Below are 140,971 nucleotides of genomic sequence, written 5' to 3' on the forward strand. Positions count from 1 at the left end.
ATTAATGACTCAATGGCTTTTAGCATTCAGAGTGCTGCTTCTGTTTCTAACATGGCTGATCGTTTGAGTGCCAGGGCAAACGAGATTCAAGAGCTAAACACTTAAAATTTGTCTCTTCAAAGAATGCTTCATGAGTCTCAACAAGAGGTTGAGATACTTAAAGAGAAAAATAAGGCCTTCTTGAAACTAGTGAGTTCATACTCCATTGATACGCGGACAAGGCTTGACATGCTACAGATTTCTAATGAAAATATTCTGGGAGACCACAAGAGGCTCATAACTAAGCTTAAGAGGCGCTGTCCTCTTCCTTCAGAGGCTTCCAGAATATAATGGAATTTTATAGATTTTATAGAGCCTGCTCCTTCCTTGCAGGTGAAAAGAATCTATCTGTTGTATACTCCTTTCCTGTTATAATAATTGGGTAAATTCTTAAACTTGCACTTGTGGTTTTTGCGTCTTTTCAAAATGACGGTTTGGAACCTTGTGCCTTATAGGTTCAAATAACCACATCAAATCTCTTAAATGACATATTTCAATGCATGTGAGTCCGAACTTCTGGCCCGGGTTAAACACGACTCGAAAATTTATTTGCCTTTTTCAAATGGGCATGAAATATAAATTGAGTAGAAGCCATGATAATAATGCAATATAGTAGTGAAGAGCATTAAGTACTATATACCCAAAACTTCAGGTTAGGGATTTCTCATATATATGGATCCATGGGTTTTCGGCCCATATCATATAATAATAATAAAATATGTGGAGAGCCTCAATTCATCCTTTGTGGTTTATCCTGATATTATTCATTTCACAGTGTATTCTTAACAACCGAATTCACAAAATATATTTCTTGAGGTGTCGATTATAACATAATCAAACTTTATTAAATTCATAATTTTCTTATGCCAAAGAAATATGTGGTGTACCACAATTTGCAATAATACCTCAAGGGTTGTCCATTTAACTATTGGAACTTTAAGCTCTCAATATTGTCAGATTTTGAACTTCATGCCAAAATCGCATATTTTCATGGTATGGACATTTTTACAATTTCCCATACATATTTCGGGACTTTAGGCCCTTACATAATTGTCCATGTTTTGAGCTCATCTGCGAGTTTAAGGAACTGCAAGTTCCTTTTTGTATATAGTGATGGTTTACCCAAAATGGTTAATATATATGTGTACGTCACTATTCATGTATACGATACTATTCATCCAATCATGAATAAGTGTCTATTCATGCGTACCGTACATTTGCCATTACAATTACTATTCATTTATACGGCACTATTAACCAATACGATACTATTACAATATTAAGGAACTCCAGGTCCTTATTTACATGTCAATGATCAAGGATCTTCAGGTTTGATCTACAAATATAGTACTAGAGAGACTGCTAGTACTCATATAATTATCATCATCAAATCTTCAGGTCCCGATGTAGTTATATGATGAGGATCAAGGAACTTCTAGTCCTGATCTCTGTATGCATTAAAACTCATCATATCACACAATTAATTCATAAAATAAATTGTTATAAATTGCTTGTAAATAAATTGCTGGTATGGACGATAATCTCGCACCATACTTTATTTAAATGTAAATGTACGGTAAAATAAATTTATAAATTAAATTGCTTGTAAATAAATTGCTAATATGGACAATAATCCCGCACCATGCTTTAAATAAATGTAAATGTGTGGTAAATAAATTCATAAATTAAATTGCTTCATGTATGGACGTTAATCCCGCACCATACTTTAAATAATAAAGTAATTGTGCGATAAAGTAAAAGTGCTTATATGGGCACTAATTCTACTCCATACTTTTAAATAAAAAGTAAACGCAATTATGTGGATGATAAACCCGTGCTACACTTTTAAATATATACTGCTGTATGGGTAATAAACCTACATCATACAATAAATGTGGGGATAAAACTACCACATATTATATATTATGGGCAATATAACTGCGACACTATTCAAGATATAACAAGATGAGTTTTAAGATCACACCATCATTTTTATTACGATAATATGTGTTACAATGTGATGCTAATGAAATTACACTACCATAAAATAACAGGATGGGGTATAAAACCGCACCATTCCAAATTACAGTACGAAAAAATAAATTAAACAAACATGGATGAAACAACATAAAAATTGTGAAAATACAAAAAAGGAAGTTTGCATGTCGTCATAGTAGTAAAGTGAGAGGAGACATATGGCAGAGAGGAGACAGAGAAATAACCACATAGTGTTGAGCTATAAAATTTAGAAGCAAAGAGGAGAGACTATCGTGCTGATAACGTGTTATAAAAATAAAATAATCAGAGTATGAAAAGTACCACTGAATATTGGGAGTAGAATTATATTTGCTTTTCTGGTGTTTACACTGACAGAATTCTCTCATATAGGACTCACTAACACTCCGATTTCACACTCTCTCTTCTTTCCTCTCACTTTTCCTTTCTTCTCTTCCTTTCTTTCCTCTATTCTCCGTTGGTGTGTTCTACTAAGCAATTGGAAGCCTATTTATAGGCAAATTGGATGGCGTCCAACATCATCATTAAGGTTTTGGAATATTATTTCCTTCTTTTCTTTATGCAGGGCTCCATAATTTTCTTTACAACCAGTTTTTTTAGTGAAAAAACTAAAAAACTATTTTATTTTCTTTTTTACTTTTTTACTTTTTTTTTGTCAAAAAGTAAAACACAAGTGTTTTTTTTGTCAATAAACACTAGTCAGACAGAGGAAATTGAGTAATAAAAAAAACAAGTAGGTGATGAAGATCAAGGATTGAAATATCGATAATATCGGATAGGGGATATTTTAGAACATGTGTACTTATCGTATAAATATCAATAATATCGTGGAAATTTAAGGGAAATTTCGACAATAATAATATTCTTCAATTATCATCAACATTTGGTCAATATATTGCGATATGGAACATGGAATAGAAAAAAAAATAATGACAAGGGCTTATATGCGAGCACGCACATGGGGATTCGAACACGTGCCACTTCCATTCTTCCTTCAACGCCTTAACCACCACACTGCTGATGACTTTGTTACACACAAAACCAGGCCTTTCCCTACCCTTCATATCCCATGCCTTTTGGGATGAAATCGAGTAGCTCAGATCCATATGGGTGACATGTCAACCCTTTCCCTACCCTTCAAATGATTTTGCTTACGATGCAATGTCAACCAATCTCATATCCATATGGGTGACATGTTAACAAATAGATGGAAAATTATTTTAGGAATTTAACATTTGATAACTAATCTTCATAGCAAACGTTCTCTACACATAGAGATGATGAAGACAGTGAAAATTTTGAACCTCATAGGAACTCTATGTGGTACTAAGTCACTCATGTATCTTCCCATCCAATGTATAAAATGTAAAATATTGATAGTAAATCATTATAAAATAAACGATTATGGTGTGTTTAGCATCAAAACAATTAAATGTTGGCCAAACATTCAAAGCATTAAGCATGGTAATAGATACTCAACATGGAAAAATACTTGGAATTAACATTGACTAAAGTAATTGAGTATTCATGGCTAGGTTACATCGTAGCCCTAGCAAAAAGAAATTAGTTCATGACAACTTTAATAAAAACCATGATAAATAGTATCATAGGAAAGAAAAAACCAATTGAAGATTTCATCTTTGCACGACAGCAACTCTAGCTCTAGGTCGTCTTCTTTGTCTCTCTTAAACTCTCTCTCTCCTTTGAGTGTTTCGGCTATGAGTATGAATGTGTAGGAATTTGAGGGTAGATGATGGAGGATGCTCCTGATTAATGAGCTAAACTCTCTATTTATAATACTCCTACAAATCCTACTTATCTAAGATATAATTACAATTATTATAAAGTAGTAGGATTCCTTCTAAAATAGGGTCTTCTTTATTTCTCCTTTTTTGACTTGATAAGACTTGAACCATTTTAAACTAGGAAATTTGACAACATTCCTTGCAACAAAAGGAATGACTTGGCTTCTTTTTAATTAAACTCCAATCTTCATCTTCTTGCCCTTTTTAGCACACTTTCTCCTATTTCACAATTCCTTCACAAATCTCACAAAACCAATTAAAACAACCAATTTAATCCAAGAAAATTAATAAATAAATAAGCAAAGGAGGCATGAAATATATATATATATAATATAGACTTATCAAATACCCCCAAACCTATCTTTTGCTAGTCCTCGATCAAAACTCAAAATTAAAAATAAATTAAAACAAACAAACTAAACTAAATCACTTTCACAGGTAATCTCGATGGCACTTAGCATGTGCCACAAGCCTTTAAACCTTTAGGTGTCCTTAGTAGAAGGAGTTGTGTCTCCTGAGGGTTTATCAATCATGACACCCACAAACGCTCATTGCAAAACAAATTCGTTAAAGCAATATTTCCAACAAACTAATAATAACCAATGAATGCCAATCACAATTCAAAAACTAAAGTTATGCCACTACAAATAAAATGCATTATAGTGAATAAGTGTAAAGCCAATACTCCAAGCACTTGAACTTAAAGATACCCACACTCGGTGTGTGTACAAATTCGCCTTGACTCTAGGCCTCACTGGATAACTCTCAATTTTCTCACAAAACCTAGGGTTGCACTCTTGCCCCACATATGTGAATGAAGTTAGGTAAAGAAATCAAAATGTAAGACACATATGCATCCAAAATGAATAAAAGGCAATTTCAGAAAATAGATCTCATGGAAAAGAAATCAAATACTAAGAACCATAGATGAAGTACATACCTCCACTTCCGAGCAAGAAGTTCCCAAATATCCGTTTTAGCTATATGCTCTTGTAATTGTATAGCTCCTGACTTAATATACATACCTAAGAATTCTATATCTTGTTTTTCAAGTTCTACTTTATTCCTACTTATAACTATACCACTATCAATAAATTCTTTTAAAATAATTTCTAAGTGTTTTCTATGTTCAGGGAAACAATTTTGGACCATCATAAGAGATTAATCCAAAGATTTCCTAGTAAGAAAGAAATAAAAGAACTCATAGATCTTATAGATAGTAAGCCAAAACAAATAAAACTCCAGTCATTAGAAATTATTGAGCAATTAAAATTAAAAGTGCAAAAATTACAATTAGTACAAAAAAAAACATTAACTAAACAAGTAGAAAAGTTACATAGTAAAATAGATAGACTTTTAGTTTAATGACATGTTTTCTAGACAACAATAATCAAAAGAATAATTGCCCTAGTATAGAGAAACAAAAGACTAGTTCATTAATAACAATTAATTATGAGTTAGAATTGTCAAAAGAAAATATATAAAATTCAAACAACAGCCATGATAGATATAGGAAGCACAAAAAATGCAATAAAAGAAGAGTTAGTGCCAGAATAATTTAGGCAAAAACTAGCTAGACCAGTAAGAATTATACAGTTTGATACAAGACTTGTATACTTAACACACTACATTAATAATATACCAATTAGGATAGAAAGACAGCAGTTTAATTTACTCTTAACCTTTATATCCTCAGTAGGATCATATCCCTTTAGAAGTGTAAAAAAGAGAGTTCAGAGAGAGGGTATCAGATAGAGAGGCTTCTCCTCTCATCCTTAGCCATCCTTAGTAGAAAACCAATGTATATAGTTTGTAACTCCAATGAGAGAAGTACAACACCAGAGAAGAAAAAATCTCAGTACTTCCTCCTTCAGTTTTCAATCAATAAAACTCCATTTGTTCATATATTTTCTCTTATCTATTTACTTACTCCAACCACTATTAATACCGTCGACCACTATTAATATCTCTCCCCCACTGTTAATACCCAGTGATAATAGTAGTTCCAGCAACATAAGCAATTAAGTAAGTTTTTTCTCTTTTATTTTTGGTTTTCTTAGTAGATTTCTTATTCAAAACAAGGAAACACTTTTCATAATTATGTTATTATCTTACTAAACTGACGATCAATACTTTGTTTGAGCACTTGGTCATGTTTGATATTTGCCATAACAATAATTGGATGTCTGTCAGGGAACCTCTAAGTTCTGCTCCATAGCCCTTTAAGTTGGCGTTTTGCAGTTTCATGTTCTAGGCAAGGTATCTGGTTGTTATTTTGGCCTTTAGAAACCTTGACCGAGCCCCGCTTGAAAATAATGGTATCAGAGCTTTAGTTTAGCACCTTAGAAATATAATTATACCAGTAAAGTACCTTGAGGACAGAAATCAACCAACACAACTAATAAAAAACAACGTTTTATAATATGTTAAAATTTTGTTAATCACAAGTTAACAACAGTAAACCCTTTGCATGTTTGGCCTTTAGGGACACCTATTAGAATAAAAGAAATGTTGCAAGAATTAAAGAAACAGAAAGCAGAATACCAAAAAGAAATTAGAAATCTAGAAGAATTAATAAGATCACTAGAAGTAGATAATTATCCTAGAAGAAAATTAGAAGTACAAAATAGCATAACAAGAATCATTTATAAGTCTATAAAGAATACATAGAAGCTTTCCAGGAGCATTTAGGCATCTTAAAAGAAAAAGGTAGACTTAGATAAATTTAAATAATATGATAATACCTCAATTTAGAAATCAGTGAACAACAAAGGAAAAAATTAACTCTAGACAATAATACATTAGTTTGTTATTTTCTACAAAAAGAACACAAACATCTTTTACATAGCAGTAATAATCCCTTAGAAAATGGTATTATTGACCTTTTAATTAGTCAAGCAGAAAGTGTAAAATTTGAACATAATAAGAATAATAGAATAATTCAACTATTACTAGAATATTTTCAGAAAAATTCCTTAAAAACAATTAGACAAAACCTAGAATATATAACATCCCAATTAGAAGATAATAATAGGAATATCCAAAGATTTCCTAGTAAGAAGGAAATAAAAGAACTCATAGATCTTATAGATAGTAAGCCAAAACAAATAGAACTCCAGTCATAAGAAATTATTGAGCAATTAAAATTAGAAGTGCAAAAAATACAATTAGTACAAAAAACATTAACTGAACGAGTAGAAAGTTACATAGTAAAATAGATAGACTTTTAGTTTAATGACATATTCTAAAATTAATAATAAATATATAAAGGCATTAGAAGAAGTTGGTCAACTACATAAAGAACCAGTAGGTCTCACAAACTTTACAACATCTGTAGTAAGCACTAATATCCCTATAAGACAAAACAATTTAATTATCCAACTAATTTTAAATTTAGCTGAAAAAGTAGACCAATTAGAAGAACAAATAACATAAATTAATCAAGTAGTACACAATACTACTTCTACACTACCCAAAGACTTAGTTGATAAATTAGAAAATTTAACCTTGGGAAATAATCCTCATAGAAGAAAAAACAGAATAAATCCATTTGATAATAGTAAATGGAACTCTTTAGAAGAAAAGGAAAAGAAATAGTTAGAACAGAAGATATATACCCTCGTGAACAAGAAGCACAAGAATTTCTTAGAAAAGGCTTTAAAAAATCTCAGAAAAATAAATATAATTTATATCAATTAGGAAGATTTGAAAATATACATAGTATTGTAAGTAGCATTAGTCAACATGAAGTTAGCTGTATAGATAAAGAAGTAACTCTTAATTTACTTAGTAACACAGCAATAGAACATCTTAGAAAATCACACTATCAACAAATTCATATAGGAACAATTATGATAGGAATAGCTGGACTCACTAGAGAACAAGTAGGAACTAAAGCACTAGTATACATATATGATGACAGATAGGATAACCATCAGCTAGCAACCATAGCTACAACAGAAGTAGACCTTAGCACAAACTTAGAAGTCATAGTATGTATTCCTAATTATGTCATGAATATTAGAGAATTTAGTAAACATATTAAAATTAGCATAAGAACAAAAAATTATAATATGAAAGGTGAGTATAAAAATGTAAGCCTTAGTCTTATGCATGTAGGAAAAATTTCAGATAGTTATAATTATAAATTTAAAGTAGAATTTCAAAATTTAGTACAAACTTTTGGTAGTAAACATGTTAATATGATAGAGGCAAAACCAATAGATAATAGTTTTTTGGAAGGAACATAATGGATTTTACCCAATTTACAAGTAGCAAAACATAGGCAACCTGATAAAGCACAAATTTTTAAAGATCGTATAGGTGAAGCAGTAGTAAGATTTACTAATTATTATAAACAGATAAATGATATAGAAGACTTAGAAAGTGAATTAGAAGAAGAAATACATATGGCATTTGATAACTTAGAAATAAATATGATTGAGCATAATTGTAATGCCCCGAAAAATTCAAGGTAGATTTTCATATTTTAGTGAAAAATAATATTGTGGTGGAGAATGATTATGGGTATTTTATCAAGTGATTTTGGATTGAGATTATTAAATTAAGTGTGTTTAATTTGAAGTTGGACAAACATGACCAAAATATCCTTATGTGTGGATAATTACCAAAATATCCTTGTAGGTTAAAAAAATAATTAATATAAATAAATAAATTTTTAAAAAGAAGCCAACGTGCAAGCCAAGCTTTTGTTCTTCTCTTCATTCTTCCCCCCTTCCCTCTTTCTCTTAAAAAAAAATCCGATTTTGGGGATGAGTTGTTCATCTATTGGGGGGGTGAGTCATCTAGTCTAGGCTAGGGATATTAATTACTTAGGCTAAGATAAGATTAGGGATGAAAGGAATGAAATTTGGGTGAGGAAGAAGAAGGAGAAAAGGAAGAAGAGAAGAGAAGAAAATTATCTAAGGTGAGTCAATTTCGAATTTGTGATTTTTAACTTAGTGTTTGTGTGTTTCTAGTTCCTTAAAGAGTATGTTGAGTCATTTGAGAGATGGGAAAATTGAATTGGAAGAGGTTGAATCTCTATTTTCGGGTTGGGTGCATAGAGTAATTTTTCAAGTATGGGTGTTGTTGATTTTGGTTTCATTTTGGGTTTTTGATGAGTTCTAATGATAAGTATGAAGTTTAGAAGTGTTTTAGAAGCCTTAGGAACAACTTGGAAGTGATAGAATGGTTGAAAATGACTTAGAACCAAATCTGGAAATTTGCATTTTCTAAAAATTGCAGTCCGTGAGCCTCACTTTGGCTCTATTTTTCTCTCAATCCTTTGTGTGTTTGAGGAAGCCATAACTAGACTTGACAAGGAACAAAACACAATAGGTTCCGTGGAATTTGGTTGAGTTTTGATAGGTCAAACACATGTGCAAAGTTCGGAAGAAAAAAAAATGTTTTCTGCAGAACAACCAGCCTTTGAAGCTAGTTTTCTCCTTCGTTTTAGCTCCGTTTTGAGTGTGGTTTGTTGGATTAGAAACTAGAGAGAATAACCTTCAAAACCACTACAAGTTTGCTCAATTTTGTTAACTTTTGGAGGGTCAAAATGTGTCACAAAGTCTGAGTTTTTAATCTGGAAAAAGCAGGGGAAGTTGTAGATTTTTGGGAAGATGATGAACAATAACCGAAAAACTAGCCCGTTCGCGGCTCCGGCAAGTGGCGGTGCTTGGTGGCTATTCCAGCAGCCTCCGATGCCATATTTTTGGTCTAGTTGACTCGATTTCTCGATCCAAGGTGGTGCAAAGTATGGATTGTTATGGGGGCCACGAGACCCAAATGGTAACTTGTGGATAACAGGTCTAGTTGGCCTTGTTTTGGTGTTGACAAGGCATAGGACAAAGTTTTAGATTATTTTGGATGAGTTTTGGCTGATTTGGACCTCGGGTTGGTCCTAGGGGCATTTTCATCATTTTCACGCAAAATCTTTGAAATGCATAAGGTTGAGGTTGGACTTAGGGGAAATAAAGTGAAGACTGCTCAATAATAATTTGAATTTGAATTTGAATTTGTTCAGGAATTGGATCAGAATGGTAGATTCAACAACTCCGAGAATCTCTTAAGGGTAAATTTTGGTACTTTAGCTAGCTGGACATGAGGTAGGGTTTCCTGATTCCTAATGATTGGGTTATGTCAATTTTAATCTTGGTGCTTATACATAGTACTATAAATATGAATATTATTGTTGCTTTGCTTGGTGAATATTATTTGATGTTATGTGAATATTATTATTGCTCTTTCTTCGTGGATATTATTTGAAGTTGGGTGAATATTATTATTCATGTGATTAAGCCTGATATATATATATTGTTATTATTTGTATTATTATTATGTAGAGATAAATGAGGTTTGCACTGCATTACATATGCATCATAAAGACAGTGGTGTTTGAGGTGTGTGTGTATGTGTGTGTGTGTGTGTCGTTTGAGGTATATCTAAGGGGTGAGAGACGGCCTTAGATATATATGAGTAATAAAAATGCGGAATATATTTAGGTGACGGGAGCAGGGCTTGAATATATAGAGGTGATGGGAGCAGGGCCTCTAATGAAAGTGAAAGTTGATAAATTCGTAAACAAAAGAAAAATGGGTTAAGGGACCAATGGGCGCTAGTTCATATTTTAGGGTATTCGGAGCCACAATGGTAAAACACATGGTATGGGACATACAGGCTTGTTACCCTAATATATGAATTAGTGGGATTAGAAGGGACTGAGTTCATGACATCACTGCATATGCAAATTTATTTATCTGGTATGGTTGCATAATTTCTGTATCTTGTGTTGTTTGATGCATGACACTTTGATTAACTGTGATAGCTGACCTTGAGGGGTTTGACGGTACTCTACTGGGCATTAGAATGCTCATAACCCAATAGATTGTGCAGGATTCAAGGCGAAGTTTAAGGAAGCGAGTTTCAACCAAGCTACTAGGCTTTTATTGTTGATTTGTGTAATTAACTTTTGTAAGTAGTCAATCGTTTGATAAAAATTTTACTGTGTATTTAACTACGAGCTACTGCACCTTTGATTCTGTGTTGTTAAGTAAATTTGTATTTATTGGTGGCTCTTTTTCTCATCATATCATCATTGTAGGATTTTATTCTTATGACTATGGTATGACTCACACCCTGATTCGGGAATATTCCTTATTTTCGAATCGAGGCGTGACAATAATTTTGATAATATAGTTGATAAACTTATAGATGACATAGATAATTTAGATGAAGAAGAATATATAGAAAAATATAAGACTTGTGATTTAGGATTACATAGAATATTAGATAAAGAAATGAAGGATTTAATATTAAATATAGGATTATAACATATTTTAGGAGAAAAAAATATCAAAATATGTTAATTGAAGTAGAATGCATGCCAGTACAAGATCAATATAGTTCAACTGGACCATCTGTAACCCCTGCAAGTAGAACAGACCAACAAAATCTTAGACAAACCAATGAACCATATAGAGAAAATAATGAAGAATCTTTTAGGAGTGTTTTCCAACAAGAAACATTTGGAGTAAGAAAAAATAGAATCCCTTATAAAGGAATTGAACAAATTAGTTTAGCAGGAAATATACTAAACTTAGATCATGCAGACCCACAAGATTGGGAAAAAACTATAGAAAGATGGGAAAAAGGATGTGTACATGCAGCATTAATGTTAGATTTTAGTAATAATAAAGATATGTTAGATTACTTTGAACATATTTTAGATGGAATGATTTTTTATTACTTCCAAGCATGGAAAATTAAAAATCCAAGAGAACATCAAACAGCAAAATAAATGTTTAATATAGATGCTTTTGTTAAATTAATCAAATATGAATTTTTAGATCATAACAGATTAGATGGTAGAAATGAATAAGAACAAATTAGAGCCATAAGAAATTTAGAACAACTACAAATCTGTGATTCACAATATATTAGTGAATATACTTCAGACTTTTTCAAGTATTGAGGTAGAACAGGTAGAATGGATGATCTTAATTTGTTAGATACTTATATGACAAAAATTAAAGGACCAATAAGAGAAAGAATTTGAAATGAATGGCAAAAACACCCTAGGAAATTAGATGTATCCATAGGAACTAGAATACAACATGTATATAATATATTACAATCAGAATGTAGTCAAATAAAAGCAAAAAGACAAATTAGAAAACAATTTTATGTGAGTTGTAAAAATATAGATTTATCAAAACAATATGGATGTCATAGAAAAATTAAATAGAAAAAGCCCTATAGAAATAGTTATAGAAAATATAGACCTTATAAACAACAATATAAAACTTTTATATGCACTTCACATGCACACACTATACAATCCAACGAATTCACATGACTATTTCATATTCACATGCACAAACAAACAAAACTCTTTAAAATATGGATTGCTACATTGTTGCTACTGCTGTTGGTACTATCACTGTGCTGCATCGACACTCATTACGCTGCTGCTGGAAAAAAGACAAGACTTCACATGTTGCTTTGGTCTTTTACGAAGGAGAGAAAGGCCTAGGATTTGCATGTCATTGGGTTTTAAGATAAGGGGCTTTTCTATCATTTTGAAAACATTTTGGGTGTTTTTGAAAGGAGTTTGTTTCTTTTGAGTTCTTTTGAGTTTTTTATATCACTGACTCCTCTCTCTCTCTCTCTCTCTCTCTCTCTCTCTCTCATTTCAAAAATTGCAAAGTGTTGAATGTTGGATCTGATTTCCTCCCCTAGCTTGGCTGCCTCTCTCCTTGCCAACTCACACATCAATGTTAAACTCCACATTTGCTAATGTTGTTTGGCCCTTCTCTCCACTTTCATCATTTTCTTTGACTTTTAACAACTTAAAAGGGAATCAACTAACCATCAACTGAAATTCCAGCTTATCTAAGTAAAACATTGTTACCAAGTGGTGTGATAACAAGTAGAAAATGGAGGGTAACATCTAATGGAGGTAAAACTGGCCCAAAACAGGCTTCCAGAGCGAGGAACAATGCTGGATTGGTTTGACAGACTCTTAATGGGAAAATAGAGAAAAGGGAGAAAAAAAGAAAGATATATAAAATTACAAAATTACTATACTCTTAATGGGTGATAACGGGTATTTGGAAATTCACACCACACGACCCGTTAGAAGAGCCGATCTTAAAGGTGGGCGGGAAGGCCCCTATATATTAACTATTGGCCATGGGCCTCTGATGAAATTAAATGAGGGACGCGATTCCTCTTCCCATAAGGTTTCCTCATTTCCCAAGTAGCAGCAGTGCCTCTCCTAGTTTCTCCATGGAAGAATTCTATTTAATCCATCGATCTCTTAATAATCCACCACCATATTTTTCAATGTTTTTCCCATCTCTCTTCAACTTCAATCCATCCATTATTTTAGTTTCTCGCATCCCTCTTTTCTCATATCATATTGCAATCCTAAGAACACTCTAAAAAGCTCACAAATAGTCTTTGAGATTGATGGTGACCAAGAGGGGAGGAGCATGAGAATTTGAAAAGGTAATTAGATTTATAAATTTTTATTTTTATTTGTTCCTATCTAGCAAACTATTTTTTCAATTTCCAATATGAACAAAACACAAAGATATAGAGTGGTAATCAAATTTATGAATTCTTGATTGAATTACATGTATCTTAGCATTGTAGGTGTATATAAATCAGGTGCAGGTACAAAGTGGAGTTTCTCAAATTTTAATTTCAACACAACTAGCTTGAATAATGCTCTACAAGATTAAGGCTTTTTTATATAAACTTTAACCAGGTTTAATTCCTCTTTGTTTGTTGCTTAAATTTTTTTTCTTGGTAGCACTTTAGTTCATTGGTTGTGTTTACTGTGCTAGTTGTGTTTGGTGTGTTTGTTTTGTTCATTGGTTGTCTATTTTTCACTTTCTAGACTTAAGAGTTGCACTAGAAAAATAGTTATGAAACATGAATCTAGAAGTGCAAAAAAAAAAAAATCAAATGAGAAAAGTAGAAAAATTATTCAAACTCAAAAAGGAGCTCTTGATAAGTGTATGACATCTACTCTAACTTGCATCACACTAATTCAACTTATATGATGATCAGGCATTCAAGCCAAATTAAACATTAAGCACATCAAAAGATACTCAATAAAAAGGGAAAAACTTGAAATTAATATTAACCAAGAAATTGAGTATTCATAATTAGGCTAGCCCTAGCTAAGAAAATTAATTACTCATAATCATAATTGAAATCACAATGAAAATAGAATAAGTTTAGATAAACCCTAGGCTAACTCCTCCTTCCTCTTGTCATTGTCTTCTTCATCAAATGAATTGAATGAGGTTGGTGATCAATTTAAGAATGAAAAAAATGAGGAAAAAAATGAAAGAAAATGATACAAATGAATTGAATGAGGTTGGTGATCAATTTGAGAATGAAAATGGAACATAACAAATAAGTTATGCTTTGAATATCTATGATCCAAGAAATTGAGATAACATTGATAACAAAACAAAGGATCTTTTAGTAGAAAAGGGTCTTATAAGAGAAAGTAATCTCAAGTTTCCTATGGGTGGGCTTTCTAGGCATTTTTCATATTCTTTTTATACAAGAAAGTTACCAAATGGAGAGAAACAAGATAGAAAATGGCTAGTGTACTCAAAAGATGTGGACAAAGTATATTGTTTCTGCTATAAGTTGTTTATATCTTGTAAAATAAAAGCTTGTTAGCAAATGAAAGGCTTAATGATTGGAAACATTTAAGTGAGAGGTTTAAAAAGACATGAGAATAGTATTGAGCATATCACTAATATGAGAATTCGGATTGATTTACAAATTAGATTGAAAAAGAATGAAACAATTGATAAAGAGATAAAAATGCAAATTAAAAAAGAGAAAAGAATATTGAAAACTAGTTTTAGTAAGAATAATTTCTGCTGTGAGATGTCTTGCTAAAAGAAGTTTAGCTTTTCGTGGATAGAATGAGAAAATTTACCAAGATAATAATGGTAACTTTTTGGGGTTGCTTTTATTGATTGCAGAATTTGATTTGGTAATGAAAGAGCATTTAGATGTATTCAAAATAATGAGATTTTTTATCACTATCTTAGCCATAAAATTCAAAATGAGTTGATTGGTATGCTAGGCTCTAAAGCTAGAAGTGCTATAATTGAAAAAATCAAAGAGGCAAAATATTTTTATGTAATACTTGATTGTACTCCAGATGCAAGTCATCATGAGCAAACGACTTTAATAATTCGATGTGGAGATGTGTCAAATGTTCCAATAAAGGTAGAAGAGTATTTTTTAGAGTTCTTAAAAGTGAATGATACATTTAGATTTGGGCTCTTTAATAAGTTACAAGCTATATTACAGTCTCTTATACTTGATATTAATAATGTAACGGGCCAATGTTATGATAATGGATCTAACATAAAGGGGAAAACAGTGGTGTGCACAAGAGGCTTCTTGAAATAAATCATAGGGCATTTTATGTGTCATGTGCTTGTCATTCTCTTAATTTAACACTTTGTGATATGGCAAACTCAAGTGTTAAAGCTGTGTCATTTTTTGGAGTTGTGCAAGGAATGTATACTCTATTTGCTAGTTCTACAAAGAGATGGAATTTTTTTCAAGATCATATCTATGGATTAACTCTTAAACTATTGTCAACGACAAGATGGGAAAGTCATATTAATAGTGTTAGAGTCATAATAACCCAAACTGATGATATAATAGAAGCTTTGTTTGAATTGTCTAGAGTTAGTGAAGATACCAAAACAAAGAGTGAAGCTGAATCTTCGGTAACACATGAAATTGAAAGTTTTGAATTTTTGTTGAGCATGACTATATGGCATAACATTTTGAAAAAAATTGACTTGGTTAGCCGAAAATTGCAATCTGACTGGAGATATGTAACTTGATGCTGCAATAAAAAATTTGAAGGGGCATGTTTCTTATTTTGAAGACTATAGGCAAAATGGGTTCACATATGTCTTACTTTCTACAAAAAATATTGCATCTAAGATGGAAATTAACCCTGTATTTCCTAAAAAAACGTCAACTTCATAGGAGAAAACAATTTGATGAAAATGATGTTGGAAATATGAGTGCTAAATTGCTATAAAATAAACAAAATAAATACTGCACATAAAAACAAATTTTTACAAAAGGAGAATTGAATTAGAAGAACTTTAATTGAGTCGATGCAAGTGTTGGACACTCTGACCTTAAGACGAATTACGCCACACACTGGTGCTTATGGTTCACTAGCATTCGCCTCCCAGGATACAATGACTCCCCTCCTTCTGAAAGAAGCACTGCAATTCACAAGGAACTTTGAACCCAAATTATGCAAGAACCTCTCTTTATGAAAACTCTAATGCTCTCTATATATGAAAGTCTGTATGTAGAGAATTAAACTGAATTAAATAAAACTGCAGGAGGATTGCTCTATTTATAGATGATGAAATACCCATTCCAAAAGGTATCCCAATCTGAAAAGGCAAACAATGCATCCCTTGGTCTGAAAAGTTGTCACCCCAAACAATGCATCCCTTTGGTTTGAAGAGTTGTCACCCCCCATGTGAAGATATTTTTAACCCAAGGGTCATGTCTTTAACCCAAATGGATTTTATTAATTTCCATTCAAATAGGAAAATTAATATTGGTTAATATTAAATTTCCAACAATCCCCCACATGAATGGAAATTGACTCAACAACATGCAAACAAAAAATGAAGACACTAGAGAGAGTCCCTACTGGAAGAATACTGAATCTGGATAGGTAGCTTTTGGCCTTGAACCTTCCATAGTGGAATACTATCAGATTTACTTGGCTAATCAGTGAACATGATGTCTTGAACTGTTCAACCGTTTGTGTAAATCCAGACAATAGCACTCACACAATACCCTTCTAAACATATCTGGTTAGATCGGTTGTGCTCGTTTTGGCCCTAAGCGATTCCTGGTATTCATGAGAGCTTTAGATAATTCAAGCCTTAAAAAATGCTCATAGAAACGGCCTCATTTCACACTCACATAGGTGACTTCCTATTAAGAGTATCCTGCACTACCCCACTCAGATTTCCAAGCTATAGAAATCATTAAAATCAAATATTACCCTAAAACACTCTACAGGCAGCACTGTTTCATCATAGGACATGGGTAGGAGATGTAATCTCGGCAGTGCTACTACTTAGTCATCCATAATTTGGTTGTCCCTTTTGAACCTAGATCTTGGGATCTCCAGTCAGCAAGGTTGGGTATCCACTATGGAGACTTTAAATATTTAGGCTTATACTCCCATTCCCCTCGATGATCAACTAACTCTCTAGTCTGACCTTTAAATATTGGATCCACTAGGTTGACTATTTCTGTAATATATTGCCATCATAATTTCATACATGGAAATAAATTTCATTCAAGAGTAGTTGAGCGTTTAATTTATTTTTTTAAGACTTAATAATTGTGCCAACTGAGTAACCTTCTAATACTCAGTTAGACACCCTCACATTTGTGGTACATATAAGAAGGTCTCTAACCTTCTCATACCTTGTATAAGAGAAATTTAAACTCTTATGAACACCAAAGTCTATCTCCACAAAAAACGTGGTGCTAGAAAACTTCAATTTTCTCTGTTAGGAAATAGAATTCCAAATTTTCCTTCATGTCTGTCACCCCCACAATTTTCACATAATTATGGAAGGTATTAAGCAATCTGTTGATCATTTTGTCATATGCCTAAAAAGTAGAAAACTTTTACTTTATCCTTAAAGAATGAGATAATAGTTCTATAATATTAGTTTATAATTTCCTTTAAATCAATTTAATGTTGCATTAGTAATAGAACCATGTTTATAACATAATTAACATGTTCTAGTTACCATGCCCTCATTAATTGATCAAAGCAAATCATTATAAAACTAATTTTCCTTTATAAAGTGCACATCAATTAATACATAGGGTAAGGTTTTGGTACCCTTTGTTCATATGCATCTCATTCTATAGGTAGTACAATGGAGATATTTATTCTTAAAATATCTTCACTTCTTAGGCTCTTTGTAATAGAACTACTAATTAGCTTTCCCCCTTTGAAACCTCAAAGTTTTCATACCAAGTGCCTCACTCGAAATACTTTGACCGGTTTCTAATCATGACCAACATGGTTGCTGGCATGAGCTATGATTGTTAACATAGTCCTATATGGTTTCTCATTTCTCATACAGAGTAACAAAGTCCCACACAATTTACAAAACAAAATTTTTGCAAATTTCTGAACTGTAAACAAATTGATATGTCTCGTAATAGAGAGCATATGGGTCTGTACACTTTGAATTGAATAAAACAAAAAGAAATTGAAAGGAAATCCAATTAAAAAAAAATGTTTACCCAGAAGTACTAAAACACTTGAATGAATAACCAACTAATTCAAACTTAAGTCAACAATGCAGTGAAACTGTAATACGCATCAAAATCGTTTTACATTTTTTCATCTAAATGCATAATCACAGACTAATATACATAGCAATTAACACAAATTAATCTGTCTTAAGATTGTTGGAAATATGAGTGCTAAATTGCTATAAAATAAACAAAATAAATACTGCACATAAAACAGATTTTTACAAAATGAGAATTGAATTAGAAGAACTTTAATTGAGTCGAGGCAAGTGTTGGACACTCTGACCTTAAGATGAATTACACCCCACACTGATGCTTATGGTTCACTAGCGTTCGCCTCCCAGGATACAACGACTCCCCTCCTTGTGAAAGAAGCACTGCAATTCACAAGGAACTTTGAACCCAAATTATGCAGAACCTCTCTTTATGAAAACTCTAATGCTCTCTATATATGAAAGTCTGTATGTAGAGAATTAAACTGAATTAAATAAAACTGTAGGAGGATTGCTCTATTTATAGATGATGAAATACCCATTCCAAAAGGTATCCCAATATGAAAATGCAAACAATGCATCCCTTGGTCTGAAAAGTTGTCACCCCAAACAATGCATCCCTTTGTTTGAAGAGTTGTCACCCTACATGTGAAGATGTTTTTAACCCAAGGGTCATGTCTTTAACCCAATGGATTTTATTAATTTCCATTCAAATAGGAAAATTAATATTGGTTAATATTAAATTTCCAACAAATGATCATGAAGAGACTTTTCAATCTGCTCAAGAATATTTTAGGGTTAATTATTTTCTTGTTGTGGTTGATGCTTGCTATTTCTTCTTAAGGAGTATATTTGAACAATTAGAAATACTTGAAGGTATTTTTGGTTTTTTGTTGAATCCTAAAAAGTTATTTGCAATGAATTATCATATATTGCATGAATGTTATGTTAATCTTGAAGATGCTTTAACACATGGTAATGAATCTGATATTAATGCTGATGATTTGTGTTATGAATTGGAAGTTTTACGATTGTATTTACTACTAGAGGCCAAGACAACCATTCAAATTCTTGATTATGTAAAATTTGTAAATTGCTTTCTAAATGTCTCATTTGCTTATAGAATTATATTGACTGTGCCAGTGACTGTGGCGTCTGTAGAAAGAAGTTTTTCAAAATTAAAATTAATAAAATCCTACTTGCATTCTACTATGTCACAAGAAATGTTGAATGGATTGGCAATCTTATGCATTGAAAAGAATCTGTTGGAAAAGCTTGATTTTGAAGATGTTATTGAAGATTTTGCTTCTCAAAATGCTAGAAGATCAAGAATTTTCCAATGATTGTTTGTACTTTTAATGTTTTTGTTTTTGTTTTTGTTTTTTGGATTGTAGATGGTGCAAAGGAAATCAAGCAGCTATTTGCGTATATTGATAAAGGGAAAGCATCATATATTTGCACATTGTAATGGGGCGGATCTCTTACTGGCTGCCTATTTGGGACCCTTCCAAATTTGCTGCAACCATTTCATATATTGTTTTCAAAGTTGCTTTTGTGATCCAGATTATACACAAACAATGACTTCGCTGTTAAGAGACTTAGACTATGCTTTATAATTGACTAAGTAGGATTATGCTTTATAATTATTTATCGTAATGTATGCTAAGTTACTTATTATAATTTGTTTTAGTAGAAGACATTTGTGAGTTACTTTTAGTGGACGTTTTGTGTCCTCCTTTCTTTCTTTCAAGTTTTATGTCTTAAAAAAATATGTATGTCATTACTTATTGTAGTTTCTTTGTCCATTTGTGCTACCATTTGTTACTTTTCTTATGTTGTTGTATGATTCTTTGTGCACACCAAAAAGAGGATGCTGCACTTAAACTCATGTGATGAAGCCTGAAGCTAGAAGCCAATCATAAGGGAAAGGGTTTAGTAATTTGAAAAAATACTTAGTTTTAATGTATCTAATCTTTTTCTTTTTTTTTTCTTTTTTAAAACACGGAGATATGTCCTGCTGTAATACATACTACCTTTTTTATTCACATGCTCTAAGCGCTATGTACAAACTTAACGGATCCACTGTTTTCAACACGACCCATTAAGCCCCAACTCAAATACTTACTTTTTCATGCGAATTTGTGTCATGTTAACATGTCATGTACAATATATTGTTAGATCTAAATACAACAACGTTATTTTTAAATAATTGGAATATGTGCAGAAGAAATACATTTGCAGACAAATACATGCGTAGATAGATGTAGGGTAATTAATGCAAGTGTGGGTTTTTGAGTAGAAGGGAATTTGGCGGTTAGGGTTTTAGGAGAAAGTGGGACAGAACGAACAAGCAAGCGACCTTTGCTTATTTTTGTTTTGCACTTCTTTTCGGGGACTGAGGAGGCACCTTCGCCTTCACTTAGACCTCACACTCGCTTCAGCTGAAATTGCTGCTGTCTCTTTGTATTTCTGCCCCAACAAAACCCTAGAGGTAAACTGAACCTCTCTCTTTCTCTCTCTCAATGAATTTACTTTGACACCATGAAAACGAAAAGAAGATTTGGGGTTTTCATGTATGGTTGTTTGTTAATGTCTTATTTAGGGTCCGATTGCTAGCCACATTGTCTCGAATGGTTTCCTGAAACCCGTTTTTCTTTTATTTCTGTTTGGGTTGTCTGCGTGTCCTTCTGTTAGGGTCTGCTCTAAATGTATGGCGTTTCAGGGTTTGCCCAAAACATGAAATTTCTGAAATGTTTAAATTTTAGCATGATTTTCTATGTTCTGTTTGGGAACGTAGAAAAAGGAAAAGATAATCGAAGGGTTAGTGTTGTTTTCTAAGAAACCCAGAAGGAATTAACAAAGAGGAACTTGTTAATGTGCCTCTTTTGAGCCAAGGGGTTCCATTACGTGTGTAACTCAGCCTAACGTTTAAACATTTTCTTCTGTTTCTTGCTCACTATAAAATTTGTATTTGCCCATCTATGGTTTACTGAAACGGGGCCCAGAAGAAATAAGTACAATAGGAGAGCTGTTATTATTCAACTGAAAACATTAGTAATAGTTGCTGTTATGTTTTCTGCTTCATTTTCTGATTTTCTTGTGCTTCCTGGTTATATATAATATTACTAAACACGTTGTTACTTTCGTAATTCAGTATGACTAGACAAAACAAAAAGCCTTTAAAATGAAATTCAGTTTTCCCTTTCACACATTTTGTTTTATGTTTTCTGTTTTTCCTCTCCTAATTACAGAGAGGAGAGAGATTTGGGAGAAAGGAGGGGGAGATGAGCCATGAGAGAAAGACAAAGAAGTAATAAGGACACATAAAGAAAAAAAATGTTTATTGGTTTTAAGTGTAGTTTATAATCTTCTCCTGTCTTTCTTGCTTCTATCATCTCTCTTCACTTTTTCCTTCTCTATCTACAACTAAGAAACTAAGAAACAAAAAAAATCAAGAACAACTCTGTTATGGTTCTTTGTATGTGTTTTAATCTTTGTCAAGCTTTTAAATGAGTCGGTTTTGGGACCTTATGAAATGCACTTGGTCAATTGTTTTGATTATCACTGTCTAACTAGTGTTTGGCAAGAGCATGATGTAAATTGCTCTTTTTAAATTGATGCATGTGCACCAGACCTAAATACAGTAATCTGTTGAGTCCCTGATCTTTCCCATAAGAGCAAAAATGTTTCAGAATAGAGTTATTATATGAAGGTTTGCCTAATAAGCTGTCTAGCGCTGATTGAACACCAGTTGGATTCATGTTTAGATTTTTAGAATCCCACTAATCCACTTATTTTTTTTCAGAAACTTAACTTGTAATTTAATTAGACTTTTAATGGTCCGGAGCATTCATTCTCATTGCATGTGCTTCTGTTACTTGCAATTCAGCTGAGAGAGACCCAGATGGCACAGTGGGGTACTCGTCGTAGGCGAGTTAAGTTCCTTGGCCAACATGAAGAAAACAAACCCCAAATTTCTTCCAGCATCACTGAGGAAGAAAATTCAACAGATGAATTTAAAGTAGCTGTGAAAGCTGAACCTCTAGAAATACCAGAAATCAAGAAGAGGAAGCGCCTCAGCCTAGGCAAAGGCAGATGGACAACTAGTAGCTCTAAGGGTAGGACAAAGAAGCGTAATAATGTGACTGAAAGATGGACAGCTGAAAGGTAAAACCTATATCACTTTTTTGTTGATGACTCTGGTGGTAAGGCATTTTGATATCACAACAAATTAAATACATGTGCAGGTATAAGCTGGCAGAGGAAAGTATGATGGAAGTTTTGAAGGCTGAAGGTGCAACTTTTGGAAACCCAATTTCCAGGCTAGAACTCAGATCGTTAGCACGTAAGCGAATTGGTGATACCGGGTTGCTCGATCACTTACTGAAGCACATTGATGGTAAGGTGGCACCAGGTGGGACTGAGCGGTTTCGGCGGTGGTTCAACACCAATGGAACAATGGAGTATTGGTTGGAGAGTGCTGATCTGGTTAACATTCGTCAGGAAGCTGGGGTGCATGATCCTTATTGGATTCCACCATCTAAGTTGATGCCATGTGGTGCCCCCTCAGAAGATTCTGTTTCTGCTGGAGAATTGAAGCTACTCAAGGCAGAAGTGGATAAAATGAAGAGGTAGATAGAAACTTTATAGACCAATTTCTAACTGAAATAGGTATCCCTAAATAATTTCTCTCTTGTATTAAAAGTGATATGCAGGAGCTGCTGTTATCCAAGAAGCAAGAGAAAGACCGAGCCAATCAGGTTGAGTTGAATGTTAAAACAACGTTGTAGCTACAATTGTAATTTGATATTGGACTGCTGCTCGAATAAAACCTCAATTGAAGTGTTTGTTCAGCAGAATATGCTTGAGGATTTGATGAAATGGAAAGCTCAGACTGAGCAAAGCTTGAAAGTGATTTTAGGTTCTTGGAAGGGTATGCAGGTATATGAATAGTATATTATCATCACTGATTCAAAGTCTGATACTTTAGAAGATTAAAAAAAATATAATGGAAATCATAGTTGTTGGTTCTTTCATGTTTTGGAAAATACATCTAGTTGTGTTCTGATTGTGTCAGTTTGGCTCCTATGAAATCTCTTTTTCTTTTCTACAGGACAAGTTTGAGGAATTAATGATGTGGAAAGCTAAAGTTGAGCAACAGGTAGCTGAAATGACTAATGTCATGAGTAATATGCAAGTACCAAAGCAATACACTGCTACCAACCCTGAAACATCTGAGCGATGGGAAGATTGGCTAGAGAGCACCAACCTCGATAATTTTCAGGGAAATGAACTTGTGCCTTGGTTTGAGAGCACAAATCTGGTTAATGCTGAGGAAGGAGTTATAATCCAAGATCCCTACCTAGCCCCACCACTTAGATCAAAGCATGGCGATAGCTCATTTCCAGACCCTTTTAGCAAAATCAAGGAAGAAATTACTGAAATGGAGAGGTAACGAATGAAAACTAAACGTAAAGTCAAATCATAAAAATTTCTTACAACTAATCTGAGAGGTGTTCTCATTTTGCTGCAAGAAACAGACATGTGCATGAGCTGATACCAAGGAAACAAAAGGAATATCAAGCTAATGTGACCCCTGATTCTTCTGCTACTGCAAATTCAAAGTCAGAGCTTGATAATTTGTTTATGTTTCAGGTGATATGCTGACAACAGACAAATAGAGGCTTGATATATGCATAAATACATGCATGTGTTGCTTATGTTTTATGTTATTTTTTTTCTTTCTGGAATGACTTAATAAAGCCTCATTTGAAAGTTCCTTCCTGACAGGAAATGTTACAGGAGTTGTTCAATTGGAAATCTATGACGGAGCAGAAGCTGAGTGAGATGTCAAATTCCGTGAATGCCATCAAGCAGACATCAAAACTAATGAGTCCTCCACTCCCTCCGCAGCTGCCAGAAGATGGAAATCTGAGTATGGAATATCATCCTTGTTTCATGTTTTAGGATGGATGACTTTAGATTGGTAAGTACCATAGGATTAGATGTTGTATAGCTGCTGCCTGAAAACCCCATTCCAACTCTACTAAACCCAGTGAGAGACCCACTTCTAACCTACATGACGAGTCAAGTCAAAACCCTTCCTAAGTATTGCCGCCTTAATTTACTACCGACCTCTAGTTAAATGTTGCGTAAATGTTAATATACCGCTGATTATATTATATTATATTATATAGGTTTAGACCCTTTGCATTGCAAGGATGCACTTTTGCTTTCACATGCCGAATTACCCACAGGTGGACATATTTATGTAATATGTTTATGTTATGACAGTGTGATAACTGATATGAAGCGTATTTTCGAGGTTCCCCATGATGTTTTTTTCTGGGTTCCCTTCCAATGATGTTTTTACTGATGATAGATTCTCTCTCTTCGAGAGGTATATGAACAATAGAAGAGTGCCAGCCAGCTTCAACAATCGGAAATCAGACCAAGTGCTAAGTGGAACTAAAATCACCCAACACGAGACAGAGTCCACTTCAACCATTACAATAGAAAATTTAATGGTCCCAAGTGATCATAAATAACCCACCACATAGCTTTGATTATATTTTAATTTTATTTGCCAACGAAATGGAATTTTATGCTTGATCAGTGTACTTCTACGTAACATATAACGTACCAGAAGTCACGAGGTTAAAGACTAATTGAATCCCAAGTTTATGTTAAGCCTAACCTTCTAGTTGAAGAAAAGTGTTTGCAAATGCAATTGAGAAAACGCTAAGATTTCGTAGGATATGCTTTCCAGAACAACATCATCTAAAGAGATGACGCAACGGCCTACCACTCTCTTTAACCATTTAATGCTCTGCGTTTTCTTTCGTTAACAGCTTTCCCCCATCTTTTGCTTCGGAGATTAATTTCTTGTTTAATTTTTTTCTTGATTGTTTTGTTGTGTGAGAGTGGCGGCAATACTGGCTCTTGGATGGTCCAATCATACTTGTGCTACAGAAATCACCCAGGCCTCTTCTCTCTATTTTGATCAATTTGAGAGGCTTGCCCTTACTCCCCAAGTATGAATCTTCCTACCCATAGAAAATCGTTGTCTCTGTACATGCAACAAACACAACATTCATCGTGGTTACAAGCATTAAACGCGTAGTCATAGTGAAGTTGCACTTTGGTCCTTGTAGCCTACGGCTTCATTAATTTTGTCAAATGTATAATTTGTGCAACTTTTACGTTAAGTCTGGAAGGCCTTGTTGAAGTAATGCTAATACTGTTATGATTAATAAAACACAAATAACAAAATTTATCGAAAGAAAAGAGACACAGACAGTACAAGATAGAGGCCATTTAACAATGGTCCTCGTATGAGATATAGGCATCTACTGCCACACGATGCAGCTCTGCATCAAAGTCGGCTTGCAACGACCGAAATACAGATTCTGCACCTCTAAGTTTCACCCACATCTTCTCAAGCTTGACCATTCTTTCATTGTTTATCCACCTCCAATCCACTACATGACTTCCTAAGTACCTCTCACACGCTTTCATAACATCAACAAACCCACCCTTCTCTTTCTTCTCCTCCACTTCCTCATGATCCGCACAGTCATTGCTTGTTTTCATCTCTTCTCTGGACACCGAATTCTTCTTCTTCTTCTTCTTGATATGCTGCTTTTTTTTCTTCTCAACAACTTGGTCATCTTCAGCAACATGAGCATCCTCATCACTTTCGGGTATCGCCTCCTTTTTCACATTCTTTTTCTTCATCTTCTTGGCCACGCTAGCATTGCACGTTAATCCTTCTCGGGGACGTTTTTCTTTTGCAACAACAGCATCAGTAGATGATGGTGACTTCTTCTCGGTGTTTGAAGCAACATTTTTAGTTTTGTTCTTCTTGGGGTCGGACTTGATCACCTCTTGAGCAGAATTGTCATTGGAGTTGGCACTGGATTTGAATTTAGGTTCGGCATCTGTTTCAAACGAAGGATCGAACTGATTATCTTCATCACATGTATCTGGTATGATTGTATCCTCCAGTTGAAGTTGACGACGATGACCATATGAACCACCAGATTCATATCCATCAAAAGATGGAGTGTCGGGGTCAATGGGAGCAAGTGCAAGAGCAGCCATGGATACTTGCAAGTTGGTGCTTTTCTTGCTTACTTTACTTAAGCTCTGTATATAATTTCTGTATAAAACCGACACTTATTTATATATCATCACTTGGAGTAGAGGGTGGGAGTTGCAGAAGTTAAAAAAAAGGAGGAAATGCAAAAATGAAAAGGAAAAGGCGCCAATGTGATGTGTTCATCTAACGAGGCAATCGGCCATTTACTTTTGTCTCATTTTTTTATGATTTACCCAACAGCCAAACGAATAGTCACATCAAATTGATACAAGATCGGATTTCCCGAGAGAAATATCAGCCTAAACTTGTTTCATTTATTTCCAATTCTAAATTCCCGAGAGAAATATCAGCCTAATCCCTTCTCCCTCGAAACTCATATCATTAATTAACTGTACCTTTAGTCGAGGAAAGAAAACCAAGAGAATAAAAGTTAACATAGGAATTCCCGACAATATTAATACTAAGGGGTGTTTGGTTTCGTGGGAAATGGGAAATTAAATGATTTCCCAGTTTGGTAAGCCCAAGCATGGAAAATGATTTTCCGGGTATATGGGAAAATGAAACCACCCACCATAAGTTTTCTTAATTTTTCTAAGATATGTTCAAGTATTTACTCTCTCTCCTCTTGTACAATTTCTTTAATATACGGGAGAAAATAAAATAAAATCAAGAGATTACATATATTGAAGTGAGGTAGAAGAAAATAAGTAGAAAAAATAATAATAGAAAAAAGAGATGGCAGGGTTCTCAATGTTTTTGCCATTGGGAAGCAACTCAAGTTTTAACCTGGAGAAAGCAGTGTGCAACCATGGCTTCTTCATGATGGCTCCCAACCGTTGGATTCCATCTTCAAAAACACTCCAACGTCCACTGAGACTTGCAGACTCAACTACTTGTGTCACCGTTTCGATCTTACATCCGCCTAATCGGACCTCTCTCCTTGTTAGAGTTCACGACATTCAAAACATCTCGTATACAGATCAACGTGCTATACTGGTATATTTTTATCTTATATATAATTGGATTTGGATCCTTAAGTAAGCATGTATGCACTTACATATTTTCTGTTGTTGTTGTATTTATTAGAACCAAGTGGCTCGAATGCTAAGGATATCTGAGAGAGATGAAATGGACATGAGGGAATATCAGAAAGTGCATCCAGAAGCGAAAGAGAAAGGCTTCGGTCGAGTTTTCCGGTCGCCTTCTCTCTTTGAAGACCTTGTCAAGTGTCTTCTTCTCTGTAATTGCACGTAAGTATAATATTACACTCGTTTCTTATTCTTACACACGCATGCACGTAAGTATAACAAATGAGATTTTGACACTCGACAGGTGGTCGAATACATTGAAGATGGCTCGAGCTCTCTGTGAGCTTCAATTTGAGCTAAGTAATAATGAAGCTTCAGCTCGGTCCGGACAAAAGAGGAAGAGAGAGACGTCAAATACATGGCCATGCAAAGTTATAAATCAAATGGATGGTGGGATTTTAGGCAATTTCCCAACTTCAAAAGAACTCGCTGGCCTTGATGAGAATACTTTAATCAACGACCATAAAGTTCTTGGGTACAGAGCAAAACTCATTCTAAAACTTGCTAGAGATGTGGAGCGTGGGACGATACGACTTCATGAGTTTGAGAAAGCCCTCGACGACATGTCGTTTAACCAGGATCAAGTGTTTCGGAGACTCAAGAAGATCAAAGGGTTTGGTTCATATGCATGTGCCAATGCATTGATGTGCATTGGATATTATCAGCACGTTCCACTCGATACTGAAACTATAAGACACTTACAAGAGGCCAGTTCAAAAAAACACTCTTTACTCTTTAATTTATTTATTTATTAATTTCTAACACAATTATTCTTTTAAACTTGGTAAAATATTTTTTTTCTTTTCAGGTTCGTGGGAGGAAGAATTGCGACAAAAAGACCGCCAGAAAATATGTGGCAGAAATTTATGACAAATATGCACCATATCAGTGCTTGGCATACTGGTATGCATATGCTTTTAGATATATATATATATATATATATGCTCTTGTAGATCGTGTCTCACTAACATAACATAAGATTAATTTATATGTTGTCAGAATGTGAATCTGATTCAACTTAGATTGGTGATCAGATTCACAATATAACAACTTAGACATTCGTCTATCAATAAAACTTTAAACATATCGTACGTATATGTAATTTATTTGTAAATGCCTTCCATAGATTACTAGTGAACAAGTTTCACCTTGCACTCAATCGGTTGTTTTTTAGGTTGGAGCTCTTGGATTTCTACGAAAGCAAATTTGGGAAGCTAAGTGAATTACCCAGCTCAAGCTATGAAACAGTGAGTGGCAGCAGGGACGGAGCCATTTGCAAGTCTGCAGTGAAATTCCTGTAATTTTAAACATGGTCTCAAGTCTCTAAACTTGTCGTCATTATTGTAATGAAACCAATGAACGAGACGTCACCCTAAATTGAAAGCCAACATGTTTTTTTGGGTCAAACGTTGGACATGAAAAGCCAACATCATTATCTACAGGTTGGACACGTGAAAAGTTTTGAAATTTTCTATAAGCTATTATTTCTATCAATGACATGCTTTAATTTCTCCGCACACAAAAAGAAGAGAAGAAATATATTCAATATAAATATACGTTGGGGTGGTACGTGTGACTTTTACGGCATGTAAAAACGTGCCTACAAAATTGTTAAGCAACAATAATTTACCTCTCTTTTCAAGTAAACTACTATTTAGGTCTATATTTTTCAGGTTATTTATTTTTTCTTAAATTATTTTTCCAGGCATGTAGAATAATTTACCTATCTTTGTAGGTAAACTACTTTTTTCAGGTACCTATATTTGCTGGGTAATTTTTTTTTCAGGTAAATTATTTTGTAGGTACCTATAGTTTTAGAGGGACTTATTTACCTGTCCACACACTATTTAGCTAAACAATAATGTTAAGAACACCAACTATTGTACTAACTGATGTGACATATGACATGACAATTCATGTTACTGACTCACTTGCCACATCATCTATTTTTAACTTGCTTAATTTTCTATTTTATCTTCTTTTTTTTTAAATCATTTTTTTATTTTTATTTTTTATTTTAGTATTTGAATCTCCATAGCTATAGATAGCTGCAGCGACACAGCTTCTATTGAATCAATTGGAGATAACAATTAAACCCTTGAGATTTCATTGTGAGATATGAGGTTTCCATTGATGATCAACAGTTTTTTTTTTTTTTTTTTGGAGGAACTTTCAGTCACCAAAAGCACCCCTTTTGGACCCACGAAGAATTGAAACTAATTTAACATTTGGGGTAAAATAAAATGATTAATCCTACAAGCTAATAATACACGACAATCACAATTTGTTCTTAAGTTTGTGACTTGATTATGTTTTTACTATTTTGTTTTTTTTTTGTAATACCTTTTTATTTGGCTTTGGAAGCACACAAATAAACAAAACATGTCATTATCCTGATTTTTTATTATAATATTCTAGGATATTTGTAGCAATGTCACTTGAATTTATACATCAGTTTCAATTTGTCACCTTAAAGAAAAATTTAAGCAAAATGTCACCTTCAATTTTCAAAATTCATGATTTATTAACTGACTTTAACATCATCCAATTTTCCCTCCATTTTGAAGGGTATTTTAGTCTTTCCAATATGCAAATTTATGTTTTTTTTTCCTTGCAATTTGCAAATTAATGTGCCAAATATATGCGTGATTTAATTACAACCTTTTGGCTTTTAAATTCTAAATATCTTTTGCTATTTTGTAAATTTCATAATCAACAGTTACATTTCACGTGGGTGCACCAGCTAGACCGCTACCACCTAACCTTGCCCTACCGGTTGCTTGAAATCAATGTAACATGCAAGTCTGTAAATGGAAAGGACACTCAGTCTCAGTCCGGGCTGCAACCTCTGCTAAGCTCAAAGCATATAACATGCTCCCTTAACCCCGCCAACGGGATAGGGGTCCACTGCGATAGGAAATGAAGGGTGTGACGTTAGGAACGGACCCAGGAATCTTATCTTATGGGGTCATAGTGTTAAAGTTCAATTTTTTTTTTTGAGGTTCTAAAGTCGGCAATGGAGGAGCTAGGGCTTAAAGGTTTGGGGGGGTGGAGATTGAGGATTTAGGTTTGAGGGTTTAGGAATGGGGGTTTTGGAGTTCTGAAGTCGGGAGGGATCTGTTAAAATCTGTTCTTTTTTTTTCTTTTTTAAGATCTAGACCAAAACGATCGTTTTGGTCAGTCTTTGAAAAAAATTATTAGGGCCAAAACGACGCCGTTTTGGCAAGGGTGTTGTAAAAAAGTTACACGCCAAAACGACGCCGTTTGGTCAGCGTGTTTTAAAAAAAAGAAAAAATTTAAGAAAAACATAAGCTCTATGCAACTTCTTCTTCCTCAGATCTGCAACTTTCTCCTTCAGCCATTCATGGGGCCACACAACCATTAAAGGGGACCTTCTAGTTTGCTTTCATGGAGTCCGAAGGGTCGTTTGACCCCATTGACCCCACTGTGGGTCTGTCCCTGCGCGACGTCATTGTTTTGTAGTCCATGCTTCCAATTTCTAAAATTAAAATTGACTAAGAAATAGAAAATATAATGTAACACAAAATCAAGTGAGCTTCATAATAAATCTCTATTACTTGTACTGTGGCAAAATAATATTTATTACTAATATATAAGTTTAATGACGAGTTTATTAATCCATAATCCAAACCAAAATAAGAAAAAATTTACATATTTAACATTTTTAAGGTTTAAAAAAAAAAAAAGTAAAAGTAAATGTTTTGAAGAATCAATGTCAACTTACTAGTCATGAAGAGAGAGTGAGGTTGTAGTTCTTATGATTGAGTTTGACAATGCTGTTGGAGAGGATTTTGATGATGTGGGTCACCTATTTTAACAATTCAAAACTGTTAAAGAGGTTGCAAATGCTCTAACATTAAGAACTCCTCCTCATGATTAATTATTGGAAGCAAGAGATCAGGGTTTCAGTTAAGGCAAGGTCAAGAGGTGTCCTACACATATAATATATTGGCCCACCTATAGAAAACGTGGCACCCTATGAACCCAAGAGCTTGGATCGAACCAATGCATGGCTGATCATGCAGAACTAGAGGGTTGAAAAGCAAACCTCTCTTCAATTAGCTAAGGCGTCTTCAGCATGAGTTAACCACCAACATAAAAATTCATAATAAAAAAAGAAACAAACTTCAAAAAGGAAATGGAAAAGAAAATCCAAAACCCTACCACGTTTGTTTTGGTCGTAGGTCGACTTGATTCTTTTTGTTTACGTATGCATGTATAGCTTTTGCTATAGTTGTTGAGAAATAGTTGAATAGGGGTTTCGAACTTAATTTCGATGTGACATAAGCAAATGAGAGTGAAAGTTGTAGAAAGATAGAGCCAGCTAGCTCCATCTCAAGTTCTAAACGAGGGAATTTAAATTGAAAACTGAACAATTTATAACTCATAGATTGCTACAAAATTAACTCGATTTTATACCATCGTTATAGAATACTACAGTATTACGGCAATGAAATAATATAATATTCATTGTACACTCAATAGATTTGTCCAAACAATATTGCTTATTTAATGTTTGGTTTTTTTTTTAGGACCTTTCCTATTGAGATGGGAGATAGCATTTGTCAAAACAAAAAAAAAATACAGAAAATATAAAATCATAGAAAATGGGCAGACCAAGGGACATGGACAAAGATTACAATAGTCTCAAAATGTTAATAAAAATGAAAGTATTATTGAGAAATACTTATGTATATGTATAATACAAGTATTAAATAGAAAAATACTCAATGCGTTATAGGAATAATAACTCTGAAAAATTAAAAAAAAATCAAAAGAGGACAATAGAGACTTGGGTAATGGCCTACGAGTAATGGATAATATTATAAACTCCTCCTATTTATTTAAAACTAAAATGGACACCCAAAAAAAAAAGTATAGCCGCCCGGCTACAACTATTAATTTGAATAAATATTAAAAAACAGAGTGTAGCGGCGCGACTATACTATTTATGTAAAAAAAGATCTATTATAGCTGCATGGTAGTACTATTTATTAGAAAAATGATAATTTTGGCAATTTACAATTGAAATTTTTTGCTGTTATGTAATATTTTATGATTTTATTTTAATATTTTAATGTAAATTATTTGTATTGAATAATATGTTAAAATTATGTATATAATACGTGAAGTTTGTGTGTATTATTGAAAATTTTGTATAAAAAAAAAAGCGTGTATAAACATGAAAAATACCTACATACGGGTATTTTATGTTTTCTTTTTATACAAAAAGCTAGTATTTTACTGAGTCTATAAGACGTGTATGGAAAACGGAAGTATTATTGAAAAATGCACACGAATGTGTATAATATGAGTATTTAACGCGAAAATATACGGATACAAACTATGGAAAAAATCATCATGACGTATTATACAAGTATTATATGGAAAATGAAAGTATTATTGAGAAATATGCACGTACATGTATAATACTAGTATTAAATGGAAAATACTAAATTCTTTATATGAATAATAACTCTGGAAATACTATTAATATGATTAAATATTAAAGAGTATAGCCGTTCCGCTATACTATCAGTTTGAATAAATATAAAGAACGGAGTATAGCCGTTCCGCTATACTATTATTTTGGAAAAAAAATAAAAATAAACAAAAAAGGAGTATAGCCAATCGGCTATACAATTAAATTGAATAAAAATTTAGAAAAACACAGAAGTGCTATACTATTAATTTGGGAAAAAAATTTAAAACTACGGAGTATAGATGACCGGCTATACTATAAATTTAATAAATATTAAAAAATGGCATATAGCCGCTTGGCTATCCTATTAATTTGAATAAAACTTTTTAAAAAACATGGAGTATAGAATTAATTTCATTAAAAATTTAAAAACAAGGAGTGTAGCCGCGCTCCTACACTTACTAGTTTGAATAAATATAAAAAATGGAGTATAGCCGATTTATTTATAAAAGATAAATAAATAAAAAGACACAGTATAGCAGCACGGTCGTACTACTTATTAGATAAATGATAATTTTAGCCATTATGTAATATTTTACAATAATTTATTTTAATATTTATTATTTTTAATCAATAATATGTGAAAAATACGTACATATTTGTATTTTATGTTCACTTTTTATAAATAAATAAAACTTGTATTTTACTGAGTTTTTAAGACATGTATGGAAAATGAAAGTATTATTAAAAACTACATATGTATGTGTATAATACAAGTATCTTACGGGAAAATATACGAATAATAACTATGAAAAAAAATAGCATAAAGTATTATATGGAAAATGAAAGTATTATTGAGAAATATGTACGTACATGTATAATACTATAAATACTAATAATATGAATAAATATGAAGAAAAAAAGAGAAAAAAAAGGGCGTATGGCCGCTTGGCTATACTAGTGATTTGAATAAATATAAAAAGGGCTTATAGCTAGGCGTATATACTATTATTTTTTAAAAAAACTAGTATAGCCGCTCGGCTACACTGGATAAAAATTTAAAAATACCGGACTGCTATACTATTAATTTTAATAAATATTTAAAAATGGAGTATACCTGTACGGCTATACTATCAATTTGAATTTTTTTTTTAGAAGCACAGAATATAGGCGTGCGGCTATTCTATTAATGACAGGACCACTTTGGAATATGCATCGAACCCTGTGTGCGTCCGACACCTGGTAGGTGCCGACACGCTTGACCAAATTTCCCTTCTAACTAAGACTCAACAATTCTTTTAAGGTTTGACTTCTGCCAAAAAATCAGCAGTCTCCTGTGTAAAACAGACATTTTCCCAAAAACTTTCCACCTGCAAATATACAATTAATATTGAAAACCAAATCCCAATCGTTCAGCATGTATCAGACAAATAGCTTTGAATGGCCTCAGGCCTCTTTGTACAAAATAAATCATTATGTCATCGGAATCTAGTCTCAGCTCTTAGAGCAACATGAATACGTTATTAAGTTTTAAGATAACTTAACTAAATAAATTTTCAGAACTTGATCTTGTGGCTGCACCTAGTAACTCTAGGTTGCCTACGTATCCTTAGTAAGGAATCAAGTCATACGTATTTCTTTCTACATAAATTGTAAGTAAACGAAGGTAATTTAAACAAATAAAATCGAGAAAACCTTCATAAATAATTCAGATCAATCCACTGAAACTCAATCAAGGGCTATTAAGTTTAGAACAATCTTCTACTCATCCCACATGTGCAGATATATATATATATATATATATATTAACTTATTACATATAAGTAGGAAAAAGAGAAAATTATTAAAATAGCATTGACCACGTAAAACCTTAATGTCAATATCAAAAATTTAAATAAAATATATTTCCCTCTTTCACATGTAAAAACAAATTCATCACTTAAGAAAATAATTGAGAATTATATAAAATCCTTAAAACTTAGAAAACTCTCAATCCTTGTCTCATAAGTTGGAAAACATATATTAAAACCTTCACCAATAAGTATCAAAATAAAATTATCAATTTTAGTTTAAAACATTTCAAAACTCAAATACTCTCCACCTAGGCGTACTCTCATTCATGATCCGTCAATTCCACTAATATTCTGTCAATTACAAGTGTCACATAAACGACACATAAGCGACACATCCTCGCAGGCCTCGGAAATACAAAGTCAACCCGAGCCGCATTCCTTATAGAACTTGGGGGACACGTAGTCAGCCCGAAAATGCATATCCTTGCACCACACGGTTCAAGCGTCCCCGAAACTCATGGGGTATTGTCATAAATGACAAAACTGTTTCAAAGGTAATTGTGGGGTACTCCTGTTGTTGGTTTCAAAACCATATTCCGAAACTTATCATAAACTTTCCTTTATTCTACAAATCCATTTTCCAAATATTTTATCAACTTTCCAAAAAATCAGTTCTCAGCTACATTTAAATAGTCCAATATCACTCAGTCATATACTTTAATAATCATAATAATAAGGCTTTTTATCACAAAACATCCCTGACGTTTATGAAACTATCAGATTGCATCCTTAAAAAATTTTTTATATTACTCATGGTCCCTAACGTTAATATGGGTGCTCTTAAATAGTCCATTTGTCAAAAGAAACTATTAAATCTAGGGATATAATCCATGCTGGCAGCGCTTGGGTGTCCAAAGCGATTCCGACTATCTAAAAATCTTCAAACCGCCGATCAAGACCTATACCTACATGATCAGGACATTTAGTGTAGCAATTTTTGTTCTTGGACCATGGCCAAAAAGTGACCAGAGATTGCCGGAATTGCGAGCCGAAATCAGCTGAAACTTTAAGCAATAATTTGAGTTTCAAAACGCATAAATTGATCCTAAACAACCCAACCATCAGCTAGAACACATTGAGAGGAAAAGCATACTTAGATCGACACAAATGGTGGCCGGAATAGCCCAAACGAACTCCGGGAAGTTACCAGTGACTTTTTTGTATTTTTCGGTGAAATTCGGAGGCGATGGCGGCGGCTGAGGGGTGGGGTAGGAAGAGGACGATGTGCTGGTTCTTTTGGTACCAATGTTGTCGCTTAGGGTGGCGGGAGGAGGAGATGGCGGCCCAAAAATTGTTTGGATGAACAGTAACAGAGGGGAGCGGGGTTGCTGCGTGTGAAGGGAGAGTCGAAGAGAGAGGGAGAGAGAGAGAGAAGGAAAATTTGATTTTTAATAAACCTTTTTTGAAATATTTATGGTTATGCCACTTGGTTTTCGTAGGTCATAACTTCTTCGTTAAAACTCCGATTTGAGCCCACTACGTGTCTACGAACTCATATTGACGTGATCTAAGCAATGGTACTACTAAAATCCCTAAATTATTTCCCAAACAAAAAGTTAATTTTTAATTAAAATATTCTCAGGATAAAATCATCTTTTCCTTGAATAATTGAATAATTAAATACTAATTTAGGATCGGACTATTACAATTAATTTGAATAAATATTAAAAACAGAGTATAGCCATACGGCTAGACTATTAATTTGAAGAAAAGTTTTAAAAAACCACGGAGTATAGAATTAATTATATTAAAATTTTTAAAACACTGAGTATAGCTGTGCGCCTACACTACTACTTTGAATAAATATTAAAAAATATAGTATAGCCGACCGGCTATACTATTTATTTGAAAAAAAGGAAAAAAATACCTAGTATAGCCGCATGGGCGTACTACTTATTAGATAAATTATAATTTTGGCAAGTTACAACTGAAATTTTTTGCCATTATCTAATATTTTACATATGCTATTTTTAATCAAAAATATGTGAAAAATACGTATGTGTGTATTTTATGTTTGCTTTTTATAAATAAAAAAAATTTGTAATTTATGGAGTCTTTAAGACATGTACGAAAAACAAAAATATTATTGAAAAATACATACGTAAGTGTATAACACGAGTATTTAACGGAAAAATATATGGATAATAACTCTGGCAAATTGAAAATGATTAGAAAATCTATACGTATATGTATACTACGAGTATTAAATTGAAAATACTAAATTCTGTATATGAATAATAACCCTATTAATACTATTAATGTGAATAAATATAAGAACAAAAACAAAGTATAGCCGCGCGGCTAAACTATTAATTTAAATAAAATAAAAACGGCTGTACCATTATTTTGAAAAACTTAAGCCGGCTATACTTTTATGTTGGGATTAGAATGGATTAATGCCGGCGAATTGATTAATTCAGTCAAAAACTTAAGCCGACGAAGAGGTCGCCTGGTTCGAAAAATAGTCAATAGGCAGACCTAATGCAAATCCCTTATTTGGTCTCTTATTTGGGCCAACAATGGTGAAGTATAATACGTTTTCTTATTAGTACAAGTGGTGACCCTAGCCAAGACTATTATCGACCGTTTAATAGCTACCATTGCTTTCCAAGAGTCATGTACGATTGTCAAACAAATTAAATTTTTTAATTTTTCTTCTCTAATGAGATAATTAAGGAAACAACAAAGAGGAGGTACGGGGTTCCATTCCACAGTCAGTGAAGCAGTGAAGCAGTAATTCAGTATGCGACTTAGCTTTTGTTAAGGTAGGGTGGTGGTAGGAGCGAATACTAAAAAGGACTGGCATGTTATTCATCAAAGGAATGCTAAAATACATCATAACCAAAGATATTAAGTCTCAAATCATGCCCCAAGAAACAAGATATGAGCAGATATAAAATATCTTCTTCCTAGCAACCCCTCTCACGCTAGAACACTCCATGCTCCAATCCTGCAATGAGAAACAAAGGGTAAGGATAAATCAACAGTGAGGATTCGTATCTCGAACAAATAGTCCATAAAATGATTACTTGATTACAAACTTTAAATATACTTACATATTTTGTTGAAGGCTACAATGTCACAGCTCTGGACATACTCATTAATTGGTTCAACAGTAAGTTGTTCCTCAATAAGAGTGTCAACAGAGACCAGGTCATCAACAATTGTTAGCATTATTTGCAACTTTTTTATTCCATAACCAACAGCTACAAGTTTGGCTGCAGAATCAACAAGATAATAAATAACCAAATTAGGAACATAAAGGTTGGTTTAGCATCAATCAAGAGGACTAAAAACTTCATAACATTGACTTCCACATTGCTAATGTATTAAGTGCATATCAATGGCCAAATTTTGTTGCTAACAATGGTTAAATCTGGCCCTTAGCTTATAACTGCAATTAACTTAGATGAAAGAACTTACATGCTCCCCAATGCAAGCCTTCAATGTGAACACTTCTTACTGCCTCCTCAAGCTTTTTCATGTCAGTTTCATCATCCCATGGCTTCACATCCAACAGGACTGATGACTTTCCAGCTGACAATGGAAAAATACAACAACAAAACCTTCAGAACAAAAGAAATAACTGTGAAAGGGGAAAGGAGATGGATTTATTAAAGGGCAGAAAACAAGATAGGAAACTAATATGAAAGGGCTGAAAACAGGATAGGAAACTAATATGAAAGGGATGAAAATCAGATAGGAAACTAACATTCTTTCTTTTTTGTAGATGCCTTGATGGAAGCTGCACGCTCTTCAGCAGCCTTCTTCTCTTCTTCAGTCTCTTCACCAAACAGATCCACATCATCATCATCGTCTTCAGCAGCTGAGGCCTGAAAACCGTATCACATGCTAACACATGAGCATAACAATTGTATGCAATTTCTTAAAGCAGATAAAACAATAATGGCCCAACCCTAACATTCCACATTATAAGCAAAAAAGCAAACAGACATCCAAATAAGAACTCAGTAAATAGGGCAGAAAAGTGCTTGCCTTTGTATCAGCCACAGGAGGTGTAGCAACTGCTTCCTCTGTGATGGGAGCAGATCCCTCAACAATGACACCAGAGCCTTGTCCAGAAACACCACTACAACAACAGACATAATCAAATAAGTCAAAGATTTAACCCAAATATATGAGCTTTGAAGAAATCCATCATAATCTAATAATAAAGATAAAAGAAACCCATCACAAGTTATAAGAACTTACGAAATCCTAAGAAGTGCAGTGATATGGTTGTACCACCGAGACACGTTCACAAATTCTGATGATGGAGGCTTTGAAAGAGCTGCATGGACAATGAGATCATCCTTTGAAGCTTCGTAGCCAGTGATGTAACTGCGGGCAAGCAAGTAGTCATCCAATTTCTTCAGGCCAACAGCCGAGTTGATGTCATGGAATGTGACTGCCATTGATAAACCTTTTTGTGATTTTCCTACAACCCAGATAAAAAAAATTTAGTCTTTCATCCATGGATGAGTTACAACTTACATACCCACTGATAGGTACCAAAATCAGCCAACTAATCTAATGCATAATTAGACAAAGCCCAACCGAACAAATATTGCCAAACATTATATTACTGACAAATGAAGTGCTTTAAAGATTTTATTCTGGAAAATTTTCTCAACCAATCAGTTCCAGAGGTAAAAGCAACAATTTGTATCCATAAAAACACAAACCCAGATACCAAAAATTCAGTCTTTCATCCATGGATGAGTTACAAACCCACTGATAGGTACAAAAATCACCCAACAAAATACATAATTAGACAAATCCCACCAGAACAAATATTGCCAAACATTATATTACTGAAAAAATAAGTGTTTTTGAAGATTTTATTCTGGACAAATTTATCAACCATTGAGTTCCAGGAGTAAAAGCAACTAAGTGTATCCGTAAAACCATAAACTTTAACCAAACTGAAAATCTAAAAAAACTAGAAAACTGTTTCAATTTCAAACACTAAAGAGATTGATGAATCATATAGCCTAAAAGACTCTGACTTTATCAAAAGTAAGGATATTGAGCAACGGATCTGAGCTTACCTTAAGCAGGAGAAGCAACGACACAGAGAGGAGGAGAGAGAGATGACTGTCAATAGGTTGAGATTTTTATAGGGTTTCTATTATATAGGCAATTACGGGCCTCCTGATATAATAAGGAGTCATCTAAATGGACTGGGAGGGGCTGGGCCGACACAATCAGGTTACGGCCCAACATGTTTAAATCAGTAGAACATAACATGACATGAAAACGACGTCGTCCAAGTCTTCGGCTTGCTGTTAGTAAATCCTAGCTTGACAATACCACTTTCAGTGCCTTGGTGGAGCTCCAGCCGTACCCAATTCGATCAGCGTTAGAAAGAAAGAGAAAAGAAGAAGAAGAGGAGAAGAGAGTGATGCCGAAGAGAACAACACACACGTACTCGAGCGAGGATGCAGCTCCAGATGGACCTGACTCTGATCTCTTCGTCTACTACTGCAAGCACTGTGGATCTCACCTCCTCATAACTGGTTCTCTCTCTCTCTCTCTCTCTCTCTCTCTCTCTCTCTCTTGATTGTAGTTGGGTTATTGTTTGAGCAGAAATTAATATGTTTCAAAAAAGAAATTGGGTATACAGAGCCGTCCATTGATTTTGCAAATATGGATGTCGAGGCCCTTTCTTGGTTTGAGATTGTGTTGTAATGGGTTGGGAATATGGGAGATATCGAAATAATTTTCAACGGACAACCTTATTTTTTTAATTTGTAAACTCGACAGCTTGTTTCTTTCTTTCTTAATCCTCTAGAGTGTGAAATAGGATCCGAAAACTCTTACACCAGAGCCTACTATGGCTAAAATAAAACCATCCGGCGATTTTTATTTGTTTTATTTTGTCCCATAAATATTCCTACGTGTGCCTGACGATTTTATTTATTTAACAAAATTAGGTGCGCAATAGAGCTGTTTGGAAGGAGCTTCCCAGAAATATTTCTTTAGTCCCTCTTCCAAATCACAGAGCTAATAAATTGATTTTCCAATTTCAATGGTTGGTGAATTCTCATGTGAATGAGGGAGGGAGAAAAGAACTGTGATTTTGGGAAAAGGGCTAAAGCTTGGGTTTTTACAATCCAAATTTTGATGGAAGAGGGTGGTGCTGAAGAGAAAGGGCTTTATTTTGATGGAGGAGAGTGAGAGAGACTTACTGAAAGAGAAACGAATGATTAAAATGGTTTTGCAGCGTGAGAGTTGGGAAAACACAGGTTTCAGACCATAATAAATAAATAAAGAAGAGTTGCAGCGTGAGAGTTGGGAAGAGGAAAACTAATTAAATTAGGGCCTCTACTCTCTAAATCGTGGAATTGGTTGATAAGTAATATTCAATTCAATTTTGGTTTTGGGGCCTCTGCATGTGGCGTTGTGGGGTGATATTTAATATTTCATTTTCATTTTCATCTTCTAGTTAATTTAATACGTTGACTTGGAAAAATTTGGAGGCCTTTAAATTTAGGAGGCCCTGTGCGGTCGCTTAGCCTATGGGCCACCTCTGTTGGTATAATTGCTCATTTTAATTGGTATTGGATTTTTCATAATGGTTGTTAAAAGAGAGTTTGTTGAATAATATTTTTGGGCAAGCAGTTTATATTATACTGAAATGTGTGTTGTATAAGATACCCAGTTGCAGAAAATGCCCAAAAGGAAGACTGACAAAGCTTATGTGTTGGACAAGAGCAAACATCTTGCAAGGCTTAACATTGCTGAGGCTGGAAAAGTTGTATTGAAAAGGTTCTTTTTCTTCTTCTAATGAAAGTATGATATCTTTGGTGTTATACAGTTTGTAAGAAGAAGAAAACAATTGGGTTTTTACTGATGTGTGTTGTATACTGGACTGGATGACACTCTCTGTTTAACAGTGGCTGATCACCTGCCTTCAGTTTCTTGTACCTCAGTTTGTCTGACAGTTTCTGAGAAACTATTTGTTTCTGCACCTTTTCATACGTATGTTCTTCCTTGAGATTGTCCTGTCAGTGCATTATGTTCTTCAATCAAGATAGAGTTTAATGATTTTTTTTCAAGTACAATTATTATGTGATAGTATCATCGTAGTTCATATTTTGAAATCTTGATCGTTATTAATCCAGGGGTGAGGGGAAAATGGAGAAGCAATTTCGTATGAACTGTGTGGGTTGTGGACTCTTTGTTTTCTATCGCTCAGAAGAAGATTTGGAAGGTGCTTCTTTCATTTATGTTGTTGATGGTGCTCTAAGCACGGTTGCTGCTGAAACCAACCCACAGGTATAAGGTAGTTTATAAAGGCTTTGTGTCATCATCTGTTGACCTGATTGTGAAAAAAACTATCTCGCATTCTCATATTTAGTTTGCATTCAGAAATTGGGTTCCTTCTTATAAATTAAGGGAAATAGGAGCTTATTTCTCATTGTATCCATCTGTTGGGTTGTAAACATTTTGGGAAACGATTAAGAAAGTTTGTCTCTGCTTGAGCATGGTAGTCTGATATGTGATGTAGGATGCTCCTGTGCCACCCTGCATTTCAAACCTAGATGGGGGACTCGTTCAAGTGGCTATAGAAGTGGAAGACCGTGCACAACGGTCAGCAATCACAAGTAAAAGAAATTTTTAGTGTATTTCTGTCATATTTTTAGCCTGCAACTCGTTAGTTCGAATGGAAATCATAAGTCAATTCGTGCATATACTTATTTTGATTCTTTTGGATTTCGTGTGTGCTGAGCACTAGTCCTTGCTGACTTTTAAGTTTGACATCTATATATATACCTCTACGAGAGCTGTGTTCGCTTTGCTAAAAAAAAGTTTTTTTTTTACCAGAAATTTAAATGACTGATTATATTTTAAATTATTGGTTCCTTGACATAAATTTCATGTTCCCACTTTTTTCTCTTATGACAGGAGTGAATGCTGATGATGTTAGAGTTACTGTGGCTGCACCTGCAGCTCGAGGAGAAGCAAACAATGAACTCTTGGAGTTCATGGGCAAAGTATGATTCTGTTTCATCTTAGGCTGTTTAACCTAAGAAGCCAATCTTTTCGAACGTGTAAATCTAATACTTGCTTTTTACACAGGTGTTGGGTCTAAGACTAAGCCAGATGACTCTTCAGAGAGGGTGGAATAATAAATCGAAACTCCTTGTGGTGAGTTAAACAAGTTTTACTCTCTCTCTCTCTCTCTCTCTCTCTCTCTCATGGGTGTGGCTGTTGGTGGCAGCTTGGGTGTATCATATTCTGTTTCAAATATGCCTATGTTAAGGAGAACATTACCATTTTCGTTATAAAAAAATTCAGAGCATTGTATACAATAATTTTGCTGCCGTGCACTATTCCCCGATTTACTGTATTGTTGCACAAACATTTCTACTTTGGCAACATAGATAAAAACAAGACATGATATTTCTTCCTTATCTAATTTATTCGACTGCTTATAAAATAAGAGCAACTACAATTCATTTAGGGAACCTCACTTGGGCGGCATCCTGATAGAAGCTATGTATGCAATAGACCCCTGAATTGTGTATGAGTTATGATGCCAATTTAACTAAGAAACTGCTTAAGCTGATCTTGCTTGGCCTTCTTCATTATCATTTGGTGATTATTGCAGGTGGAGGATTTGTCTGCTAGGCAAGTATATGAGAAACTTCTGGAGGCTGTTCAACCTTGAGGTTGTACAATTTACATGTCAATTGTAATGAAAGATAAGATCCATTCAACTTGTACGTTTACCCTGGACATCCTGGACTTCAAATTATTCTTCTGTTAGTTGTGATTGTTGTAATGCATTGTTGCAATGTCAAAAATTCAACTGTACAACTTGAGTCTATTTGATGATAATTCCAGTTAATTATGTCTGTAGTCTTGCCTTTGCTATTAATCAAGAATTGGTCACTTGAGTAGTTACTAGTTATGCGCATGTGAACTTTGTGAACGATAATAGGAGTCGGGGAGAAATTAAGAAATTTTGCCCTCCAATTGTATCTCAACTTCTTGAAAATAAAACCACTTATGCTAGGATCCAGACTTACATTTTAGAGAAATCATTTTTAAGAACACATTATGCTTTTTGCAATGGCATACTAAACACGGAGTGGCATGTAAGAAGTCTATGATCAGATTTCGTTATCTTGTACTGAGTAACACCAATACCTATATAGCTTACCTTTATTCTTAGCACAAGTTTGTTTTGCATAACCCACATGCTAGTTTACATAGAACTATGTTGAAGAAGCAAATGGGTTGAAGTGATCAACAGGTAAAAGTATAAGTTGGTGAGCCATGGGCAAAGACATGCCTGCGCCAACTTGCATATTAACCTTACCCTCATTTCCATCTCCGACTTTCCAATCAAAGCATTGAACCATGGCAGCAATTGAAGTATTCAACAGGATGGTTGCCAAATTTGAGCCAGGACACCTTCTCCTTCCCGATCCGAATGGAACACATTGAAAATTCTGTCCTCTGGTCTCATTCTGATTCATTTCCCCATCTGCTTTCTCTTCAGGAGACAAAAACCTCTCTGGCCTAAAGTCATCTGGATTGTCCCATAACTCTGGATCTCTCATTATTGCATACTGGTTGATTGCTACTGCAGTCTTGGCGGCTCTCTCTTGTTGACAAAGGCACTGGTGGTTGTAATCTTAGTGTTTCTTTTATCACTGCCTGCAAGTAGGGGAGGTTTCCAACATCCGATTCCTCAACTAGTCTACAACCAACAACCGATTTTATCTCCACCCTGAGCTTGTTGAATATGTTGGGATGGTTGATGAGCTCAGCTACTGCCCATTGCATGGCCTCTGCTGTGGTAGCAGTACCTCCGATGAAAAGATCCTAACATAATGGTAAATTATGAATTGATCAGAAACAAGATGTGGTTTGAAAATGGAAAGGATTGAAATCGCTTACAAGCAAGAAAGACTTCACATGAGTTCTGGAAATCTTGACCTCGGCTTTATCATCTTGATAGGCCTTCAATGGTTTATCCATCAAATCTTTATCTTCTCTATCCCAACCCTCTCTCTCTGCTCTCTCTTCATGCTGCTTCAGCATCCACTCCAAAATTTTATCATACGACATGGTCACATCCATGAGCTGCTTCCCATAAACCCAGAATCCAACCTCTTCAGTGCACCCAACACATCCCCAAAACAAACCCTTGCAGCCAACTCATATGATTCTTTTACCAACTCCCTGATTTTTTCAGCTTCCTCACCATTTTCTGAACAACTAGTGCTCATAGCCATCCTGCTATTAAACAGGCACTTGTGAGAAATAGAAATATTGGAGAAAATTTCAAAGAACATATCAAATTAATTTTAGAGCATGCCTGCATATACTGTTGTTTGTAAGCCTCATCAGCTCAGCACCCACATCAACCATCTCTTTCCTCGTAGCACTCTCCAACATTTTCCTCAAAATTTTTGCAACCTCTGCATGACAAATGGCACGCGACCTTTCTATTTGCCTGGGTGAGAGCAGTTCAGTCTTGCAAAGCTTCTTCATGAACCTCCAATAGTCACCATATGGGGTGGCAAAGAATCCCAAGTTTCTGGAAACTCGTCAGCAAAAGTGAGATCGTGAGTTTTGAAGATTTCAGTAGCCATGGAGGCTGACGAAACGAAACCACCAGCATCCGAGAAGACTTTGTGGAATAACAATAAGTGTAGTCATTTTAACCATGCAGATGCATTTCTTGTGAAATACAGTGCAAACCTGCCACAAAAACTGCGACAGGAAGAATTAAAGAACATGATCACAATGGGATAACAGATCTCCTCGTATGAGTCTGGATGGATGAGATCATGGGTTTGTTTTTACTTAATTTTGGAGATTTTGTAATGTGGTTTGAAACAAAGTAAAAGAGAGAGTGATGTTAGATTAAGAATTTACTACAAAATGTTTTATTGGGCATTTATATCAAATTCAGATATTATCTTAGGACCATTGATTCTTTTGAGAACCATAAAGATCAAATCCTTGAGCAAACAAAACAAACGTCCAAGCACCAACATAACAAAACTGAGAATATGAATTATGATAAACTGATGTCTTATCAAACCTACAAAGGATACATCATAACCAAAGATAATGTAAAGTCTCAAATCATGCCCCAAGAAACAAGATATGAGCAGATTTTTATTATATTCTGAATAGGATGGAGTGAGCTGCCCCATTGCAAGCTCGAGGGCCTTTCAGCATAATGTCTGCAAGCGTTCTTTGCACTTTTACGAACCCCGACAGACAGTACGAGGAAAACTTTATTAATGAAGCAAAACTACTAGAAAGGGGCATAAACCAATTCTGATTACATTCATCGTCTAAGAAGGCATCAAGAATAATAATTCTACTGCACTGCGAACTTTAATTATACGCATACATATATTCCTCATTCAAAAGGACTCATCAAATAGGTTAAAAACCTAAATGTAGGTATGAACCATGAAAACTCCCAGACAATAGACCGAAAATTCAAAAACACATTCTAATAACCAAAATAAAAGCTTAAGGAAAAAGAAATGCAGACTAATAATCAAAGAAGTTGTAAGCATGTAGCGCTATTTGATGCAACTTTGCATCAAACTTGGCTTGCAGTAAGCGAAAAGTAGATTCAGCAACTCTGATTTTTCTCCACTTGTTCTCCAAGCTCTCTAATTTGTCTTGACCAAACCACCTCAAATCTAAGCCACGACTTGTTAAATACTTATCAAAAGCTTCAATGACTAGATTATCGTCAAACAATACTTCCTTCTCCTGCAAAATATCATCATCCGTTGCCTTTTTCTGAGCACCATCAACAACATCCGTTGCCTTTTTCTGAGCACCATCAACAACATCCGTTGCCTTTTTCTGAGCATCGTCAACAACATCCGTTGCCTTTTTCTGAGCATCGTCAACAACACCCGTTGCCTTTTTCTCAGCATCAGCACCTTCTTCAACTATACCATCATTAATATCAGCATTAGTATTATTATGATTAGTGGTACAACTAATACTCCCCCATGCTTGTTTTGATAGGTCAAACAATTTCTGCTCATGAGGCTTTGAGAAGACAGGATCCTCCCCATTTGGCCCACGGTTCGCTTCGTTGTTACGATATTTCTTCTTCAATCGACACACTTTATCTGCTATTTGACCTCTTGACACGTCCGCTTCAATGTACTTGTTGATCCAATTGTAGAACTTTTTTCCATCAAATGTCGAGAACTTTTTCAGAAATGAGATAATACCTTTCACCATAACAAGCTCATCCCTTTCGCTCCATACTCTCGCATTAGCAGCAGCAGACGAAGACGACCTCGACTTGTTCTTCTTCTTCTTCTTCATCTCCTTGTCCTTCTCCATAGCATCATCACCACCAGTATGGAGATTTGTTTCATTTACTGCCTTCTTCCTCTTCTCGTTGGAGGCATCACAGCCCTTTTCCTCTGGCTTCTCCCGGGGCCGTTTCTTATTTACAACGGCGGTAGACGAAGGCGATTTGTTTTTGGATTTTGCCTCAACATTGGTATTGGTTTTGATCTTAGTGTTGGACTTGGTCTTGGTCTTTTTGGCAGAGTCGGCCTCTGAATCAGGCTCCGATTCGCATCTGTATTCGGTGTCGGATCCAACCAAGGTAGGCGACTCTTGTGAATCAGGTGCAAGTTGTTCATCCTCCGGTTCATCATCGTATGAATCAGATTGGTGATCTTCATCAAAAGACGAAGAGGAAGAGTAAGAGGAAGAGTCATAGGATGATGAGGATGACTGACTGAAAGCCATGGACACAAACACTAGTGTTTGCTTACAGCTTCACAAAATTAAGTTTTGTCTTTGCTTTACGCCTGTTTACCTTACAGATTAAGTATTTTATATAATTAGCCTTCTTTGAATGCGGAGGAGGGAAATCAATAAAAAAGAAGGCGCCAAAATTTTGCGATCTTTGGCTTTCCATTCCTCGACATATCTCTAATCAAATTAGATAAAGAATTAATCAAGACTCAAATAAAGTGAAATGCATTAAATTCCAAATTCCCTCCAAAGGTTTCCCTCCAGTTTTCCTAGAGCTTATTTTAGGGCGAGTGCTTGATTTTTTTTTGGAAATTGAGAGAATTATTCAACGGCTTTTTAATGTTCAACAGTCAAATGTAAACTCAACCAAAAATAATAAAAACTATTATATATATATATATATATTAAAAATATAAAAAATATAAAAAATAAAAACCTGTCCCGACAAAAGTTGCGAAATTTCTTAATTAAATGTCGTTTTTAAAAAATATAGCCACTGTACTATTTTATAGAAAGGACGCGCCAAGCGCATAGGTGCCATGTGTCAAAACAGTAACGCCAAGCGGCTATACTATTTTTTTTAAAAAAATAATTAGAAATAATGTATAGCCGCCGGCTATAAAAAAACTAGTATAGTCAGGCTATACTATATACAGACTGACCTTGCGCTACGTGTCAAAAGAGTAAAGCGTGCGGCTATACTATGTTTTAAAAAAAGTTTAGTAATAAATGAGTATAGTCACATGGCTATACTCAATTCTTTCTATACAAATTTATAATAAACCCAATTCTAGACATGTATTTATAAAAAAAACCCAAATACTATTTAAACATAGAAACACACCCAAAATTAACCCCAAAGTCAACAATTGTATATTTTTTGGGTGTGTTTATAAATGAGTTTTGAGTGTGTATAATGATGGGTTTTTGGTGTGTTTATAAAGTATTTTGGGTGTTGGGTTTTTTTATAATTTCAGCTCCTATTTTGGGTGTTTTAGTGAAACTCCCTTCTTTCTAATTGTTTTTAGTATAGCCGCGCGGTTATACTCGTTTTTCCTAAAAAAATTTAAAACATAGTATAGCCGCACGCTTTACTCTTTTGACACGTGTCGGATGGGCGCTGGGCGGGTCTATATATTATAGCCGCCTAGCTATACTAGTTTTTTTCATTTTGTTATGTAATATTATAGCCATATGGCTCCACCTTTTTTTTAATTATTATTTTTTTAAGAATAGTATAGCTGACCGGCTTTACTGTCTTCACATGTGGAACCCATGCGCTCGCTCAAAACAACATTTAATCAAGAAATGTCGTTTCATAGACGTGTGCCAACGAACTTTCGTTTGGACATGTTTTTTATTTTAAATATTTTAAATTTTAAAAATATAAAATTAGTTTATTTACTTTTGTTTTTTGTCCTGCTTCTTTAATTTAATATATGTAATTAAGTAACATCTTAGCCTTTTCGAATTACTTTAATTACTAATTATTTTTAAATTATTATTTAATATATAAAAATTTAAAGAAAAAGTCCACAAAATAATTAATTTCTATTTATTAAGTCTTTTGTGAAATCGTTCGGGTGTCTTAATTAAATTTCACCATAGCCCAAGAGCCCTATTCATTACTATTAGTCCATTACTCGAATATCTATTGTCCCTTTTTGATAGTTTACTTTTCTATAGAGTTATTAAACGTGCGGCTATACTATGTTCTACAAAAAATTAGAAAAAACGTGGCTATACTATAATTTTAAAAACAATTAGGAAAAAACTTAGTATAGCCGTTACCTTTTTATTTATTTATAAATATATATATTATTTTTATGGCCATGGAAATCAATTAAACTGTATTCCTAAACAAGCTCTTAGTCAACTATGAAAACAAGCATCGGATCATCCAGTTGCCTTGAATATAAAACATCCATGGCCACATAAAGCTTCCGTCAAGATTTGAACACAGGATGAACATGACTTTTGTTTTAAAAAAATGCTTTATATGTCATTACCATTTGTAGTCCACTTCTTTTAGAGATTACAAGATCTCCCTTTCCAAAAGAACTCTTTCGTGAGTAAGTATCTAGTGTAGTTATTGAAGCTAGCTTGTCTACACTTGATACCAACTGAAATCACTTGGTTAAACAAAATTAACCACATAATCAAATAATAAGAAAACTGCACTTTAACTGAAACTCAATCAAGTTTTTCCTAGGTCAGGTTCGAGAAAAACAATGCCCAATTATTGATCAAGATATGGAATATTTTGATCCATGGAGGGAGAATTTGAGGAAAAAAAGTGAAGAAAAGATGAGAGAAATTTTTTGTTGTATGTGAGGTAAGTTGAGAGTGTTGAAATCGGGAGTGAATGAGAGTTTAAATAGATAGAGAGATTTCACTGTCCAACAATTGTCGGAGGAAGACAAAAGAGGGTTCTATAACAAAAGAAGATAGTCAAGTAACTCACTTAGCATATTTGCTTAGTTTTCCTATTTCGTGTTGGACCGGCTCTATCAATTAATGTGATAGAATCTGGAAAAACAATGCCCAATTTAAGTTATCATTTCGAGACAAATTGGTTTGTATTATTAATTATATTATGTGAAAACTTATTATATTTATGTTGTAATTGCTGGAGACTTAGTGTTGATTGCTAGAGACTTAGAACAGAATGAGAAGTGAGACTCTCCCACAGGAGTCGAACGATAGTTCATAAGATGGAAATAAAAGTAGTCAAATAGGTCGAACAAGTGAGCGAAGCGAGTTGCTGGCTGACGTCCCAAGGAGTCTCTGTTCATCATCATTCAAGGCAAGACGCATTTGACCGAGTGGAGACAGCTGTGGAAGCAGCAATCCTTTGCCTCATGGAGGAGATAAGCTTTATGTAAGTAAGGCCTCACCTCTAGGGGGAATTTCTAACGAATTGTCTGTTCGACTTGTATACAACAAATCCAGCCAATTTCCTCAACTTGGTCGACCATTGGAACTCCTTTGTCAAAAACAAGAAGCATTTTTGGTCACATTTCTTACTTGAGTTCCCTACAGGTAGTACAATGCGCTAGTAGCATCTTTTATAACTCAGCTGAACTAGTTTTCAAGGGCTGAATTCCCCCTGGATAAGTAATAAGTCTCCAACAATCACAACATAAATATAATAAGTTTTCACATAACACAATTAATAATACAAACCAATTTGTCTCGAAATCATAACTTAATAATAAAAACAACAATAAAATATTACAATCCAATAGTCTTGAAATCATAACTTAATAATAAAACAAAGAATAATGTCTTAATCATTATAATTTTTTTTTTCTTCGACAACACCCAACTTGACAACACCTCAGCCACATGCATGCACTGCCAAAATTGACTGCACATGACATCTCGGGATAAAGAAAAGTTGGATCAAATCCTCTTACATATATATATGTATATTCAGAGATTTTTCTTCCTTTTCAGAGAAGGTAATTCTCCCAAGGAGATAGGCAAGTTACAATCTCAAAGAGGGATAAGCAGGAAAGCAGGGAGCTAAAAGGAGTCAAACTAACCATCACGGGTAAAATCTCACAAGGGGCAGTTGAAATTGGGAAAGAGATTAGGTTCCTTTTCAAGAAAATCAGGGAAGTGATTGCCTATTTGAGAGCCTATCTGCCAAAACTGAAGAAATCCTATTTTCTTTCCTTCCATTAAAAGAAAAAGGGGGAGATATCTTTGCCGCCCAATAAATAAACACAATCACCCTACTCCAGAAAAGAAACAGTTTTACTATAAATACAAGAAGGAGTGAACAGGGTAAAGGACAACAAAAAAATCATCACCCAATCAAACAAAGATCCTACACAAAGAAAACCGTCAGACAAGTTCAAAATCAACCAACAAGCCCACTTGAATTTCAAGTGAAACCAAGATCAGGATCCACAAAATCAGATTTAAGAAACAAGTCATTCAAAACGAGATTTCTTTCGTTCAAAACCATGACAGGTTTGAGTCTCCTCCAAGTATGGAAAACCTCAACAAAATTCATCTAGGCCCTCAAAGCCATTAAGAAGATTGCAGTTCGCTTCACAAAAGCATGAGGTACATCAAAGCTCGCAGATTTGTATCGATTTACAAGTTGAAGCCTAGCTCTTTTCAGTTCCGCCTAAAGAACAATTTAAATCCCATCAAACCATTCTGGCCAAGGCAACCTCCTTATACTGAGATAAATTGTTAAAGTCCTCACCAGGAGGCAGGAAAAGAACTTACTTGGGAGATATTCCTCACCCAAATTCACAATCGTTTGTTTGCAGAAATCAGTAACTTGGGACGCAAGTTATCCATTCCAAACCAAGTCTGCTAGAAATTTTGCTAGCCCACCAAAGAAAGCTGACTTGTTGACCAGTTTATGGTTCTCAAGGCCTTTGCCCTTCCATCATAGGAGTAAACCAAGAACGGGCAAACACCGCACAAACGAAAATAGCCTTTTTCAAAGTTGGTAAGAGCATTTTTCATAGAATGATGTTTTCATAGAATGAAAACGAGAAAATGAAAACGATTTTCAGAGAACAAAAACGTCTGGTAGCTTAGTTAAAAATTGTTTTAGAGAGCAAAAACCAAAAAAATGACAAAAAATAGTGAATATGCGTTCGGTAAGAGGATTTTATTTCATTTTTTAAACTAACATTTTCACACATTTATGTAATTAGTCCAACACCTTTTTTATTATGCACACACCTTTTTTATTATGCACACCAAACATGTTTTTCTCGTTTGATCTATTTTACTAAATTTAAAGAGCTTGGATTAAGTTAGATTTAAGAAAAAGTGATATATCTATGCATTTGGCTTAGTTTAAATTAGTCGATTGAAACATTCATTGGCTTCTAGACCAAATATTACAAAAACTTGTTCATTGACACACAAGAAAAAAATTAATAATAATAAAAATTAAAAATTACAATAATATAATCAAGAGCCTTGGGTGAAATCACGCCACAAATCTTGTGCAATCTTATCTCTAATGTTGGTCATTTGTGCAATATTTTCCGGAGACATATCTAAATTTGGTGTAGCCATATCTTCACCCTCAACAATGATGTCTTCTACTTGAAACTCTTCGAACAACCTATCACGACATGCTTCTCTTCCAAAAGTAAACTGAATAACAGACCACCATATACAAAACCCAACTCAAAACTATGAAAATCATTCTCAAAGATCCCAAAAAAAATACACTACAAGATATATCTCCATTAATAATGGCATAAAGCCAAGGGCTTTCCATTATCATGCGATTTTTTTAAGCAATTATCATGCCATAATTTCATTATATCAACTCGTGGGTTTGCCCACCATATACAAAACCCAACTCAAAACTATGAAAATCATTATCAAAGATCCTAAAATTAAGCACAACAAGGAACCCAATTGAGAAAATTATAAAGCTAAATTGCCCAAATAAATAATGAAGCACCAATGAGAAGAAAAACGAGGAATTACCTCAGTTAATGTGAGTCTTCCTCTTCTTCTTCTTCTTCTTCTTCGTAATTTTTAGATGTATAAGAAACCTAATTTACAAAATACAACAATTATTTTTAGAACAGCCATGAACAAAAAACCCTAGATCTAAAGGCACAAAATACCCAAAGCTAGAGAAAGAGGAAAAATATAGAAAATTACCAAGATCTTCCAAGAGCAGCTGTGGTCTGTGGTGATGGAGCAATCGGACATAACAAAAAGCCTTAGTGGTGAAGAGGGGAAGAGAGACTATTGCCAAAGAGAGGAGTGAGCCAAGCGAGAGAAGAGTGGTCAAGAAAGGGGGAAAGAAGAGAAGGGTGAGTGAGGAGGAGAGAAGAACGATTCTGATAGGGAGAGAAAATTGAGAGAGAGATTGAGCAGAAGTCTGTTTTGAGCGTTTGTTTTCTGGGAGAACAAAAACATTTTTTTCTGTTTTGTAGAAGTAAACGTGAAGTCCAACTCATTTTATGAAAACGTTTTTGATGTTTTCTATTTTTATTTACGAACATGTTTTTGCTCTGTTTCTGTTTTTTAAAAACAAAAGGGCCTTTAAAACATAAACGAACAGGCCCTAATTGTTTTCAATTTTCAATTTTGATTATTTTCATTATTTTCTAGTGTCATGTGTGCGAGCCTGATAGTCATTGGGAGTGTCAATGGATAACATGGCTAACTCTTTGTAAATGGAGTTTCGAAGTCCACGAGATTGGCTTTGAAGTCTCATTTTCCTTTTGGGTAATTTTATTGGCACCCTAAAATTTGCTCTTTGCACCCCATATTCTCCTTACACCCCACTGAATTTTAGTAAATTTTAAAATTACTCACTACACCTCATTTTTCTTCCTAGATTGCCCTCATGAACCCCATTCCTTAACTTACCTGTGTAAACCCCACTGAAATCATTACCTTGTTCAGTGGTAGTCCACCTATTTTGTTTCTTTTTCAATGGCTATCCACCGAATGTGTTTATATTTTCAGTAGTAGTCCACCGAATTTGTTTTAGTTTTTTAGTGGTAGTCCACCGAATATGTTTCTGCTTTTCAATGCTAGTCTACTGAATTCGTTTCTTATTTCATGATCATGTATCGAATTCGTTATTGAGTTTGTATTCAATATTGTTTTTTACTAGGAATGTGAGCACCTTAGATGCATGTCGAAGACATCTACCCTTCGTTAGTGAAATTGGTGGGCTAATCCAAATAATGGTATATTCAAATGGTACATTCAGAGGTCTGGATTAGAGCAACTTATTAGGTGTTTTATCGGAATGCAGATAAGATTGTTGTATCTACCTTCATTGAGAGATGGCATCCCGAAATGAACATCTTTCACATGCCTTTTGGTGAGATGACCATCACATTGGATGATGTGTCATCTATTTTAAGGGCATCACCTTATTTTTGTTCCTTCAATAGGAGCAAGGTCAAATAGCTTACATTAAATTTGTGATCGACAATAAGTTACTGAAAAAATAAATATATTTCGGTTTGTTGCCACTTAATTGTAGGTAACAATTCGGTAATACACCACCGAACACCGTTCCATATTATGGTGGATCTCCACTGCATCTGAAGTTAATGGCTGGTCAAACACAACCAAAATAGGTGCAATGTTTCGGTGGCATCCCACCGAATTTACCTATCGCGTTTGGTACTAGTGTGCTGAACTCAACCAGCGAACCATCATGAAATCCTAAGCTTGAAAAACGCCAAAAAATAAACTCATATCTCATTCAAAGCCTCTCTAACTTCAATCTCACCCTTCATGAATAAATACAATATATTTTTTTCACCAACATAAGCGTATAAACCTTATTAAGGTTGTAGGAACATGATGGTTTGATTAAAAAGTCTAACTAGAGTTGCAGGAACATATGTGGGGTGTAGTGAAAAAATTTAATTTTTATTATAAATGCTTTTTTCCTTAACGGTAATTATGTACAAGGGTTAAATAAATTATTCATGTTTAAAATTAGTATGGGGTGCCAATAAAATCTCCTAAAAAAAGAAACCTTTTAATCATCCCACCGGAAAAGCTTCAGTAGTGGGAGTGGGAGAACATTTATTTAGTTTTGCTATGACATTCTCAGCTTCCAATCATCCCCAATGCAATTACCGGATTGGTTTGAATCAGAGCTTCTTACTATTCTGAAAATTATGTTTGCTTGCTATTAGTACGCTATACTGAGTGGAATGTGAAATTATTGATTACCCTTGTCCTCTTTTGGTTAATATTGTCTTTTACTTAATGAAAAAGAAGAAATTGCTGATTATCTTAAGGATGCTTATGATAAATGTGTTTGTTTGTATAAATCATAAATGATTGATATACATACATTTTACTTTTAGTTTGTTAATGTGGAAGCAAATTTTATTGAGGCTTTGGCTAAGATTTTTGTGAGTAATTATTTTATTGATACTTTTATATATATATAGAAAAAAAAATTTATCTAGTCTTTTAAGTCAACAAGCATACACCATTTTGGGTGTTTTAATGCGTCTAAGCATACACCAAATGATAAATGTTATCCAACTTAGACCAAGAAAAGCCAAGTCAAGACAGTTCCTAAACATAGTTCATGTCAAGATAGTCCTATGCAACAAATGAGCCCTCTTAGTTTTGATTTTCTAAGTGTTTGTCAAAAATATCAAAATTCAAAGAGGATAAGAAGACATGCATTGCAATTGTAGCAATAGATGCATGAGTTTACTTCATTTATTGAATGAGAATTGGAGGTAACACCAACTTCATATATAATTCGAGGAGATTTGAAGGAGACTTTCCATGTAGTGCAAACCAAGTCGTCATAGGACAACATCTTTAGCCAATATGAATGTTAGAATTGCTCGTGGCAGCCCTACTTTATCACATCTTTTCTTCACCGACGACTCCTTCTTCTTCTTAAGGGCAAATCAACGAAACTGTTACAGGTTCCATGAATTACTTCATGACTACTGTTTAGCTTCGGGGCAATCTATAAATTACGATTAAATCTTGTATTTATTTTAGCCAGAATACCTCTGCTACCACTATGTCCAGCATCAACTCATTACTGGGAATTAAAGAAGTTTCAAATCCTGGAACCCACCTTGGTCTCCCAAGAATATGGGGCAGATAAAAAAAAATGGCTTTGGGCTTCGTTAGAGAGAGAGTCAAGATGAAAATTGAAGGGTGGAAAGTAAGTTGTCTTTCCTTAGCCGGCAAGGAAGTGTTGATTAAGGCAGTTGCTATGGCAGTTCTAGCCTACCCGATGCATTGCTTCAAATTTCCTACAGGGCTTTGTCAAGAAATAAATGGTGATTTAGCAAGGTTTTGGTGGGCTAATCAAGAGAATGATCATAAGATTCACTGGAGATCTTGGGACAAACTTGGCATGAGAAAGGAGAATGGTGGGCTTGGTTTTCGTGACCTCTTGGATTTTAATCTTGCCCTCGTTGGCAAGCAATGCTGGCGCCTTATCAATAACCCGAATTCTCTCTGGGCTCGTTCTCTAAAAGCTCATTACTTTCCGAATAGTGACGTTTAGAATGCAGAGATGGGACACCGAGCCTCATGGGCATGGGCAAGTCTCATAGAAGGGAGAGACACTGCTCAGACATGCAAGGAAGAAAAATTTTAATGGGGCTAAAACTAATATCTGGGTTGATCGCTGGCTTAAGATTCCACATAATTATGTTATTGTTCCCACTAGACCACTCTCTGCTAACACTCCAATTTTTGTGGAGGAGATCATGAATAAACTTGAGCGTTCTTGGGACTTAAGCAGAGTGAGCCATTTTTAGACCAAGAGACTATAAGATGCATTCTTTCTCTGCCTATTGGCATTTCAAGCTTGCCGGATAGATGGATTTGGCCTTGGACTTCAAATGGGGAATACTCAGTCAAATCTGGGTATCATATCACTCATTCAATAGCAAATTCAAGAATTGTTGGTCCACCTCAGACATCTCATGTCGTGTCTACTCAGGTTTGGAAGGGCTTGTGGAAACTAAAATCACTCTCGAAAATCAAATTTTCCTGCTGGAGGATATTATCCAATGCTATTGCTACAAAGCTCAACCTCTTTAAAAGGAAAATCAGCCAATCTCCCATGTGCCTCGTCTGTGAAAATAACGAAGAATCTGTGGAACATCTATTTCTCCTTTGTCCATGGACAGCAGCTGTGTGGTTTGGCTCCCCACTAAACTACAAGGTCCATAGCCAAAGTATCACTACCTTTGATAACTGGTTGAACAGTATGTTGCAACTCAACCTTACTTTTCCAGTTTGGACAGGAATCGGATAATGACCATCATTAGTTTCATTTTACGGGAAATCTGGAAAGCCCATTGCAAGTTTGTGATTGAATGAAGGAAACTTCATCCCATTCATGTGCTTCATCAGGCTATGAGAGCTGAAAATGAGTTTATTGAAGCTAATGTTTCCCAGTCAACCCACTCTGATTATGATACTCTTATCAGTACAAGAGCCTGGACTCCCCCAAGTGATGGTTTTGTGAAGGTCAACACGGATGCAGCCTGGATTAAGGAAAGTAATTGCTCTGGAGTGGGAGTGGTAATTCAAGATTCAGCAGGGAATGTCCGTGGTGGTTGGCGGATAACTTGTATTGTTGTTCTGCTCTTCATGCTGAAGCTAAGGCTGCCCTTCGCGGCTTATCTTTAGCTAAGAGGAAGGGTTTCTCAAAAGTAATACTTGAGACAGATTCAACTCTTTTAAAGCAAAGTGTTGAAGGAATGACTAACAATGGTGCTTGGTCCATCCTTCCCATAATTCTGGAAATTAGAAGGCTAGCCAACAGTTTCCAGAGAGTTGAATGGAGTTGGATTCCTCGAAGTATCAACAAAGCGACTCATGCAGCGGCTAGTATTGGCATCAGAGCGGTGGCGCAAATTTGCTGGGCTGAAAGGCCACCACCGTCTCTTCAGGGAGTGTTGGAAGCGGATGGTCTTCCAGGACCACCAAACTAATGTTCTTACCTATATTTTGTACAAAGTTAGCCGCTCCACTAGCTTGCTTTGACTGAGTGTGTGCTGGCTTAGGTTGTTTGTTTCTTTTCGTGGCTTTTGCCTCTTATGAAATTCATTTTCGTCCACAAAAAAAACAAGTGAGAAAGATGAGCTAGGATTCTCAGCCCCCCTTTCCTGTGAAGGTTCTTTATCGTGATGGTTTACCATACCCCTATATGTTAAAAAAGAACTGTTCAATTTTGCACACTGCATTGTATTTTGCATACTACATTACATTTGCGCATTGCATTGCAATTTCCATTTATTTATAATTGGCTAAATTGTTTTATTATTGGATATTGGTATGATTTTTAAAATTAATGGAAATTATACAATGGTGTCATCAATGGATATTCCTTTTTGACTTTGTTTAGTTGCTTGTTTTCATGATGGCTTTGCTTTTTAGATTGTAGAATGATCATTATTAAAATACACAATGCATTGCAGTTTATATTAATATAGAATTGGTTTTTGTTTTTGTTGCAGTTTTTGCTTTGTTTGCATTTTGTGTTTTTGTTTACCTCATTGATGCATACATTGTTTTGTTATCTATAACTCTAGAGCATAGAGGATTTGGTACAAATCTTGCACGAATCAGTGTGGAATTTTTTTTATTATAAAAAAATGTTGATTGTTAATATAAATTAGTTTCTCACGCGTTCCGCTGAGAGGTTTTAAAAAAAAAAAAATTAGAATTAAAAAGATAATGGGTAGTTGTGTTCTATAAAAATAGGATTCATTATATAATTTTTCTTTTAATTTTAATTTTTTTAAATGTGTGAATTTACTATATTATCCTCATTTAATTAATAATTTTAATTCTTAATATTTGAATTAACTAAGAATAATTTTTTAATATTTTGAATATTTCACCGTTTTTTACCTTTTGCTTTATATATATAAATATTGCATCACTAAAAAATATCCCCAGCTAAACAAAAGATTCATTGCACTCGCGGAGAGAGCCGTAAACGAGTGGGTGGGTTTAGGGATATCCATCCACGCAATCCCCTAAAAACACATTTTCGTGGATAACTCATTTGAATTTTGGCGCGCTTTTTATTTTTAATTTTCCGCCATTTGTCGGTGTTTTGCCAGAAAGCAATGGAATGAAGAGAGGATTGTAAAAGTATTTAAGGAACGGAGATCAAATGGCTGAGACTTTGGAAAGAATGAAGAATTGAATATTCAATTGAAACAAAGCTTTCCTTCCTCTGTTTCGTTGGTTGGTTGTTGATAGATAGATAATAACACTCGAAAAAGTCCCAAAACCCTCGAAAATGTCGACGTGGCAGATGTTCGGCGACGCCGGCAATAATTACCGGTGGTATCCCGACACACCAAACGACGCCGTTTATCCTACTACTACTACTACTATTCTTCATAGTGATAGTGAAAGGCAGCAGCAGCTCAAGTCGAGCAGTCGGCTGCCTTCCATGGCCGATCTGCTGCTTCAAGGTTGTTCGAAGCTTGCTGAGGCCCAGACTCAGAATCAGAGAAATGGCGTTGATGCTGATGACGGTGTTGGGATGTTCCGCAACGGATTTGGAAGACCCGTCGCCATCAAGCCATCCTCCTTAACCAAAGCGTCGTCGCTTCTTCAAACTGAAACTGGTAATTAGGGCATTCTGCTGGATTTTTTCAATTTCTCTGATTTATTTATTAAAATGTCCAATGCCAAAAGGTTTTTCTTTTCTTTGAGTTTGTGGTGGTCTCAATCACTCTGGGCAATTTGGTTTCTGCTTCTTATATCCTCTGTTTGTTTGCCAAGGAAAACCCTAAGGATATGAGAGCAATAGGAAAATGGAAAAAAAAAAACAATTTTATATAAAATTAGGAACACCTTTATTTGTTATGAATCAATCAACCACAAGTGACCAAATTTTCTAAGCTCAATGTGCTGTGTGCTGCAGGCCAAGTGCAAACTATGAATAGTAGAGGTGGTTTCTCTAATTCCCTTTTCCAGACTGGCTCTGGGAAAATGGTTAATATATCTCCGGAGGGTCTTGTCAGGGCAAAGACATTGCTTGGTTTGGGAGACGACAGTGATCACAGCAAGCTTCCGGGTTCCAACAGTGGTGGTGTGGTTATGGATGCTGCATCCATTTCAAGGTCTCCGCTAATTAATAAGACTGTTTCAGTACAAACTAGATGTAAGAAGAATGAGGCTGATCTAAATTTTATGTCGCCTGAAAGGGTTAATTTAACTCCGGACAAACCTTCATCAATCAAGTTCCATACAGCTGGAGGAAGATCTATATCTGTTTCTACTGATGCACTGCAACGTGCAAGGAGTCTACTTGGTGACCCGGAGTTAGGGAGTTTCTTGAATGAGGGGGATGCAGGTGACTCCGTTTTCTCATTTTCAAAAGGTAGAGGACATGATGAACGCACTCCCTTCTCCCATCAGAAAATGAATAGGAAAAACTTTTTAACTAAGACTTCTGTATCTCCACTGCAATCATCGTCTAATCAAGTGCAGTCGTCGTCGGCTATAAATTCCGGCACTAACCTGATTACACAATTTGATGTTGTTAGCAATGAAAGTGTCTGTAAGTCAAACAGAAAGTTACCTTATCGGCAGGAGAAGCCCCTTAGCGACAAACCTTGTATCATCAAGACAGTAGAAAACAATTATTTGGAAAATGGTGGTAGTTTGAGGATTAATCCTGTTGGAAAGTCACCAGCCAAGCCATTGGTTGATATTTCAAATACCGTTGGCACCATTGCTATGAATAGCACACAAAAGAATGGTGTAAAGAGGAGGCTTGGAAGAAGTTCTATTTCTCCATTCAAGAAGCCTCGCACTTCCAACTCCTCCACTCCATTGCACAAGAATGTTCCTCTTGTCCGTAATGGTAAAATTTAATAATCTCTTAATATAATTTTGTTGGTATTAGTAACTAAATATGCTTCTCATTTAAGCTACTGCTCCAACAGGTTTGTCTACTTTGTCCTCCGACAATTCATGTTCCAAAAGAAGGGTTTCTACTAGATATCCTTTCTCAGTAACTAGAATGCATGTGAAGAAATATTTTGGAATGCCACCACCTGACCAGAACATGGTATGGAGACTAATAATTCTGTTAATTGTCTCAACAGATTATGTATGCCTTGGCACTGATACTATTTTATGCATCAAAATGAATTTAGTTGGAGTGTTTGTCAGACCCGGTGAGAAGAATTACAGCAAGTAACGCAGAAAAGTACATGTTTCTTGATGAATCTGGTTTAAACTGCATAGGAGCAGAAGCTTTTGTCCACATGTTGGCTCGTTCTGGAGCTTTAATGCAATATACTTCCAGAGAGTAAGTGTTGCATTGCATAACTATTTTTCTTCAACATTGCCTCACCAAAGACAATTAGAAGGAAAAGATTGGAGTGCATTTCTCTTTAGCATGCACATGTAATATTGACATATACGAAATTTGGTAAGATAATTAGAGGTAAAATTTCAAATTCAATAAATACCGAAAATTGAATGCCAGCATAGAACTCACATCTACAAATTATACATCCAATTGGCCCGATAGTACGGATCACTTGGGTTATCATCTTGGATTTGTTAAGTTTGCACTGTATGGAACATGTGTGCAGTTCATCAATAGCATATATGCCAATGTTCTGTATCTTTGTTTAAGTCTAAACCAGGTTGAGCATTCTTATTTTATTCCTCAATCTAGGTGGGTCACAAATCACTACAAGTGGGTTGTCTGGAAACTGGCTTGCTATGAGAGATGTCATCTAGCTAAGTCGTTTGGAAATTTTTTGACAGTCTCCAATGTGCTTGAGGAATTGAAGTATAGGTATTCATACTTATAATATAGTTGTACAGTTTACTCTTGGGGTTTGTGAGACATCCATTGATATCCATACGCAATGCATTTTCACAGATATGAAAGAGAAGTGAATCATGGTCACCGATCTGCAATTAAGAGGATTCTGGAAGGAGATGCATCCCCTTCTTCAATGGTGGTTCTATGCATTTCAGCTATTCGTTCAAATTGTGACCCAAATATGAAGACTAGCTCCAGAGCTGAAAATAGTGGTGCTGCAAAAGTTGAGCTTACTGATGGGTGGTAAGTAATTACCTTTGTGCACTTAAACTTATTTCGAGATGGCATGTAAAATTATCTTGTCTCACAGGTATTCAGTGGATGCTGTACTGGATGCACTCCTGTCGAAGCAGCTTGCTAGTGGAAAATTGTTTGTTGGACAGAAACTTCGGGTAGCTAAGATGCTGCTCTATTGTTTTTAGTACAGCTTTTTGATTAAAGAATTCTGTTCAGAATTGCTGCTTGCTTATAGTTATGATTTCTTATGCAGATCTGGGGAGCAGCACTCTCTGGTTGGGCTGGGCCTGTTTCACCCGTTGAGGTTCTCACTGTTTTCTGGATTTTTTTTAAAGTGAAAAAATAAAAAATAAAAAATCTTTACCTCCTGCTATTAGAGGGATTTCTCAGGTTTCTGCTTCAACTCAGGTGGCAAGAACAGTTACTTTCCGGCTGCACATAAATGGAACATATAGAGCTCATTGGGCTGATCGATTGGGATTTTGTAAGAACCATTTGGTTTACATAAGATTTTGGTATACTGTAGTCTTGCACTGGTTTAGTGTATTAACAGTTTTATCTTATAGTCTTCTCATGCATGATTCTCAAATTTATCTCTACAGGTAAAGGTGTTGGTGCTCCCTTAGCATTTAACTGTGTCAAGAGCGGTGGTGGTGCAGTCCCTTGCACTCTTCTAGGAGTCACACGGATATACCCTGTTCTCTACAAAGAGAGGTAATTTGAAATATTATATATGTTTACTTGAGTTGATACTGTGTGTCCTTAATTATGAACATAACCACTGTAATATTTTTTTTTCCTTTTAGGTTAAGTAATGGAAGATCTATTGTAAGATCAGAGAGGTTGGAGTCCCAAATGGTGCAATCATACCAAGAGAGGTGTCTATTCTGACAAAGCAAACAAACTATAAGTTAATTTACTTTTTGAAAGTATTCGTAATTTATGTTTCCTTTATTCATTCAAAATCTAAATTTTTTAGCTTAGCCTCTTTAAGAGTTCTACTGTCTAGTTGCTCTTTGAATTTTTTTTACCTCAAGTATGCTCAACATTTTCCTTTTTCGTTACAAAAATATTTGGATCATGTCAGGATTGCTTTGTGTTATCTGTTCTAGATGGTGCTCAACAGAGGTGTCTTATGTCAAGCTTTAAAATCCAAATTTGCTTCAATATTTGATGGGAGCTACAAAATTGTTCTAGATAATTTGTGACTTTTTTAGTTTAGGAGAAACCATTAAATGATTTGTTACATGATTGTTCATGTTATGCTGTTCTAGATGGTGCAGGAATGCATGACTAAAAGCAGGCCCTTAGCATGTGCTTAGGTGGGAGAACTAGATATGCTCTTACAGTAAATAAAATATGTTTCAAATAAAAAGTTAAAAATAAATTGGGCAACAGGAAGTGTTGTGCTTATAAGAATACTTATAATTCATATTAATCTCAACAATGGCCTTATTATGTGGGGGCTGATTTTTCTTTCAACAATGACCTTAGGACATCTTCAGCTAAATTATTGGATGGAAGTAGAGTATAATTCTGCTAGATGTAAATATCAAGAATTATTGATTCTTGAGATTTAAACTCATGAGAGTTGTACTTCTTTAAAGCTAATAATTTTGTGTGTGCGTATGTACTTGGATCTCGAATTGATCTCATGTTACAAAGATACTTTTATGTAAAACAAACTTACGCTTCATCAGATCAAAGTACACTCCTTTTCAATCATGTAATATATCCAAAATAAAAATAAAAATAATCCATGTTTTAGCTATTTTTATAATGAAAAGTATCATTGCACATTTACTGGTAGATATTTGGTGAAATATGAATACACTTTTATCTTAAAGTTTGTTTAAATAAAACGATGATTTCTTTTTGGTGTTATATCAGCAAGTTTCATAAGGGATGTATTTGCAATTTGCTGTAAAAAGCGGGAGTTGAAATTTACATATTATCTTGCAAGGCCTATGTGCTGTGATTGATATTTCTCTTGGGTGCAGGCGCTCTGATGTCATAGAAGGCATTATATCTGAGTTCCAAAGAGGACTAGAACATTCACATTTGTGTAATGATAGCGATAGCGAAGGAGCAAAACTCTTAAAAATACTAGAAACAGCCACTGAACCTGAAATTTTAATGGCAGAAATGAGTTCAGAACAGTTGAAATCTTTTACCAAATATCGATCAAAGCTGGAGGTAGGTCTCAAATGTTTTGTTTGAATGAAAGTCTGGTATAGAACGAGATTTTGATCATGGCAGGTTGGAACTTAGGCAATTAAGCAGTCAGACATGGAGAAATCAATTTTGAAAGCACTGGAAGGTGCTGGCTTAAGTGAGAGGGAAGTCACGCCATTCATGAGGGTGAGGGTGGTTGGACTAACAAGAAAATTATGTCATGGGAAAGACAGTTCTAAAGAAGGCCTAATAACAATCTGGAACCCATCTGAGAAGCAGGTGAACCCAACTGTGTTATTGTAAAGATCCCCTTTTAATATATATTTGTTGATCTCTCTCTCTCTCTCACCCCATGTGTGTTTATGAAATATAATGACGAGTCTGCTCCCTTGAACAATTATTCTCTGAATGCTACAATGGTACTTACGAACATTACCAAGTTTACCTTCTGATACAGCAGAAGACTGAGCTGGTTGAGGGATGTGCATATCGTGTTTCTGGACTTATACCAACAAGTTCTGATGTGGATACTCTACACTTGCAAGTGAGAGGATCCACAACAACATGGCAGCCTTTATCTCAGCAGGCAGTCGAACACTTTAAGTAAGTATTATGTTTTTTTATTTTCCTTTATTTTCTTTACTTATTTTAATAAAATGACTATATCCATCTCAGGCCTTTTTTCAATCCTCGCAAATCAGTCTTATTGTCAGATTTGGGTAAAGTTCCTCTTTCCAGGTTAATCCTAGACTAAGCCTATGCTTTTGATATTGATTCTTCTGTTTGTTCCCATAGAAAAGTAATGTTGAATTAATTGATTTATTTTTTTGGGTTGTGGGGGGGTGTTATGCAGTGAATTTGATATTGCTGCATTCGTTGTGTTTGTGGGGGAGGTTTATATAGCTGCTCACCAGAAGAAACAGTGGGTGTTCGTGAACAGATGGCTCCATATCTGAATTAAATTCAGAAGAATCATGTGATTCTCTACTGGCCGTCTGCTTCTGTTCACCATACATTGGCGTTGATTCAATTGCTCCTATAAACTATAACCTCACAGGAACAACGGTATGTACTGTTCCTTCTCAATAGTCAACCTCAGGTCACCGCTTCATATAAACTAATGAGAAAAATCATCATGTGAGACACTGGTAGTATCTTGAAATTGAATATGAAGGTGGCATTTCTTAATTTTATTTTGATCCTATATCTGAGCAGATCTGAATTTGATCTTAATGTTTAGGTCTGAATGATATGTTTGTTTGTTTGATATCTTCTTTTTCTTTGTTTCTTGTTTAAAAATAAGTTTCAAGTCTGCTTTTTATATTCCATAAACATCTTAAAACCAACAATTGACACATTTAACCATACGAGTCGTACGTTTATGTTTGCACTTAGAACATCTTCCTTGGTTCTTTTTAATAAGAAACATAATTAAATCGAAAAAAGTATAAACATACATACAAAACACAAGGTGTGCATTTAAAGCAATATTAAAAAAATCTTACTATAATACAAAAGGCTACCATCAAAGCAGCAAAAATAACGGAAGTCTTCATTAAGTTAAAATTCCAACTAATTCAAGATATCAGAGTAACTTAGATGAGTTATTTTAAGATTTTAGCCCAGAAAACAAAACAGCAACTAAATGTAATTTGTCTTCGTTAATTGATTTGGTCTGCAACCACTTTGATGTATCTAAGATTGACAACTTTCATGGTGCCCTTTTGTTTAATTTGAGGGAATGATTTATGATCTTCATTAGGAAGTCATATAACCCATTAATTATGGTTATAGAATCTTTAAGACACGAAAAGTACTATTTGAATGTGCTGCCTCTTAATTCCATACTTGGATGGTAACTAGATAGAAAGCATTTGACCCCACACCCATACTTGATCCATTTGGTCAGTAATTAACAAAATGCAAGCCCTCCTCAGAAGGAATCCCTACCTAGAATATCGAGGTGTATGAAGAATGTAAAAGTTGGTTTCCATTTTTGGAGATTGAGTTGTGGGATTATATCATACTCAAATTGCTATTACCACATTCTCTCAGTAATCAACCCTCCCATTCTTTCCCAAATGAAACCATCCTATTGGCTAGAAGCAGTCTATTTATAATCTTTTATATTTCTTCTTTACAGGTTGGGTTTTGTAATCTTACCAAGAGAGAAAAGGACCAAATGAATTCCCTTTGGGTAGCAGAAGCTACAGAAACTTCAGCTTACCTTTTAAGATTTGACACTCAACATTGTTCTCATCTCAAAGATGCTGCTGTCTCCACTGAAAGATGGGGAAGGATCTCTAGCTTGGTCTGGATTTTGAAACTTTGTGTGCAGTTAATTGTATTGCCTGTGTTGTTCTCTATTGATCCTTTTCTTTGGTTCTGCATGCAGACTATCAATAGGCTTAAGGAGAGGGTTCTGTGTATTATTGGTGCTAGCAAAGGATAGGTGGTCAAAGTAGCTGATCTCAATTATGTGTAAGTCTCTTAATATACCTCTGTTCTTTTACATCAATGAGGATATGTGGTCAAAGGAGCTGATTTCAATTATGAGGCTACCTGTAGCTTCTATATTGTCACATAGAAATTTTTTATTTTATTTATTCCAATGAGTTGAGTGATAAGAACCGCATGGCTCAGTTCAGGTTATTAGCTTGTACTATTCCTTAAATTTTACTCGACCTAGATTTTGACTTAAGATGCACTAAGCTGAGCTGGGTTCTGCAAGATAAATAACTACGCTGCAAGTTTACATATAATTAGGATAATTTACTTTTGAGTTTCATAGGAATTTCGTCACTTCATGATATGAAAAGGTTCCTATTGGATTTATCATTGTCTTCTTTGCACTTAAAATGCTTTATTGATGTCTGATTTCCTTTCTCATAGATTTTCGTTACCAAGATCCAGTTGGTAGGAGTTTCATCTAGGAAGTGGCAAAAGCATGAATGCTGGGAAGAAAGTGAGCTTTCTTATTCTGCATTTGCAACTCGATGCCATTTTCTAATGAAGAATGCCACGGTTGGTCGCCCAAGCGCGCAACACTGCTCTTTTTGAATTGGTACTCTCAAATGGTGAGCATTTTGTAATTGGGAAGATTACAAATTGATTATTTATTTAGAAACTCAAACTTGTCTACTTGCTGATGGCCATTGGGTATAGCGCACCTCATGTGCCTCAATAGTGGATGGAGTTTGAGTTTTGTTGGCACAGTTCCTTGTGGATATGTGCGTTTTGTGCCTTTTGCTTGTAAAAGGAGAAAAGAAAAGAAAAACTTGTATTCTTTTATATGCTTCCCAGTAGGGAAAGGGAGAAAGTGTAGCAAATTGTGGATACACACAAGCACATGAATGGAAATAGTTGGAGATTGTTCAAAAATTAACTCAAATTCGTTCGAAGAATTGATGATGTAAAGATTCTCCTTAATTATAGTATCAGAGGTTAGCTAGTGTTTTGCTCCTCGACTATGCATCCCATCCATCCCAAGTACCTACAATGTCATGATCACAATGGTTCACCCTTCTTTTTTCTTTGGTAGTTCAAGGGACAGTTGCCTCTCCGATATGGAAACTTCTCTGCCATTTAGGGTGGATAAATGTCAGACATGTAAGCTCTCATGAACAATTTCCACTTGGATTGAAAAGTGAATGAGTGCAATGAAAAATCATCATAAACAAACATCATGTTACATTCACGATCATGAGCATGGATGATGGAAATCATGATGGAGACTTCGATAAAAATGGAAATAAATAATACATTTGTGAGAGTCTTACGTACAGCATATACAAATTGTGAATGCTCTACACTTTACGGAAGATAATATGAAATCAATCCATAATCACCAAGGACGATAAATTCCTAAGACAATATATGACACAAGAAAAGTGAAACTAGTTGGCGCCGCTCCAACTTAATAGAACAAATGAGCTCGGTGAGGACGCCTTGATCATGTACTATCAGAATGGGCTGCAGTCAAAAGAACTGCCCCTGCTCATTCAAGAAATGAGCAAAACTTCTTGGTAAGTTTAAGTTGTCTTCCTTTTCTTTTTCCAGTAGTAATGTGATATTTTGAAAGGCAAATGCAAGGTATTTCTGCAAAATGATAACAGGGACAACGAAGTAAACTTAATAGGTATTGTATTGTGTTTCGAGCTCAACATCAAATATGATAGGTGCCTCGCATGAATATTGAACAAAAAAAATTATTAGAAAGAGTAATTAAGGACCTGTTTGAGTTTTTCCCCAGCGCGATCAGCGCCTCAACTAAAAATCTTCCTTCTTTACTTGTTCAATCCTGTAGAAATCAAACATTTCCTTTCTTTTTTGTTGTTATACAATGACTATAGCTGGGAATATTTTCACTCTCTATCAAAATCTACCTCATGTACTAGCAATGTACATTCCTCTTTCACTATTTAGGCCAAAGTTATGATGATACTGACGGTAGGAATTTACATCAATCAATAAACTCATGAAAGCCAAACCATATTCCAGCAACTTGATGGGGATGAGTCCCATATCCTCAGAACCGAATAATTTGAAAGGCCTAAATCGTGGTTATAGATGCTGCATCAGTTTATCAGTTTGCCATTGATTTCACGCATCAATAACTTGGAGCTATCAACAACGCGTTTGCTTTCATAAACTACATAACTACACATTTCATGCCTGGGTGCTGGTTTGAGCGATCTTAATTCAACAAGGGGATCCGTAATCTGAGACTTACTGCACATCTCCCTCGCTGGCTGGACATGATTCCACCAAAAATCTGAGAGAACCATTTTCAAAACATCCCAGTACTCTGCGTCCCGGTATAACCTGAATAGGCTACTCCCTTTAGGAGTCCAAACATAGAAATCCATCCAATCCCTGTCAAGTATTTCCATTAAACCCTGAGCCTGTGGAACACAGTACAAAGGAATTCGCGACCAAGGGGTAGCCTTTTTCATATTTCCATCGAAAAATGGGCACTTAATCTCCAGTACTCCTCGTGAAGACAATCCGTATACCAGCCTATCAACCACCCCGTCTGGTGAAGCTCCTAGCCAATCATCTCCAGCATTTGTATTACCATAGACTTGAAATTCAGGAAACAAGACAGAATTTCCTGTTATCAGCTTGTATCTTTCAAGTGCTTCCTCTTCTTTGATATTGCTCCAACAGGTACCCAGGTTACCCGAAAATGGCTCAATTGCTCCAATCTTCTCTAACCAAAGCTGGAGTCTTCGGCGATGAAAAAAACCAACGGCGGCAGCAAAAGTGCTAGCTGTCATTTTATGTTTTCTGTGTCCTTGCCAATTTTTGAACCAGTGCTGAAGACCACTTGAGTGAAGAACAGAATAACCTCCAGATGAAGCAAATCTCAGAGAGCAACAAGAAGGATTGAGAACTTGTCTCTGGTTAACAAGCATACTATTACTATGAAAAGAATTGGTTGCTGTAGTTTCTCCGACTAGTTGCATCTGTAACAAGAAAACCCCCTCCTTTTTTTCTTTCTTTAATCCCAAGAAAACGTAGGATACTTGTCAATAAGGGCAAACAAGAAGCAATTTTCACTTCCCAAAAATGAGAGATTGAAACCTAAAAATAAATATAGAAACAAAAAAAAATAAATAATAAATAAATCAAAAAATCAAAGCATAAACTAGCAAGTAACACTCTACTCATATAATCTGGTTATGATCAGAAAAATACAAAAACCATGCTTGAACAGCTTATCAACAGCTTATGATCACAAAAAATCTGAAATTGTCTGTCTATAATCTGGTTGTCTCATATGAGAGAGATGAGAGAGGAGGCTGACCTGGGATTGAATTGATGTGATGATACAGACGAGACGAGGTGGCTGTCTGGGAGAGAGAGAGCTGAGCGTCGAGTCTTCAGACCAGAGAAGGAAGAAAGACGATACTTCAAATTTCCTGCGGTCGGTTTTATTCCAAAACTATAGAACCGGCACAGCTATCAATCATAAAGCGCCACGTGTATTTGATTTTTATATATGTTTGGAGTGCAATTTTTAAAGTCGCTAAAAACTTTAAATAAGTAAAAAATTAAGAAGACATCAAAGAGAGAACAATACCAAATAATATCAACGAGAATAGCCCCCTTTCGTTAAAGAGGCAATATAGAGACAACAAAGAGGGAACAATACCAAATATCAATAATATTAATGAAATATCGAGGATATTATCATTTTTTTAGATCTAGGATATTTTGGAATATATTCATACACATATTGTGTAAGTATTGATAATGTCGAAAAATATCGACGTCGATAATTTCTCTCACACTTCAACAATATTTGGCCAAAATATCGCTATAATATCGATAATATTAAGATGATGAAGAAAGTGAAAAATTTGAAGAGTTATTTACATTAACACCTTATGAGGTTTATTGTGTTTTCACAAAATCCCCTCATGTCTCAAAAATTAAACGAACACCCCTTGAGGTTTCAGTTTGTTTTCACAAAATCCCTTTTCGTTATTGTTTGTCCAAAAATTGATGATTTCATTGAAAAAAAAACTTATGCAAATGACAAAATTAACCGCAATGAAGTATATACAATCTAATCTCAAAGGCCAACTTCGTCATTTTGGAGAATTTTTTGTATAAAATCATCAATATTTGGATGAAAAATCAATGAAACTAAGTTTTATGAAAACAGTTTAAAACCTCAGGGGGCAGTCTTGTAATTTTTAAAACCTCAAGGAGTTTTGTGAAAAAGCAAAAACCTCAAGGGGTGTTAGTGTAAATAACTCAAATTTGAATCTTATAGGAACTTTATGTGGTACTAAATCACTTACATATCTGTTTGTACCATATTTGGAAAATGAGCCAAAGTTGGTTTATTTTTCAAATAAAATTACATTAGACCCAAGTCCACTGCCATTCTTTCAAAACCACCAAAAAGGGCTTTTTTGGATTTGGGCCATTAATTGGTGAAATCTATTCGAAGGCCCATAATTCAAAAAACTTCAGCCTCAACCCACACTAAAAGTTAGAAAATGGGTAACCGTTATCAGTTGACCCACGTGACTTCCTGAGGATGAGTTTTCACCATTAAGAATGACTTGACCGCTGTCTTTCTCGCAAGGAAGCAGAGCTAATTGATGCAAAAATTGAAAGGAGTCGTCTTCTGTTTGGTTTTCCAACTGCCAAAAGACAACAAATCAAAGAATATCGATTGAAACTAGTTTTTTCATCTGGGAGACCCCTTCTTATGCCTATGGATCGACTCACGAGGACAAATCTACCACTGACTTTGGACAACACTCGAGTATTGTCCTCTAGCTTTTACTGTCATCAATTGGACATTTTTGCCTATAAATATAGACGCTCAACAACAGCACTCGAGGACTTTCTCTATAAAATTAGACACTACGTCTTATAAACACTTGAACAAGCTTCAAGATTTTCAAAAGCCAACTTGCTGCCCAGATAATTAGTTGACAACTCCTGCGTTTATCCTTGTATTGCTCTGCCATCTTCATGGTATGATTCTTGTTTAAACAATTAGTCTAGTTTCCCTCTAAACAAATGAAACTTGTACATATTGGATAAGAGAAATCTCCAATCTCTTGAATATTGTAATTTGTTCTTTAAAAAATGCTAAATGGAGATATCTTTGGCTTTCGTTTTAATTTGTTATCATGCTGGAGCTGGATAGAGAAATCTCCAGCTTCTGGAACTTCATTCTCTTTGAAATTTACTTAATCTCACTTTACATTCCTGCCATTTATCTTTTTCCTACCTTACTTACTTTCCAGCATTTTTATACTTGAATCTTTACTTTGAGAATATTATAACCGTTTATTACTGGACATGCCAGAACACACCATCGATTTTTCTATTTGGCTAGGTATTGTTTGTACTTTCCAAGCCATAGACGCGAGATTGAAAGAATTTTGAAGTCCTCTTAATTGAAGCATAGAAAAGAACTCATCCGAGCTAGTACCCCCCTTGGAGCACAATGGTTTGATTAGAGGTCTAGAATAAGTGCAAGTCCATCAACACAAAGCATTCTACATCACATACACCAGGTCTATTGGGTTGGTCTCATTCCCAATAGTGGCACGCCTACGCAAACTACGATTGGGCCAGAAAAAGCAAACTGCTAGGGCCCAGTCCCTGCTCGCCTGCCTTTCTCAACTTGATTAAACATTCAATTTTGCCTGAAATTGAACAAGTCCTTTCACGAGCCAGGAACACAATTGGGGCATTGGTGTTGACTCGGCTTCTTCCTCTCTCATGCTCCATTCCCGAGAATGATCGATTGTGGAGAAAGGAAAAAAGGGACCAACAATATCTTATCAGATAATATATAAAGTGTAAAATATTATAGTAAAATATTATAAATAAATTTACAATAAGCTTACTGAAAGATGGATGAGTTTGCTGTTTGCAGGTGAGCTGGTAAACTCGAGTGCTTTGATTCTCACGTTGATGGTGAGAATTGGTTCGGTATTTCTCGACACGAAAATTCTGTGGTGCATCGGCTATACCGGTACAGTCGATGATCCAACGGCTGAGATTCCATGTTAAAAAAAGCATGGCTGAGATTGAATGACTTAATAACCTGTTGAGCCCTAGTTATTCAACATGTGAGTGGCATGTGAGGAAAGAGAAAGGGAGGTTTGGTGGATGAAGAAGACGCGCAGAGAGAGGCAAGATGAAGAAGACGCGTGCTCTCCCCTATAGTTGGCAAAATCGAAAATTCTAAGAGTCCATCCAATCCTTAGCGCCTCCAGGAACTCTTCTCTTTGCTTGCCCAAATCCAATCCCTAGCTCCTCCAAGAACTCTTTTCTCTGCTTGCCCACTGTCTCTGCTTGCTGAAGAACTCTTGGATCTGCTTCACCAGGAAGTCATCTCTCTCAGTTGCCCAAATCCATCCTAAGCGCATCCAACTCTTATTTGTGCTTGGGCAAAACGCACCTGCAAGAAGGTAATGCTCATTGAATTGAGGTCCTCAACTCTTCTCTCTGGTTGCCCAAAACTCATATGCAGATACGAAATTGATGGTGGGTCCAACCTCCATGATGAAATGGTCACCAAATTGGAGTTGTTGAATTAATTCAGTTTCTTCTGTTGGCATTGTCTGATATAGAATTTCAATTTCGTAGGGGAATGGATTTGTAATAACAACGTGGTTGTAAAGATTTTGAAGATCCTTGGCTGTTAACGACGACATTTGAGTTGGTGGCAAAAGGAAGTGCAAGGAGGAGGCTTGGAAAGTATGGAAACATCAAGTAAGATTTCAAAGAAACCTCTTTTCTGGTTTAGGACTTGAATGTATTTTGGGTAATGAGTTGATCCAATTGCATGTTTTTTGTGGCGAAATAGTTATACGTGGTGCAATTATTGACCTGACTATATGCAATTGCATGAGATTATTCATTTGTGTTTTGTTAAGAGAAAGTATGTTAACACATAGAGTATAATGTAATTTCAGTTTGAAATTATGTTTCTCAGGCATAGAGGGGTGTGGTAAGATGGACAGGGGTGTAGAGACATCAAAGGGTGGTTGTAGTGATTCAGGGTATCTGGGTGGTTGTGAAAGGTCGAGTCACAGGGCACCGGCAACAGAGAGTGGGCATATGTCGGTCGAACATATGGTTAGTCAAAGTAGTGATGATAATGGTGTTGACATGATTGCACCGAGGAAAGAAGATGTTATGGGGAAAGAGTTTAAAACGATAGAATTAGCGGAAGAATATTATATGAGTTATGCAAAGGGCATTGGATTTAGCGTGAGAAAAGACAAGTTGGTTCAAAATTCGGAAGGGAAAGTATGTAGGAGACGGTGGTGTTGTTCTAAAGAAGGTTTGAGAAATGAGAAGTTTAATGATCGATCAGATAGAATTCGACCACCGAAGGCAATTACAAGAGAGAATTGTTCTGCCCATTTTTGGGTGGGTTATGAGAAGAAACACGTGATGTTTACGTCGTTAGGAATTTTGAACCACATCACAATCATCAACTAGTTACTCCACTTGAATCGCCATATCTTCGATGTAACCGTGTCGTTAGAAAATCCGATTTAGCACAAGCAGTGGGAATGCGAAGAGCATTGTTTAGAACATGTCAAACATAAGAGTATATGGTGGACCAATGTGGCGGGTATTTAAATGTTGGTTTTCAAATAAAGGATCTGTACAATAAGTTGGATGCATCACGCAGGGAAATTTTACTCGACGGTGACATAAAAGCCGCACTCTGTTACTTGAAAGCGAAAGGAGCAATGGATCCAGAATTGTTTTGTAAGTTCAGTGTTGACGAGGAAAATAGGCTTGGTAATTTGTTTTGGAGGGACTCCACTTCACTTTTGGATTACATTGCCTATGGCGACGTCCTCATATTCGACAGCACATACAAAACAAATGTTTATGACAAGCCCCTAGTGTTGTTTGTTGGTTCGAACAACTATCGGTCTACTGTAATGTTTGGTTGCGCATTATTGCAGGACGAGACATTTGAAACTTACAAGTGGTTATTGGAAACATTCATGGCATCCATGAAAGATAAGAAGCCAATATCAATATTGACGGATGGCGATGAGGCGATGCGTAAAGCCATTGATGATGTGTTTCCCATGTCTAACCATCGGTTGTGCTCATGGCATGTGTCAAGGAATGCACAGAATAACTTGAAGGATGATGAATTGCTAAGAAATTTTCAGGCATGTATTTGGGAACCATTTGCATTGGACGAGTTTGAGAAGAAATAGGAGGTTTTGAGGGAAAGAGCGAGTACTCCGAAACAAAAAGAATGGTTGGAAATGATGTATGAAAAAAGAGACTCATGGGCTGAATCATGTATGAGAGGAAAGTTTTTCGGTGGTATGTGCACCACTCAGCGTGTGGAGTCCATGAACAAGTATGTGAAAGATTACTTGAGGAAAGGCGTGAAGTTGTTTGAATGTATTCCAGCAATCGATAGGGCTATGTTACGTCTTAGGAATAACACGACGAAGGATGGTTTCAGCGCAAAGTACTCAACACCAGTCCTTAAAACCGCATTGACAAAACTAGAGCAACAAGCTTCTCTGATTTACACGCATATGTGCTTTGTATTGGTACGTCATGAGATCGAATCTTGTTCAGCACTCACCCATGATAATGTGATGCATAATTTTGGAGGTCGTGTATACGTATTGTCCAAATATGGTGAACCGCATAATAATTGGACTTGTGTTTACCACGGTGGGGAAAATATGCGGATAGAGTGTGGATGCCGGAAATATGAAAGTGAAGGGATCCCGTGTTGCCACCTGTTTTATGTAATGAAGTGCGAGCACCTTACGGAAATTCCTCCAGCACTCATAATGAAGAGATGGACAAAGAGTGCCCAAACTGATACATGTATGGAATTTATCGGCAAAGGTAAAGACACTACCAACGAAGTTGTAGAAATGGCGAGGTATGGAAGTTTAAATGCTATGTCAAACAAAGTTTGTTTTTATGCATCGAAGAGTGCAGAGGGTTATGCCATGTTGATGAATGAGTTTAGTAGATGTGAGGGAATTTGTGAAGGCTTACGGCAAAAGGAAGAAGAGGCAAGTCTGAAATTGGGTACTGCTGACCAATGTCTTACAAATATTGTGAAAGATCCAAATATTGTTAAGACAAAAGGTACTCAAGCAAGGAAAGGTGGAACGCGCAAGCGTCGACAATGTCATTTGTGTCGCGGATATGGACATACAAAGCGTAATTGCTCTCAAAGAAACTTGCATCCAAGTAGAAATACATGTGTCAATATCCCATCAGGTAGTGAAAGCTATCAGTATAGTTCTGATCAAGGGCCGTCCCCGGACATTAGCTACAGTTATCCTAGTCAAATGGTTTCTCAATGCAGAGGCAACTATGTGGTTTATTTGTCTGGTTCTGATAGTTTTTCTACTGCAGACCCAACCGGTTCTACGCCGAACAGTGACGATGGTTTCTCATTCGACAATGGTGAACCTAATTCACTAGGTACTGGTTCAACCCAAAACAATTGTAGTTTTGGAACTTGGTTTACATGTAACAATTAACATTAAATGTAGATTTAGTGATGGACAATGTGCTTTCATATGACTGTCGTATTATTGTTTTATGTATGTATTGTTTAGAACAAAAGTATTTGCTTGGTTATCTTTGGCGTTGTGCTAGACATTAATTAGGTTTGCGTTTTTAAGGTATGTTTAGTTTGCCCACAGCCGGTCGGCATTTGCATTCCACACGTGCAATTGCATGAAGGTGATGCAATGCAAGAGTGACTGTGCGCAAACCAATAATAAGGACAAATGGATCATATTTATTTTTTTTTACAGGCATAATTTGACCTTTTTTTTGAACTATAAATCGAAGGGCAAAATGAACCGAAATACAGAGCATGTAAATAAATGGTAAGGGGCAATAAGCCGAACATATTATATTACAAAACGGCCAATGATCGAAATTACGTACTAATAGACATTGCCATTTAGCAGAAATGACTTCCCAAAAGATCCCGAATTTCGTAAAACACAATGTGATTAACCTAATTTCAATAATAGACATAGGGTCGTAACAACGTATTTGTTTGGATTTCGTTGTGTTTGAGCTATACATTAAATAAGTTTGCGTTTTAAATCTATGTTTAGTTTGCGCACAGTCGCTCTGCATTTGCATTTCACACATGCAATTGCATGACGGTGATGCAATGCGAGATTGACTGTGCGCAAACCCATAATAACCACAAATTGATCATATTTTTTTAACTATAAATCAAAGGGCGAAATCAACTGAAATACAGAGCATGTAAATAAATAGTAAGGGGCAATAAGCCGAACATATTCTATTACAAATTGACCAATTATCGAAATTACGTACTAATACACATTGCCATGTAGCACAAATGAGTTTCCAAAATATCCCGAATTTCGTAAAACACAATGTGATTAACCTTAATTTCAATAATAGACATAGGGTCGTAATAAAGTAGTTGCTTGGTTTTTGTTGTCTTGGCGCTATACATTAAATAAGTTTGCGTTTTTCAGCTATATTTAGTTTGCACACAGCCGGTCTGCATTTGAATTTCACACATGCAATTGCATGACAGTGATGCAATGCAAGAATGACTGTGCGCAAACCCATAATAACCAAAAATTGATCATTTTTTGGGTACAGGCATAAGTAGACCTATTTCAGTAACTATAAATTGAAGGGCGAAATCAACAGAAATACAGAGCATTCAAATAAATGCCAAGGATTTGGCTATAAGCCGAACATATTCTATTACAAATCGACCAATAATCGAAATTACATACTAATACACATTGTCATGTAGCACAAATGACTTTCCAAAATATCCTCAATTTCGTAAACCAAAATGTGATTAACCCTAATACAAAAATAATACACAAAGGGGCTTAATAAAATTCAGAACTGCCTTTTCTTTGTCTTTGCACTATCCATTAATTAGGTTAGCGTTTTGAAGCTAGCTTTAGTTTACACACACCCGGTCAGCATTTGCATTGTAAACATGCAATTGCACGACGTTGATGCAATGCGAGAGTGACTGTGAGCAAACCACTACAGAGGAAAAATGGATCAATTGAAGGCCGCAAAATGAACCGAAATATACTACATGATAAACGGTAAGGGCCAATTAACTGAACATATTCTTTTACAAAACGAAGATAACATGATCCGAAAAATGTCACTGTATCCATAATTTACATGGTTTTCTTTCTCTTTGGGGTACGTGAACGAAGACTTTTCTCACCTTTGCGTTTTTGGTCTGTGGAGTGTTGTTCGCATCCGGATTACCCTTAGCTGCAGCCCCGTCTTCATCCGCATCCTTATCCCCGTCTTCGATCCAAACTTCCTCGTCATCTCCCTCTTCATCTTCATCTTCATCTTCATCTTCCTCTTCCTCTTCTTCTTCCTCTTCTTCCTCCTCTTCCTCTTCTTCTTCCTCTTCCTCATCTTCTTCATGCTCTTCTTGTATCACAAGTTTGGTCTTTCCTTTTCTACCTATGTCATGTTTAAATTTTTTGCGAAACTCCTACATAAAGAGAAACATTGACATATATAAATAAACAATTTTGTTCACATTTGTTGTGCACACAAGTGATGCTGGTTTGCATTGCAGAATGTAACATATTAATTAAATTTGCAAAATTAAACATCTTATACATCGAACTTTACAATGGAGGTTGGAAGTAACAAACTTACATGTTCTACATCATCATCTACGACGTGTTGAACAAGACCCGAACTCGCAATGGTTGTTCCCGAAGTGTTCTTCAATTTCTCCTATTACAAGATAACATCGTTCATGTTCAATACCATGGTTTGTTATCTGACTATAACATTCGTGATGTTTGTTCATTTTATGAAATGAGTATGAAATGAAGTTGAACTGACTCACAATCTCTTGCCGTAGGGGCCTGATCTCTACGTTTGCTTCCGATGCAGTTGAAAATAGGACAACATTCAACCCAGCAATAAGGTCCAAAAGCTCATTGCAGCTTCAGCAGTGACCTACATTACGGCACATGTAATTACAACAATGACCATCGGAAGCCCTCATGTATTAATAAATTATGCAATAGAAGCTACTTACATGCGTGACACCATCAGGTAATGGTAGATCTGGGCTATCTTGCCCACGGAGTATCCGCACAAGTTTACTTTCATTTTCAGCGGCCCAGTATGGTATTTGGGCTGACCATGGCTGAGGAGAGATGTTTGCTACCCTTATCTTGGCCCCTTCCGGAGTTTGATGTTGTTCTTCCTGTGGAATTCAGGTATCATTTTATATGCATTTCATGCAGCAAGTGTAATTACATAACACGCGATCAGTGTAGAACGTACCGCTTCACGTAAGTCCGCCTAGTGGCGATATCGTATGTACTTATTTCTGTACTGGGCATAGTCGGATGAATTTGCAAGCCATTCGGAAGCTGGGTACCCATTAAGTGCTTCCTCGACTTCTAACTCATCAGTGAGTTTATAATCCGAAAGCATTGTCCTCGGTGGAATTTTCGGTACTTGAGGTTCTGTGGTGCCTAAACTTTGCATTGCGACTCGCTCTCCCAAAAATCAGGCTGAACCAGCTGGTCCCTCAAGTAGGATTCGTTTACGAGTTGCCGGCACGGTATTTTTTACTTCTTCCGGCAACTCGGATTCATTGCTCCCCCATGGGTTCCAATTTACCTGCAATACAAATTTCTTACATTTGCGAATCATACATTTTTGTGGTCATAAAATATGGGTTCAAGGGTCAAGGCTTTATACTTGATCCTTTGTTAGATGTCGCATCATCACTCTAAAATGTTCCAAGTGATGTTGCAAGTCCCGCTTTGATTTTGCACCAACCCACCTCAATGTTCGGGGCCACGTGTTCACGCTCCCACTGGGCCTTGATAAAGCAAACGGTTTTAGGTACTCACAAGCCCATACCTACACAAAAGAAGTATACAAATTAGTAATGTAAGCAAAAAAGTCTGTTGCACTTTGGGGACATTCAATTCGATTACACTAACCTCCCATGCCCTCCAATACCCGCCCATGCTCGATGACCTGCCCCTGGAACAAGAATCTAGTGATCTATACAAGCAAGCCAAAGCCGCACCGCCCGAGTCGTATTTACCAATGTCTGATACTATTTCCAAACAGGGGGGCGTAGTGCATACTCACGTATTGGCTCTTATTATTTAGGAATGAGGGGCCAATCAAGCAGAGTATAAATGCCCTGGCAATTTGGTCTGTTTCTTTATCATCTTTCGAATCTTGTTTCAACACGGGTGCAAAGGCTTTCATACGGCACTCTCCTTTCCCCTGCCAGTAGGTCTGCGATTGGTTTCCCAAACAATTTCATCATCTTGTTCTTATTTTTGTACATCTCGGCATCAGAACGCTTCCCACCAACACGCAATCCAGTGATTGCTGCGAAGTCCGTTGGTGTCATCGTCATCTCTCCAACTTCATCGAAATAGAAGGTGTGGGTAGTGTCCCACCATCTCTCCGCTAAGGTCACAAGTAATGGCCTGTCCCCTTTCTTACCATGGCCCAATATTGACAAAAAGGGCACAAATCCAGCTTCTTTCACCTTTGCTTTCACCGTGTCGTGCATTCCTACATTATACCATTCAGCACACTTGTCGTTGTTTCCACACCCTCTGATTTTTGTTAAAGTCAGCTAAAGAAAACACAAAGGGTTTAGTACAACGAATTTGATTCTGACCCACTTACTTACAAATTATTCCAACATGAGAAATGCCAATTGTAAAATTAAATAAGAATACCTTGAAGGAGATATGTTCCTCCAAATCGAAGTGAAGCAACGGTGAACAAGGATTGCGGTCCCTTGGTTTGAAGACACGTACCCCGAACACCCCACTAGCCATAGGACCCGATATTCGTTTTCCTGGCTTCCGTTGTTTTGAGCTTGAGGAAGCCACTGAAGAGTTACCTTTCGTACCCTTTGCAACTGTGGTCTTCGGGGCCCAAGAACCTTTATGAGATGCTCCTCCCTTAATGTTCTTCGTCCTCATTATTCCTTCCACTATCCTTCATTATTGATTTAAAACAGCAAACAATGAAAGAGATTATGTCTACCTCAACATCAAACAATATAGTAACTCTTTTGACCAAAAATAAAACAATAGAGTAACGTGACATAATCTTAACATACATTGAAAAACATTTCAGAAGCTTCCGCACTCATTGCAGTAGAAGGATGCAGACAAAATAACAGAAAAACACACAAACACACACACATTGCTCCAACAAAACCCACAAGCATCGATACCATACCAAACAAAATAGCCACATGTAATACACTACATGAAAATTCACAAAGTGAAAATCAATATGCAGTCTCCACTGTGTACTTTTGATGACAATCTCCCTTCATTATTTATGAAATAGTAGATTTGCAAACATTAAGAAAGCAAGGCCAGCCAAAACTCTAAACACAAACATAAGTCATAACTTCTATTTTCCTCAAAAATCACTACTTTGATTGATGCCATAAGGAAAGCTGCAATCAACCAGATCTAATTCCCTAAACAAATAATGAGCAGAAATTTTGCTGCATAGTATTAGTACCTCTACCTTCTCATCCCCATCCCCATAAAAGTTATATATCCACAACAAATAATTTGTGTCTCTGTCTTTTATTACGTAAACTCCACAACATATAATTTGATTAGTTTCTTATGTTCAATCATCAATTTAAAAGCTCCTCCACATTCTAATTGTTCTAATCAGCAGCAGAAAATGACAAAGAAGAATCATGTCTCATCCCTCACACGTTTCTAATTTGGACACAGAATTTCCATTCCAATGCTGTTTCTTCACAGGCCCATAAGAAAACGGATTAAAAAAAAAAAAAACAGGCATCAAAATTTGATATAATTCCCTAATTCCAAGAACAATTTTTTTATCTTCTTTTTAAGAGCTAAAAAGAACATCATAACAGGCATACAATCATCTGAATTTAGAAGTTTCGGGTTGAGTAACTAATCCAGCAAAATACGCAAACAGAGACTGAAATTTTCAGAGACTAAATCGCTCAATATAAGTCAATGAAAATGCAAACAGAGATTGGAAATAACAATATTGAAGATTAAGCATTTACAGAAGAGTGAGAAATTCACCTTTGGTAGAGATAGAGTCTTCAATGGCAAAGTGAGGAGAAGGAGTGTGTGGCTGCGTCAAGGGGAGAAACAAAAGAGTGCGTATGCTGGAAGGTGCAACCTACTCCGTTCAATATGGATGATGATCTGCACGAGCTGCTAATGGAGGACAAAGATGGTCAGACAGATAATCGAAGGGGGAAAAGAAAGAAAAAGAAAAGAAGAAAATAGAAAGCCACATTCGAACTCGCTTGCGTGACGACGAGCGACGATCGAGAGAGCTTGGCGCGACAAAGAAGAACAAGGATGAGGTTTCAGTTTCACGCAGAGAGAGAGAGAGAGAGAGGAAAATCGAAGAAGGAAAAGAACGGAAAAGAAACCTAAGTCTGTTTTAGTTGTGGATGATCCTGTGTGTGTGTGTGTGTGTACGGTAAAATTTTAGACTCCCACTACAAAAGAGCCACATGTTAACTATATATATAATATATAAAATATAAATATATAGAATATTAAAATATATATGAATGACTAGTATTATTTAGCTAGTTTGTTCATTATATACCAAGACTTATCACAAACCTTCCTTTAATTCTAAAAATCCATATTTTAAATACGTGCTCATCTTTCTAAACCTCAGTTCTCGACAATATATATATATATAATAACGTGTATAATATGGTTTTGATATGAAAACCTCAACAAATTTTTCAAATCCTTCTGGATACCTGTTTACTTAGTCACGCTGACGAGATAAATTAACATATTTGATAAAAACCAAAATCTATAATTCTTCCTTTTCAACCACGAATATGTGTATTAAATATGGACATGGAAAATATTATGTAGCTAGTTTGTTAATTATATACCAAGACTTATCACAAACCTTCCTTTAATTCTACAATTCCATATTTGAAATATGTGCTCATCTTTATAAACCTTAGTTCGCGACAATATATATATATATATATATATATTGTCGCAACATGTATAATATGTTTTTCATATGAAAACTTCAACAAATTTTTCAAATCCTTCTGGATACCTGTTTACTCAGCCACGCCGACGAGGTAAAATAACATAGGAAATGTCCAGCAATATATATAAAATAAGGATGCACATGTGATGTTGTGTGTACAGGAAGTTAACCTAATGCTCTGATACCAATTGAAACGACCTAACCTAACTTCCACTTTCAAATCTGGGCGAACCATGTTTAAAACTGAAAAAAAAATCTAGGGTTGGCCTTAATGGTTAACATTGAATTGGGTTTGGGCTTTAGGGTTCAAAGTATGGTTTATGTTTAAAATTGTATTGGATTTAGGTTCTACAGACACTAGAGCTTGGGTTTTAATATCTGTAAATGTTTCAAGTAGTATGTAACTGTTATATATAATTTTTAAAAGTAGCGATACTTTTACAAATAGTTACAATTTCGAATGTCCATTAATTAGGAAAAATATGTTTTTGATTTTTTTTGAAAAAAAAAACACTGAAGGAAATGTTTTTTGCAACAAAAAAGAAGGTTATTTGAGGGAAGTATTTGTTGTAATTTTCAAATGTTGAGATAAATTATTTTTGAAGGAGTTTATTCCGAATGGACAATTTTACCCCTAAATGTTTCTATAAAACAACCTTTCATGTCCAACCAAATTTAGAGCATATTATCATTCACACTCTAACTTATACGTTAGTATCTTACCGTCTTTGTTGTTGGGTTAAGGTTAAGTTCATCCACTTGTATCGTCATATGTTTTCATCTTATTTTTCACATGAACATAACAGGTGCATTCGTTGAGGAAAGTTTCATGTTCACCGAAAAAATACACCCAACCAACTTACTTTTTTTAAAGAAACGGAGTGTTTGTTCTAGTAAACGCAATGGTTGCATTCGTTCAGTAAAGCTACTCGTTCAACAAAAAATGGGGCCAACCAACTTACTTTTTCAAACAAACGTGGAGATTATTCAACGAAACGCAAGGGTTTGCTATCGTTCGGAAATATTCGACGTTTCGTCGAAAAATAAGGCCAACAAACTTACTTTTTAAAACCAACACCGTATTTGTTCAGAGAAACGAAAGACGTGCGTTTCTAGAGAACAATTACCCGTTCGCCTAAAATATGCGCCAACCACGTTACTTTTTAATTGAAACGGAGTAATTTTTCACTCCAACTTCATTTTCCAAACAAACAAGACTGTTTGTTCCAGTGAACGTAATGCTTGCGTTTGCACAGTAAAGTTACCCGTTCAACGCAAAATGAGCCCTACGAACTGACTTTTTCAAAAACGGGAACATTGTTCAACCGAACGCAAAGGTTTGCTTTCGTTCAAAAACGTTCGACGTTCCGCTGAAAAAGAGGGCCAAAAAACTTACTTTTTCAAACCAACAGGATATTTGTTCACACGAACGCAATGCGTGCGTTTCGGCAGAAAAGTTACCCTTTCGCCGAAACAATGCGCCAACTAACTAACTTTTCCAAACAAACGGGTTACTTTTTCACTCCAACACAACACATGTGTTCGTTAAGGAACCATTTCTGTTCGCCCAAAAAAGATATCCAACCAACTTACTTTTCCATACAAATGAAGTATTATTCTAGCAAACGGAAGAGTTGCGTTGGATCAGTAAAGATACCCGTTCAACGAAAAATGGGCCCAAATGACCAACCTTTTCAAACAAACAGGACATTTGTTCAACCGAACGCAAGGGTTTAGTTTCCTTCAGAAAAATTAAACGTTCCACCAAAAAAGAAGGCCAACAAACTTACTTTTGCAAACCAACGGGGTTCTTTTTCACACAAACGAAACGGGTATGTTCGTTCAGTAAAGTTACTCGTTCAACGAAAAATAGGCCCAACCAACTTACTTTTTCAAACAAACGTAGTGTTTGTTCAAGTAAACATATGAATTACGTTCATTCAGTAAAGTTACCTATTCCAACACAAATGGGCCCCATGAACCTACTTTTTCAATCGAACAGAACGGGTTGCGTTTGCTCAGAAAAATGCCACGTTCCCCGGAAAAATAACGCCAACAAACTAGCTTTTTCAAACGAATGTGATTGTTGTTAATGCTAACGCAAGAGTTACGTTGGTTCAGTAAAGTTGACCGTTCCGCGGAACCATGGGCCAACGAACTCACTTTTTCTAACAAACGGGTTACTTTTTCACTCCAACGCAATACATGCGTTCGTTAAGGAACCATTTCTGTTTGCCCAAAAAAGATATCCAACTAACTTACTTTTCCATACAAACGAAGTATTGTTCTAGCAAATGGAAGAGCTGCGTTGGATCAGTAAAGATACCCGTTCAACAAAAAATGGGCCCAACTAACCAACCTTTTCAAACAAACAGGACATTTGTTCAACCGAACGCAAGGGTTTAGTTTCCTTCAGAAAAATTAAACGTTTCACCGAAAAAGAATGCCAACAAACTTACTTTTGCAAACCAACGGGGTTCTTTTTCACACAAACAACACGGGTATGTTCGTTCAGTAAAGTTACTCGTTCAACGAAAAATAGGCCCAACCAACTTACTTTTTCAAACAAACGTAGTGTTTGTTGAAGTAAACATATGAATTACGTTCATTCAGTAAAGTTACCCGTTCCAACACAAATGGGCCCAATGAACCTACTTTTTCAATCGAACAGAACGGGTTGCGTTTGCTCAGAAAAATGCCACGTTCCCCAGAAAAATAACGCCAACAAACTAGCTTTTTCAAATGAACGTGATTGTTGTTGATGCTAACGCAAGAGTTACGTTGGTTCAGTAAAGTTGACCGTTCCCCGGAACCATGGGCCAACGAACTCACTTTTTCTAACAAACGGGTTACTTTTTCACTCCAACGCAATACATGCGTTCGTTATGGAACCAATTCTGTTTGCCCAAAAAAGATATCCAACCAACTTACTTTTCCATACAAACGAAGTATTGTTCTAGCAAACGGAAGAGCTGCGTTGGATCAGTAAAGATACCCGTTCAACGAAAAATGGGCCCAACTAACTAACGTTTTCAAACAAACGGGGTATGTGTTCAAACGAACGCATGGTAGTGCGTTCGTTTAGAAAAATTATACCTTCCCCATAAAAAGGAACCCCAGTCAAAGACAAATTGGCCAATTATACTACAGATGAAGGATTATTTAAAGAGTTACTTCCTATACATTTTAACTCAAAGACTTCCACCTCTTTTACTACGTATACACAATCTGAGAGGAAAAAAAAACCCAAACAATGTCACATTCAATGGTTGGTAGCTCTTGAGGCTCCTTCACGCCCAAGAAGAAGATGGTGAATGATGATGATGATGTTGATTCTTCGAATTATGCCCGCGAGCAAGTGAAACGAGCCCATTATGTCACGAAGACTCCCACCGAGGCTAGTAAGAACATGTTTCATGAAGGAGATTCAACCACCAAGTACGAACTTTACAATGGCGGGATTGATATCGGCTGATCTTTAGGAATACGCTCAGTTTGTTGATGCTGGTTCAACTAAGTGGGACAAAATCGAGGTATTCCAAGCCATTGCTATTTTGGAGAAGCGAGCTGCATGAAGCACCGGTATTTTATAATTTGCATTGTGTTGTTTGTCATAATTTCGGATGTAATTTCAGATGTTATAATTTCGGCTGTAATATCGGATGTTAGATGTTATAATCAGTATGGTAAAATAGTTTGAGGGTTTAGTTTTGTAACAAAAAAACCCCAACATATGGTTAGGAGACCTTTATTATCAGTGAACTAGGCACTCCTGTCTCGTAAATGAAGTCTGGGCCCTAAATATGCTATAATGTTCCCATTTTGGCAACAAAAAAACTCATTTGTGCAATGTATTACACGAACTAAATAACGTGCAATTGGGCGTGATGTAATGCAATTGTACATGATATATTGCAAAAACAATGTCCCTGCATGCAAACAGGGATAAGTACATGCAATTGCACTACATTAACCATCAACCCTATGTGACCTACTGTCAAACTTTCTACTTTGCCTGGGAGGGTGTCATTGGCTTCCTTGCGATGGGATGATGAGGGATGAAGGGACCATGTTGTTCAGCCAACTTGTCAAGTTCTTCGTCAACAACTCTTCGAGCGGACTCCCTTACTTCCTTTAGACACATGTTGTTTGGGTTCTTCAGCAATGATAGTGCAACACGAACCCGCTCAGTTGCATGTTGAAACTGCAAATAAAAAACAACCCATCAAAGAAATGATTAAGAAAAATATCTGCTGTGGAAGACAAAAGTATGAAACGATATATATGCCGACTCACTTTATTTGAACCGTGTGATGTGCATTCAATATCTTCTAGCCAATTCATAACGAAGATACCACAATCGTGTCCATTTTGTTGTTTGCGGGCCTTGTCAGTTCGCACAATGTTGAATTTTGCAAACTGCCATCCCTTTTCAAAATATTTTACAATCTCATCTTTGTACATGTAGTCCAAAACTTTCATCTACAACACAATCCATTCAAATCAATTCTTAGTCCGGATGTTAGGATAATAAAAAGACAAATCAAAATAAGGTCAATTAAACTTACAATTCGTTCCCCTAGTTGATAACGACCTGCATTGTATCTGGCACCGGGGAGGCTATCCCATATTTCAACATTTTTATCACCAATATGCACAACTACCAAATACCAATGCTTCCTAATTCGATCGTAAACGGGAATGAAAATCTAGGACCACACTGACTTGCTTAGAAAAACACACAAAACAAAAGCGCACTAAAGATGTTGTAAAAAAGAACTTAAATTTATACCTTCTGGCACTTGTGAAGGCCTACGGTGAACCGGTTTGAATTTTCCATTTCAAGTTTGACCCCCAATTCAAAAAGTTGGTCATCACTTGTATTATTAACTTGCTCCTACATTCACATATAGTGTAAGCATAAAATCATTTACTAAATCACAAACTATAAGAGTTTGAAAAAGATGAATGCTTACCGACATATATGTGGGGAATTACCAATTCCCCGACCCCTTTTCTTGTAGATAATAGACTTGTGCATTCAGTACTTGATCGTTTATCCACATTTCGGGCCTCAAGCACATGAACTCATTTCTCGTGACATGATGTTTGTTTTTAATTTGAATTATAACTTCATCACTACAACGGAAGAAGAAAGCAATTGGTATAATTAAATTCACGTACACGACAACATATAAGGAATTTGGTCGATTTCATAATTCAACAGTTGTAATTAGTTACCTTGGAAGGTTGTTAGACCTAAAAATATAACTAAATAACTCAAAATCGGAGTCTTTTAAGTCCCCGGGTTTTAATTTGAAAGACCCAATTTTAATCTTAGACGCCGTCTTCTGCATAGCCTTTCCTTTTGCGTTTGAAGGGTCAACCCATGGCTCTCTACAATGAAGCCCTGGACGCCTTTCGGCCATTCGACGTGTTTTAATGCCACTATGATCACCACGGGCCGATTTTGTGAACTTCCTCTTTTCCACGCCAATTTTCAACTGTGGAAAAGGGAATTCAAATATTACATTTAGGAATAAAAAAAATTTAAGTATTTTACAACTATGTAAATAAATGCATACTTAATAAATGTAAAAGATAACAAGAAACTCGATCTTGAAACTCCTAATCGCTCATCATACCTCGGGTTCACTGAAACTCTGTCCATCCGGTAATGGTGTCCAAGGATTTTTTTCATCAACTGCACCTTTCTCCTTTAATTGGCTACATTCTTCACCCTTCTTCTTCACAACATTCTCAACACCTTGATCTCGTATTTTCAATGGCCTATCCTCAGTTTCATTTACATCTTCATGTGCCGGATGAAGATGTTGTCTTGCGTCTTTCATGAAGGATCTCATTTCACTCATTACCTTGTCGGTGAGTTTCAACACTGATCGCTTCACCTCCGCCTGTATTACCGGCGCCAATCTGATAGCAACTTGTTCAACAATTCTTTCAACGTTGACTCCGGACACTTCATTCGTTGGACGGTGCTTTGAAACAACCCGAACGGTAGGACTATCAAACCCACCTTGCTTTCTAACCCATAGATTCATTTTCCACACCGACTTATTGTCCCATGACACAATGGGATCCAAAGACTTATCAACATATACTCCACCATGGAGAATTGAATCGAAATAGAATAGTTGGAGAAAAAGCAGTGACCCATTTACATATGAAACTTTCTTCGCTTGGAACGACCTAACACCTTTACATAAGAAGTTGAATCCATGGTCGGCCCAATTCTTGGTCTCTATCTTCTCTGGGATCGTCAAAAAAGTTAAATAGTTCCCGATCACTGATGGTGAAGATGTGGGGCAAAGTACAGTGCCAAGTGCAAACATCACGAATCGAACTTTAAAGTCCTCATCCACATGTTCGCACTTTTCCAATTGTTCTGCTAAACCCTTTACTAATACTCTCTTGCCATTTCCACCGAAACTCTTCACTAATTGTTTCACATTTTCATCTTCTACAGCACAGTCCAGTTGAACATCCTCGCTGGTGTTCTTAAGCCCCATAACATGCCCAAACTCAACGGCACCTATTCCAAACACATTGCCGTGCAGTTCTATAGAGGACGTATCAGGATTGAACCTTTGAATCAAAAATTGGCATAGTTGGCGGTGTAAACGAGTGCAGGACAATGATGCCATATTACCGAACCCAATAGCATTAATTGCTAACCACTTCTCATTCGACAATTTTTCCACCGTACGATGGAATCGGTCCGGGCTGCATCTAGTGATAAAACCCATCTCATTGACTGAGTCGTCTACTTGCCCAGTCGAACCTTGTACTTTCCCACTTGAACCTTGTACTTTCCCACTCGATCCTTCCAAGGCAGCACCATATGTTGCCTTCTCTGTAGGGTTCAATTTCCTCCACTTGTTCGCAATCTCTTCTTGTACCTGAAAAACAAAATTCTCATTAAAAGAGCCTTTTTAATACAATAAATAATAAATTGACTCAATCGATAGCCATCTCTCATCTTACTGTCCAACTTTGCATTAGCTCTTTTCCCCATTTCAAGTCGTTCTTTTTTCCTGTAAATCATTTATTTTTAATCAAAAAACCATCATAACATTAAGCAACCACATTTCCAATTTTTAGATGTACGTGTAACTTACATGAAATTAAAAAATGCATCTCGGCCAACTCTTAATTGTTGCACATTACTCTCGACCTTGTGCTTTTCCTTTCGCTGATCCCCCTTTTTTGAGCTTCCATAACTTGCACAAATCAAGTACAAAACACTGTCATGCAATTGTCTCTAGCGCCGAGATTTTGAATACTAATCCAAAGCCTAATACACCCTAAACCCCCTAAACCCCGTAAACACCACAACATCACACGTTGCTTGATTATAAAAATACGGGGACCTGGATTTGCACACAGTTGCTTAGTAATTGCATATACTGATATGCAATTGCACAACACGACTTGCAAGTGCATCAGCCCTCGATTATAATATTGCACAGATAATGCACACAACCCACCCATGCATTTCTCTATTGGGCCGGGATTCTTACTCTTTTCAAATCCCAATCCAAATCTTAACCAATCCTAACATTACACTTTCGGAACACTTTACTCCCCATAACAAAATATTCAAAAACACAGTCAAACCTACCTACCTACCACGAAATCACCTCACTTGCATAATTTGAAAACTAAACTAGATACTGTAATTGCATTCAGTGACTTGGATTTGCATATAGGAGATTAGTAATTGCATATACAGATATGCAATTGCATGAACATTACAACCATGAATGTGAGATACCCACTTCACCTCACGACACTTTCAGAATGAAAAACCCACTTCATCTCATTAATGTGAGAAACCTACTTCCCCTCTTGCCCCAAGTCATCACCACAGAATTTCAATTAACAATAAAATAAAACATAGTGTTTACTTACCTTCACAAGGAACTATTACCAAATGCTTTCAGAAGGGCTCGATTGTAGATGAGAGGAGTGCCAACGCAGTGACTGGAAATACTGATTTCCAATTCCTATTATCAACCCGAAATACTAACCCTAAAATTTTCCCCAAAATCCAAACCCTAGAATAGGGGGTTTTTGACAATGATGACAAAGAAGAGAGAGAGGTTGCAGAGAGGAGGAAGAAACTTTCTGCAGGAGGAGTTGAAGAAAAGATTATCAGTTTGAAGTTTGAAGTTGCAGAAAAGATTATCAGTTTGAGGAAGAAAACGTCGAGTGAGCGTGAACGTGAAATCGTTCCCTATTCACATTAGCAGCGTCAAATTTTTACCTTGACCAGGTCAGCAGGTTTCCTTGTTTTAAAAAAAACCTCAAGTCATGGGCTGTACCGGTGCACCCGATGCACCACAGAAGGATTGACAAGTTGGCTTAGTAGATATTCATGGCTCAAATCACATTTAATGCGGTTGCTCAATTCTTCTTTCGCCACCTGAAATTTTTCAGTTGTCAAAGTCAACTTGAGTCTCCTTTTTGAGTGAAGCGCCTTTTCCCGGGTAAAGTCGTTTAGGCTCGTGGTTAATAGTCCTGGTAGAGTAAAATCCAATTGGGTTGATGGAGACTTGGGCCTGTCTTCAACCCAACTTCCCTTCTAGTAAAAACAAGTGGCCCAAGTCCTATCAAAGATTTCAAAACACCTTTCAATGGGCACGTTTTTATTTTTTGGCCCAAACAGTTTGTAAGTGGACGCATGGCTAGCGAGCGTCTGCGGGGAAGCTGCTGAGAGTGGGTGCACAAATGCGGTGGGTGCCCACGTGGGTTGGGTGGTGTGGTGTGGTGTTTGTTGGCGTTTCAAAGCTTTATCTATCGCATGTCTCTCTGCCACTCCCAAAAGCATATTCTGTCTAATTATCACACTCTACTCCGTACAAATTACTGTCGGTGCTACTTTCGGTCTACTTGTTCTCTGCCTTTCTTCTTGTGCCTTGTTTCTGTAGACTACCACAGTTTTCAAAGATCTCTCTTGTTTTGGCTTCTGGATTTTTCCCAGTTGACGAATTTGTGGTAAGAAACCTTGGATCTCTGGCTGTTTGGTTTTCATCTTCATGCTGCCTTTTTCTTTACTCTTATTAAGTTATTAGTGACTTGTGCTTATGCTCTGTATCAGATTCTTGCATCTTTTTTTATCTACTGCTTTGGTATGGACTGATAGGAATCCATATCTAAGTTGATGAAGTTGACTTGATGAGCTGGCGCTATGGTTAGTTTGTTAAACATCAGTTAGGCTAGGGTTAGTTGAGGGTTTGTTTGGTTTGGGTTAGCACTATATGGGTAAAGAGAGTTTGTATTGTAAGGGTTGTTGAGAGAAATTGTAATGTTTTTTTTTGGGGTGAAAACGGGGGGACAAACCCCAAAGACAGACTACTCAGATTGGTTTAAGAGAAATTGTATTTTGTCTTTGTTAAAGAAATAGTAACAGTGTTGTTCTTGAGATATTGAGTCAAGGTAGAAGGCAGGTTTTATCATGGGCACCCATCTTTTGTCCGTTTAATATCATCTCTTGAGCGGTTAAGCCATTTAATTCTCTTTGCCTATATTTATCCCTTTACCATTCTGAATCAAATCTCAAAATCGAATCGAAAGGGTCAAATTTTTGATTGGTAGAATTATGTGGAATATACTAAGAACTGAAACTGCATTTCCCATTTTCTTTCTTTCATCATCTTCATCCAAATGTTAAAGTTTTACATATTAGTGTTTATGACTTTTTTTAAAGAAAATAAATGTTGGTATTTCTGGACCCTCACCTCCATTATAAATGATATTCACATAAGTTGGGGAGATTAAGATATTTATGATCATTGGTATCATCATAACATTATCACAGCCCTCATTGAACTGCCTTGGGATTATTCATGGAATTGCCAGCTTCAGTTAGGCATTTCAGTCATCAGGTATTTGAACTAGTGGCTTAGCCAAAACAATCCTCAATTCGCTAAAGAAAATGTGAAACTCGTGCTATCGCTGCCATTAGCTCTAACCTTTGCGATGCTCTTTTCTTCTGGGAAGAGTTTCATGCTGCGGATTGAAATCAATTCTTGATAAGAGAAGAAAGAATTGAAAATCATCATACAGCAGCTGCAATGGTAAAACTTGAAATGTTGTGTTCTTCGAAGGGTTTTAGATTTATGTAGTGTAAATTATTTTATCTGTTGCTTTTTATTCTTGGCATAGCAGGCACAGACAAAATAGTCTGTTATCTGCCGAATACAATGCAAATTAATGACCATATGAATGATTGTAGCCAGTAGAAGTTGGTTTTAGAAGCTGTATTAAACCTTCTTGCATAAAGCATTTTCCACCATTCCACTCTGAATAAATTTGAACGAAAGTAAAAGACATACTTTCATAGAAAGTTCTCTCCTTCTTAACCTTGGGAATGCCATAGTTATCAGTACAGTAATAACTGACAACATATAAGAGGTTATCATATTCAATTAATGAAAATTTTAATATCAACAATAAAGAATTAGTTTGCACTTTGAACTGTCCAGCATAGTCAAATATGGTGCAACTTACTACTACATCACTTATTTGCTAGCTTAGCTTCATAACAGATAGCTAGACTGAGTTTCTCTCTCATTTTTTGAAGGTGTAGGTGAAAAGAAAGAAAGAGTTTCCAATCCAATCCAAAAATCTATCAAAGATCTTAGAAATCAATCAATCAATCCAAGTGAATGGCGAACATAGACATCGGGGGAATAATGAAGGATCTGCCCAACGATGGGCGTATCCCCAAAACAAAGATCGTGTGCACGTTGGGCCCATCCTCCCGGTCGGTGGTGATGTTGGAGAAGCTGCTGAGGGCTGGCATGAATGTCGCCCGCTTTAACTTCTCCCATGGGACCCACGACTACCACCAGGAGACCCTAAACAATCTCCGCACTGCCATGCACAACACCCATATCCTCTGCGCCGTCATGCTCGACACCAAGGTCTGTCTCTTTCCTTACCCTTTTTTTCTTTTCACATTTCCCTTCTGCTACTTACTTAAATATGTCATACTCATGCACTGTCATGCTCAACACCAAGATCCTCTGCCCCGTTATGCTCGACACCAATGCTACTTCTGAACATGTCATACTTATGCTTGAAGTACTGCTAATTAGAATTGTTTAACCATGAATTTGCCATTTCTTTTTTGTAGGGGCCTGAGATTCGTACTGGATTCCTCAATGGTGGCAAATCTATTCAACTTAAGGAAGGGCAGGAAATCACCATTACTATTGATTACGACATTAAGGGGGACCAAGAGATGATTTCCATGAGCTACAAGAAGCTGGCTGTGGACTTGAAGCCTGGAAATACCATTTTATGTGCAGATGGTACCATTTCCCTCACTGTATTGTCTTGTGATCCAGCAGCTGGTACAGTTAGGTGCCGCTGTGAGAACACTGCAATGCTGGGTGAGAGAAAAAATGTCAATCTTCCTGGTGTCGTCGTGGATCTTCCTACACTGACAGAGAAGGATAAGGAAGATATTCTGGAATGGGGTGTGCCCAACAATATTGATATGATTGCTCTTTCATTTGTACGCAAGGGATCAGATCTTGTTAATGTCCGTAAAGTTCTTGGACCCCATGCCAAGCACATACAATTGATGTCAAAGGTATGTGCCATTTCAATGTTTAATTATCCAGGCATTGATATACTAAGATGACCTGCAGCTTTTTTTTTTTTGGGTTTTTGTGTTTTGTTTTGTGTCTGCATGCTCTCTCTCTCTCTCTCTCTCTCTCTCTCTCTCTCTCTCTTACAGCAAATAAACTAATGGATTTATTGATAGTAGACTGGATATTATTTTCATTAGTTAACAAGTGAATGTGTGTTTCTTGTGGTTTCTAAAGGTTGAGAACCAGGAAGGAGTCATCAACTTTGATGATATATTGCGTGAGACTGATTCATTCATGGTTGCCCGTGGTGATCTTGGAATGGAAATCCCAGTTGAAAAAATCTTCCTGGCACAGAAAATGATGATATATAAGTGTAATCTTGTGGGGAAGCCTGTGGTCACTGCCACTCAGATGCTTGAATCAATGATCAAGTCTCCGCGGCCAACCCGTGCTGAAGCCACAGATGTGGCTAATGCTGTCCTTGATGGCACTGATTGTGTCATGCTTAGTGGTGAGAGTGCAGCTGGGTCCTATCCGGAACTTGCTGTGAAGATCATGGCTCGAATATGTATTGAGGCAGAATCTTCCCTTGATTACGGGGCTATCTTTAAGGAGATGATAAAGTCGACACCACTTCCAATGAGCCCGTTGGAGAGTCTTGCATCCTCTGCTGTCCGAACAGCCAACAAGGCCAGAGCCAAACTCATTGTTGTGTTGACACGTGGTGGGAGCACAGCCAAATTGGTGGCCAAGTACAGGCCAGCAGTTCCTATCCTGTCAGTTGTTGTTCCAGTTTTGACAACAGACGCATTTGATTGGAGCTGCAGTGATGAGACCCCGGCAAGGCATAGCCTGATCTACAGGGGGCTGATTCCTCTATTGGCTGAAGGATCTGCGAAAGCTACTGATGCGGAATCCACGGAGGTGATCCTGGAAGCTGCTCTCAAGTCAGCAACAGAGAGGGGACTGTGCAAGCTCGGTGATGCAGTAGTGGCACTTCATCGCATTGGAGTCGCCTCTGTTATTAAGATCTGCGTGGTAAAATAAAATTGAGGATGCAGAATGCCAGCATTTGCGTTGTAAGGCAGACAATGTGGTTGAGATGGACTTATACTTTGCTTTCTTTCTAGTATCTCTCTACTTTATTATGTTTTAGCTAGCTTTCACAGCGCACTGAAAAGTGTAGTTATTTTCCATTTCCTTAAGCCATGCGAGAGAGGATATTTGGTCGCTCTGTATTTGTATTGCTTTATGATGCACAAAATGTATCAGCTGTTATGGAGTTTTCATGAAACAGTCTGTAGCACATGGTTGGATAAATGTGGAGATGCCGCCACACTAGTGTTTATGAGCAAGAAAAACAGTCAGTCTGCAAGAGGATGGATGGATGGATTGTAATATCAAAGAAACATAATAATATTTGTTAAGCTTGCATTTGCATATAAAAATCAAGAGATTTCATTTCAACAAGAACTTTCGATCAAAAAAAGAAAAAAGAAAAACAGTCAATGGTAAATGCATGATGCAGTTCAGCCGACTTTGTTTTGGACTTCTCTCTCCGGACATGAATACGATTGATTGCCACATGCAGATGAGAAGTTGGGTTGCGTAGGGGTGGTGACTGGGGAAGACTGCAGCAGCCACCCAACCCAATTACCCGATTCTTTTACAATTATTCAAAATGACGATAATGTCCCTAACCAAGGGCTGGTTGACCAGAGTGGTCAAGTATTCGATCCATCTAAAACTCAGAAACCAGCCGACGACGACCAAGTAGTGAAGTGTAGAGGAAGAGAAATAAAATGGGGAAAGCATCGACATCGTCAACGACCAAGGACGCGCTTGCCCTCTTCAGTTCTCTGCGCTTAGCTTACTCTGCCACTCCCACCAGTCTCAAGGTCTCTCTCTCCTCTCTCTCTGAGAATTCACTAAATAAGGATAAGAAATGCTTAACCCACTTTGTCATTTTCTTTTATAAATTTGCAGATCATTGATCTCTATGTTGGTTTCGCTGTGTCCACAGCTCTCATCCAGGTACTCCCATGATCTCAATTTTCCTTTCTCCGTTTTTGTATGTTCTTAATTTTTTTTTTAATTTGCTCTGTTTGGGTGCCCAAAATATTTGGGCAATTGTCAAGATGCAGAATTGAAATGCCTCATTTTGATTTACTCTTAAAACTAAAAAACAAAAGCAAAGGGGGAGAAGGGAAAGCATCTTGGATTCTTGGATAGGTTTGCAATTTGACCTGCCTTTCCATTTGAACTCCTTACTATTTAGTTAGATCAATATGAATAGCTAGGATCAGTGAAATCTTATTCTTTTTTTTAAATATAAATGTATAGTTATCTGAGCCTCAGTCTTTTCTATCATGAGTCTGTATGCCTTCCGGTTTGATTATGTACATAGTTTTGCATTCCACAAGGCACCGTTGTGCATGAATCTATTTGGTGAATGTTGTTAACATAATTTTTAATACATGGTTTATGGAAGCTGCGTTGACTCAACAAATTGCCTTTAAGAGGTTTATGAAGCTCCATTTGGTTTAATATACCAACGGATTTGAAGAATCTAACGGGGAGAAATATTAATTACTTGGTGTTTGGAGGTTCCGCAGAAAAAAATGAAGAAGAAAACTTGTAAGGACATATGTTCGAGGCTTGATGTTCTAGTGTTGGTGTCTACATATAATTCCTAAAAAAAAAAAAGAGTCCAACAAAATGCATCTTATACATCCACAAAAGGGATAATTTTAGATATGACATTTAATTGAATTGTGAGAATATGATAATCTCATTCATAAATTATTGGAAGGAAACCAACCTGTCGGATTCACATTCGTGGATCAATTTTGTCATTCTTGATCACCATGTCCACTCTTTTCTCCCCTCCTAGCCCACTTCAATATATTCTTCCACCTATTTCCAATGATGCCATCATGCATTAACTACTACAATCATAACCCATGAATGGTGGAAGCCACCTTTGTTGCAATTTGGTATGGTTTCTTTAATCTTTGATTTAGTTATCTACTTTGTTGATGAACAGGTCGTTTACATGGCTATCGTCGGATCATTCCCATTTAACTCATTTCTCTCAGGAGTACTCTCTTGTACAGGGACAGCAGTCCTTGCTGGTAAGGGGAAGATGTAGTTTTTTTCTTTGTTGGGTGAAAGCTCATATTGGACATGAGGAGGTTAACTTGGAAACTGATTACTTCTTTTGCAGTTTGTCTCCGTATTCAAGTGAACAAAGAAAACAAAGAATTTAAGGTAAACTCTGTTTGTTTCTTGTCCTTCTGTCTGATTCACAAATTGTGAGTTGTGGGAAGTTTGTGCGCTCTAAACCAGTTTTCGTTTCCGATGGTCCTTGTTCATCATGTATTAAGGAATTGACAATGTTGGTAATGTTATTTTGCCCACCTTGACCTATCCTCTTCCATCCTCGACCTGATCAGTGTTTGTTTGTAAAACTGCAGGATTTACCTCCAGAACGGGCTTTTGCAGATTTTGTTCTCTGCAACTTGGTGCTGCACTTGGTGATTATGAATTTCCTTGGATAAGTTAGCATCTTTTGGTCTTCATTGATACTGTTTCCTGGAACAATGATGATAAGATATGATCCTGAAGAAGTTTTAAGAATTTGATGTGGTAACTTTTTCTTGGTAGTTTTATTTTATTTGATGTAGCCACAATATTTGAAAAATGAAAGTGCAATAGAATCTATCTTTTATTACATTATCAGTATCTCTTCTTTAAATACTTTATTGGAACTGTTTTGATATTGTGTTTTCTTGTTTTCTTTTATAAAAAAAATATACAGTAAACTATTTTTACATGTCTTAGTTACAGTAAACTTGTATCTGCTAGACCATTTTGATATGGAGAGCTCATTTTGTGCTTTTGGGCGTTCAAAAGGTTACGGATTTGTTCTTGTATAAAAGAGAAAACAAAAAGTTAAAACTATTATATTAATTTATGGAAATCAATAACTGAACCTTCATTCCAGTAGGAGCTGTTTGAGCTGGGCAGGGGTTTACCTGTTGCTGTAAGATTCATTGATTATGAGTTAATAATATCCACGTGTATGGCGTAAACGTGAACTGCTGATTCATGCGAGACTTGCTATGAGATTCGCATTAATTAACGGTTAATAATCACTTACATAAAAGGAATGAAAAGAAGCAGTATCACATTTATAGGTTCAAGCACTTCAACCCAGGCCAGAAGTTAAATCGGAACTTCATGGGAGAGATGTCGCCTCTGTCGGAAGGCCTGACAGAGGAACTTGTTTTTATTTTATTTTTATGCATATGATTATGCGAATTTAATCGTCGATAATAGTGTTTGCATGTGATGCTTATTATCCTATTGTCGATGGCTAATAGTTAAGGCAATAAAATAGGCTACGTGCTAATTATTACCAACGTCTGTTACCGATGGTTAACAGACTTGGGTTTTTTAAATTTTTTGATAATTATTAACGTTGTCGATGACGATGACCAGTGGTGCTAATAGTCTCGGGTTTCAAGCTCTTTGGTAGACGTGGAATATCAACTAGACATATAGCAAACGATAAGACGTTGGGTACTGGTGTGGTATCAGTCGAAGGCTCTCTGATGATTAAGTTAGCTTTAAGAACGGAGTGAATAATGATTTTGATAGAGTAAGGGCTAATTAGCCGAATGTTACTGTTACCTTTTTTTGAGGGACTTGTGCCCCTATTTATAGACTCTTGGGGTGTGTGCACCTCGAGTTGTGTATCAATGTGGGACTTTGGGCATTTCCTGAGAGGTTGCCATGTGTCCATGTAAGTGATAATTTTGTGAGGCGCCTTCTTCAGTCGGATCGGCAGGACAGGTTGCCGAAGGCTCACCTACTCGATGGTAATTCACAGGCCTTAGTACTTCACTAGTCTTTGTGGACCCTCTTTGAAGGTCCCATGTTCCACGTGTCGCAGAGTAATTGGCCGGTCAGATATGGTATAAACATAGATGATATTTGAGATAAGATTTTGACGATTGAGATTGAGATAAGAGAATCCAATCCAACGGTTGAAGATGAGATGCAATCTTATCATGTTAGATTTTGAATTGTGAGCAAATAAGAAATAATAATGATGTGAGATGAAATCTGTTCGTATTCTCAGATTTTATGTAAATACGTGATAAGAAACCAACACAGTTCATATTAAATTTGTTTTACAATCCAGTGAGTTACTTTAAAAAATTGAAGTCAATTTTTTTGGGAAAAAAACTTAAAACAAAACAAAATTTAATAAAAGAAAAAAATAATTCAAATTTACATTTCCCCCCATTCAAATCGAAACCACATTCCCTCATTCTGTTCCTCAGCTTTCTCTTTTGACCTCTTTTGACCTCTTTTGACCTCCGTCCTCGCGAGATTTTAGTTTGTAATTCTCCTTTTTGCATAATAAAAAAAAACATTTACATTGTCGGAAAAATCCCATAAAGGAAAGAAAAAACCGAAAAAAGGTGGGTCTTTTCAGGAAGGCGGTTGCATGCAGCTGACTAGATTGATTCCGACGAGGCCGCCCTCTATTGGATTGATTCCACTTGTACCAAATAGATACCAAATTGACTGTACAAACAAACAAACAAACAAAGTGTTCTTCGGAAATTCAAATTTATTTATTTCATTTAATTGAAGAGGAGCTGAAAAGAAGAGACATGTGGCGATTTGTTGGTGACGTGGGCAGCCAGGTGTGCCTGAATAAGGGTAAAAGCGTTTAACTGGCAAACGTCATCATTGTTCAGTTTCTTCTTCACTTATGTGTGAGTGAGTGAGCGAGTCTGTGAGCGTTTTTGCTCAAGGTACAAGAACAAGAAGGTGGTTTTGATTTGATTGATGGATTGTTCATTCAGTTGGACGGTGGATCCGACTCCGAACTCGGATACGACTCCGAACCCGGATCCGAACTCGACTCCGTTCCGACAAATCAAACGGGTCCGGTCCAAGAAACTAGTGGAGTTTACCGGGTGGGGCTCCAGGCGGCTCTTTGAGTTTCTGGAATCGATTGGCAGAGACACCAGCAATCCAATCTCGCAATACGACGTCGCCTCCATCATCACCGACTACGTCAATCAACACAAGCTTCAGCACCCCACCAAGAAGAAGAGAATCGTCTGCGACGACACCCTCCACTCGCTCTTCGGCCGCAAAACCATTGCCCGAGTCAAAATCTACGACTTGCTCCACCAACATTTCGCCGAAAATCAACAAGACGACTCAACCGACAACGACGAAAACGACGACGACGACGAAAACCCCTTTTCCAATTACTTCTTAGGCTCAGCAGACGACAACATTTCTCAATCGCAATCTCGGCAGCGGAAGCAGAAAAAGCCCAAGAGAATCGATTCTGCTTGTCCTCCAAAAAGCAAAAGCTGTTTTGCGGCCGTCATCCCCGAGAACATAAAGCTGGTGTATTTGCGGAGGTCTTTGGTGGAGCATCTTCTTCTTCATCACAGTCAGCAGGAGCAGCAGCCACAAAATCAAGCGTTGTTTGAGGAGGCTAAAGTTGTGGGAAGCCTTGTCAGAATCAAGGCCGACCCTAATGACATCTCGCAGAAGAACTCTCACCAGCTTCTCCAAGTTACAGGTCTTGTTCATGATGATAATGTCAGCAGCAGCAGCAGCAGCAACAGAGGAGTTCTTCTTCGGCTTTCCGGCCTCGCCGTCCCAAAACAAGTCCAAATTTCCGAGCTGTCCGATGATAACTTCTCCCCGGTAAAACCCGAAATCTAATCAATCTACTTAATGGATCACTCCTGTTGCTGCTATCTAGTTCATCAAATGCCAATTGGTGTTTTTTTTGGGGAACAATTCTAAATTAGGGTTATTTTAATAATTTCAGATAAATATGCTGCCTGCCAAACAAAATTTTCTTCTCCACAATAAAACTCCACCACCACTCCACATTGTCTTAAAACCTTAGCCTTTTGAAAAATCGATCTTGAAAATTTGCCTCCCTTCTACAAAAAACCCTTTGTGCTGATTAAATTAACACTGTGTCGCCCAAGACCTCCCTTAAATGATATATCCTATAATACAATACTTGATACCAAGCTTATTGTTCTAATGTCACACACGCTGAATCTTCCCTGTTTAAAATGAGGTTAATGTATGTTTCATTTGTTGGTGCATTTCTTACCCTGTTCTTGTGAAATTCCTCAAAAGCCTTCAGTCAGTAATTCCTTCTTTGAAGTATGCATCAGGTTCTGGTATTCGTTAATATAATTGTGCATGTTTTATTTATCTTGCCTAACCATTTCTGCTGGTTGCTTTGCAGGAAGAATGTGAGGATTTGCTTCAAAGAATAAAAGATGGGTTGCTTAAGAGTCTTACAGTGGTAACTGCTAATATCTTGTCCCTGTAAAATTTCTCTTCTTTTTTGGCTTCGATACAAATCATGTTTCCTATGCCAAAAGTAGGTAGTGTTTTGGAAACATAGAAAAAAGAATGTTACCACGTCATACGCGAAACTTATGGAACTTTGCCTCCTTTCACATGTTTATTAACTACTAATCTACTCTATATAACCATCAAGAAGCTTTTTCTTACACAACAGAGGTCTTGAGGTGAAAGCAAGGACTTAGTTTGTTTAAGGTTTCAAAATAAATGGTTTAGTGCCGCATGATTACCGTCTATCGATGCCCAAACACATATGCCCTGGTTGAATGGGTGTTAGTTGCATAATAGCATGGAAACCAGTTATGGTTAAATGTACTTATATTCTGGATTTTGTTCTTCTAAATTCTCACCAAAGATATTCCCGAATTCAGACAATGAGTTGGGCAGCATGCCTTTGGTTCCATATAATAGTGTGGTTGAATTTCTCATGTATCTAGTGGCGTGAACTGGTCTTGTTTATCTCGTCTACTTTGGATGGCCCTTGGTAGCCAGTACATGTAAAAGTTTGGAAAAAAGTATTGAATGCGGTTAAGGTAGTTATTTTGGAATACCTTTTAAGAACGTTAAAATTGGATAACTTTTGGTTTTAGGTGAGGTTGGAATTTAGATGGATGCAAACTCTGATTGAGAATCTTAGTAGTAGGTGCTTTTGCTAAAGTTCTGTGTGTTGGAGATTGTCTAATGTTTAATATTTTCTACAACAGAGTTTTTGCGGGATAAGTTGTACCTTTCTGGTCCTTGTGACTAGAAAGGAACATAATAGATTTTGAAGGGTAGAACATTCCATTGTGGAAGTGATGTCCAATATGTTAAGGTGGTTGTTTGAGTGGTGAATTAGGATACCTGTTATTATCTCACTTTGTTGGATTCTGTTTTTGGCTATATACCATTGCCCTCTTGTATACAACTCAGGTAATGGTGGCCGGGCATTCTTATACTAATGCTTATTAACCTATCAAAATGGGAAGAAGGTTATTTGCTTGGCCAACCATTTCATTGGTAATTGGATATAATAGGAAACAACAATTTTGTTAGAGCAAAAAGAAATTACAAAATAATATGGACAAGAAAACCATCAGGATCACAACAACAGAAACCAATAGATGCCCGCCTCCCCAACTAACCAAATAAAACTAAACAGATAACAAATTTACTGCTATGTTTGCTAAGCTAGTCCTAACAAATATACTCAAGAATTACCTTGGACTTGGGCGTAGTCCACCAAAAGGGTGCAAGTGGGTACCATGAAGCAACGGAATTCATTGCTTGATATAATACTTACTAAGCAAAAGCCATCATGTGTTGTCTTATGTTCGATATATTAAGGGATACTAATTTATACTGCCTTAGGGCCTTCCTCTCTAGAGGGCAGAGGTAACAGGTGAGCCTCTTACTCAGTTACACCTTGTGGGGGCTTCCTTCATGGCAAACTTTTCAGATAACTGTTAAAGAGGTTAACACCTTTATAATTATTACTGCTTATTTGTGGATTCTCTCCTCTATGAACGTAGTCAACTTGTTGAACCTTGTAATTTTGGTTGTCTTTGGTGTGGAGTTTTTATTCTCTTTGCCATGCTATTGATTATCAGATCTATGTGCATAATAGTCTTTTTCTTTTCTCTTTATGGTCAGCTACATATGTTCTAATATTTTACCCTTCATCTTTTTAATCTGTTTGTTAAACTTTTGACAGGTGGAGCTTCAAGAAAAGGTCCAGATGTTGCACGAGGATATAACAAAGCATGTAAGTATTCAACTATACATAAATTTTCATGTCAACAGAAGAATTTTTGTCAGAGTGTTTTGCAAGTTTGTGTATTTTTTCAAATAGGGGCTGAGTTTTTATATTGTTCGTGTGTACTGAACCCAAAAGGAAGAGATGTTTATCGATAATATGCATGCCATGCCAAAATGTTTTTTACATCTTTGCTGTTGCTTGAGGGGTAGTGTTGGAGAATAAAAGTTTATCGCAAGTAAAGGATCACCTATGGTACGGGTGTTACCTTGGATAACTGCTCATGTGAGAATGAACCTTTGTGATATGGCTCAAAGGAGGTGATCTTTTTGACGTTCTCCCTGTTTGTGTGCTGTGTTTAGATGTGGTGCTGAAGGCATGCATCATTTGCTTAGTCATTAGTTGCACTGTCATTCTGGCTAAGGGCGTTTAATTTTAGCTGGGTTACTCTTGTTTCATGTAATACATCATTATGTGGAAGCTTAATTTTTTTGGGGGCAACAGGGTTGTGGTCTTGGGGAGGTGTGCTGTGACGGCTATTTGTTGCGTAGTTTGGAAGAAGAGAAATAGAAGGACATGTTGGGCGTGGGGAGGTGGTTGACTTATGCGAGAGGGTCTGGTTTGTGATAAATATGATTCAAAGTAGGTCAGAATGTTTGTTTGCCTGGTTTGTTTAAGGGAGCGGTCTAGTTTTGTGAATTAAGTGATTTGGTTGTTATTTAGTTTCATATTGTGATGAGAGTTGTATTCTATTTAAACGCTTTGTAGGGTTAGGATTAAGGCATCTCATTATTTCCCTATTTTCTCTACATATCCTATAGGTGTTGTGATGTAATGTCCAAAATAAATCATGATCCAAGGGATATCCTTCTTTTCCCTCTGCAAACATATAGCATATTCTGCATATATTAGCTCTCTAACCATATTTTGCAGTTCTGCTGATTCCTTATCATCAGGGACTAAATTCCCAAAATAAATCATGATCCAAGGGATATCCTTCTTTTCCCTCTGCAAACATATAGCATATTCTGCATATATTAGCTCTCTAACCATATTTTGCAGTTCTGCTGATTCCTTATCATCAGGGACTAAATTCTAAACAAAAAATTGATTAACTTTTATTTATTTATATTGGCGTCTCCCTTGTGGGGCTACCACTTCTCACCCAAACTACGGACTTTCTCTGATGTCTGTGATGTAAGTGGAGGTTGATTGTGTGACATTTTCTCCATCTTGTGGTGGATTTGTTTCAGTGGCTCGTGCGAGAACTTGCTTTGTTACAGAAACTAATTGATCAAGCCAATGAAAAGGGATGGCGCCGAGAATATCCTTTCAAAATATCTACAGCTTATATGCCATGCTTTAATATGTTGCCTGATTTGCAGAAGTATTGCCCAATCAACTTTTAGCTCACAATGAGGCAATATGATTCATATTTTATAACAGAAGTGAAAGAAATTGCTCACTGGATCCTTAACTTGGTTGATATTTTACGTTGTTTGAGTACTTGGAGAGAAGGCAATTGCTTCAGACTCCAGATGAACAGGCAAGATTGTTGCGTGAGGTTCCAGAAGTCATTGCAGATGAAATAGAGCTAGAAGTTGCACCGAAGGATGCTCCAGATGAAGTACAAGAAGGAAACCACAGTTCACCAACAAATATCCAAAGGGGTGCTTCAGAAGGTCCTATTTGTGATATGCCAGCTCCTACTTGTGATGTACCAGCAGAAGAAGCTCTATTAACTCGGACCTCAGGTGGCGTAGATTCTGAAGGTGCGTTTTTAAGAATATGATGATTTCATGTCAGGTATGCTGAACTTTGCATCAATAAAATTTTGGGCCTCACTCATGGCCAATAAAGCGGGCAATTTATCTACATGTCAGGCCCAAGTTGCCTAGACGTGCCCCACGTCTCCTAAATATTCATGTCTTTATGTGAGGGTGGCCTGTTGAGAATATAAAGAAATCCCACATTAGCTATTTTTGTCATTACATTTTATTATTATCATTATTAATATTGTTGTTGTTGTTGTTGTTGTTGTTGTTGTTGTTTGGTAGATATAAGGAAACAATACCATTTCAAAAAAATGAAAATTGATACTTATGTTCATTATTTTTCAGCAGCAAGCAAGCATGATGCTTCTTGGCAAGAATGGCGGGAACAACCGACAGAGTCCTCTGTAAACAGGAGCAATGGTGGGAAAAAGCATGGAATTATAGACACTAAGGGATTTCAGAAACTGGTGGATAAGCTGGTAATAACATCTCAGGTAATTGATTTAAGTAATGATGAGGAAAATGAAGAAAGATATGACGTAAAGGAGATTCCTGGTGATCAGCTGGGGAGCTTGATATGGCATTATTTAGATCCCCAGGGAAACATACAGGGTCCCTTTTCAATTGATTCCTTAAAGTCATGGAGCGATGCTGAATACTTTCCTCCAGATTTCAAAATTTGGAAGGCAGGTCAGAGCCTAAATCAAGCTGTATTATTGAAACGCATTCTTCAGCAGACTTATCCGAATAAAGTTTCAAAAGATTAGATTTTGGTTAGTCATTAGTTCAGGGTTCATCTGTCATTATTCGAATAAAATTTCCATGCATGATATGACAATCTTGGCTGTCATGGTGATGAATTTTAATGCTCAGAGCTTGCTTTACTGGAAATTCTTGAGATTTCAGATAATTTGATTTGTGCTGGTAATTGAATATGCAATGCTAATTTATACTGCGGATTTTGAAATGACGTAGAGGATGACATTTGGCTAAGTATTTTTGTTGGAAATGATCATTCCTTTTGACTTGATTTGGGAGATGTAAGAGGGAACAAGGTAAGGAGTGCAGGTGGCCTGCCCCCGCAGGGTGATGGATGCAAGTAAAATCTCATATCTTGAATGGCTCTCTCTTCTTCTTGAGTATTCGTTGATTTGTTTTCTTCAGCTTGTTCCAGCTGCAGTATAGACAGCTTTGAGAATATTGTACAAGGGCTCGGTACTGAGGGGCTTGAACTTGATGAACTGGGTGGCTTGGAATGAAAGGTCATGGTGGGTGGTTTCACTATCTCAAGCTTGGGCCTCATCTTCATGTACTGCCTTCTTTCATGAAGTTTGCATGTCTGCGTCGATGACCATGTCTTGGTCTTCCTAACAGTACTATTAGTAATATTATTAGGAATGCTGGTGCTCGTTATCGTGCCCGCGCTCGTTCCCTTGAGTTGTGCTTGTTGTGCAGGATCAGATGGCGGGCTGTTGCTTCCTGTTAAACGCTGCACTACTTCTCGGAAGGTATTTGTGTCGGTTTGGATGAATGTAGTAGTCAAGGGTAGCTTATTACAACAAGTAGTTATGCCTAATTCTGATGTCTCCATGCCCATCTATGGATTGAGCTGGGGTTGACAAACCACTGCCTCAACCTATCCACCTTTGATCATCTATATTTATAAATATGAAAGTTGCTGGATTGAGAATCGGAATGAAGGATTGGGGTTTAGGGAGATAGGAAGACCTAAATTAGTAAATAAGGTGGACAGAAATTAGTTAAGAAGAGGTTAGGTTAGTTTAGTTTAGCGCTTAGGTAGGTAGGATTGAAAATGAAGGAATGGTTTCCTGTCGTACAGTGAGAAGCCAGTGAGGGCAAACAAAACTACCAGAATTGCCTCTGCTTTGTTACAACATTTGTTTTCATAATTACCCATTTTGGGGAGGGACAACCACATGACAATTGTACTTTTAGCAAAATTGCCATTTATCTTTTACCGCCAATGACTCTGACACGTTTGACTTTTGGACTTGACTTCTTGCATCAGACCAGCTACTTTCCAATTTCAATTTCTGACCAAATCATGGTCGGTTGTTAGTTCCATTTTCTATTTTTGTTTTATTACTTATCAAAAACAATTTCTTTTTTATGTACAGAAATTTACATTACAAATGCTAAGCTAAGGTCGTGGTGTGGTGGTAAACACTACAACTACTTCTAATTTCCTTGCTAAAACATAGTATTGACTCAAAAATACCCATTGTCGGAAAAAAATAAAATAATAAAAAAATAATGGTCGTTTTCAATGGTGTGAGGATTCGATGTTGTCTTCAATTCTCCTTTATCCGCCTCTCCCCAAACATAACTTGTATAATTTACATATATATTTATATATACAATAATTCTCTTATTCGGATGTCTGCACATTATTATTGTGTGGATGTTATTGTAAACAAGCTAGAAAGCAGGGAGGGATAATAAAAAATGCATAACATCCACATGATAATAACGTCTGAATGTCCGCATAGGAATTTTTTTGTATATTATATATAATAGGAGAGTGCCAATTTATTTGGCAACTTTGGCAAAAAAAAAAAAAGTTATTTGGCATCAAAATCGATTTATCCTAGTTCCACTCCAATTTCAATCTTTTTGAGTAATGTTCTTTACAATATTTCTTTAGTGGGAATTCTTTGTTAATTTGTACTAAACTTTCATAACTCAACACTAACCTTGATCATACATATTGACTGTAGAGGATCTTCTTCTCTATGCAACATTGCAATGCTATTTCTCTAGATGGGGTGAGAACTGTTTTAGTGTGTATTGTTGCTAGAGAAGGGACCCCTATATATATGCATCACTCGAATGCCTTGCCCATCAAGGAGCAGTCGAGTGTTCTAATTGCATTAGATTTAGGTTGTTTCAATCCATGTAGAATTAGGAATTTGATTATCTCTTGTATTACAATTAGGATAGCTTTTATATAGAGATAATCCGATAAGTCTGAGTATACTTCCTGAACATGCAAACCTCGAGTTCTCACATGATTAGAAGACCACAATTCGTGGTTAAGACAATGAATTGTCTTACATTTGTCGTATGTAATGTAATATAAACGCATTTAATTTTGATAAACTCGATAACCAGTTATAGGGCAACGTCAGTTGAAAATCATCACATGCACCATGCTTGGCTGGTTAGCATTTTTAAATTTTTAAAGACCGATTTAGAGAAGTTACAAAAGTTCGTAAAATTTATAAATTTAGGCGAAATTAGGATCTAAAAGACCGATTTTTCTTCAATGTTCCATGTCCACTTGAATTCGTTCTGAATTGATCCAATGAATGTCAATTGATGATCCTAATTGTTGGCATAAATCTAATAAGTGTTAGTCTTTCACTAATTTTAGTTAAACTAAAACATGAACCCTATGTTTTCTTGCAACACAAATTGAACAATCACAACAAGTATGATTTTATTTAAGTATCAAGACAAAATTTCTTGATTGAATGCTGATTAATTACGAAAATCGTTATATGGTACATTTCATCACTAAATGAAGGATATTATTATTGTTTGATTCATAATAGTAAACTAATGTATCACTGTGTCAAAACTAATTAAAGTTTAATTCTAGATAAATGAAAGAGAGAAAACCCTAAGGTGAGAAAAGTTTCAGTCGACGCCCTCTTTGGAGTCGATGGAGATAGACAAAAAGTAGCGATTTAGCAAATATCTTTAACGCTTTTTCCCCCATTAAACCCAATAAAAAAAAAAAAAAATCAAAATTTTATAAATTAAAAAAAAACCTTAGGTCCCTTCATGCACATGAAAAAAATATTTTATATAAAAATATTAACTAAGTATGAAAAATAGTTTTTCGGAATAATCATTTTCTCAAGATAATTTTTGGCGGCTTTTATTCCTTACACATCATATAAGAAAACTTGATTTTATGGGATTTTAGTATGAAATATATATTGACTTAATGAGCCATCATTTTTAGCCTAAATCGTATTTTACACTAAAACCGATTTTTCATATTTTGATTTGGTGGGAATTTGATTTTCTATTTTTATTTGAATCCAAATAGGGGGTACTTCCTTATTTACATTGTAAACTTAAGTAAATGGAGTAATATAAAAATAAATTAAAGTACAAGGATAAATGGAGTAATACTTCAAATAAATTAAAGTATTTGAAAATATATATATATATATATATAGAAATACATAACAATATATTACTTTTAAAATATAAAAAAAACTTGAGTGGGGACTGGGACCACACTGGTCCCAGTGTGGCTCCGCCCCTCTTTCACATACTCTTCAATATATTTAAGCCAATTCATCAAAAATGAAGAAACTCAAATTGACTTTTTGTTTTTTTTTTCAAGAGAAGGGAGAGACGAGTTAGATTCAGTCCATGAGTGTGAGGATAACTGCCATACTAGCCACCCATAAAACTCAAATTGAATTTGACTTCTTCCAAGTGATCGGGTATGTGTGTAGATGTACTAAGATTAAGTATTAAGTTGGATGATTTTTTTGTCTTTTTACACAATAATAAAACTTAATAGCTTAATGATTTAAGTATTGAAGATGAATAAAGAAAAGTATAAGGTTTAAATAGAAAAACTCTAAATTTATCCCTTTTATTTTATTTGAGTACGTAAAAAAACGTGTAATTAGATACAACTATTAATTTGAAGCTATTGAACTGTATCATTCCAACTAAAAGTGCAATTGAATTCAATATGCCAAAAAAGATCAATTTAGTACATATGAGTAATAAAGAAAAACGTCTAAAAGACACCTGTACACATTAAAGTCTTCAACGACAAAGTCTCGCCAAACTGCCTCTTACACTGGAGGAACAATTCTGCCGAGAAATTCCCAGTAATAATTTAGCATGTGGTCTGTAGGCTTCACTCGTTCCCATTTTCCAGTGCAAAATATTGCATATGCATCAGCTGCATACCTAGCTCAAATAAACAGGAAAATTCAGCTTGCTTGCATCAAGATCAAGTTGTATAACTTGCATGCAATTGGATGGGGAGGGAGGTCAATTGGCTTCTCTGGAGTTTGGGGGGAACCCTAGTCTGGACTCTGCAAAATCTCAACCATTAAAGAGAAAATTAACGTTTCACGTTGTGTCACATCATGCCATCAAAATTGTACCATTTTTTATCCCCCAAAATAAGGCAGTGCGATCCCTGAAAACATGAATTTCATCATGAATGGTTGGATTGCTGAAAGCAACCGCTTTATCCAGGCTAGGCAGGTCATGATTTTATTTTGACATATACATTCGGGAACCATGTACTCATCCTCCAAAACTCCAGAGAAACCAGACATAGGCTTAGGATTCTTAAGTATTGCCACAATAAACAGGAGGAAAAGGAACAAATAGAAAGAACAAGAATATATAAGCAAATAAAAGGATTTTAGATTAGCCAATTTACTTGCCAACACCATGCAACTCAGTTACATAGCTCCAGCTTTCCTCCAAATACTCCTGAGACAAACGCTGTATCATCGCTGCCCTCTTCTTTTGTAGACCAAGACTTTTTATAACCTTTTCTATATCCTCTGTGGCAGCCTCAGTAGCAGCCTTTGCATTGGGACACAAAGTGAAGAGATCTGATATAACTCTTCTTGCCTGCATATAATCCATTAAACAATAAATCCATAGGAACAGTAGGGAAAAGTATTCATATCTTTCATCACTTTGAAATGAGTCTTAAAAGTCAAGATCACATTTTAAATTTTTTTTTTTTTTTTCCAATCTACAGTCCAACACCAGATCAAGGATGCCATGAAACAAAACCGTGGACCCATTATATTAAATCATAAACGAAAAAGCATAACTTAGATTAGTAATTTTCAGTGTAATTTACATATAGGTATAATGTAGCTATACTGTACTAATGTGAGAACCTAGACTGCACAGTTAGCAATAGAAAACAGGATTTTATTTTTATTTTTTTGAAAAGCAAGTAAACAGGATTATTTGATAAAACATAACAACAGTCACCTTCATAAATACTATTTAACAGTTAAGATTGCAGTCATACACATTGAATCAAATTCTAACAGTTAGGCTTACACAAGTTAGCATCTTTTTTTTTTGGAAACAATAAACTGTTATAAATTCCAAATCCTTTTTTTTTTTGGTCTGAAAATTCCAAATCCTATGATTCTGATTTTAAAGACTTCAATGGCCTGAGATGAATTCTGAGGTTTTAGAGAGGAAAAAAATTTCACTAACGGAAATGAAATTATACAAAGGAATGGACTAGATGTCACTGGACTAGAGAACTAAGCACCATACTTTCAATAACAGTCTCCACCAGAAGCATCATCCAATATATAATCCCAAAGTTAATACTTTCCATACTAATTTGAAAATACATTCTACCTTATCTGTAAGGAAATATTGTTTGAAATTAAAATAAACTTCCAGTCCCTCCTGAGGACAAGTGTAGATAAATTAACTTCAATAACATCATAGGGAGAAGTTCTATAATCTTTCAGCTTGCAAACCTCATTTCCAATCCTAGTACACAAATGGCTATGTATAGTCATTACCACACAATGTAGAAGTTAAAAAGCGTCTAATGTTCTAGCAACCCAAATTTTAATAAGATCAGTCAATTCAATTTGATGTCATTCTAGTAATTATTCCTTTTCCATTTTCCAGTGCTTTCTTAGAGCAAGACATGGAAATAACTCATAAGCCATGAAGAGAACAACCAACAAAAACAATAAAGCTGAGGGAACTCTACTAAAAGATACAAAGAACAGACAGAAAATGCCTTATGGGTAAGGGGTGGAACTAGTCCTAAATATGCATGTACAATTATCTCTTCTAAAAATCCATGTATAATTATGCATTTTCAAAAACCTCATTAAACAAATTGCCTACAACAAGTGACGGCTATCATTCGGCAGAATTATATCATATATGCTTCAGTTAGATATAGGGGGGCATTTGGTACCATTACTCAAACTATTATGTTTTAAACGAGATGGCATAGCCAGAAGTCGAGCCAATATCTCTTTCTGAAATAAATAAACAAATTGTGACCTCTTTCTAAGGCTAATGTTAAGAGACTTGAGTGGGAATATTTTACTTTGCCAATCAGAATGATTCAAAACTAGACTTAACGGTTAATGATTGGTTACTTATTTTAACTACTTATCGTAGTTACTTACTAAATCCCTACTCTCTCTATATATGTACTTCTATGAATCATGCAATTTATAGTAGTCCAAATCTAATAGACATAATACTATGAATGGTCAAGTAATCAAGTGACAAAGTTATATAAAGAAACAAGACCTGCAATCCCGTTGTCCGATTAAGGAGCATGCAAATCACCAATACTCTCCAAGGATCATGGAAATGATCCTCTTGCATGAGACCATATTCTGAGCGAGGAGGAATCCATGTGTTATCTGGAGTTCTTCTTCGGTATGCTTCATCTTTCTTCTGGGTAGCAGAAAGAGTAGTCTTAATTGCCGGAGATCTCTTACGCCTTTTTTTACTTTCCAACAAGTGGCCATCCACATTATCTTCTTCTTTGGATTCTTTCTGAAAGTAGGAAGAGACCTTAACAGACTTGGAACAAGTTTTTGAACAGCGTTTAGGCGGCTTAGATTTTGTATCATCAGCCCCATTTACCAACAATTCTTGCACTCCTGATGTTTGGAAGTAAGGGGAAACCTTTCGGACTTCCACACGTGCTATTCTTCGGTGATTTTCATTTTTCCTCCTCTTGGAAGAAACCTTTCCATTTTCTGCACTATTCTGACTCACTTTTTCTTCTTTGAAGGTTCTGCAGGTGCTTGGCACAGTGGCATGCTCCTCAGTTGTGTTCCTGGCACTCTCACTTACTACAATGGAAGAATTGATAATATTATTCAATGCGAAATGGGGTGCTGTTTCACTTTCCTTCTGATATTTTTTCTCCTCCTTCTCTTCTTCCACTTCTTGTTTCTTCACACCACTAATTTGATAATAAGTTTGCAACGGTGTGCCCATCTTCTTCTGTTTGTCAATCTGTATGTTGTTCACGCTAGCACCACCCTTGTATGCAAATTGTGCAAGTACATCCTCAAGTTTCAAAATCCCATTATTACTTTTATTAGCCTTTATTTGGGGATTCATCTCAGACTTCTCTTCCACATCCCTTTCTTTCTCATTTACTACATTCATCATAGTGCTTGTTTCACGGTTTCCCCTCTTCTTCTTCTTCTTTCCGATGCCATTAGCACCGGATACCTCCACTGAAGTCGCATCCTCATTGGCAACACCTGCAGGTTCTATACTTTCATCTTTGTGAATGGCTTCCGGAGAGGTTGGCAGGAACTCTGTAATCTCCTCGGGCTCGGGCTCGGGCTCCAGAGCATTTCTGCAACTACTGTCATCCTTATCATGTCGTGTTACCCTTCTCCTCTTCTTCTTTATGCTGATACCATCACAAACGTCATTGAAATTTACTTGTTCCTTTTCCTTGGTTTTATTTTCACCAGAAACCTTTTCAATTTCAGCTACTACATTAAGGTAGGTCGCAAACATCTTACCCTTTTTTCCATCTCCCCCTTGATTCTGAAAATAGGGAGAAACCACTCGCTGTCCAATGCAAATAGGGGCTTTTCTTCTTCTTTTGTGGTCGGAATTAACATTGGCATTGGCCTCAAGTAAACCCACATTGCAATTTCGTTTTTCCTTTTTCTTCTTTGTCTTGGGTTTGTTTTCATAAGAAGCCTTTTCAGTTTGAGCTACTACATTAACAATAATGCCTGAATTGGTGGCAGAGGTTGGGAATATCTTACCCTTTTCTCCATCTCCTCCTTGATTCTGAAAATAGGGTGAAACCACCCGTTGGCCATCATTGCATTTCGGAACTTTTCTTCTTCTTCTTCTTCTTTTATGGTTGGCGCTGGCATTGGCATTGGCCTCATCTAAATCCACATTGTAGTTGCCTTCTTGTTCCTTTTTCTTCCTCTTCTTTTTCTCTGTTTTATTTTCATAACAAATTGTTTCAGTCTCAACAACTACTAGTACATCACAACTGTCTGAATTAATAATTTTAGTAGAGGTCTTACCTTTTTCTCCATCTACTCCTCCTCCTCCTCCTTGATTGTGAAAATAAGGAGAAACCAGCCGCTCGCCAACGCGTATGGCATTGACTTTTCGTCTTCTCTTATTCTTTCCCTCGCTCTTACCCTTTTTATTTTCTTCTTCTTCTTCATGGGTTTGGGTTTCACTTCTGGAGAAATTGACATAGAAACCCTCCCTTTTTTTCTTCTTCTTATGCTTAGGCTCGTTATCTTCTTCCTCTAATGGCTGACGCTGAGGCTGCCTTTTCTTCTTCTTCTTCTTCTTTTCCCTCTCGCCTTCCACCATTTTCCCACTTCCTTTCTACTTTCCTCGCTCCTCCTCGCATTCACTGTTGCACTTGCACAGCGGTTCCTCAAGTAAAAAAGCTCCTAAGGCCCAGACTTGTCGCACTTTACTCATTCTACTTGGGCCCACAAAACTGGATAAAGAATTCTGCGAAATTATGAAGGTGCCATATATGAACATAGGCCTCGTCATTTGGCCCGCAGGCTCATGGGCCAATGGGAGCCCGCCCGGCCCATTGAAAAAGCCAAAACCCATTTTAAATTGGCTTGTTTGACCCAGCCCTCGATTAAGTTTAAGAAAGCCCACCTGCCATTAGTTACATATATAATTATGTATAAATAAGAGTTTAAGTTTAGGATTTTAGCACCTAAATCACATATATAATTTGTTTCATTTCATTTACTTTTCTTTACTCATTCCTAGTTTATAATTGGATGATTAGAACATTAATTTATGTCAATTATTAATTCAACAATTATATATATATATATAATAATAATATAAATAAGACGAACAACATATCACATCACCAAATATAATCATATCACAAAACATAATTGTACCGCCAAATATAATCATGTTTTTCTTGAACACATCACCAAATATTTGCATATTTATTCATACCATCATTTAAAAAAAATATTTGTTTGATACTTATTATTTTTTTAAATTATTTCTTAAAACGTATTACAAACTAATTATGTAATAATCTCAAAAATAATACTTGGTTTTATAATTTTTGTGAAAAATCTTTTTAAGTTGTGTGACTTTATTGAGTGTTTTATGAATTTGGTTTGATGTGAAAATATTAGAATTAAGTGAGTTTAATCTCAAATTTGGACTAAAATGCCCTTGTGATTAAGTTTATAATTTTTTTTTAATGAAGTAGGCCCGTTTAGTCCCGGCCCAATGGGCTTTTTCAAGCCCAGCTCATGGGTCGAGCTTGGGCTTTGAATTTTCTAAAAAAACCCGGCCCGGCCTAATATTTTCTCTCTCCTCTTTAAAGCTCGGCCTGGCCCGGCCCATTGACGAGCCCTATAGGACATCTCATGTGAATCTTTATGTAAATCTTTATATTAACCACGTGATTATTTCATTAAATTTAAATAAAGTTATTATTCAGATAAATCATGTGACTAACATAAAGTTCCAAATCTAAGATCTATATATGACACCCTCACCATAGAACGACTCCAAAAATTATTGTGCTCTATGAATGAATCCATCAATTTCTTATCTTGACCCAACCCAACCATTATGAATTCTCAAATTTACTATAATTTTTATATATAAAAATTCATCATAGAAGACATAATTTTTTTTATTTTTTTTTATTTTAAAAGCATCAAATTTTCTCATTTGGACTAATCCGAACCAAAGTTAGTATGTTAGTCTAGCAATCCATTAGATCTAAACAAACACATAAATCTTACCTTACCATTGTTATAAACTTTTTCATTTTAGTGAAACATATATTTTATTTTATTTTTATAAAAGAAAAAGTTAGAATTGACTGAAACACGAATTGTTTATATTTTAACCCCATTTCAACATAAACACAATTATCCCTAACCCACACTCATTTGTTTATTTTTGGAAAATTTGCATAAATACCACATTTTAGGGTTGTGTTCTATTGTCACCTGAACTTTTGATTTCTACTTTTAACCATCTAAAATTTGTAAAGTGTTGTAATTTACCACATGAGTCTAACTCCGCTACAATTTCCGTTAAATCAAAATTTTAACTTCATTTTCTGTTAATTCATTCATTATAATTTTAAATTTTAAGATTAATATAATTTAAAACAAAAATAAAAACAAACCTAATTATCCATGGCTTCCCCCACCCCCTGACTTTCCAGTATCCCTCCCCTACCCATGCACAGTTCACACGAAACAAATCTGAACTAATCGTCATCAAAAATCACAAATAGAGTTCAATGATGGTGATGGATTACTCTCCTTTTTTTGGTGAAAAGACGAGCCATTTCCAAAAGAAAACACTAAACTACGACCTAAGGCCTACAGAGACCACTCAGGTCATCAACAACAGAGGACCTAATACTGTCGGGAGGCACTTGAAAGGTACAGAGACCCCAATCAAGGCAAGAGCCCAAGTTAGCAAGTCTATCAGCCACCATATTGCATTCACGATAGACATGATAAATAGAGCAGCCCAAACATTTTTTGATGTAGTCCTAGTAGCCCCATAACGAGGTAGCAAGAGGGTGGAGAGCACCCATAGCTTTATTGAGAAGATGCACTGCAATGGCTGAGTCAGATTCCAGCACAACATCACTGCGGCCCATATCCCAAGCAGATTTGAGACCATAGTATATACCTCATAACTCAACATCTAATACTTGATCATAACCAATATTAGCAGCAAACCCTTTAACCCACATCCCAGAGCTTGATCTAAGAACACCACCAGCAGCAATGCGACCAGTCTCTCCATTTCGACAACCATCAGTATTAATTTTAGTCACTCCTGCAGCAGTGTACTGCCAGGATAGAGTGGCTAGGGAGCGGATAGGTTTATGAGCAAGATCAGTGTTGGCATGTTGCCAATCTGCAACAGCCAAAAGAATTATGTGACTGGGATTGGGAGGGAAGACAAACCCAGGATAAAATATCTTCTTGCTCCTCCATTTCCAAGGGAACTAGCATGTGAAAGCAAACAAAGTAGAACACACAACCTCATACCCCATTAAGGTGCAGTTGTGTAAACTTCTTTTAGCCCAAGTAATCAAGTTGTCATCCTGCGACAAGTTCAAACTTACAGGCAAGGAGGATTGGCGCCAAACAAGAGAAGCCATTAAACAATTCATGACAATATGATCCACATTCTCCACAAGGGCACCACAAATGTCACTTGCATGTAGAGTCTGTTGGAAAAATTAATATTAACTAATACTGATTTTCCTATTTGAATAGGAATTAATAAAATTCATTGGGTTAAAGACATGACCCTTGGGTTAAAGACATCTTCACATGGGGGGTGACAACTCTTCAAACCAAGGGATGCATTGTTTGGGGTGACAACTATTCAAACCAAGGGATGCGTTGTTTGCCTTTTCAGATAAGGAGACCTTTTTGGAAAGGGTATTTCATCATCTATAAATAGATCAATCTTCCTGCAGTTTTAAAAATTCAGTTTAATTCTCTACATACAGACTTTCACATATAGAAAGCATTAGAGTTTTCATAAAGAGAGGTTCTTGCATAATTTGGTTCAAAGTTCCTTGTGAATTGCAGTGCTTCTTTCACAAGGAGGGGAGTCGTTGTATCCTGGGAGGCGAACGCTAGTGAACCATAAGCACCAGTGTGGGGCGTAATTCGTCTTAAGGTCAGAGTGTCCAACACTTGCCTCGACTCAATTAAGGTTCTTCTAATTCAATTCTCCTTTTGTAAAAATCTATTTTATGTGTAGTATTTATTTTATAGCAATTTAGCACTCATTTTTTCTAACAGAGTCATCCTCCGCCTGACCCTTTGTTCATTAGTTAATAACCGATCTTGGTGGAGTAACCAAAGAAAATATTTAATCATAGGGGGAGCCTTTAAAGTCCAAATAAAGGCCCAGCTAACATCCATATTGGAAAAGTCCTTGCAGTTAGCCTTGTAAGCAGATTTGACACTAAAAGAACCATTAGAAGTATGTTTCCAAATAGGCGAGTCATGTTTACAACATAACCCAACAGGGACACATATGATATAAGCAACCATCTCAAGGGGTAACTCTTCCTTTAACTTCTGAAGATCCCAAGTTCCATGAGCAAGGTAATTAGCAACTTTCAACGGGAGTTTATCTTCATCCATTCCCTCAACACTCCGAATCAGAGGGCCATCACCAAACCAATAATCAGTCCAAAAGAGGATATGCAACCCGTCACCCACACTAATTTTCACTCCATTTTCAAGACGTCAACACCATGTTCAATAGCACGCCATGTAGGGGAGGGGGAAGAAGACATAGGCCTTCTATTCTTGATAATGTTCGAGCTACTCCCTTGTAGGTATTGTTCAGTCAAAGCATCGGACCAAAGGTTATCTTTTTGTTGCAACAGTCTCCATCCAACCTTGGCCAACACCGTATGCTTAAGGCCAAGACTACCTTTCTTCTTACTTATATAGACAGAACTCTCCTTCTCATTTTCTTGACAAGCTCTCCACTCGCTTTCATTTCTCCCTCCCCGACTTTTCATCTTTTTCCCTTTCACAACACATTGTTAATCATCTAAATTCTTTTTTGGACAAATTACAGTAAACCCCCCAACTTATAGGGTTATTTACGAGTTCATTCCCGATTTTGGGGACATTTACCAGTACATACTCAACGTCGCGGAAACCCTATAATTTGCCTCCTCCGTTAGCCAAACCATTAGTGAATCTATTAAATGCTGACGTGGCGAATGTGGATTCCATTTTTTTAATGAGGTGGACTTACATGTGGACAAAAAAATTAATAAAAAATTATCTACTTTTTAAAATAAGTTTTAAAATATTAAAATCACTATTTCATTAAAAAGTAAAGAAATAACCAGCTCACCTCCCCTATCCAAAAAGAATCTCATTGTCCCCAACCCATCCTTATTCCCCCACCCCCATATCATCATCCCACTTCCAGAGCCGTGGTTGGGTGCACATGAAACCCATATGAACTCTATTTCATTAAACAAAACCCATATGAACTCTATTCCCCCACCATATGTCAAACTAATAAAAAAATAATCTTTTGTTGTTTAATCAAATAGAGTGCACACAAAATCTAGATTTGAATCTGGGTTAGGAGTTGAATCTAGAGTTGGTTTCATCGTTGGGGGGTGGGCGAGGGGGTAACTTTGATGGACGTCGGGTGTTGCAGTTGGAAGGAGGGAGCTTTGGTGGGCGTTGTAGATGGAAGGTCGTGGTTGGGTGTCTAGATTTGATATTTCTTTGAAATGAAATTTGAATTGAAATTTGAATTCTAGGCCATTAAATTGAATAAAATTTCAAATTCGAGCTAATTGGTTTGATAATACTAGACATTTGTTTTGAAATGTTCATTATGAAATCTCCATTTTGGCATCTTGAAAGGTGATGTTGCTGCCCAATTTATTTATTTATTTGCAATATTTGCTGCCCAAATTTCATCTATACTGAGCTTGGGTAAATTAAAAATGGAAGTGGAAACTCGTGGTAAGCAGAGGGAGGTGGGGTTTGGTTGTATTGGAGAGAGAGAGAGAGAGAGAGAACGACATTGGCAGTGGGTTTGGGGTGGATCGACGAAGGGTTAAGTCGGAGGAAGGGAGGATGGGGGTTGGCTAGGTGGGATGATGAGAGGTCACTGGTGGGTTGTTAGGCGATGGTTGAAGTTCCAGAGAGAGAGATGTCAGGGAGTGGGTGGCGCTAGTGCAGGTTGGAGATGGTGGTTGTGGGACGATGGTGAAGGTTGAAGATGGTGTCTATTTTTTTTTTTTTTTAAATAAATATTTTTGACAGATGGTGGCTGGTTGATTATCCTTATGAACTCTATTTCATTGAACAACAAAAGAATTTTTTTTTTTTTAATTTTATTTCTTATGTGGAGTCCATGTCAATTAAAAAATAGGTTCCACAAATGTCACATTAGCATTTAACAGATTAACTAACGGTTTGGCTAACGGAGGGAGCAAATTGTCCGCCAAGTTGAGTATGTACTGGTATATGTCCCCAAAATCGGGTATGAACTCGTTAATAACCCTATAGATTGGGGGGTTTACTGTAGCTTGTCCTTTTTTTTTTTTTTTCCAAGAACATAAGTAGGTGCTACTACAAAGACATCAATTGTAACTTGGCTACAATAAGGAGATGATCTTTTTAGCAAATTAGAGAGCTTAGATGATGGATTTGGATTTGGAGGATCCATGGAATTTCCTCCACCGCCAGCTAAAGTGCCATTGGATGATGAAACAGCTAAAATGTAAGAAACTATGAGAGAATATGTGTTTGTGAGAATTTTCTATGTATTCTTCTCCTTGTAGGAGGTCATATTTATAGTATAATAAAACCTTGAAGGCCAAGGAAAGTAATAACTCCTAATTCTATTTATAGTAGGAAATTAGAAATATAAGGGGAATCAATTACAATGAATATGGGAATCTTTAGTGTGCAAGGAAAGTTTAATTAGTCCACAAGTCACACCAACACTCCCCCTCAAGTTGGTGCATAGATGTCACCAATGCGCAACTAGTCCAGTGAATTGTGGAACGCTCTACTGGAAATTGTCTTCGACAAAATATTCGCCAATTAATCCTCGGATTTCACGAAAGGAAACTGAATCACTTTAGCCTCAAGCTTCTATTTGATGAAGCGTCGATCCACCTCAACATGTTTAGGCGATCATGTTGAACTGGATTCTATGCAATAGCGATTGCAGCCTTGTTGTTACAAAAGAGATCCATTGTGGATGTAGGTTCATATCCAAGTTCAGTAAGCAACTTCCTTAACCAAAGGGCTCACAAATTCGTTTAGTCATATCTCTGAACTTGGCTTCTGCACTAGATAGAGCTACTACCTTCTGTTTCTTGCTCCTCCATGTCACCAAATTACCTACCACGAATGTGAAATAATTAGATGCGGATCTTCTATCTATTACACTACCTGCCTAATCTACATATGAATACCTATCAATAAGTCATTTTCCGGGTGCAGACTTCAAATATCTAAGTATCGAAATAACTGCATTCATGTGGTCTTCACTTGGAGAATGCATAAATTGACTGAAGACGCGCTCACCGCATAACCAATGGATGGTTGGGTATGTGACAAGTAGATCAATCTTCCCACTAACCTTTGGTATCTTTCTTTGTTAGTTGGAAATTGATCCGGGTATTCTCCAAGATGATGATATGAACAATAGGAGTGTCTACAGGTTTACAATCTAGCATTCATGTGTCCGTTAAGAAGTCCAAGACATATTTCCTTTTAGAGAGAAATGTGCCTTGCTTTGATTGGGCCACCTCAATCCTCAAGAAATAATTGAGTCCAGCTAGATTTTTCATCTCAAATTCAGTAGCTAAATAGTCTTATAGCTGATATATTTCCTATTTATATTCCTAGTAATAATCATATCATTAACATAGATTATTAAAACAATTACTTTCCTTTCTGATGTTTCAAGAACAAAGTATAATCTGAGTTACTCTACCATAAACCATTTTTCTTCATTGCCGTGGTGAACCATCCAAACCATGTGCGTGGTGACGGTTTCAATCCATACAATGTCTTTCGTAATTTGCATATTGTTCCAATCTTAGTAGTATTATATCCAGGAGGAATGTTCATATATACCTCCTCCATGAGTTCTACATGCAAGAAAGCATTCTTTACATCAAACTGGTGTAGTGGTCAATCCAAATTAGTTGCAAGGGACAACAAGACTCTGATGGTGTTTAACTTTGCTACGGAGCAAAGGTTTCTTCATAGTTTATATCGTAGGTCTGTGTGTATCATTTTGCCAAAAGCCTTGCCTTGTATCACTAGATAGATCCATCAACATTATGTTTTATAGTAAACACACATCTACATCCGATGGTCCTTTTCCCTTGTGGTAAAGTTTCCAATGTCCAAGTTCGATTTTTCTCAAGAGCTTTCATCTCTTCCTTTATAGCTTCAACCCACTGAGGGTCTTTCCATGCTTCAGCAACCTTGATTGGGATATGAATAGCAGACAACTAATGCATAAAAGTATTGAGTGGTTTAGATAGTTTCTCAGTGGACACATGATTCGCAATTGGATACTTTGATGTCTTGCCAATATTTGGTGAATAACGATATGGTGGCTTCCCACGATTCTGCCTAAAAGGTAATATATATCCAATAGAATTATCATTTAAATTCACAAGTGCAGTAGAAGTAGTTACCTCAAAGATATTCTTAGGAGATTGGTCCACTGGTGCTATCGAGTGAGAGGGGGTCTTCAACTTGTTGCTTTGGGTTGTTTGTAGGAGTGGGGCTCAAATCAGAAATAGCTTCGCAAAGGTTAGGCGATCGATCATCGAGAATGGACGATTGATCGGTTTCTAGCAAAAAAGAACATTGCGTTCCAAGCTCGGGACGATTGATCATTGGTGTTGGATGATTGATCATTTCTTGGGCCTCATGGCGATCGATCTTCAAATGTAGGACGATTGATCGCTTATGTGCATATGCAAATTTCTTCTTTTTCCAAGTTGCTCCAATTCTGCTCTCCGTATCTCCCCTTGAAGCATAGAATTAGATGCGGGGTCATGGAAGAACATCTCATATTCTAAAAAGGTCACGTCTAAAGTGACATAGGTTCAGCAAGTAGGAGGGTGATAACACCGACAACCTTTCTAATGAGTGGCATATCCCACAAAAATACAACGAAGGGCGTAGGGATCAAGCTTGCTACATTGATTTTGGTGGAGATGAACAAAGGCCACACATCCCAATATTCGGGGTGTGAGCACCAAAATAGAGGGCAAGGCCCGTATTGTGCGATCACTTGTAATGGAGTACGAAATTTCTGGACACCAGACGACATACGGTTGATCAGGTAAATGGAGGTGACGATAACATCATCCCAGTGATGACGAGGAACATGAGCACTAATCAGAAGTGCTCGTTCAACAACACCATTTTGTTGTGGTGTCTAAAGACATGTCGTCTCATGGATAATTCCATGTTGTTGGAAATAAGTTTGAAAATCATGATTGACAAATTCTCCATCATTGTCTGGGCGAAGAATTTGTATTTGAGCATTGAACTGAGTTTGCTTCTGTTTGTGAAAGAACTGAAACAGGGAAAACACTTCATTTTTATTATTCATAAAATAAAGTCACGTCATCCGTGTACAATCATCTATGAATGTGACAAACCATCAAACACCAGAAGAAGCAGTGATAGGGGAGGATCCCCATGCATCATAGCAATTAACATAAACGGAGTAATACACTTGCTTGAACTTAACAGATAGGGCACACAGTAACTCTTGGCCAAAATACATGTGTCACATTCGAAGTCGAAGTCCTTGAAATATGAGAATAAATTAAGCAGAAGATGCTTCATATAACTAAAAGATTGATGTCCCAATCAACGGTGCCACAACCAGATTTTCTTTTGTTTGCTATCAGAGGGATGCGTCACACTGTTAGCCATGCCGGGACTGAAGTCATCAATATAATAGAGCCCCCCTCGCTTAGTACCACGACCAAGAATCTCCTTAATGTGAATATCCTAAAGCAAATAAAAACTCTGGTAAATTAGCACACAACAATTCAATTGTTTAGTAATCTGACCAACATACATCAATTTATTGCATAAAGATGGAAGAAGTAAAATATTAGACAATGAGAGAGAGGATGAGAGAGCAACAGTGTCAGCCCTTGTCACATGATAAGTAACTCCATTGGCGTTAGCAATATAAATTCGTTTGGGTTGGGTAGTATTCAGAAAATTATCAAGATAAAACCTCAAATGATTAGTTGCACTAGAATTAATTATCCAGCTTGTGGAATCACTCTTATCTGAAATATGAAATCCATAACCAGTACCATTACTTGTAGTATCGCGTTGTTTTCAATCTTTAAGAGTAGCCCACCCACATTTGAAACAAGTCTCACGAGTGCGCAATCTCGCCTATGTGTTAGGGTCGTTAGTCTGGAAGTCGTAATCTGTGCAGTGGAAGATGCATAGGATATAGGTTGAGTAGGAATCCAAATCGGAATCTGAGCCAGAGTCGGTATTTGGGTAGGAATCATAGACATATTCGGGGTCTGGGTCTTTTTGGGAATCAATTCGTCGAAGATCAAGGTAGGAATCTAGGTCTTGGTAGGATCCAGAGTCAAGATCGAGTGAGGATCGAGTTTGAGGTCTAGTTCTACAGCGATAGAAGCTTAGCCATCTGAGCACTCATGTAATAACTAGATCCTAAATTAATATTTAATTATTAAATTATTCAAGTGAAAGATACTTTTACCCTTAGAATATTTAAATGGGTTTAAAAATTGACTTTTTGTTCGGGAAATAATTTGGGGATTTTAGTAGTACCATTGCGTAAAGCACGTCGAGATGAGTCCGTAGATACATTGTGAGCTCAAATCGGAGTTGTAACGAAGAAGTTACAATTGACAAAAGTGTAGTGGCACAACTGTAAATATTTCGAAGTTAGTTTTTTAAAAATCCAGCCAGCTTTCTCTCTCTCCCCCGACAGACCTCTCTCTCTCTCTGTCGTGACACCGGAACTTCCGACGTTGATTCCAAATTCATCCTGTCACCGTTTCCGACTTAAACGACTTGCAAAATTTTCCTCTTTTCCTCCTCTACCTGACCCCACCCAATTTCTTGGATTAAAAACTAGCGTAGCTCGATAAAGTTCCGATTTTGCCAAAACTTTCCGTTGTCGTTTCTGACGATTCCGACCACCAAATTTGTCAATCCAAGTATACAACGTGAATTAGCTGATGGTTGGTTGGTTAGGATTTATTTTGAAGTTTTGAAACTCAAATTACGACTTAAAATTTCAGGCGGTTTTGGCTCGCGATTCCAGCCATCTCCGGACACTTTTTGGCCATGGTCAAAGAACAAAAGTTGCTCTACTCATTTTTATGATCCTGTAGGTATAGGTCTTGATTGGCGGTTTGGAGATTTTCCGATTGCCATAATTACTATGGATACCCACGCTTTGCCGGTGCGTGTGGCGGTGCTTGGGCCACTTTATGGTAGGTCTTTGAGTCCTAAAATGATCCTCATATTGTCCTCAACACGACGGTATGCTTGGATTTGAATTTGTTTATCGTTTGATTGTCAATCGGATATCGCATATTAGGTGTTATCCGGGTTCGATATGTTCAGACTGTTGGATCAACTTCATTTTCAAATATGTTGATCTAGGGTCCCTAGGATCGTGTAGGAATTTGCGGATTGTAAATCGAAGTCCCGGATACTCCGATTCAATGATTTAAAGTTTGTATTAAACGATAACCGTCTAATCAAGCGATCGCGAGCAATCCAACCGTTCGATTTGGACCAAACTTGCAGGACATGTATAGTAAACCTTGTTGAACCCTTAGGAACTTTCGGATCGTAAATTGGAGGTCGTGGGACCAGATTTGGGAAATTTGACCACTCGGCTGACAAAGAGTCTTCCAAGGTAGTTTCATACTTCACGAAGTACTAAAACAATCTTATAAACGAGGCTTGACTGTTATGTGAAGTATTTTATTATGTTTGGATTATGAGAATATCATCTTTTATTATATATTAGTTTATGGAAGGATTTTATGGATTGTCATGCATATTTATATAAATTGTGATTATTTTGATTATTGAGACTGAATATTTTTGGGTTTTTATGGAGATTGTGCTTGAGAAAGGATTCGGAAAATGGAATTGTGAAAGGGGATTTGTTGGAAAAAGAGAAATTTTATGACAAGTTTCGAAAAAAGGTTTTCAAACCCACCACAAGAGTACCCCCCTTAGTTGCCTTTGGAAATGTTTATTCATTTATGAAAATGCCCCACCAGTCTCAGGGAAGCCTGAACTGTATGGTGCGAGGATATGCATTCTTGGGCTGACTACATGTCCCTCGAGTTTTGCGAGGATGTGCATTCTCGGGATGACTACGTATCCCTCGAGTTCTGCGATGAATGCGGCTCAGGTTGACTAAGTGTTCCCTGAGTCTTGCAAGGAATGCGGCTCAGGTTGACTATGTATCCCTGAGTCTTGTAAAGAACGCAGCTTGGGTTGACTTTGTGTTTCAGAGGCCTGCGAGGATGTGTCGCCTATGTGACACTTGGAATTGATGGAATATTATTGGAATTGATAGACTATTAGTGGAATTTGGGTCGAGTCCTGTCAACTCAATTTGGTTAAGGTCGGGTGAAAAGGAGAGTCGGGGTCGATGGTGCTACCTCCATGAGGAATGAAAAAATCATCCTTCCCTATGGTGGCGAGGGTTTGAAACTAGAGTCAGCAATCCCAAGATCGTTGCCATGATATCATACTAATATATGAGAAACTATGAGAGAATATGTGTTTGTGGGAATTTTTTGTGTATTCTTCTCCTTGTATGAGGTTATATTTATAGTACAATAAAACCTTGAAAGTCAAGGAAAATATTAACTCCTAATTATATTTACAGTAGGAAATCAGAAATAAAATGGAAATCAATTACAATTAATATGGGAATCCTTGGTGTGCAAAGAAAGTTTAATTAGTCCACAAGTCACGCCAAGAAAAACACCATCACGACTGTGTGGTTGTAGCTCAAACCAGCTGACTAGACCGAGCTTGATGAAACTAATTCTCCTCCAACCATTGGTGGACCCAAGAATTTTTTATCAAATGTGCAATTTTGAAAGGCTAAAATTTTTATATTAAAAAAATTTGACAACCAAATATCCTTATAATTTAAACAATATTAATGTCATAAGTCATTAAAAAAAAAAAATAGCATTACAATTAACCTACAATTGTTGCTGACGAGATTTCATATCATGAAAACCTCATACCAAAAAAGAAGAAGAAAGAATTGCTTAAAGACCACAAAATGCATGCCTTGTTTAATGAATTGCTTTAGGAAAGAATTGATGTTTTAAAGCCCACAAAAAGAATTGCTTTAAGAAAAAATCCTTGTTTAAATTAAAGCCCACGAAATGCAAGCCTTGTTGAAAGCCCATGATTCTGGTTTCCTCCCCTCCCCACCTAGGGATGGCAAAAATCCTGAGTCCTGACTGAACAGGGAAGATTTCGGGGCCAAACGAGTATTGGGTATGGGGATCCCTGAACTTAAAAAATCCCCTACGAGTATGGGGAGGGGATGGTATTGGTGTCCCCATCACCGAACTTGACCCAAAAATATATATGTTTATACTAATAAATAAATATATAATTATAATATTTATGTTTAACCCTAAGTTAACCTTCATCTCCTAATTCTTCCTTAATCTTCTATAGAACTTCATATTGATATGATTTTGAATAGTTGAGTTGAACTTTATAGTTAATTTGAATGCGTTGAATGATAATTTAATATGAAACTTAATGTTAAAATGTATGATAAATATTTTTTTTTATGCAAAAAAAATAATCGGGGATTCAAGGTGGGTATGAGGGATAGTCTCTCGATGGGGACGGGACAGGGATTCCCCGAAACCTATTAAATGGGGATGGGTTCGGGATGGAGAGCCAGGACGGGATGATATTTTCATACTGCCCCTACTGCACTTGCTATCCCTACCCCACCCTTCAGACCACCTTTTTTTTTTTTTGCCTTGGCCCAAAACAACAGCACAACATTTATAGTTTGGCTAAGGCATTCTGTCGAACACCTAGAGTGCACTACCACCAGCTTAAGCAGATGGGCAATTTGAAGTACATACACTAGTTTTTTCAATGAGTGGAAATGCAGCTGCACCTCCTTGCGCCTAAATAGGTTTGCCACTGCCCCCAATGTAACATCCCACATAAACCAACGGAGAGGGGGTGATATGCCTTATATGAACATGCTCATCTCTATCTAGCACGAGGCCTTTTGGGAGCTCATTGACTTCAAAGTCATGGAAACTCTGAAGTTAAGCGAGTTAGGGCTAGAACAATCCCAGGATGGGTGACCCACTAGGAAGTTGCTTGTGAGTTCTCAAAAACAAAACCGTGAGGGCAGATAGGACAATATCGTACTACAACGAAGCCGATCCCGAGATGTGACAATTTCGTATTAGAGCCACTTTGCCGTATGGTGCAAGTGTGCCGACAAGGACATCAGGCCCCTAAAAGGGGTGGATTGTAACATCTCACATCAACCAACGGAGAGGGGGTGATGTGCCTTATATGTAAATGCCCACCTCTATCTAGCACGAGGCCTTTTGGCAGCTCATTGCCTTCAGAGTCATGGGAACTCCGAACAGGGACGGACCCATTACCAGGCTAACCTGGGCTATAGCCTAGGTGTGTTTATCTGTTTTAGCCTATAGTAATACTCCTAGCCCACCTAAGCAAAGCCCACACACCCTCTTGCGCATAAAACATCCCTTAGTTAATGCATGGAGAGAAAAAAATAAAACATGAAGAAGGGGCCAATCATCCATGCCCTTTAATGCCTAATTAAAGCAAACCAAATTTATCTTCAATTATTAAATCTTCTTTGATTGTCTTAATTCGTTGATGTTGAAATTTGGGGACTTTTTAGACTTTATGAAGTATCAATTAGGGATTTATAATTTTTTATTTAAAAGAATTCTATGTATTTTTTTTTTCTACTTGGCCAAAACATTTGATTGTACAGGTTTTGTAATTAAAAATAAACAAATGAAAGTAGGTTAGCCTTTTATAGTTCCCTAAAATTCCAATATATTTTTAATTATAATCATTCATGTTTTATGCCATAAAGCTTTAATCCTAAAAGTTTCTACATTTTTGGAAACAAAAAAATAGCTTCTACATTTGTAATTGTTTAATTAGCATGAGTTTATTTCTTTTGTTAGTTAGTGTGAGTTTTTGTTTTGGTTAGTTAATATAGGTTTTGTGTTTTTAAAAAATTGGAAATATGTACACGTCAATCCCATTGATTATGTTCCTCCCTTCAAGGCTTGTACGTAAGCTAAATCTAGCCCACCCTAATTTGAAATCCTGGGTTTGTCCCTGACTCCGTTAAGCGAGTTAGGGCTAGAGCAATTCCAAGATAGGTGACTCATTGAGAAGTTGCTCGTGAGTTCCCAAAAACAAAACCGTGAGGGTGAGAGAGGGGCCCAAAGCGAACAATATTATATTATCATGAGCCGATTCCAGAATGCGACACCCAACCTTCCATCAAAGATTGAAGGGTGTACGGCAAGGTGGGGGAGGAAGGAGGCTCTAAGAAGTCATTGGATAATTATGTTTTGTTCCATAGAAAATTTCGGATAATTATGTTTTGTTCCATAGAAAAATTCTCGTAAAATATATTGACATAATGGAAAATAAAAATTAAAAGTAAAAGTACAAGTGATAATTGGGCACGTGCCTCAAAATTCATGTGGTATTTACGAAAATTTCCCTCTATTTTTTATTGGCAATTTGGTTATTGTGTTCAAACTTGTCACTTAATTCATGGTCATGCAGTCCTTTTCTTCACGATTCAAAAGGAATAAATAAATAAATAAATAAATATATATATATATATATATCTATCAATTCTTTGTACTTTTGAAAATGTAAAATCATTGTCTTCCCGTTCAATGACTCTCCATGCTCATTCCAAATCATTTTCATGATGACAAATGATCAAACTGATGCAACGATATTATAATGATCCAATTGAAAAATAAAAGATAAATCCGCCAAAACAAAAGTTCTGAACTCTTAAATATCCGCACAAAAAACTACCAAGGAGTTCCACAACCAAGATTTTCATAAAATTCCCAACTTGAAGCAAACAAGTAACAAACTAAAAACTAGTCCTGCTTTTTTAATGTGGCCACACCCGAAATTGGTGCAGATCATATCCGACCTAAGCCTTGGTGCCAATCATATCCGACCTAAGCCACAAGGGTGCTGGCGGTGGTAGATTCACTGCAAAAAGAGATCAAATGATATAAGCAATTAGGGAACAACTATTGACACAAAATAAGATATAATTTGAAATGATCAAACAGCAGAAGCAATGCTCGTAGCGCAAATTTGTATAACCAGTCATGAAAAGAAGATAATTTAATGGAGAGCCACTCCAGTCTCATTGTCACAGATGCCACCCTATAACTAGCATGTTTATGGAATTGGGGGAAAACCAAACACTAATATTTGACATATCTCACATAGATTTCATCTCCGAGGGAAAAGCATTCTAGAAATGTATAAGTTTCTTGTGGACAGCATATAAAAACTATTAGCTTCCCACATATAATGAGTTCTTCAGATTGTGAATGTTTCGTGAAAGGCAAATTAATACACAGTTAGCAGAAGAATCCTAAATTGTTTACGGAGCTAAGGCAACATCTATTTTCCATATAGGATATTAACACACTCTACTTAGTGTTAGAGAAGAATTCCATTAGGTGTCTTCAAGTGAGGCTAATGAAACCCCTACGACAGTCTCATGAATGAGACAAAATGATTCCAAAACGAAAAAAAATACTTACTATTTCCACACTGGTGGAAGCTTCTTTGTCTTCTTGTAGTAACGAGCAAGGCGATGGATTCTGCTCTCAACCAGAATCAGCCTAAATTTAGAATCCTTGTCCTTCCTGTTCCTTTCCAAATGCTTCCTAATTGAGACAGCTTTCTTGATGAGGTGGTATAAATCCTCAGGTATTTCAGGAGCAAGACCTAACCCAGCAAAGACACAAGGAGAACGAAACCATTTACTCATTTGTGTTCAAATATAAAAACAAAACATGGAATAGAAACCAGGAGAAGACGCACCATGTGCCTTCAGTATACGTAATATCTTGCTTCCGGTAACACTCTTCACCTGAGCAATCCCATGAGAATCACGCAGAATGACACCAATTTGAGAGGGTGTTAGACCCTTCTTGGCAAATTTGCAAATGTTCTCCTCAACCTTAAACATGAAAAACAACTTGGTAAGTATAATACACAAAATGGAAATTAGTATTTAGCTCCTTTGCATTGGGAATCAATTATCTTGGAAATATCAGTAGTTAACAGACAACCAAATATACTTTCATTCATTCAATAGAGAGGAATGGGTTTGCAGCGTTTTCCATTACACAAAGGTACGTGGCCATTCATTTTAGATATAAAGGCATAACAATTGATTATATGAACATGGAACGCAGAAAACAAACTAAGTCTTGATTATTCTAAAATGCCAAAAACCACTCAAATAGAACCAAACAAAAGAAAAGGTCATCATGCTTCGTTTTCAATGTTATAATTACAAAGATGCCAACTACAATCGCAACATTAACAGACTTGTAAGTACGAAAAATTCATGCTAATTAGAACAACACTACTACGTGTAGTACACTATAACCAGCCTCAAGGTTTCATTTGGTGCAAACAGCAAGGAAAGATGTGCCCAAATTACATTAAAAGAATGTGCTACCTTTTTTTATTCTCTCACCGTTTAATCAATCCATTCAATGAAGATGAAAGACAGACAGAGAGAGTTGAACTAATAAGGCTCTGTTTGGTTGCTAATTGACTAAAGAAGACCCAAAAAACCTTTTTTGTTCTTTTTCCCAAAAAGTGGGGAATGACATTGAGCAAAATATTCAGAACTTTCTTCAATTTCACATTAACCAAACAAATCACAACCAAACCAAACTAGTTAGAGTTAAGGTTTCTCACATCCTGAGTTGAGATCTTTAACCAGCTCGGAGGGGTCCTCTTGTATGGAAGAGCCGAAGCCGATATACCCTTACTGCAAAAACAGCACAAAGTACAACACCAAAAAGTGGTCAAGCTCAAACATATCAACAGAAGGCGAGAAGGCTTCACGGAGCTTATTTACAGAGCTTGTTCAGATAACAAGAAAATAACGAACCCTCTGCTGTGCATACGCCCCATGGTGCCGTTCTGGTCACTCTAGTTTTGCCGCCCTCTGTTACCTGCCGAGAAACCCTAATATAAAGAGAGAGGTGGCTAACGAAATTCAGTAACTCAAACTGTCAAATTCTTATGAGTGAACATTAAAAATCCGTAGTTTTGAATCCCCACACAACAGCAACTGAACTTCTGAACTAAACCCAAAAAGAAATTAAAACCCAAATAAAAACCAAAACAAAAAATGCAATATTATCACCCAAAATTTATATATCTGTGGAATTCATTGGACCCCAACAAGAAGAAAATGTAGGGACAATAGAACGTACCGAGATTGGAGAGAGAAGAAGCGATGATGGGTTCTGCTAGAACAAGGAAGGTAATAGAAGACGGCCAACAAGAAAAGGGGGCAGAGTGGCGGCAATATGCTGATATAGAGAGGAAAAGAGTTAGGGTTTACTAACGCGATATCGCGTGTGTGCAGGTGTATGCTAATATAAAGTTCCAACCACTCAAATTTTCTCATCGCACATCATTTTATTTTACTTTTTGTTTTTTGGGTAAATAACGTGACACCATTTTGTTAGAGCATCTTCAATGGATATGTCTTATATTGCACGGATACGAGTATGCCAATACGGCAAAATTCCAAAAACTAAGATACAAACACGGCATCGATAACGCGATTAAAATAATATATATTTAAAAAATTATATAAATAGAAAAAATTAATATTGTATCCATCATAAGTTCAAAACATGAAACTAAACACAAAATACAAGTCTTCATAAACAAAATACAAAATAAAAGTCTTCATAGAATTGTTCAAATCATATAAAAAAAACACAAAAACAAATTAAAACACATAAGCCACTTCCCAAATCTCTAACTTCATTCATCATATTCATTATGGGTAAATATGACAGCTTCTAATTCATTCTTCCTATTTCTTCTTCTTTTTTGGTTATTCTCTCCCAAACGAAATGAAAATCTAGCTTCTATCAAGAAGAAGAGGTTGGGTATTTACATATAGAGTTTTTAAAATTAACATTATCATAAGACAATAGGAGAATCGGCATATCCGATAAGAGTATAGGAGTTTCGGATATGAGCATACCCCTTCAGTTTGGAGTATTGGTGCAACATAGGATATGTCAAATTTAAATATGATGGTTTATGTGGCAATTTGACATACCATCAAGGTCCTCACTCCACTCGATACTCTATATTGATGTGACGGTGGCTCCATACCATGATTTGGGGATAGGAGGGTTCCTAAAGAAATTTGGGGATTCCCTATCCCTCAAGGGAGGTGAACCGGAGAGGAAGGCATCCCTCGTTAACGAAACAATGCTAGATGGCTAAGTCAGAGGAGGGGGAGGGGGTAGTGGAGGACAAAAAGACTCCACTACCATACTCCCCAATCTTACACTATTATCTTAAAGGAACTCCTTGTTAATAGGAACTTACACTTATAGTTGGTTTTCCTACTAAAAGGAAGTCTTTTAAGAATAAAGCGAATAGAAACTTACACTTACAGTTGGTCTTCCTACTAAAAGGAAGTCTCTTAAGAATAAAGCGGGTTGAGACCCTTAATCAAGTCCTAACTAAAATAAGGCGTTTTAACGCTAGTTTATAGAGCTTTAGGTCCGATCGTACGCAACAAGTCTAAAACAACAGTTTTCCTTAAGGGAATTTTGTTGTAGACTTGTTGTTCCAAGTGCAAGTGACGAAGAATTCATGAGAGTTATAAATGCTTAGGGTAGGTCGACCTATATGTTTTCTTTTCTCCGCTAGGAACATCGCACTGGAAATAGGACCGAACTGGTGACCTTATCAACCTTTTCTGTTTTCTTATTTTGAATGCAATGTATGAAAAACTCCTTGATTGTATGAGATTCCAATAGCAAGGGAGAGAGTGAGACACGGATGTGGCGCACGAACGCTCTCTCGGTACTTAAGGAGTTATTCCCGAGGGGATTAACCCAACTCGACCGAAAGGAGAGAGGGGTTGAGGGGGGAAACGTTCCTTATGTTTTTCTTGAAACAAAGATAACAATGTAGTTACCGTTCCTACCTTTCTTTCTCTTTCTTGAAGTATCGTTTGACTCCTGTAGGGGAGTCTCACTTTCCATTATGTTGATTATTCAAGCAAGGGAATTTACGTTGGTGACCAATGAACCTTTAAGCTTGTGGAGGTTAATTCCACTCAATATGTTAACTTTTATTCTATTCGGCCAATAAGAATGGAGAATAGGCTTTTTTTTTTAATGGAAAATGAGCCAAATCATAACAAACATTTAATGCAAACAGATCTAGGTGTATTAAAATAATAATAAAATTGATTTGGCGCTTGCTTTTCTTAGCGTCATTTTTGACGTCCAAAGTCTCAGCCTTCATTCCACGTCAATTTTGGGGTTTTGGTTGGAGTGATGGTTAGAGCTATTTCTTACTGTCATATGCTCATGTGGCAATTTAAACATATCATTTGGAGATGCTCTTAAAAACTCATTTATTAATCATGAAATATTTTACTCACTACTTTAACCCAAGGTGTACTATCACACACCTTTCTCAACACTTGACATGTGTCCATAGGCATAACCATAGTTAATTATTTGCTTTGTATTTGTGGAACTTTGATTATGTCAAGTGTTGAGAAGAGTGGTGATGGTACACCTTGAGTTAAAATGGTGAGCAAAAATGCTCCTTTATTAATCATGTTGAGTTGACTCGAATTTGGGTTGATACATTACCTTATATCAACGGGTCATGATAGGGAGACCATCTTGAGTTGACAAAAATTAACCTTATAATTACCCTTTTACTAACATGTTTGTAATTAATTAAATTACTTATTTTTATTCATTCAAAAAACTTAGAAAGATTTGATCATGACACAAATATTGAAATTAGAAATTTTAGCAAAAAAAATAAGAAGGATGGCAATTTTCCCTGCGAAGGGCAGGGCTTGATCCTAATGAGTCAAGGATGAAGGATAAAAAAACATGTATAAGGACGGTTTCGTAAATTTTCGGGTATGGTGTTCAATAGATTTTTAGTTTAAAAAAGTTGAATTGATGTATAGCTTGTGGTCATAGTGCTTTTTTCTCAATCAACAAATGAGTTTTTCTTTTTTTCCTTCTAATGGGCAATGACCGCGGGGATGGTGAATCCCTTATTTGAATATTGCGGGTACGAAGGTGGTGATGGATGAAAAATGCTTTATGAGGATGGGGATGAGAATTGTTATGAAAAAATATAGTTTTCCTTTTCCGCAAAGCCAAATACAAAAATAGTTATATTGTAAATAACTTATAATAAAAAATGGAAAGCTTTTAAGGTACAATGAAATTGAAGAAAACAAAATAATAGGTAAGTAAAAGCAAAATAAATAATAAGTAAGAAAGTGAGTTTGGTATGGTGAAGCACATCAAAGACATTGTCCTAAAGCCATTGTAGCCCCCCTACGTGTAGGTACTGACGAGCTACAAGACTCCAAGATACGACCCATTGTACACAAACTTAAGATCTGCTATGAACACATTCATAGACGGATATAGGTATCCAAGTCATAGAACCATTGTCAAAATAATAATATAACGTAAAGAATATATATATATATATATAAGTAGAAAATGAGAGAATTAGTTTGTGGTGGTGATTGTGGTATGTGATATTCTGATGGTGTATTGTAGTTGTTACAAATGTGAAGGAGAAGTGTCCTTTTATAGGCATCTAAGAACATGTAACCTTCATCAACCAGAAAATTAAGGCATTCAATATAGAAATAAAACATGAATATTATAAATATTTATAACCCCCACAATAAATAAAATAAAACAGCCAAAATAATTTTAAAAAATAAACGGTTAAATTTTTAAAACCTTTTTAAAATTCCAACAAGAATGACAAACCCTCCCCAAATTCGACCCATTGTCATCCCTAGTTGTTTGATAACAATTTCATTTTCACTTTTTTGAAACTAAAAACTAAAAACATGTTTGGTAACAGATTTCTTTTTTAGTTTTCAAAAAAGTGAAATCTAGTTTTCAAATCACCCTTATAGTTTAAAGCAACTTGAAAATATTTTTAGTTTTTTTTTTTCGCGTTTTTTTCTTATTCACCAATTTTACATCACCACATATGCATTACACTTGAGTTAAAAAAAAAATTCAATATTTGGAACATCCAAACTTGGACCCATTTCAAGCCTCAAGACCTCAAGATCCAAAATTCACCAAAAAATTGATCTAAAAATACTAAATACTACTAACTCTTTGTAACATGCATTCTCATTCTATGATCTCAATTCACAATTTCAATCCAAAAAAACTTCCATTGTCAATGCAAATTTCAACATATGTTGCTGCAAATGCCAAATGAAATAAATTGTCTCTATTGTTTTTGTTATGCTATGGTTTTGCTTTCTAAGAAGTTTGTCTAGTGCATGCTTTTAAGTACTATCATGATTGAATTAGAGGTAGAGGAGTTTATATCGAATAATGAAGAGAGTTGGAATGCGAAGGGAGGCAACCTCACCATTTGAATTAGGTAAATTCCCATTATGGAACACGATCTAATGTATGTGACATGTCGAATAGATGTCTGAGTTAGAGAGTTCACAATTTGAAGTGGAGGATTGGGAGTTTAGAGTGGGTGATGTGGGTTCTGCTGCTCGAGTGCAGACTCGCTTCCCTAGAGCATGTGGATATTTGCATGTCATGTAGGTCAACCTTTTGCGTTGAATTCACCTTGGTGTAGTTAGTCGATATCCTAATACATTTCGCAAATAGGTGGGCAAGACCTTCCATTCGAGGTTAAAAATTGGAGCATATCATAAGAGTTCAAGCTAAGTAGAGAAACCTCGAGAGGTTGAGCGAGAATAGAGGTGAGGCTCTTATTAGTTTCTACTTTTCTAGACGTTTGTTTTATGTGAGTCTAAATTTGATTTATATTATAGTAAGTATTTCACCACAACTGAAGCAAGGAATCCAAGCTCCAAGCTTGCTGAGTCTTTGAAGAGAGTTCTTGATAAACAAAGAAAGGGCGTTGGTGGAAGTAAGGTCAGACAACCTTCAATTTGAGTGCATGATGACCCTGGTCCCCTCCAAGTTATTCCTCATGCCACACATTTCTTGGAGAGGAAAAATGATGAGCTCAAGAAAGAGGTAGCTGAAAAAAGACCAGTTGAAGAAGAAGTTAGCCTATGCCGAAGAGGCACTGGCCAAAGTTGAGGCCAAGAAGACGGAGGAGATTGCCCAAGTACACGTAGAAGCAGTTGAGTCATACAAAATATAGGAGAAGCTGAAGGACTTAATCCTGGACAAGATAGTGGATGAGCGGTACAACTGGGAGAAGAAGCTCATGAGGTTTAATCCTATTATGAAGATCAACTTTTACACAAGCAGTGATCCTCATCCCCTTCTAGCAGGCAAGGAATGGATGGATTAACTTGGTACAGTTGCCGATTCCACTTCCTCGCTAGCTCGTGATGCCGATGCTACTGACGGGGTCGTGAATGTCGAAGGTATGGATATTTTGATGTGACTTGAACAACTTGAGAGTGCCGATGCTACTGACGGGTCGTGAATGCTGAAGGTATGGATATTTTGATGTGACTTGAACAATTTGAGAGTGCCGATTGTACTCATAATTTGTGTGGATATTTTATCTTGCTATAAGGCAATGTTATTTTGTTAAGGTAGTATAGCCTGTTCTATTTTAACAAGTGTCTTACTAAATGATATAACTATCGGTACATTTACTAAAGGCATGAGAATGAGATAGAAGTGAGCCAAAGTCAGGCGTTGCATTAAGTGGATGTCGAAAGACATATGATAGGTATTACAAGTGTTGAAGGCATAGTAAGGATAAAACCTAAATGTCGAAGTTAAGTCTCTTGGCATGCATATTTGTAATAGCGTTTAAGATGATCGGCATTCTAGGGGGTGAGGAAGTGGCTTGCCACTGAAATCACAAACTGGTAGGTATTGGGTTTGCAAACCTTGATGACTTCATAAGGTCCCTTAACAAACCTTGTCCATGACCAAATCGTCAATTTTAAAGGCATGAGGATTCACATGGGAGTCATAGTATTTAGCCACATGCCGCTTGTAAGCAAAGTTCTGAATGTTTGCATGACCCTAAAGCTCCTCAATGAGGTCTAAGTTTAAAGCCAATTGCTCATCGTTTGCTTCGGCATCATGCATTGACGTTCAATATGAGGGTTGGTCGATCTCCACTAGAACCACAGCTTCACTGCCTAAAGAAAGGGAGATTAGTGTCTCTCCAGTAGAGGTGCGGAATTTTGTGTACACACTTTTGGCATATACTTTACTTGTAAATTCCCGTAATTTTAGTATTCTAGAATAATTCCTTATAATTTCAGAACGTATTCAACAATACAATGTATCAACCATAATAAAAGCAATAAACACACAAATTTGGCCAAAAGTAACATTAAATTGCACCGAAACCAATGGCAATGTAGAGTTAACAATATGATAAGGGTTAATAGTGACGTACATAAACTCTCATGCACTTGAAGTACACTTTTCTGAAGTTACATGACGATGTTGAAGAAAACTGGTGTATGGATTTGCCTCCGCATAGATAGCATGTTGGACGGGATTGACCGCCTACTCTACTGGGTATGTCACAAATGGGGTATACTACAGAATGTTGACCGGACACATAATCATCTACCCTCAAGGTCCCTTAGCACTCAATTAAATCCTGATAATTACGTCATCTTTTATGCTGTCCATAACGGCCGAAATATTCAATAATTGTACAAAGTGTAGAAAAAATTGAGGCCTTCTACAATACCTTTCGAATGGTGCCATTAGGGTCGTGTCTCAACCAATATGCGTCCGATTTGTTATCAGGGCATGTCCATGTTGGAATCACACCACACAAATTAAGCCATATCAATTTTACACAATGGGGACAAGGGGTGGCATGGTTTGTGGCATTTAAGTAGCCAAGGTCTTAAATTGTTAAACACATAACATATCAAATAATAAAAAATGTCAGTACGAAACAAAAAATTTAACCCTAAACATTTCATGGGGTATACTGAATACAGGATAACCAGACCCTACACGAATCCCCCCTTGACCTAAAAATTGGAATAAGAATACCCATATGGACTTACAATTATGTATCAAATATGAACAACTAGGGATATGTGGAAGGACAAATGTCTAAGCGGCCTGGGGTGGTGAAGGAGAGGTTGTTTGCACATTAGAGTGTGTTATTCAATCCCAGATTCCAATCGAAGCAATAAGTGGCCTTTTAAGTTTTCCAACCATGGAAGGTAGGAAATGAAGCTGTGGGGATTAGACAACTTATATACTGAAATCATTAAAGGCAAAGACTTTTTTTTTCCTATAGCAAAGCCAATCTCATACCAAATGCGATAGAACACCCCAAAAAATACAAACAAAGCCAAAATGACATCATGAAGATACAATCGAATGTATGACCTACCCATATTATACTTCAACGGCCTAGTAATGAGGGTTTGGGAACTGTTTGATCACATGAGGGGTTTTAAAAATACAATTACCTGTCTAACTATGCAATTCGAGGTTTAATCATAATTTCATTTCCTCCGATTCGGGTACTATAAAATGCACATAAGAAAATATTAATACTAAGAAGAGGGGACTCCCCCTTAATTAAACACAGGGACTTGTCCGACTACTTAAAGGAAGCGGAGAAATATGGAAGAAACCCAGAAAACTGAACTTAGCAACGGCATCAGATTGAAGGGAAGAATCTTTGTCATCATCAACATCGTCATTATCATCATCATCAACCTCGATGACGTCCAACGTCTAATGAGTGGCTCCACCAAGTTGACCCCTAAGGGTAGACGAACTATTTGGGACATGTTTGGTCTATTTTGTGCGAACCCTCATCGTCGGGGAACATGGGAACATGGGAACATTATGCCTCTTGCACAACCTCGTGATTAGACATGGAAAATCAAGCACTTGGCGGCCTAAGAGCATCTCCAAGGGAGATGTCAAATATCAAACATCAAATTTAAATTTGATGGCTGATGTGGTAAGTTGACATTTACATAGTTTTACACTCCACCCGATATGTCAAATAAATAATTATTGTAACAGTCAAATCATTTAAGATAAAGAAGAAAAAAAATATAAAAAAGAAAATAATAAATGAAAGTAACAACTAACTATCTTTAAAAATAATAAAATATTCATTTGACATATTGCTTTTGGGATGTTAAAAATAACATCTCAACTTCCAGCCTTCATTCCACATCAGCTTTGACACATCAGTTGGAGTGATGTGAGATGTTATTTCTAGCCGTTAAATACCTATGTGGCACTTTTGACACATCGGTTGGAGATGCTCTAATGATGGCTATGAAATAAGTCCGCATAAGTTGTCAATGATGGCGTGGAATATTAGTTGTGATAATGGAATAACACGATGACTGAAGAAGGGAAGGATGACTTGCGCGCTTGCAAGATCTGGTGAAGGCGTTTGATGAGAATGAAAAAGTTGGTGCGCATAAGTGACCACAGTAGACGATAGTACAATTGGGATTCGGTCCGTTTCCGTGCGTTATCATTTAGCCCCAACAACTGCTCGATGTCTACATTAGGCCGTTGCCCTGCTACAAAATCCTGGACATGACTAAACGAGGAAGTATAGAGGCCAAGGA

General features: G+C 36.3%; 15 protein-coding genes, 1 long non-coding RNA gene and 2 pseudogenes across 26 annotated transcripts; 8 read left to right on the top strand and 10 right to left on the bottom strand.

Moving 5' to 3' along the window:
* Nucleotides 1-20,557: 20,557 nt before the first annotated feature.
* On the top strand, nt 20,558-24,558 carry LOC103327200 (uncharacterized). 4 transcript variants are annotated; one of them, XM_008229494.2, is made up of 8 exons: nt 20,558-20,720; nt 22,119-22,396; nt 22,477-22,860; nt 22,935-22,989; nt 23,084-23,170; nt 23,343-23,680; nt 23,770-23,884; nt 24,020-24,558. In XM_008229494.2, the coding sequence occupies exons 2-8, from the start codon at nt 22,134-22,136 to the stop codon at nt 24,194-24,196; spliced, it is 1,419 nt and encodes a 472-aa protein (XP_008227716.1). In that variant the 5' UTR covers nt 20,558-20,720; nt 22,119-22,133; the 3' UTR covers nt 24,197-24,558. The 4 variants fall into 4 exon arrangements, with proteins under 4 accessions (XP_008227716.1, XP_088905090.1, XP_008227717.1 ...); XM_089048964.1 differs by having other exon boundaries at nt 20,582-20,720; nt 22,035-22,396; XM_008229495.2 differs by having other exon boundaries at nt 20,585-20,720; nt 23,087-23,170.
* A 2,507-nt stretch (nt 24,559-27,065) lies between these two features.
* On the top strand, nt 27,066-28,719 carry LOC103327233 (uncharacterized). The gene is made up of 5 exons (XM_089048812.1): nt 27,066-27,326; nt 27,417-27,580; nt 27,663-28,160; nt 28,253-28,321; nt 28,593-28,719. The coding sequence occupies exons 1-5, from the start codon at nt 27,066-27,068 to the stop codon at nt 28,717-28,719; spliced, it is 1,119 nt and encodes a 372-aa protein (XP_088904938.1).
* Nucleotides 28,720-37,501: 8,782 nt separating this feature from the next.
* LOC103327198 (elongation factor 1-delta 1-like) lies at nt 37,502-39,861 on the bottom strand. Its single transcript, XM_008229493.3, has 7 exons — nt 39,766-39,861; nt 38,927-39,152; nt 38,711-38,804; nt 38,427-38,547; nt 38,138-38,251; nt 37,771-37,932; nt 37,502-37,664 (listed from the first exon to the last, which is right to left on the bottom strand). Coding segments are annotated over exons 2-7 (696 nt in total). The 5' UTR covers nt 39,130-39,152; nt 39,766-39,861; the 3' UTR covers nt 37,502-37,662.
* Nucleotides 39,862-40,027: 166 nt separating this feature from the next.
* Nucleotides 40,028-43,582, top strand: LOC103327197 (UPF0235 protein At5g63440). Its single transcript, XM_008229492.3, has 7 exons — nt 40,028-40,233; nt 41,371-41,485; nt 41,842-41,995; nt 42,228-42,324; nt 42,626-42,714; nt 42,800-42,868; nt 43,332-43,582. The coding sequence occupies exons 1-7, from the start codon at nt 40,119-40,121 to the stop codon at nt 43,389-43,391; spliced, it is 699 nt and encodes a 232-aa protein (XP_008227714.1). The 5' UTR covers nt 40,028-40,118; the 3' UTR covers nt 43,392-43,582.
* Nucleotides 43,583-43,828: 246 nt separating this feature from the next.
* On the bottom strand, nt 43,829-45,287 carry LOC103327232 (cytochrome P450 93A2-like; annotated as a pseudogene).
* A 767-nt stretch (nt 45,288-46,054) lies between these two features.
* LOC103327231 (uncharacterized) lies at nt 46,055-47,524 on the bottom strand. The gene has a single exon (XM_008229522.2). The coding sequence runs from the start codon at nt 47,480-47,482 to the stop codon at nt 46,247-46,249; it is 1,236 nt and encodes a 411-aa protein (XP_008227744.2). The 5' UTR covers nt 47,483-47,524; the 3' UTR covers nt 46,055-46,246.
* An 11,407-nt stretch (nt 47,525-58,931) lies between these two features.
* LOC103327228 (protein BREAST CANCER SUSCEPTIBILITY 2 homolog B-like) lies at nt 58,932-67,626 on the top strand. The gene is given in 20 exon segments (XM_089048425.1): nt 58,932-59,607; nt 59,907-60,851; nt 60,934-61,058; nt 61,147-61,301; nt 61,677-61,799; nt 61,887-62,072; nt 62,140-62,221; nt 62,320-62,370; nt 62,475-62,550; nt 62,669-62,780; nt 62,873-62,944; nt 64,067-64,262; nt 64,338-64,520; nt 64,702-64,844; nt 64,917-64,979; nt 65,095-65,176; nt 65,178-65,306; nt 66,385-66,552; nt 66,637-66,722; nt 67,134-67,626. Coding segments are annotated over 19 exon segments (3,282 nt in total). The 5' UTR covers nt 58,932-59,273; the 3' UTR covers nt 66,694-66,722; nt 67,134-67,626.
* A 660-nt stretch (nt 67,627-68,286) lies between these two features.
* LOC148919219 (uncharacterized) lies at nt 68,287-68,615 on the bottom strand. Its single transcript, XR_016125212.1, has 2 exons — nt 68,474-68,615; nt 68,287-68,339 (listed from the first exon to the last, which is right to left on the bottom strand). It is a non-coding gene; the product is annotated as an uncharacterized LOC148919219 (long non-coding RNA).
* Nucleotides 68,616-68,697: 82 nt separating this feature from the next.
* On the bottom strand, nt 68,698-70,184 carry LOC103327227 (uncharacterized). The gene is made up of 2 exons (XM_089048426.1): nt 70,051-70,184; nt 68,698-69,827 (listed from the first exon to the last, which is right to left on the bottom strand). Exon 2 carries the CDS (start codon nt 69,707-69,709, stop codon nt 68,819-68,821), a length of 891 nt encoding a protein of 296 aa, XP_088904552.1. The 5' UTR covers nt 69,710-69,827; nt 70,051-70,184; the 3' UTR covers nt 68,698-68,818.
* Nucleotides 70,185-73,393: 3,209 nt separating this feature from the next.
* LOC148919220 (protein FAR1-RELATED SEQUENCE 5-like) lies at nt 73,394-76,279 on the top strand (annotated as a pseudogene). The gene is made up of 2 exons (XR_016125344.1): nt 73,394-73,496; nt 73,720-76,279. The product of XR_016125344.1 is annotated as a protein FAR1-RELATED SEQUENCE 5-like (transcript).
* A 2,814-nt stretch (nt 76,280-79,093) lies between these two features.
* On the bottom strand, nt 79,094-79,976 carry LOC148919221 (uncharacterized). The gene is made up of 3 exons (XM_089049192.1): nt 79,760-79,976; nt 79,512-79,676; nt 79,094-79,430 (listed from the first exon to the last, which is right to left on the bottom strand). The coding sequence occupies exons 1-3, from the start codon at nt 79,784-79,786 to the stop codon at nt 79,317-79,319; spliced, it is 306 nt and encodes a 101-aa protein (XP_088905318.1). The 5' UTR covers nt 79,787-79,976; the 3' UTR covers nt 79,094-79,316.
* Nucleotides 79,977-87,624: 7,648 nt separating this feature from the next.
* Nucleotides 87,625-89,731, bottom strand: LOC148919222 (uncharacterized). Its single transcript, XM_089048853.1, has 4 exons — nt 88,478-89,731; nt 88,074-88,336; nt 87,809-87,971; nt 87,625-87,729 (listed from the first exon to the last, which is right to left on the bottom strand). The coding sequence occupies exons 1-3, from the start codon at nt 89,597-89,599 to the stop codon at nt 87,827-87,829; spliced, it is 1,530 nt and encodes a 509-aa protein (XP_088904979.1). The 5' UTR covers nt 89,600-89,731; the 3' UTR covers nt 87,625-87,729; nt 87,809-87,826.
* A 1,789-nt stretch (nt 89,732-91,520) lies between these two features.
* On the top strand, nt 91,521-95,750 carry LOC103327196 (pyruvate kinase, cytosolic isozyme). Of its 4 annotated transcripts, none has more exons than XM_008229491.2 (4): nt 91,521-91,850; nt 93,439-93,781; nt 93,994-94,455; nt 94,691-95,750. In XM_008229491.2, exons 2-4 carry the CDS (start codon nt 93,524-93,526, stop codon nt 95,501-95,503), a joined length of 1,533 nt encoding a protein of 510 aa, XP_008227713.2. In that variant the 5' UTR covers nt 91,521-91,850; nt 93,439-93,523; the 3' UTR covers nt 95,504-95,750. The 4 variants fall into 4 exon arrangements, with proteins under 4 accessions (XP_008227713.2, XP_088905030.1, XP_088905031.1 ...); XM_089048904.1 differs by having other exon boundaries at nt 91,572-91,850; nt 93,445-93,781; XM_089048905.1 differs by lacking the exon at nt 91,521-91,850 and adding an exon at nt 92,788-92,932.
* Nucleotides 95,751-96,157: 407 nt separating this feature from the next.
* Nucleotides 96,158-98,194, top strand: LOC103327195 (dolichyl-diphosphooligosaccharide--protein glycosyltransferase subunit DAD1). The gene is made up of 5 exons (XM_008229490.3): nt 96,158-96,354; nt 96,443-96,490; nt 97,503-97,590; nt 97,683-97,726; nt 97,933-98,194. The coding sequence occupies exons 1-5, from the start codon at nt 96,259-96,261 to the stop codon at nt 98,014-98,016; spliced, it is 360 nt and encodes a 119-aa protein (XP_008227712.1). The 5' UTR covers nt 96,158-96,258; the 3' UTR covers nt 98,017-98,194.
* Nucleotides 98,195-100,096: 1,902 nt separating this feature from the next.
* On the top strand, nt 100,097-106,364 carry LOC103327194 (uncharacterized protein At5g08430). 2 transcript variants are annotated; one of them, XM_008229488.2, is made up of 6 exons: nt 100,097-101,203; nt 101,766-101,825; nt 103,581-103,631; nt 104,876-104,946; nt 105,117-105,394; nt 105,743-106,364. In XM_008229488.2, the coding sequence occupies exons 1-6, from the start codon at nt 100,322-100,324 to the stop codon at nt 106,162-106,164; spliced, it is 1,764 nt and encodes a 587-aa protein (XP_008227710.2). In that variant the 5' UTR covers nt 100,097-100,321; the 3' UTR covers nt 106,165-106,364. The 2 variants fall into 2 exon arrangements, with proteins under 2 accessions (XP_008227710.2, XP_008227711.2); XM_008229489.3 differs by having other exon boundaries at nt 105,746-106,364.
* A 45-nt stretch (nt 106,365-106,409) lies between these two features.
* On the bottom strand, nt 106,410-106,994 carry LOC103327226 (VQ motif-containing protein 31-like). Its single transcript, XM_008229518.3, has one exon. It carries the CDS (start codon nt 106,992-106,994, stop codon nt 106,410-106,412), a length of 585 nt encoding a protein of 194 aa, XP_008227740.2.
* A 3,115-nt stretch (nt 106,995-110,109) lies between these two features.
* On the bottom strand, nt 110,110-114,895 carry LOC103327193 (DNA glycosylase superfamily protein). 2 transcript variants are annotated; one of them, XM_089048929.1, is made up of 4 exons: nt 114,496-114,895; nt 112,727-114,405; nt 110,855-111,043; nt 110,110-110,366 (listed from the first exon to the last, which is right to left on the bottom strand). In XM_089048929.1, the coding sequence occupies exons 1-4, from the start codon at nt 114,794-114,796 to the stop codon at nt 110,310-110,312; spliced, it is 2,226 nt and encodes a 741-aa protein (XP_088905055.1). In that variant the 5' UTR covers nt 114,797-114,895; the 3' UTR covers nt 110,110-110,309. The 2 variants fall into 2 exon arrangements, with proteins under 2 accessions (XP_088905055.1, XP_008227709.2); XM_008229487.2 differs by having other exon boundaries at nt 110,110-110,362; nt 110,847-111,043; nt 114,496-114,893.
* Nucleotides 114,896-130,041: 15,146 nt separating this feature from the next.
* On the bottom strand, nt 130,042-132,734 carry LOC103327192 (small ribosomal subunit protein uS15). 2 transcript variants are annotated; one of them, XM_089048301.1, is made up of 6 exons: nt 132,597-132,734; nt 132,269-132,345; nt 132,073-132,145; nt 131,182-131,320; nt 130,899-131,085; nt 130,042-130,332 (listed from the first exon to the last, which is right to left on the bottom strand). In XM_089048301.1, the coding sequence occupies exons 2-6, from the start codon at nt 132,289-132,291 to the stop codon at nt 130,299-130,301; spliced, it is 456 nt and encodes a 151-aa protein (XP_088904427.1). In that variant the 5' UTR covers nt 132,292-132,345; nt 132,597-132,734; the 3' UTR covers nt 130,042-130,298. The 2 variants fall into 2 exon arrangements, with proteins under 2 accessions (XP_088904427.1, XP_088904428.1); XM_089048302.1 differs by having other exon boundaries at nt 132,269-132,332; nt 132,597-132,665.
* Nucleotides 132,735-140,971: the final 8,237 nt, after the last annotated feature.

Source organism: Prunus mume, linkage group LG3 (genome assembly GCF_029339155.1).
Source record: "Prunus mume cultivar Tortuosa linkage group LG3, ASM2933915v1, whole genome shotgun sequence".
NCBI classification, from domain to species: Eukaryota; Viridiplantae; Streptophyta; class Magnoliopsida; order Rosales; family Rosaceae; genus Prunus; species Prunus mume.

What these genes read in the sequence shown, in the direction of transcription:
- LOC103327200 (XM_008229494.2), top strand. Translation starts at nt 22,134, where the DNA reads ATGGCACAGTGGGGTACTCGTCGTAGGCGAGTTAAGTTCCTTGGCCAA. An exon ending in GAAAGATGGACAGCTGAAAG is followed by an intron (nt 22,397 to 22,476) that starts GTAAAACCTATA and finishes ATACATGTGCAG; the next exon opens with GTATAAGCTGGCAGAGGAAA. An exon ending in GAAATTACTGAAATGGAGAG is followed by an intron (nt 23,681 to 23,769) that starts GTAACGAATGAA and finishes TGCAAGAAACAG; the next exon opens with ACATGTGCATGAGCTGATAC.
- LOC103327233 (XM_089048812.1), top strand. Translation starts at nt 27,066, where the DNA reads ATGGCAGGGTTCTCAATGTTTTTGCCATTGGGAAGCAACTCAAGTTTT. An exon ending in CAGATCAACGTGCTATACTG is followed by an intron (nt 27,327 to 27,416) that starts GTATATTTTTAT and finishes TGTATTTATTAG; the next exon opens with AACCAAGTGGCTCGAATGCT. An exon ending in CACTCTTTACTCTTTAATTT is followed by an intron (nt 28,161 to 28,252) that starts ATTTATTTATTA and finishes GAATTGCGACAA; the next exon opens with AAAGACCGCCAGAAAATATG.
- LOC103327198 (XM_008229493.3), bottom strand. Translation starts at nt 39,129, where the DNA reads ATGGCAGTCACATTCCATGACATCAACTCGGCTGTTGGCCTGAAGAAA. An exon ending in CTCCTGTGGCTGATACAAAG is followed by an intron (nt 38,548 to 38,710) that starts GCAAGCACTTTT and finishes TACGGTTTTCAG; the next exon opens with GCCTCAGCTGCTGAAGACGA. An exon ending in ATCTACAAAAAAGAAAGAAT is followed by an intron (nt 38,252 to 38,426) that starts GTTAGTTTCCTA and finishes TTCCATTGTCAG; the next exon opens with CTGGAAAGTCATCAGTCCTG.
- LOC103327197 (XM_008229492.3), top strand. Translation starts at nt 40,119, where the DNA reads ATGCCGAAGAGAACAACACACACGTACTCGAGCGAGGATGCAGCTCCA. An exon ending in CTGCTGAAACCAACCCACAG is followed by an intron (nt 41,996 to 42,227) that starts GTATAAGGTAGT and finishes TATGTGATGTAG; the next exon opens with GATGCTCCTGTGCCACCCTG. An exon ending in TCTTGGAGTTCATGGGCAAA is followed by an intron (nt 42,715 to 42,799) that starts GTATGATTCTGT and finishes CTTTTTACACAG; the next exon opens with GTGTTGGGTCTAAGACTAAG.
- LOC103327231 (XM_008229522.2), bottom strand. Translation starts at nt 47,482, where the DNA reads ATGGCTTTCAGTCAGTCATCCTCATCATCCTATGACTCTTCCTCTTAC.
- LOC103327227 (XM_089048426.1), bottom strand. Translation starts at nt 69,709, where the DNA reads ATGCAACTAGTCGGAGAAACTACAGCAACCAATTCTTTTCATAGTAAT.
- LOC148919221 (XM_089049192.1), bottom strand. Translation starts at nt 79,786, where the DNA reads ATGGGCGGGTATTGGAGGGCATGGGAG. An exon ending in GGTATTGGAGGGCATGGGAG is followed by an intron (nt 79,677 to 79,759) that starts GTTAGTGTAATC and finishes TCTTTTGTGTAG; the next exon opens with GTATGGGCTTGTGAGTACCT. An exon ending in GACATCTAACAAAGGATCAA is followed by an intron (nt 79,431 to 79,511) that starts GTATAAAGCCTT and finishes TTTGTATTGCAG; the next exon opens with GTAAATTGGAACCCATGGGG.
- LOC148919222 (XM_089048853.1), bottom strand. Translation starts at nt 89,599, where the DNA reads ATGGGTTTTATCACTAGATGCAGCCCGGACCGATTCCATCGTACGGTG. An exon ending in AGAGTTTCAGTGAACCCGAG is followed by an intron (nt 88,337 to 88,477) that starts GTATGATGAGCG and finishes CCTTTTCCACAG; the next exon opens with TTGAAAATTGGCGTGGAAAA. An exon ending in AGGTCTAACAACCTTCCAAG is followed by an intron (nt 87,972 to 88,073) that starts GTAACTAATTAC and finishes CTTCCGTTGTAG; the next exon opens with TGATGAAGTTATAATTCAAA.
- LOC103327196 (XM_008229491.2), top strand. Translation starts at nt 93,524, where the DNA reads ATGGCGAACATAGACATCGGGGGAATAATGAAGGATCTGCCCAACGAT. An exon ending in CCGTCATGCTCGACACCAAG is followed by an intron (nt 93,782 to 93,993) that starts GTCTGTCTCTTT and finishes TCTTTTTTGTAG; the next exon opens with GGGCCTGAGATTCGTACTGG. An exon ending in ACATACAATTGATGTCAAAG is followed by an intron (nt 94,456 to 94,690) that starts GTATGTGCCATT and finishes TGGTTTCTAAAG; the next exon opens with GTTGAGAACCAGGAAGGAGT.
- LOC103327195 (XM_008229490.3), top strand. Translation starts at nt 96,259, where the DNA reads ATGGGGAAAGCATCGACATCGTCAACGACCAAGGACGCGCTTGCCCTC. An exon ending in TGTCCACAGCTCTCATCCAG is followed by an intron (nt 96,491 to 97,502) that starts GTACTCCCATGA and finishes GTTGATGAACAG; the next exon opens with GTCGTTTACATGGCTATCGT. An exon ending in AGGGACAGCAGTCCTTGCTG is followed by an intron (nt 97,591 to 97,682) that starts GTAAGGGGAAGA and finishes CTTCTTTTGCAG; the next exon opens with TTTGTCTCCGTATTCAAGTG.
- LOC103327194 (XM_008229488.2), top strand. Translation starts at nt 100,322, where the DNA reads ATGGATTGTTCATTCAGTTGGACGGTGGATCCGACTCCGAACTCGGAT. An exon ending in TGCTTAAGAGTCTTACAGTG is followed by an intron (nt 101,826 to 103,580) that starts GTAACTGCTAAT and finishes AACTTTTGACAG; the next exon opens with GTGGAGCTTCAAGAAAAGGT. An exon ending in AGGTGGCGTAGATTCTGAAG is followed by an intron (nt 105,395 to 105,742) that starts GTGCGTTTTTAA and finishes ATTATTTTTCAG; the next exon opens with CAGCAAGCAAGCATGATGCT.
- LOC103327226 (XM_008229518.3), bottom strand. Translation starts at nt 106,994, where the DNA reads ATGGGCATGGAGACATCAGAATTAGGCATAACTACTTGTTGTAATAAG.
- LOC103327193 (XM_008229487.2), bottom strand. Translation starts at nt 114,796, where the DNA reads ATGGTGGAAGGCGAGAGGGAAAAGAAGAAGAAGAAGAAGAAAAGGCAG. An exon ending in AGGAGTAGATGGAGAAAAAG is followed by an intron (nt 114,406 to 114,495) that starts GTAAGACCTCTA and finishes AAAATAAAACAG; the next exon opens with AGAAAAAGAAGAGGAAGAAA. An exon ending in ATCGGACAACGGGATTGCAG is followed by an intron (nt 111,044 to 112,726) that starts GTCTTGTTTCTT and finishes GATTATATGCAG; the next exon opens with GCAAGAAGAGTTATATCAGA.
- LOC103327192 (XM_089048301.1), bottom strand. Translation starts at nt 132,291, where the DNA reads ATGGGGCGTATGCACAGCAGAGG. An exon ending in TAAAGATCTCAACTCAGGAT is followed by an intron (nt 131,321 to 132,072) that starts GTGAGAAACCTT and finishes TTCATGTTTAAG; the next exon opens with GTTGAGGAGAACATTTGCAA. An exon ending in CTTCCACCAGTGTGGAAATA is followed by an intron (nt 130,333 to 130,898) that starts GTAAGTATTTTT and finishes CTCTTTTTGCAG; the next exon opens with TGAATCTACCACCGCCAGCA.